This window comes from Arvicola amphibius, chromosome 5 (assembly GCF_903992535.2).
Source record: "Arvicola amphibius chromosome 5, mArvAmp1.2, whole genome shotgun sequence".
Lineage (NCBI taxonomy): Eukaryota > Metazoa > Chordata > Mammalia > Rodentia > Cricetidae > Arvicola > Arvicola amphibius.
In genome coordinates, this window is record NC_052051.1 from 13,150,754 (window position 1) to 13,293,302 (window position 142,549).

At 48.6% G+C, this 142,549-nt stretch overlaps 4 protein-coding genes across 6 annotated transcripts; all 4 read left to right on the plus strand.

The window, feature by feature from the left end:
- Positions 1–6,608: 6,608 nt before the first annotated feature.
- Positions 6,609–70,409, plus strand: Slc13a3 (solute carrier family 13 member 3). Of its 2 annotated transcripts, XM_038331274.1 has the most exons (13): positions 6,611–6,764; positions 28,532–28,797; positions 29,783–29,943; positions 39,335–39,401; positions 41,895–42,074; positions 45,432–45,557; positions 48,487–48,582; positions 49,478–49,582; positions 51,608–51,705; positions 55,370–55,482; positions 64,649–64,810; positions 67,176–67,313; positions 68,863–70,409. In XM_038331274.1, the coding sequence occupies exons 1-13, from the start codon at positions 6,654–6,656 to the stop codon at positions 69,037–69,039; spliced, it is 1,800 nt and encodes a 599-aa protein (XP_038187202.1). In that variant the 5' UTR covers positions 6,611–6,653; the 3' UTR covers positions 69,040–70,409. The 2 variants fall into 2 exon arrangements, with proteins under 2 accessions (XP_038187203.1, XP_038187202.1); XM_038331275.1 differs by lacking the exon at positions 64,649–64,810 and having other exon boundaries at positions 6,609–6,764.
- A 5,108-nt stretch (positions 70,410–75,517) lies between these two features.
- Positions 75,518–80,514, plus strand: LOC119814358 (osteoclast stimulatory transmembrane protein). The gene is made up of 3 exons (XM_038329991.1): positions 75,518–75,561; positions 78,245–79,244; positions 80,071–80,514. The coding sequence occupies exons 1-3, from the start codon at positions 75,518–75,520 to the stop codon at positions 80,512–80,514; spliced, it is 1,488 nt and encodes a 495-aa protein (XP_038185919.1).
- Positions 80,515–85,952: 5,438 nt separating this feature from the next.
- Positions 85,953–95,981, plus strand: Znf334 (zinc finger protein 334). Of its 2 annotated transcripts, XR_005285429.1 has the most exons (6): positions 85,953–86,220; positions 86,965–87,163; positions 89,942–90,068; positions 90,343–90,456; positions 91,490–93,901; positions 94,806–95,981. XR_005285429.1 is itself a non-coding variant. In XM_038330354.1 (5 exons), exons 2-5 carry the CDS (start codon positions 87,149–87,151, stop codon positions 93,313–93,315), a joined length of 2,082 nt encoding a protein of 693 aa, XP_038186282.1. In that variant the 5' UTR covers positions 85,953–86,220; positions 86,965–87,148; the 3' UTR covers positions 93,316–95,981. The 2 variants fall into 2 exon arrangements, 1 of the variants encoding a protein (XP_038186282.1); XM_038330354.1 differs by having other exon boundaries at positions 91,490–95,981.
- Positions 95,982–117,311: 21,330 nt separating this feature from the next.
- LOC119814359 (zinc finger protein 33B-like) lies at positions 117,312–119,033 on the plus strand. Its single transcript, XM_038329992.2, has one exon. The coding sequence runs from the start codon at positions 117,312–117,314 to the stop codon at positions 119,031–119,033; it is 1,722 nt and encodes a 573-aa protein (XP_038185920.2).
- The last annotated feature ends 23,516 nt before the right edge of the window (positions 119,034–142,549 follow it).

The following is a 142,549-nucleotide window of genomic DNA, read 5'->3' on the forward strand; positions in this document are numbered from 1 at the left end:
CAACGGCCCTGTCCCATGCTATCACTGACATCGGTGACCTCACACCTAAGAAACACACACATAACTGTCCCTTGGTGTCTGTGGTTCTGGAACCATGATGGATGGTTGACATGACATGGGGACATCACGATCCTGTGAGTATAGAGGGCCAGCCACACTGGGTCATGGCTGTACAGGGCTCGGCATGTGAACTTGGGCTACACTACATGCTTTGAATCCCCATTTTATGTTCTTGAATATGTTCCGTAAGCTCTTTCTGTTGATTTCCCCCTCTGTAAAATGAGGCATCTGAGGATCAGTTTCAATGGTCTGATGCATGCAAAGCTGTTGGCGGAAGTTTCTATCCCATCAGCCAGCTCCCAAATAAACACACAGAGACTTAGTATTAATTATAAATGCTCAGCCAATAGCTTAGGCTTATTACTAACTAGCTCTTACAACTTAACCCTTATTTCTCATGCCAACGCCACCCTTCTTATTCCCAGTGTTATCTCAGTCTGGCTTTCCTGCCTAACCTCTTCCCTGCCTAGCTATTGGTCAGTTAGCTCTTTATTAAAGCAATGAGAGCAACACATCTTCACACTGTACAAAAGGATTATTCCACAGAAGAAAGCCATTGGGATTGAGCCAGACTCCCACCCAGGGAGTGATGGCTGTCGGTATTTATGAATAAGAAGGATTGAAATTGACACCCAGGACATCACACAAATCAGAAGCATCATTTGATCCCTGCCTGAGTTGCCTTTGTTGCTTTGAATCACTCTGACCAAAAACAACTGAGGGGAGAGAAGAGTTTACTTCATCTCACAATCCCAGGTCACAGTCTATCACTATAGGAAGGCACGCGAAGCAGAAACCACAGAAGAACGCTGCTTTCTGGCTCATGCTCAGCTGGCTTTCTTATGCATCCCAGGACCACCTACCTAGGGGATGGTGCTCCTAAAGTGAACTGGGCCCTCCTCCATCAATTACTAATGAAGACAGTCCCTCACAGATACACCCACAGGCCAGTTATATCTGGGAAATCCCTCCGTTGAAATTCCTTTCTTAGGTGACTCTAAGCTGTGTCAAGTTGACAGTTAAAACTGACAATTCCCTCCAGAGCCTGAACTATAGTTACGTTTCCACAAAGCTAACTCTTCTATGGTTCAAGTAAATACACAGAAGTCCCCTTGTGACATAATGCACGAGCACCCTGACACCATGGCCAACACACAGGAGTCAAATTCATAAAATCTACTTTCTTCATTTTACTTTTTCTTTTTTGCTTTTCTTTTTGGTGGTGGTGGGATGTCCTATAGCCCAACCTAGCCTCAAGCTTACCCTGTAACTGAGGTTGGTCTTGAACTCCTGATCCTCCTGCTTCTACCTCCCAAGTGCTGGGAGTACCGGTATGTTTGCACACAACAACAAGCTTTATTTCCTGTTAGAACTGTGCTAGGCTTTAATTTATCCCTTCCCAGATTTTATATATATACTATCAGGTTGGGGAGATGGCTTAGTTGGTAAGGTGCTTGTCATGAAAGCACAAAGGAACTGAGTTCGAATCCAACTCCAGCGAGGCAAAGAGGTGACTCTCTCAAGCTCACCAGCAGCAGCCCAATTGATGAGCTGCAGGCTGAAAGCAATTGAGGAAGACCCCAATGTCAACCTCTGGTCTCTACATATAAATGCATGCTCAAGCACCTACATGCAACTACCACCATGAGCATATAATACAACATACACACACACACATACACCACACCAGACCCACAGACCCCACACCACCAGGTTGAGCCTAGTTCCATACTCCCATGTCATTGGATCTTGAGCAGCAGGATACCCTCCTTTCTCACTCCTGAAACAGGTCTTCTTAGGTAGACCAGGCTGGCCTTGAACTTCCATCCTCTCCATCAGCCTCACAAATTCCAGGGCCCAAGCACGCACTTCCACACCTGGCCACCACGTGAGATGCTCCGAAGTCCCTATAGTCTACGCAGCCATATTGAAAGTGCTGCACTTCTGGTTGGTCCAGGACGTTAACAAGAGAGTACGCAGAATCTGGAGAGACGGCTTAGCCCTTGAAAGCTAAGGCTCACAACTGGGAGAGTCTGCTTCCACTCCACCCTCCCCACCCCACCAAGAAACAGGCTTTCTAGGCTGCAAAAGAACTAGTGGAAACAGTTCGTACAGAGCCGAGGACATGAAGAAGCCTAACGGAAATAGTGTTTTGCACATGTATATGTGTGTGTGTGGGGGTTCATGTGCATGTGTATATGCGTGTTAACACATGTAAAAGCATATATATATATGGGAGTATGTGCACGTATTTGTGTGCATGTGTGTGGAGGCCTGAGGTTGACACTGAGAGGCTTCCCCGCCACTCTCCACCTTGTTCACCCAGGCAGAGTCTCTCAGTTGACCCCAGAATTCACCCATATGGTCAGTCTTACTCTGGGTACCCCCTGTCTCCACCTTCTGAGCCGTCACGCCCATCTGGTATTTACATGGGTTCTGGGGATCTGAACTCTGGTCCGCAAGTTTGCATAGCAAATGTTTTATCCACTGAGCCAGCCACCTAAGGAACTGCATGTTAGCAGAAATGGCAAGATCATTTCTCATCACAGAGAAAAGCCCCAGATACTCTTGTTCCAGATCAGCTGCCCAATAGCAGGAACCTCGCCTTAGGCAGCCAAGGAGCCAGCCATGTGCCCCACAGTCAGACTGGCACAGACAAAAGCTCCTTATAAAGGAGTTCTACTGCCTGGTATTGTGGGGTTCACCATGCACAATGACAAGACACCAAAGGGAAGGGTTGGAGTGAGTGAGGATTGCTGTGGGGAAAGGGGCTTCCCTCAAAAGCAAGATACTACAGGAGTTTGGGCAAGGAGACCAGAGAACCGACAGCGAGGCCGAAGTGCTCCACGCCCACCTTGTTTTAACTTCGGCACAGTGGCTGCACCTTAATCTTCTGCTGTTTCAGCCTGTAATGGCAACTCTGCAGTTACCAGGCTGCGCCAGTTACCCCAGCCATTTGGGTGCAGCCTGGTGAGAATCCCGTTCCCGCAGGCACCGACTCTGTTGCTGCCGCTAAAGGTGTCTTAAGCTAAACCTATCCTTCTGTTTATAAATAAGACTCTCAAGATTCAAAGGCTGGGGTAAACCCTGCTAACTCAGAGAGACTGGGTCACAGTTAGCTAGCCTTTCTTCTTTGCTGGCATTTCTGAAAGACCCCTGCTTTGGCTTCGCCAAGCCAGAAAACGTCATGTCCCTCCAAGCATCACCCTACTTCTTCCCGTGTCTGTCTCTCCAGGATGCCCTCCGAGGCTCAATGATTATTTTCTGTCAACTAGTTGCTAACACAGCCTCCATGGTTAATTTGTTTAACTAACACAAATGCGAGCTTGGGGTTCACAGTATGATTGAATATCCCCCAACATCGCCTACAACACATGAAGAATGGGACTGAGGAACTAAGAGGTGTCCTTGCTCCCACCAGCTGCGGTTACCACCAACTGAGTGAAGTGTGGGGTATCTAAGAGACGGTCATGCATGGCATTTCAGGCCTTCAAAAATGCACGGGGTCACACCCTGCCACCATTGGATAAATGACAATAATACTTGCTAGAAGATTCTTCCAGTGCCAGGATGTGAGGTGGCCTTGGTGGGAACAGGTGACCCTCCAACAACCATAAAAACCTATGGTATCTGGGCAGTGGTGGCACATAATCCCAGCACTCGAGAGGCAGAGGCAGGCAGATCTCTGAGTTTTAGGCCAGCCTGGTCTACAGAGTGAGTTCCAAGACAGCCAAGACTACACAGAGAAACCCTGTCTTGCAAAACCAAAACAGACAAACAAACAAACCAAAAACAAAAGAACAAAAACAAAACAAATGTATGACAACTCAGCCTTAGAGGAGGGAGACACCTCCTGCCATCCCTAATACAGACGCTGGGAGCCAAGGCAGAGCCCTGGCTTCCCCTGGGCTCAGGTCCCATCCTGCTGCAGGAAGAGTCCAGCTTCTTTCTTGGAGCATTTGAAGCCAGAGGCAATTGGGGCTTCACAAAGGCTGAGGCCTGGCTCAGCTGGGGCCTGTGAAGACCAAGCTCCCCTTCTAAAGGGAAACAGGATGAACGCCTTTCTCTGCTGACCCTTCACACAGAGTGCCCACAGTGAGTTTGAAGATTAACAAACAGAATGTGACCGTGGGACCACGGGAGAGCTCGCTCTGTTAGTGGGAGTGCACACTGCTCTGGCGGAGGATCAGAGTTCAGTCCTCAGCACACACGTCAGGAGACTCATGACCAAACTACTGTTCCAGGGAATTGGATGCCCTCTTCTGGCCTCCGTGGACACTCAGGTGGCAGACACTTACACAGGCCCAGGAATAAAATTAAATGTTAAAAAAATGTGAATGTCAACAGAATCGAAAGATCTGAGGTTGGCTTGGGTCTTTAAAATCTGGGACTTAAAACTTGAACAAAAAATGGATTCTTTTTAAAGAATAACATTCATAAATAAAGGGGACAATTCCCTTGAGGAGAAACTGCGACAAGCTAATGAAGATGAAGATGCCAGGATCAAATGCATGACCCTGTGTACAAGGACTGAACCCTGCACACATGGATACAATGAAGGACAAGTCAGGAAAACCAAAGAAAGGATATTTAGGGTCCCCAGACTGGAGCAAGCAGAGGAAAAAAGGCAGAAAAATGTGGAAGAATCTGAAATTCGCACGCTGACACCAAGCACTCTAAGGGTTAGCAGGACAGGAGAAGGCCTGGGGAGAAGGAAACATTTGAGGGGAGAATGCCTGGGTCCATGTCACAGCTGGAGAAGACATGTCTCCGCAGGTCCAGAACCTCAGTGACTCAGAAGAAACAGACACAAAGGAACCCTGGACCAAACTCAAACCAAGGCCACGACACCGAGAGATCTTCCCAGACAGTCAGAGTTAAGATGGACACCATCAGCAGGGAAGGGGATTAAAAACTGGCTGAGTTGTTACTGGAATCATGGGATATATGAGCACCAGGCCCTCCCTTCCCATTTCTCTTTCTTGGGTATTTTTTTATTATATTACTAGAGAGAGAGAGGAAAGAGAGAGAGAGAGAGAGAGAGAGAGAGAGAGAGAGAGAGAGAGAGAGAGAGATGTGCTGCCACTTGTGTGTGGAAGCTCAGAGGGCAACTTGCGGAAGTCATTGTTCTTCTATTGTGTGGGTCCCAGGGATCAAACCACTCAGGTCGCCAGGTTTGGCGATGCCTTTACCTGCTGAGTTATCTTATGTATTTTTAAGCTCTGCGTATGTGCATAAGTGTGTGCTTGTGAGAGTATGGGCATGCATGAACCACAGCACGTGTGTCATCAGAAGTCGGCATTGGTGTTCCTTGTCACCTTCTACTTTGTCTGAGAGAATATTAAACTAATGTGGCTATACCGAAGTCAGCCGTGTTAATACGATCTTGGGTTTTCTAAGTCTGAAGCTGAGACCAAGATCACAGCTCTGCCGTGATTCTTAATGCATGCAGAGTATAGCAGTGTTAGAAACAGAGGAGATGAACAAGGTTTTCATATTTTACAGGAACTAGTAAAATGATGATGCCTATAGACTATAAACTGTATATTCAATGCTGTTCAATACCCCAACCAAAAATAAAATCCCACAAAAATGACAAAAAGCAAGAAACTTCCCAACAAGGCCCTTTCTCTACAGAAGCGCAGAGCCCAGCATTGAGGACAAGGCACCCAGCGACAGTAGCCACTGGGGAAACATGTCACACTACTGAGGAGGTGGGGGGACCTGCTCAGTGAAGAGCGCAGAGTCAGGCCTCACGCCTTTTGCATTGCATGTGCAAGGCCCTGGTCCCTTCCCAGCACCTCGGGGACAAGTAGAGTCCCCATGATCCGAAGCTGCACACACAGCATTCCCCTAGAAGCGGCCCCAGGAGCTGCTGGCGGGATGTAAAGTGCAGAGTCGGAGGAACGATTCCCCATTTTCTTAAAATAGTAGATGCTGGATCTTAAGCTGACCCAGCAGCTGCCTCTTCTGGGGCTCCGACAGATAACTACACTCCATGCATAACCCCCGGTGTTGGCAAGCTTCCATAATGCCAACACTCAGAAAGTGGAGGCAGGAGGATGGGAGTTAAAGGTCATCCTCAGCTGCTTAGGGAGATAGAGGCCAGCCTGGGCTAAATGAGAGCCTGTCTCAAAATCACACAACCATCAGTCTGTAGCAGCTGCCACTGCAAAGGGAAGACTCCCACCCACAGGTGACTGTGCCCTTTGCACGAAGCACTATCTCATTTAAACTCCCTACCGACCTCCAAGTCTGGAAGAGGCTGTAAGACCGGTCACTCTAGGCCATTTATGGGTCACAGCAGCGTGATCTGTCCCGAACGGTCTGAACTGGGATAACAGTGTTGAGGCCTTCAGCCCCACCTGGTCTTGGCCCCATTTCCCACCTGAGTCCAGAGCGACTAGCGTGGTGCGGGTCTGCGGGGTGGGGGCTTTGGGGCCCCTTCCCTGCTCCTTGTCCCCCCAACTCTTTGCCGCCCAGGAGGCGCGGCCGGGGCGGTTCCGCGTGGCTCCTCCCCGCCCCTCGGGGTTTTAGGTCCCTGCCCGCCGCTGAGGGGCAGTCGGGCCGCCCGGTCTCCGGCGATCGCGCGGATGGCGGCGCTGGCGGCGCTGGCCAAGAAGGTGTGGAGCGCACGGCGCCTGCTGGTGCTGCTGCTGGTGCCGCTGGCTCTGCTGCCCGTGCTCTTCGCCCTGCCGCCCAAGGTACGGTGGCCCCGGGCCGAGACCCTCCCCGCTTGAGCCTACCTCCCACTAGAAACACCGGATCCTCTTCTCCCTTCTTTGCCTTTCTGGGCGCTCCGACTCTTCCCCACTTCTAAAGGAATTCTAGATTTTGAGTTCTAACCGCTTGCTTGCTGCTACTGGGGCATCTCCCTTCACAGTGACAAATGTGTGACGGGCCGCCAGTCACTTAACCTCTCTGAACTTTGGTTTGCTTACCTCTATCTAAAAAGGGGATGCGATAACGCAACACGGTGAATTTGAAGGAGTCAGTGTACGTCGGTGTCTTAGAACTAGCCTGGTATGTAGTAAGCGCCTAATGCGTGCCAGCTGCTTTTGCTCTGTACAAAGTTGCTCAATGGTTGGAGACCAACACCTTCCTGAGCGCTTCCTAGAGGAGACACCACCTGACCTGCGTCACCTCTGAAAAGTCTCTACAGAGGCCCAGCTCAAGCTGGCACAGCTAAGGCTTGGAGACAGCAACACTCTCAGAGTGCCTTCGAGTGAGGAGCCGAGTGCCGAGAACCCCCAGTTCCTAGGGGCTCCAGCACCAGTACCCAGAGGGTGCAAGACCCCATCACACTTAGCCTATTCCAGAAGGTTCTTGGCCACGTCAATAAATTAGTCAATGTTCACAAAATAAAGGATAGCTGAAGGTGTCATTTAAAATATGACATCCAAGAGGAAGCAGCTGGGCCCCAGGAACAACCTGCAGAAGGCCTCCATCATGCCTGACAAGAAACGGTGTCCCTAGGTTATTGTTCAGCGAGTTCTTTGGTGCTCACTTCTCCAGCCTATCAGACCCTGTTGACTTTGAAGAGAGCAAATAAATAACTGCAGAAGGAGTATGTCACCCTTGCCAAGACCAATGGGGCCCTGGGCGAATCGCTGGCCTGGGGGCTCCCCAGCCTCCTTCCTTCTCTGGCTCTCATTTTTCTTAGCTTTAAAATGGGATGATCTTTTCTTTGCCTTTGGGGACCAATGAGAGGCTAGTAGAGGCTGGTGCAACTGGCTCGGGAAAAGATGGAAGGTCAAGCTGGGATGCTGGTCCTTGGGGCCAGCAGAGGTCTGGATAAAGGCGGTGGTCATATAGGAGCAGTATTCCTCAATGGTCCCACGGTTGCTGTGTGCCCTGCCCCAGAGGCGAAACTGTAAACCCAGGAGCGGGTCCACCAGCATGGGTCTCTGAGGATGTCTCACCGAGAGAAAGGGCATTCCTACCGTGGCTTTAACTGAGTGGGACAGCCACAGCCGCCTGACCTTGTGTCGGATTCGTGGGCAGCAGGGAGTATGGCAGGCTGGGCAGCCTGATGAGGAAGGGTCTCAGGCCAGGCTCTGCAGCTGTCTCCTGTACTGTCCACTCAACCAGGGAGGTGACTGGGTTTGCCTTCATTCTTGACAAGCAGGGATGTGAAAACTCAGCAAGGCTGGTAACCTGCCGGAATCTCAAACTTAGTGAAAACATATATATATATATATATATATATATATATATATATATATATATATATATCTCAATGGTGGGTTCTCAAGCATTCGTAGATGACATCGTGTGGCAGTGTGAGAAGGTGGGGTTGTGCACCCTGTACTGATACCTTAGTTATCAAACAAAGACCTTGTTAGTGGGACTCCCTGGTGAGAATTCTTTATGTGACCCTAGATGTCACTGCCTCTTAGTGACTGACAAGCAGGTCCTCCTCTTGGGAGGCAAGTGGGTCAGTTTGGGTGAGAAGGCTTGGCCCTTGTGCACTCAGAATGATTTAGATAGTTCTCCTCAAGTTCCTGGCTGGTAGGAGCTGGCCTGTTCTATTCGTTGTGTGACATGAAATGTGATTCTATGGAGGGCCTTTCTTTTTATTGCTCATTCTGGGTTCGTAGCTTACAGGCCATGTGGATATGACCTCTCTAAGGCTGGTGGGCCAATCTGAAAATGCTAATTGCAGCTCGGAGCATCTGTAGTGTCTTCCCCCTTTCCCTCATCATCAGATGGCCTCCAGGAAGCCTCTGAGCCCAAGGCAAACCAAGGTCACCATGTAGGTGGCATTGGAAATGCTTGAGTGTGGCAGAGAAGGGAAGAAACTCGGAGAGCCTAGGCATCTGCCATTTGGTGTGTCATGGAATAGCAGAGCTTGCCCCAGTTCAGCCCTGGTTTCAACCTCTGTGGTGCCTCTGGGCCACATGTTTCTGATGTGTCAGGGTCACTGATCCAGATGGAACTGGTCCACTGTGAGAAGCCGGGGTCAGGAACAGAGAAGATCCTGGCACTATGTCTTATACTAGGATGTAAGGTCTGACCTGAGAGGAATGGAGTGAGCCAAGTTGAGGCCTAGAATTCCCAGAACCTTGAGCATCTTTTTCCATGACCCCTAGCAACTTCGGAAGCCAAGAGTCTGCCATGTTTTCTACCAATAGCTGTCTCAGGAGGTGGAAGCATACAGGTAGCCCCAGATAGCTAGTGAGTGTGACCGGGACCTTTATAACATGCTTTGTAAACAACGCCACCCCATCTGCTTACCAGCCTGTCTTCCAGAGGAAAGAGAGTAGCTTCTTTTCCTCTGATCCCTACAAGGCTCAGACAGCTGCTCTGACCCTCTGGCCACTGTGACTGCTGCACCGGTGGGTGACGCTGAGGATGCTCTGAGAAAGGGTGGTTGGGATGTTCCAGATGGAACTGCTACAGAATGTTGCACAGACGGGGCACTGAGCAAGCTGCAATAGAGACTACATTGAGCCTTGGGGTACAGCTGGATCCCCCTGGGGAACACCCTTCCACACACACACACACTTTTAAATTTGCCTATCATAAGTGTCTCTGGAGAGACTTGACCTGGGTGGTCATCTATTTAGGGGGTGGTAGTTCATCTGCAAGTTCAGAGATACCCTTTCTTGTGTTTGGCTTATTCTTAATACCAGTGGGTGGCCATGGAAGGCTTTTCCTTCTCTGTTTGTGGGATTTGAAATCAGGACTGGGTTCTCATCCCACAGATCTTGGCAAGTCCCTAGCTCCTCCGAGCCTCCCTTCCAACATGGCCACTTATCCTTTGGGCCCCTCTGAGAGACTGTTTTAAGGAGGTGGCCAGCCTTCCTGAGGATGACACCTAAGGTTGTCCTCTAGTCTCTAGGTGAGCACCTGCTTATACATGAACACACACACATGCACACAGATACACACAGACACACAGATACACACACACACACACACACACACACACACACCCCACGTTGAATCCCAGGAAGCTAGGAACAGGGTCTGACTTTACCTCCAGCTGTAAATACCACCACAGCAGTCACTGGTCCTGCATGGCTATTTACTTGATTGTGTTCCTCTTGTTTACTCAATAGAGGAACACAGTCCCACACTGCTCCCCACCCCTTTCTAGAAGACTTAAACACACCTACCTACAGAGGAGCCTTTGTGTAGGGTCCGTGTATGAAAATCTAAGATTGTGATGACTGAATGAACAGAGACAGCAACACGCATGCAGACTCCAGGGCCTGGTGATCCTGGCCACACAGTGCTTCCCTGAAGCCCAGGACCTGACAGGGTTCATACGGGGTACCAAGTCATTAGCAGAGATGGAAGGGTGCACCTGCACCAGGCCCAGACTTGGTTTCAGAAGTGACAAGAGGGAAGGAAGAGGAGGCACAAGGACAGCCTGTCCGCCTTCTGTGTCCCATCTAGTTTTCTGTGTTGACCTTTTGTACTTCATCTGGCAGTCTCGGCATGAGCTCCTGCCCCGCTGGGCGACTGTGAGAATGTTTGGGGGTCCTGACTGCTCACGGTCCTCCTACGAAAGCGCAGGGACCACCCACGTGATGGTTGATGACTCTCAAGTTCAGGAAGTTTCTAAACAATGGTCACCAAAGATGGTGGGGCCCAAAGCCCTTGTGTGATGTGTGGGAGAGGGACTTCACAGAGCTGACCCACTGAAGGGAAGACCCTTCCTGTTATCTAGGTGAACCGTTATCATGAGTTATATAGGATGGACCAGGTGGTATTGGAGGTGGAAGGTGGCGTGATGACCTCAGAACTGGCTCTCACCCCAGGGTCTTTGCACCTGTTCCCCTGTATCTGAACCACTGCTTCCTGAGGAGCCTTAGAGGTGGACATACTCACTTCATCCACGTTGCTCGCCTCCTCCAAGGCCTTCACCACCTCCACCTGCAAGTCCTGTCTAAAAGAAAACAAAAGATCTGCACACCTTGCTCTGTTCTCTGCCCCTTCCCTTGTTCTCTCACCATCTTGATCGTTCGGTGTATCTACTGGCATGCCGTCTACAATCCCCTGGGCAGGGTTCTCTGTCCCCGTCACCACAGTGTCTTCAGTCCAGCATGGGGCGCGACGTGTAGTAGACACTCAGCAAATACGTGTTGCATAAGAGAGCAAAGGAATGCTGGTCACCAGCCAAGCCCTCGCGGTACACTTCTCACAAATCCTCCGGTGACCCTGAAGGAGCCCCTGAGCTCCTGTGGTCCTCCCTGCCCACCCCTGCAGATCCTGGGGCCTGGCTCTGTGAGTGCTGGCTGATGGCTGCCGTAGGGTGCTTCCCAGGCAGAACCAAAGCTTTGTTTGTCCCCATGGTGCTGGGGTGGCAGGGACAAACGGAGAAGCTTTTACCTTGGGTCATCTGTCCCATCGATTGTTCCTGGCCTGGATGGAGTAGGAACATGGTGGAGGAGGGCAGGACAATACTGGGAGAGGCAGGGAAGAGGGTCTCAGACTGCCCCACACTTCAGGACACCTTGACCCCGGAGAGTAGGAACTGACAGAAGTCACATTGGCTAAGCACCTACTCTGAGTCTGGCTGAGAGCCTACCATGTGTGTGGTGCACTGTATTCAATGGAACCGATCCCATGACATCAGAAAAGGCAGCTTCTAGGACTCCAGGCAGCAGAGCAGCAGGAACATTAGTAGAGGTCTTGAGTCACTTCCGGGTCTTGCCTTACATCGGGCTGTCGTCTACCTGCCACCTCTTCTCGGGGTGCCGGGATTTATCAGTGAGCTCCTAGACACAAGGGGACTGTCATGGAGGAAGAAGCACGTCACACTCACGGGTGCCTAGAAACAGGAGCAGGCCACCATGCCACCAAGGGAACATGGGAAGCCCAGGGCCGGCAGGAGACAAAGGGAGGGAGGGAGAGAGGAAGGCAGGAGACTCTTCTATAGGAATGAAAGTTAAGCCAGGGCTACAGGTCAAGGCTGCCCACTGGGAGGACCTCAGTGGGCTCTGGGACACAGGGTTGTTCCCAGATAGTGTCTGGTCCTGAACTGATCTGGGGAGGTGAAGAGCAGCCTGGAGCGCAAGTCCCTCTGAAAAGGCAGCAGGAGTGTGGGCTCTGCAATGGTTCCTCTGTCGTATGAGCAATGCTGCAGACTTCTTATAGCCTCTAGGAATCCGCGCATCTTGGGTGATGCAGCCCCTCCCAGTGTCAGACCACCAGAGCAGAAACTCTCTCCTGCCCTTGCTTCTTTACCTACTATCATCCATCCAGACACTTGTGAGCCTGCCGGTTCTTCACACCTGCCCAGCTGTGCCTGCCTCAGGGCTTTTGCACTTTCTCTGTCCCTGAACTCTCTTGCACCAATCTGCGCAGCTGGATTCCTCTGGTTATCGAGTCTTAGGCCCAAAGACATCACTTCCAGGGAGTCCTCCTGGATGACCACTTTGAAAGATCTTGACCCACTCACCCTGCAGAACCCCTGCAAAGCTACTCCGCTTCATTGTCTGCAAGGAGTCGTGCACAGGTCCCTGGCTTTGTTCAGTGACCTCTCACCCTGGACTGCGGGCAGCGTCAGAGCAAAGCCCCATCTGCTATGGTTCCCTCTGGGTCCCTAAGGTCTAGGACTTTGCCTGACACATGGCGGGAACTTGTCAACAGCAGAGTGGTCAAGATTGGGTTTAAACACAAGTCCTGGTTTCAGAGTGTGTACGCCTCTTAAAACTGCTGCCCACATCTGACTTGTGGCACACTTGAACTGAAAACAACAGCCTCTGCTTCTTCAGCTGGGAGATTGAGGTCAGGAGACAGAGGGAAGCAGGCCTGGGTTCCCCACTGGGGAACCCCAGAGCATCCTAGGAGTCGTCCCAGCTAGGTGGCCAGCCTCCCATCGCTTGTGGGCATCCCTAGCTCTGGACCCCAGCCGTAGTCCTCTGAGGCCCAGCCAGCTTTCCACTTGTCCATACTTCTGCCAGGTGTGTAAACAGGCCCGCGTGGTTCCTGGTGGTGCAGCAGGGGGCTAGATCGAGTGTCCTGACCCAACCCCACAGGACAGTGCTCTCTGCACTGATGAACCAAGGGTTCTGATACCCCAGACCCTGAAGACACATTCAGCATGCCAGTGCCACGCTGCTGCCTCCAGTGCAGGTGCATCAGGGACTTGGAAAGAGACACATGACCACACAGCCTCCTGGCAAGTTGTTTCCCTCCCCAGCTCCCCAGCCTCAACTTTCTCCCCTGCAGAGTGGCTCAGTGAAACCCATTTGTCAGGAAAACAAAAATGCTTGGTGACAACAGGTGCCTAATAAAGGCTGGCTCCCACTGCCTGCAAGACGAGGGGACCAGTGCCTATGCTATGTCTCTGAAACCCACACCAGGTGTGGCAGCAACCCAAAGGATGAAGACACTGGAGAAGGGCTCTCCAGGCTGGCATGCCTCTGCCACCCAGCCCGGTGAGGACTCACAGTTTCCCAAGGATACCTTAATTTGTAGGCTGGGCTGAGAGGGCCCTCGGTGTTCAATGCATCATACTCTTCTGAGGGGGAAATGCTGGAACCCAACCCAACCCAATGCAGGGAGGGACCTCTCCCCATTCACCAGAAGTCCTTGAAGAACCACAGTTCAAGATTCATGTGCCAGCTCAGGGATGTTCAGGGCAGCTCCACACATGTGTGTGAAGCAACCATGGTATAGAATAGTCCAAGCATTGCACTGAGCTGCCCTGACTGGTTCATGACAAATTAAAACTACTTTGAGATAGTCCCTTGCCCCAGTCACAATGGCTTTTTATCAAGAAGCATGACAACAGGGGACTGGAGAGACACCTCAGTGGTTAAGAGCACTCACTACTATGGCAGAGATAAATATTATAATACTAAAAAAAATTCTGACAGAAATATTGGAGAGGATGTCGAGAAAGAGGAACCCTTACTGCTGGTGGGTGTACAAATTCATAGGACCATCAAGGAAAGTTGCTTGGAGGGTCCTCAGAACATTTTAAATAGCACTAACATGAGCCAGCTATTCTGCTCCTGGGATATACCCAGAAAACTCCAGGTCCTGTCATTTGCATTTTGCTGACTTAAGGATATTGAACACTTTCAAAATTAGGGATTGGCTATTTGTGTTTCTTTCTTTCTCACTCTCTCTTTCTTTCTTTCTTTCTTTCCTTCTTCCCTTCCTCCCTCCCTTCTTTCCTTCCTTCCTTCCTTCTTCCTTTTCTCCTTCCTTTTGGAAGCTGCCTATTCTTTTCATTTGCCCATTTGCTGATGGATTTATTGCCTTGACTTTTAATTTCTGAGATTCTTTGTAAGTTCTGCTCTTAGCCCCTGTCTGAAGCAGACCTGGAAAAGACTGCTGCCCATCCCATGAACCTCCCATGCCAACTGTTAACTCTGCTGGCTGTTTCCTTCTCCATGTGCTGACTTTATCTCCACAGAGTTCCAGCTGTTGGTACTTGGGGCTGGCTCCCATGCCGTAGGTATTCTGGTCAGACAACAGTTCTTACCGACCCTGCTGCCTTGAGGAGCCTTCCTTGGCTGTTGTCTAGGACGTTCAGCGTTTTGGATTTTAAAGTCAAAGTCTCTCATCTCTCTCACACTGATTTTTGGGTAGGGTGAAAGCGGAAATCAAATGTCCGTCTTCTGCAGGTGGATTCCTAGTTCTGTTGGCTCCAGTTGAAGAAGCTTTCCTTTTTCCAATGTACATTTTTGCCTCCTTTGTCAAAACCTAGGTGGCTTTGTCAGTTTATTTCCAGGTTCCCAATTCTGTTCCTGTCGACCTGTCTGTTCTTCTGCAACACCAGGCTGTCTTTGTCACTATAGCTCTGTAGTATGATTTGAGGTCAGGTGTGGTGACCCTTCCAACTATGTTTCTACTACTTAGGGTTGCTTGGGCTATCTGTGATCCCATATGAATTTTGTGTGTGTGTGTGTGTGTGTGTGTGTGTGTGTGTGTGTGTGTGTGTGTGAGAGAGAGAGAGAGAGAGAGAGAGAGAGAGAGAGAGAGAGAGAGAGAGAGAACATGCAGGGTACAGCTGGGTGTTGGAAGGTGGAAGTTATCTCTGCCTCTTCAAGTAAGGCACCATCCAGATCCCAAGAGCCCAGAAGACAGAGGGCTTGGGCCTGGAGTTGACCAGAGCCAGGAGAGCCAGGATGACCCTGCTTCCCAGCCCTTACCTCTCCATGACCCTCTGAGGCCAAGCAGTACCCACAGCTTGCTGATCCCACTGTGGCCCAACTTTCCTAATGGCAAAGTTAGACATCTAGAGAGACCAAAGAACTAACATGTGTGAGTCACGGCTGCTTCCCCAGGGTACCTGGCAGGTGCTAGGGCCACCCAGCACTCATCAGATGATATGACCAACTCAGGCATAGAAAGGCTCAATATTATACAGTTGGCTGAAAAGCCAGGCCTTAAACCCAATGGCTAAGCCTAAATTCCCTTCCCCACCTTCGGCTCAACTACTTATGTCCATTCCAATCTCCATAAAATCTGTCTTCCAGCGAGCCCCAGACACTTCCAGAGTCCCAGCTTAGTGTGTGATTGACCCATCATTCCCCTGGGCAGCCTTCTTCAATGTCCCCACCCTGTCCAGCACAAACCCCCCTTTTCACCACACCTCCGAGCGCAGCAGCCGTCTCGAGCTGGCCTGGAGTCGCACCTCCAGGTGTTAGATAAGCAGCACTGGTGAGCTGCTGCCCTTTCCGAGCCTCGGTGTGTGTTCAGCACAATGGGCCCATCCTTCCAGGAGTCACCCAGTGGGGTTGGTGCAGCTCAGCTACTTGACCAAGCTGCCGAGGCTGAGACAGTCACCCTGAGGGTGCTTCTGTCCCAGTCCTCCCAGCCTCAGGCTCACCTTTTAGCAAGAAGGAACCTATAGACAGCTCTACCCACCCTCCAAGTGGAGCCAGAGGGTAGTCAGGGAGTGGAAGAGCACACAGAACCTTCCCGCAGAAGGTCTTTTGCTGTGTACTGAGCAAGGGCCTGCCTACCATGAGCTGGTGCATCCTGCAGAATCACCTCCAGGTGGGTATGGACTCCAGAAGCAGGTGGGATAGTGACTTGGGCTAGTCTTGTTCTTCCCCTTACTGGCTCTTTGAATTTGGGAAAGATATTCAGATTCTCTACGCTGCAGTTTCCACCTCTGTTTTTTTTTTTTTTTTTTTTTAAAAAAAAAAGACAGCTTAAAAGCAGCTGGCAGGGATGTGGGGGTAGACTGGTTTGCGTATCTGAGAAACTGAGGAGTAACGCCCCTTGGGGGTGCTTGGGCAGCCCTTTCCAGTACTGAGAACTAGCATGGAGTATAGATATTTACGTTACAGTAAGCTGGTGACTGGTGGCTTTAATGGGACATGAGGCTCATCCAGGAACCCTTTTGGCCTCTCCTCTTCACTTCTTAGAGCCCCCGTTCTTTCCCTCTAAGCTGGAACAAGGCTCATGTGTGCTAGTGAGCTGCCTGTGCAGAGAAACATCTCAGTGGCCACTCTCTTGTCCTTCTTATCTTTGGCTCAAAGAGCCCTGGAAAGGGAGGGTCTGTGAGTGGTAGAGGCTCCCTGTCAAAAGGAACTGGAGGGTCCCAGGGTCAGGCCTGGGAGCACAGGACCAGTTTCCTGGGTAGGACAATGACAGATTACTGAGATGGGGCAAGTGACCCCATGCCAGGAAGCCATGGACACAAGGCGATAAGGCAACTAACCCATGAAGCATCTGGGCTGGGCTAAGATCCCCCTTCGAGTAGAAGCCAGGCACATGTTCACCGGCCTCCGTTTCCTCTGCACAGACACAAGGCACACTGGACCCGTCTGTCATGCTCAGCCTTGCACCAGAACCAGGCACACAGGTGCCTCAGATTCATGTGCTCAATACAAAGTCAAAGGAAGCATTCTCTTGCTTTTGAGACAGGGTCTCAGGTAGCTCAGGCTAGCCTTGAACTCTTCACATAGCCGAGGATGACCTTGAACATCTAGCCTTTCTACCTGCAACCCCCTGGGACCCTGGTCACAGACTGGAACAACATAGATGGGATTTGAAGCTCATCCCACCAGGGATGGACTCTCCCCAAGCCAGAGAAGGTCGGCCTCCTGACTGCATTGGGCTGCTAAGGGTGGAAGGTCTCTCCTGGACTCCATGTTTAGAGTTGATGGGATTGTGGGACAGTTGGGGAAACTGAGGCACAGCCAGGGTAGGAGCTGCTCAAGGTCATACAGTGAGTCAGCTTCTTTTCCCAGAGGAACACAGTGCTGAGGGTTGAGTCAGGTTGCGGGGACTCCTGATCTGGGGCCATTCCTGACTGGCGCCTGCCCAGCTGCTGGTTTGTGAATGATTAGTGAGGGCTAGGCAGCCAGAGTGTGAGCTGCCCCAGGACCACTTTTAATGAATGGCTGCAGAAGCTTGAACTTGTCGGGACATCTACTAATGAGTCCAAGGGTCAGCACTGCGCTGAGCAGGGGCAGGGGACAACATTCCCGCTCCCCACCAGCTAGCTTTCCAGTCCCTGCTCTCTCCCCTATGGATGTGTGGGGACAGGGGCAGCATTGACCTCTCCAGGCCCTCCTTTCTTCCCTGTTGAGAACCCAAGGGGGCTTAGTGGCTTTCTGTGAGACAGACAGGGGAACCTGAGAGTCAGACTCATAGGTTTCTGGTACTCTGAACGCGCCTTCTGTAAACCTCATTCACAAACTGACACATGGGAGGTTCAGAAGGGATAAATTCTTGCCCCAGAGCTCCTGAAGTCTGGGAGCTGTGGCACAGAGTCTGTGCCTAGGACTGGATGACACCTTCTGGCCTTGTCTCTGGGCCTCTGAGGCCTTCGCAGGTTTCTCATTTACTAGTGGAAGCCTCTGACTAGGCTGCTTCTTGGCGTGGTGGACCGTGTTTCTGCTGGGCTCTTGTTTGTGTTGTTAGGCCTGTGGGCCACCGACCAGTGGTCTGTGCTCCAAACACTCGTCTCTTCAGCGTCCGTGTCTAAATGACATCACAGAAAAGACCTGGAGTCCCTTGCAGAAGTCAGGAGCAAAGTTTGAGGCCTGCCTCCTTTTGTTTGGCTTTGTTTGAGACAGGAGTCTTATAACATAGCCTAGGCTGGCTGCAAACTTTCAATCCTCCTGCTTCAGCCTTCAGAGGGTTAGGCCACCAGGTAGGACAAACATAATGTAAAAAGCTTGTAATGGGCGCACAATGACAGCCATCTGCGGGGAAGTGGCCTCACACTTGTAGCCTGCGGATGTGACTGACTGTACCACGCTTGGCTGCCAGAGATAGAGAACCCTCATCATAGCTGTGCTAAGACGTTGAAATTCTTTTGAAAAGAGTTGTGATAGAGGCAGGATTCGAACCCAGGCACCATGGCACTGGACACCACTCCTTAAGCTGCAGGTTCCTATGGGTCCAGGTTTTTGTCTCCCTCTCGGCTCCCTGTCTACTGCTGCCCCCCACCAGGTCCCAAACCTGCTTTGTGGGGGACTGCCTGTCTTTCAGATGCCAACCCCTCTATGGTGGTAATAAGGTGCCATTGTCCCCATGCTATCTGTGAAGTGTGGTTTAGAGAAGTAGGTGGCTTGGCCAAGGTCACACACTATAACCTGAGCCCCTAAGCCTGACACTTCCAGCCCTGCTTGGCTGTTTCCTTCACAATGTTTGGGGCCTAACAGTGGTTGCGCGTTCCTGGGGCCTACATGAGCCCCAAGGAAGGAGCAGGTGGCACTGTGGGCAGCCGGTCTCCTTCCTTATCCCCTAAGGGTCACCTGACTCTCTACTACCATCCTGGTCACCACCCACTGGCACCCTGATAAAGGTTCCAGGGAAGCTGGTGAGAGGAAGGGATACTAGAGTGGATTTGGGGTTCTTGGAGCCCCTACTCTTGGCTATTTCCTTCTCTTTCCCTCACAGGCAGAGGGGCCAGCCTGGAGCAAGGGGGAAAAGTCACCTGGGCTGCCTGGAAATCATTCCCCAGCTCAAAAATTAACTTTCTGACACGGCATTTTCTCCCCATCCCCCTGCATGCTTTGTGTAAAGACTTTAATCCCTGTGGTGAGGTCTGACCTAGGAGCTGAAACTGGGCCTACTTTGGCAGAGGAATTACAATGTTTCCTGTGAGAAGGCAGGGCTCCAGTCAGAGCGTCAGGGTAGCCCTGGTGTGACTTTGGCTGATCAAGGGGCAACCAGCTGCCAACTCTGCCCTTGCTCCTATCCAGACTAGGACAAAAGTGAGCCCCGGGCACCCCACAGAGCAGGTTTGGGAGAGGGGCTCCTAGTCTGGGGAAAGTACACAATCTGTGCTCTAGGACCCGGTGGTGCATGCCTGGAGTCCTAGCTCTCAGGAAGTAGAAGGAGTGGGGGCGGCTAGGAGTTCAAGGCCGACAATGGCTATGTAGTAAGTTTGGGGCCAGCCTGGGCTACACAAGACTCTTGACTCAAAAACTCAACTGATCTACCAAGTAAGGTTCAGAGTAAAGGTCTGTCCTGGGGCTTAAGTTGGGATAAAAGTGGCAGCTCTGGCTGCCAAGGGACAGCTCTGATAGGCCTGCCCACTCTGCCTGACCCTCTCCTCAGGGACTGTCACTCAGCCTCACTTCAAAGGCCTCTCTCTAGAGAGTTTATCTTCACTCATGTATTGTGGGCTCTTGGTGGGATTATCTAGGCTAAGCCTCTTGTCACTAGCTGGAGTTGATAGCTGGTCCACAGCCCATAATCTCTCCTCCCTCTAGCCCCAAACTCCGTGAAGACAGGGCTTTTGCTCACCTCCATGCTCAGGTCTGTAGATGCCAGTTACAGGGATGAAGAAACGGTACAAACCAGGCCACACAGGCTTGCAGGCAGGGTACAGCAGAGTAAGTGGTGGGCCCTGCATGGATCAGTCTTGCTTTTCTGACAGCACTCTGGGTGAAGAAAAAACATGCTTCATAGGGGGAACTCCCCACTGGAGGGGAGCTTAGAGCCACGACTGGGCTTCACTGTCTCAAGGACCACTGGGAGGGGTAGGGGTAAAATGGGGCTCAGGCTCCTAGGGATGGAAAGTACTGCTGGCCCTCTGTCTTCTGGCTTCAGTCATCCTGAGTACTGGGATAACAGGTGTGTATCACCATGCCCAGCATGAAATGGTTTAAATTGGTGCCCACAGACACCTCTAATATTGAGCAGATACGCTGAGGGAGTGTGCACACCTTCAATCCTGAAGGTAATACCAACATGTGGATGGACTATGAGGGACCCCAGGACCCTGTGCTAAAATGGTCTGCTCTGTCTTAAAATCCCCAACTTACAGATGTAAAAGCTGAGACCTGGAAAGGCTGGGGAAAATTTCAGGACCATGGAGAGCACACATGGCGCTCTCAGGTCTGCGTCCTGGCCACCAGTGGAAGAGTAGGCTAAGGTGGAAAACCCATGGCCGTCACGATTTCACTGCACCTCAGAGCAGATGGGTTGCACTTCTGCCTCTAGGCCCCTTTTCATGAACTCAGATCAACCACATGACCACACAGCTGCCAGCTACATCTTTGAAGTGCTGGCTTCCCTTTACTCCTCAAGGCAGGTCATGGTAGCAGCTGCTGGTACAGTTCCTTTGAATTTTCTTAGAGGTCAATGAGGAGACACTTGACCATCCCAGCTTCCTTTCTGGGTTGCTCTGAGTAACTTCTTTGCTTTTGGTTCTGCCCAGAGGTTCTGACTCCGGAGGGGAAGATCAGATGACTCAGAAACAAAACAAAACAAAAAAATACTGACAGTGGAGGGCCCAGAAAATGAGGCCTGGAGACGATGGCCGTCTGAGGGGCCAGGTGCCATAGCAAGACAGATGGCCCAGCCGGGCGGTGGTGGCGCACGCCTTTAATCCCAGCACTCGGGAGGCAGAGGCAGGCGGATCTCTGAGTTCGAGGCCAGCCTGGTCTACAAGAGCTAGATCCAGGACAGGCTCTAGAAACTACAGGGAAACCCTGTCTCGAAAAGCCAAAAAAAAAAAAAAAAAAAGAAAGAAAGAAAGATGGCCCAGTCCAGAGCTAGGAAGAAGTTGATACGGATGGGACCTGAGGAGTAGTCAAGTGGTCTTTAGCACAGAAGAAAAGAACAGTCTCTATTGCACACCTGTTCAAATACAGTAGTCCCATGTCACAAACTTAAATTAAAGAAGTGAAATTTAAAATTCCAGTTTCTTGGTGGCACTAGTCACATTTCAAGTGCTCACGGGGCGGGAACCACTGAAAGTTGCAGTGAGTGGAATTACCGTCCAGGGTCTGGAGGCCTGGGATGGGGATAAGATGCTGCAGAATTCTCCAGAAGCATCACCAAACACCCTGAGCCTCGGTTTGCTCCTCTGCAAATTGAGAATCAGGATTCCGAGAAGTCTGCATCCCATAAGAGCCTGTGGGAATAAAAGCCTGAAAATGGGATCTGGAGAGGTGGTGCATAGGTTGAGAGCACTGGCTGCTCTTCCAGAGGACCAGGGTTCGAGCTCCAGCCCCTACATGGCAGCTCACAACTGTCTGTAACTCCAGTTCCAGGGGATCTGACACCCTCACACAGACATACGTGCAGACAAAACACAAATATATATATAATAAACTTTTTAAAAAATGCCCGAATCAGGGAAACCCTGTCTCAAAAAACCAATAAATAAATAAATAAATAAAAAAATAAAAATGCCTGCAAATGTATTTTGAAATGTGTAGTTTATGAAGAATCATCTTAGAAATGAGCTCATTAAAAAAAAACCTTACTTATTCATTGCTCTATTCTAAATCTCCACAGCTAATATGTGTGTGTGTTGTGTATGTGTGTAGATACATGGTATATGCACTTGTTAGTGTGTAGTGTATACATGAGCATTTATTTGAGACTGGTCCTAACTATGTAGTCCAGGTTGGACTTGAACTCGCCATGATCCTGCCTCTGCCTCTCAGGTGCTAGGATTTCAGGTGTGTACCTTCCATCAGATCTGACTCTCATTTTGTGGGGTCTTCTTGCCTTTGGTTTGTTTTGAATACTTCCCTCAGTCCCTGTCTCTAACAGGCTGGCTTTATGTTGCCACTTACTGCCTGCGCCCTGGTTTTCACCACCCTCTATTGAATGTCTATTGTTAGAGTCATTTATCAGTTTATTTTCATGGTGTTATTTATTGCCTTTTAAGACAGGGTCCCACTAGGCTGGCCCAGAGCCTGCAGCATAGCCCAGATTGACCTAACTCAGATCCTCCTGACTCAGCCTGCCTGGCACTGGGATTACAAACCTGTGGCACCTGTCTGTGGTTTCTGTTTCTTATTTGGAGACTGGTTTGGGGGAGGCCATCCCTTCTGCTTTAGCCTTTCGTGGAGGAGCATTTGCTCTGTGGCGCCCGCTCTGTAGCACAGCTCTTCCCGTGTTTGGTGCTTCCTTCCCCACCCCGTCCTCTGTCCTCTTATTTCTCACAGCAACTGTGTGAGGTGCCGCGCTGGCTGCTCACCACAGACTTGGGGCCATTCGTTTAGAACCAAGTCTTGCAGGAGAGTGTAGGGCCAGGGGCCAGAGCTGTGGGTGTCCATGAATTAGCACTATGGGCTATCTTAGACCCTTTCTCATTGGTACTGCCCCTGGGGTCCTCTCCTCTAGGCAGGCTGGAGCTCAAAGTGAAGAATGTCACATGCTCGGTGAGGTTTTGGCTTTTATGTCTCTTTTAGCCACAGGGCACACCAGGCTGGGCGTGAGAGCATGCTCCTGTCATCCCAGGGGTCAAGAGGCTGAGGCAATGAGGGACACTGAGTTAGAGGGCAGCCTGGGGTATGTAGTAGTTTTGGGGCCTGTTTTTTTACTCCAAACCCCCAAACAACTAAAATCAGTGGCCATCAGAATGCTGAGCTGTAGGTCACAATGCTGATATGACCATGGCCGTGCTCCTGCCACTGGGACAACCAGCTTCCTGTCCAGTGTCCTGGAATCTCTGCAGCAGCTGATCTGGACTCTGTACTGTCACGTATCTCAGGATGCTCCCTGCCCAGGTGCATGCACAGTAAAGAAGGTATTGTCCCCAGAAGCTGAGCTGCTCTGAGGCTATATCTGCCAATACAAGGTTCCTCCTGGTGCTAAATCTTAATCCCACTGCTCTGCTGGCTCTTCTTCACACCTGGGTCGGGGGAGGGGGACTTCACTCATTTCTTTCATCGTCAAAGGTCGCATCTTGTTCCATTCTGACCCCCTTTGTGGCTGATCTCTGATTGCTCCAGCAACGCGACCACAATAGAAAAGACTTTATATTAACTTAATACCCGTGTGCCTCCCACCTACTAATTCTGCTCAAGAGCTTTGCTCTGAATCTGTTCTGTCCCCCAGACCCAGCTGGGTCAGGAGGAGATAAGGGACAGCGGCCCTTATCAATTCCCTGGCAACTCTGAAGCTATTTGCACATAGGATGTTCAGCTGGGCAAGGGAAGATATTTGGGGTCACCAGCACTGTTCCGTTGTTAATCAGAAAAATATGTGCTGTCCAAGCCCTGCTGCACTGTCAGCTTCCTGCCAGGCTCTTTGTCTCTGGAGACATCTGTATAGATTGAGTTTCTATTGGAGAGAAGAACTGGGAAATCAAGACTCCTGGCTAGACTTAGCAGCCCAGGAGCTGCAACAGGGTGGCTTCCTACAATGCCCTCTGAAAGGAGGGAGGAGGTAATAGTGGCCCCATGGAAGTTGCTGGGGGCATTAATTGAGTCTGTGTGTGAGTGAGAAGCCTGGGACTTAGGAAATATTCAGGAAATGTCATTGCTGCTGTCATGACACATTGACCTGGTCACATGAATCAGGTTAGAGAAGGAAATAGGCCTCCGCTTCTCAGCTTGACATTTCCAGTATTTTGTATATCCTGCCTCTTTCATGTTCAATCCTACTTTCTTCTCTTGTAACACCCTTGTCAAGGCAGTGCATGCTTGTACTGAGCTCAAAGACTGAAACAGGAAGTGCCCCTCTTTGGTGGGTCTCAAAGAATTGTGTGCAAGACGCAAACCCTGCCCATTCCAGTTCAGTTCAGCAGAGTCACTGCTGAAACCAGCAGGGAGGGGGAGAGAGGAGAGGACTAGGGATGGTTTTAGTGTCTGATTTGATTTCCTAAGGCGATGCTGGAGTCCATTTTCTGTTTCTGAGAACTGAGTGAGATACATTTTCAAGATACTTGTTTCTCTTTAGGTGGTTCAGTTTCTCTTCATCGTCCCCTTGACACTCTTGTCCCCATGGCACCTCCTCTTGGGTTCTGTTTGATGAGTCTCAACCTGAATGTTAACTAGCCAGGAAGCCACATTGTTGTCTGAAAGTTTTAGGTTGAATGTTATTTGTGAGCTCTCTCCACACACACACACACACACACACACACACACACACACCCCAACTTCTGATGAGTCAGAGGATCCTCTACTGCCCTACAGGTCATGTCTAGGATCTAAGTGAACAGTGAGAAACAAATACCCAAAGGCTTCAGGACAGCAGAGGGAGGGCTTGACCTTAGGACTCTGTGGAAGTGCACACCTTCTGACATGGAGCTGAAGCTCCTGAAAGGTCTTCCCGATTTCTCTGTTTGGCTTATAGCTAATTATCCCTCTGGAATCTCTGACAGGACCTAGGGCCACTCTGGCCACTGAGTAAGTTGCTTTGCATGTTACTCAGAGTCTGCAGCCATGGAGGGCAGATGTTCACCTGCCTGCCTCTATATCCTGAAACTCCAGCGTAGGGCCTATCCAAGGGTGCCCACCCATTCGTCCATCACCTACCCATCCATCCACTAATCCACTCATCTGTCAACCCACCTATTCACCCATCCATCCATCATCTATTCCATCCATCCATCTAACCATTCATTCATCTGACATCTTCTCATTCATACATTTATTTACCCAGCCTCCCCTGAAGTACCAAGACTAAGTATGTAGGGGACTGTGCTAGGTTCTGGAACACAGAAGAGAATAAGACAACAAACAGGAACCCTCTCCTCATGGAATTTTGATCCTAAGTGGGGAGACAGCATCAGGCACTCTGGTGAATGCTGGAGTCTTCCCAGGTTACATACAGTGTGGCCAGTTTCGTAACTGCTCCATGGAGTACAAGATGGGTAGACTTCAGGAGTGCTCTAGTCTGTGGATGAAGGCATCTCGAGAAACTGCATCAAATGCAGATGTGATTCTGTGACTTGTCAGCTTTCAATGCATCTGTCATGGAGTTTTAGTAGCTGCCAAGGGGAACCACAGTTTGAAACTTCTCTAGCCTTAAAACTCTCCTTGGGAATATCTCACACGGCCTGGGTTGACGCGCCTGGGCTCCTGATATGGAAATGACATGAGGCCTGATCAGCCCCTAGCAAACCCCCCTTTGCAGTGGTTCTGCCCACATAGAATGCATCGTTCACTCTCTGAGTGTAGAGCACTAACGCCTTTCTTTCTGAACCATGTTAATACCTCCTCGAGAACTGTGAGTGGGGAGGCCAACGGCTCAGTTGGTGAATCGCTTGCTGTGCAACAATGAGGACCTGAGTTCAGTCTCCAGAACCGAAGCAGAGAGTTGGGCATGGAGGCCTCTCCTCATAATTCCAGGACTGGGGAGGCCAGAGGGAAGGCCTCAGAGTGCACTGGCCAGCCAGGCTCGCCTATTGATGAACTCCAGCCAGTGAGAGATCCTGTCTTAGAAGAGGTAGGCCACATTACTGGTGAATCCTGAGGTAGCCTCTACACACGCAGCAATTTACACACGCACACACACAGCAATTTACACACATACGCACGCATCCACATACATGCATTTTGAAGGAAAAAAAACACATATTTCCCTCCAGACATGGTGACTCAGACCTGTAATCCCAGATACTTGGAAAACTGAGACAGAAGGAGTGAAGTTCAAGGCCAGCCTGGCCTCTGATGTATGTACAAGACCAACATGGACAACTAATGAAATCCTGACTTAAAATCTACAGAGGTAAAGGGAGACACAGCTCAGAGTTAGAAAGTTTCCAAGAATGTGCAAGGCTCTAGGTTCAATCACTGGTACTCCACAAATCAAAAACCAAACCACGACAAAACAGCCCATGTTCCCATCTGCCAGCCTCAGAGCATTACAGATGGATGCTGGGTAAACAATGCTAGCCCTTGTTAGCTAGGTTTGGCTTAGACAGGCTCGGGTTCAGCAGGAAAACACGACTCCTTTTCGATTCCCACACAAAAGAGGCTTCCAGCACAGGCAGAAGGCATCCCCTCTCCTTCCCTGTGCCAAACACCTCTCAGCCCCAGTTCAGAAAGCTGCTGCTGCCTCCTGGAAGGCTTTGTTCTTTCCGTGGTTCTTCAAAGGACCCAGAGTCAGGGTCTGAATCAAGGTGTGGCAGTGACCCACAATGCAGAGCCTAGGGCAAGGGTGATGGAATCTTACTAGGAAGCTTGGGTGATGGCATTAGATATGCTGCCTTCATCTTGCTTGAAAGACCACCAAACATCGTGGTGGTAACGAACTAGTCCCAGAATGTTGTTTCCCTGGGGGTCTTGACAAATGTGCATCTGAAGCCAGAAGAAGCTGAATGTATCACAGCAGCAATGATGTGAAGTGGGCAGGAGGAGTTCTCCGTCCATTTGAGCTTCTGTAACAAAATGTCTTACCTTGGGTAATTTATTGCTCACAGTCCCGAAGGCTGGAAACCTTCCATGATTCTGGTTAGCAGCCCAACAAATGTCCAAGATGGAGATGCTGGCTGACTGGGTGCCTCAGCATCAGCCTCAGAGAGGTGCTCTACTTTAGAGTCTTCACAGAGCCAAAGAAAAACCCCGAGGCCCCTCACAAGGGCACTGGTCCCATTTCTAAGGGTCCTACCTCTTACTATCACCACAGTAGAGGCTGAGTGTTCGCAGAGGAAGGAGAGAGCATGCAAGTTCAGATGCTAGTCCCACCCTCTCTACTCCCACAGCTCCACAAACCCAACCTTGCCCCCAGGGAGGTGCTGCCATGTTATATGATCTCTCCTGGAGAAGTGGATCTGGGGGGAGCAAGGCACCATGCTCAATCAGCATGCTGGAGGGTCTGCGACTGTCCAGCAGTCTAAATGTTTTGCATCAGATCCAAGATCCAAGTGGAGGCCCTTATACACTTGTCTTTGTTCCAACTGCAAAGATATAAGATGGTCCAGGGGGAGTCACCGACGTCAGCCTAGGTATCCCAAAACCCACCTTTCCCAAACCTGAGACTCACGACAGGTGGTGCACAGAGCAGGGTAAATGGCTCGGAACAGCTCAATGAGTGTAAGCTCTTTAATTCCATCTCAAAACTGTGCTTGCATTGGGCACTCTGAGTGTCCTGTAGGGATGGCGGTTGCCATCACTCAACACCTGCAGCATCTGCCTGCCTCCATGGTGAGTTTCTCTGGTTGGAGGGCGTGTTCAGTAGCGCCCCCCCCCCAGGAGTCGATGCTCTCAGGAGCAGTCCTCAACCAGGGATGACAAGCAATCGGTTGGGAAATGCCCCACTGTGCTATATCCCAGAGAACAGCTCAAGAAAGTTCTACTGCTTAGAACCACCAAGGTTAGAGTCAATGCAGCCCTATGAAAATTTCTTCAACATACTTAAAATACTGAGAGATGGTTTTCTCTTTCTTTCTTTTTTTCTTTCTTCCTTTCTTCCTTCCTTCCTTCCCCCCTCCCTCCTTCCCTTCCTCCTTCCCTTTCTTCCTTCCTTCATTCCTCCCTCCCTCCATTTTTCCCTCCCTCCCTCCCGTCCTTCCTTCTCTTCTTTCTTCTGGACTCTGTGGCTTTCAAGCATGACCTTGTAGACAGCACCTTTTCCTGGCATCCAAAGGACAAACACATCTGCTACACCACTCTCTTAGTCAGGGTTTCTACTGCTGTGACCAAAGAGCAAGCTGGGGAGGAAAGGGTTTATTCTGCTTGCACTCCACCTCATTGGAGGAAGTCAGGACAGGAGCTCAAGCATGGCTGGAAATTGGAGGCAGGAGCTGATGCCCTGGAGGGATGCTGTTTACTGGCTTTCTTCCTTTGGCTTCTTCAGCCTGCCTTCTTATAGAACCCAGGACCATCAACCCAGGGATGGCTCTACCCACAGTGGGCTAGATCCTTCCCCATTGATCATTAATTGAGAAAATTCCTTACAGCTGGATCTCAGAGAGACATTTCCTCATCTGAGGCTTCTTCCCCTCTGATGACTATGGATTGCGTCACACAAAACCAGCCAGTACAATGACCTTCAGGGTTCCCGCCAGGATCATGCTCCAGATGTACCTGGGGGAATCTTTTAAGTACTCTTTATTGGTTTCCTTCTGTCTCACTCCCCCACTGCCTTTCCAGAACGTTCTGGGATTCTGTAAGAGTCCATTGTGAACATTCTCTTCCTCAGGGTTTCCCACAGAGATCATGGGGGTGTTTTCATATACCTCCAACCGTGTCTGCTATGCACAGAGACAGCTTCCCCATTCTATAGCTGAGTGAAATGATCTATGATCTGTCCACGGAGAAGGAGCCTTGGTGTCCCACTCCTGTCACAGCACCTCGCCTGACCACGAGTCACTGACCACGTGTCCGTCCCGTCTCCCACACAGGAAGGCCGCTGCCTGTATATCATCCTACTGATGGCAGTGTACTGGTGCACGGAGGCCCTGCCGCTGTCGGTGACGGCTCTTCTACCCATCATCCTCTTCCCCTTCATGGGCATTCTACCCTCCAGCAAAGTCTGCCCTCAGTACTTCCTCGACACCAACTTCCTCTTCCTTAGCGGCCTGATCATGGCCAGCGCCATCGAGGAATGGAACTTGCACCGGAGAATCGCCCTCAAGGTCCTCATGCTGGTTGGGGTCCAGCCTTCCAGGTAAGGCCGTGCCACAGGGTGGCCTGTGGTGGGTGGGGGGCATACAAGTTCTTCCTGTTTGACCATTGGGCCAAGAAGCTGTCATTCCTCACGTTTTGGCTTACTAGTTCCTTGACAATTTGGTGGGTTCTGCACACATGCGATGTACCGTTGATTTGGTGACAGTGTTTTCTATATGCTTAAAAGTCATCTAAAGCCAGCTGTGGTAGTGCACGCCTTTAATCCCAACACTGAAAAGGCAGAAGCAGGTTCAAGGTCAGCCTGGTCTGCATAGTGAATTCCAGGACAGCCAGGGAAACACAGTGATACCCTGTCTCAAAAGAAGCAATAAAATATAAAATACAAAGTCACTGGAGATTGAGTTGGACTCTGGGCTCCTCCATCATGTGCACAGGATTTTAGAATAGTGTGAACAGGTTCCTCGAACGGAGGCCAAGACCGTCTGTCTCCAAAAGAAAAGAGTGTTTTTACTATCTACAGGTGCAGGTATTGTTGTTTTCCCACAAACCCCTGCGGCAGTCTGCCGACTCTCAGTCTTCGTAGAAGGCTGTTAATTGCATGATGCATAACTCATAGGATTTAAAATAACAACCCAGGCCTGCGAGATGGTCCATCCCGAAGACATGACTCAATCTGTGACAAAGTCTCCCCTTGCCTACTTAATTCTGTGTATTAAATTAGCTCCTGGTGGAAAAGCCTGTGACACTTAGAGTCTGCTGATGGGGGTGGACCAAACAGAGACTGGGAACAGAAGCAGTCAGGTGGTCTTGGTGCTGGCAGTGGGTGAACAGTGGGTGCAGGCAGGAGTGGGGGCAGGACAGGGAGAGGGCTAGCTGGCAGATCTCATGCCAGGTCACTTCATTCTGGAATGGTAACCATTAAGGACCAAAGGGCAAGGCCCTTAGAAACCAGGGTCAGGAAACTAGACCATAGTCCCTTTGGACCCCACGTTCTAGATCCATTCTTAACTCTTTCTACCGCCCAGGCTCATTCTGGGGATGATGGTGACCACTTCATTCCTGTCCATGTGGCTGAGCAACACAGCCTCCACTGCCATGATGCTGCCCATTGCCAATGCCATCCTCAAAAGCCTCTTCGGCCACCGGGAAGCTCGGAAAGACCTTCATCGGGATGATGAGAACACAGGTGAGGCTGGAGGGTTGCCAGGGCGACACCATTACAGCAGGGTACAGGGAGATGAGCAAGGTCCACAGGCCACTGGAGAAGACCCAGGACACAGACACGGGCTGGGCACACTCTTGTGTCTTAATGGTGACAGTTCATTGAGAATCAGATATGCCAAACCATGGAACCCTGGAATTTTAAGACTTCCATTCATTGTATACTAAGCAATGGGTTTGGCACTCTTCCTCTACATTTGGAAGTAGGTAGGTGCCGGAGTTAAGTTTGTTAGTAAAGCATTTGAACAGGTGCCCATAAGCACTGAGACCCAAAAGGGCACGTAGGGAAGCAATGAGGCTGGCAAACATCAGATGGGCAGCTCCCTTCCCATACAAGTTAGAACAGGGGCTGTGCAAATTCTCGGGTAATGCTGGAGAAAGCATGGTCCAGGATAGCCCTTCCTGATGGCATTCCGTAAGAATTTAATGAGGTTACACTAATGTTTGCGGTTTCTTTCCCAGATGCAAATGCTCAGATAATTCTCCAGCCAACCACAAAGAGAACAGCATGCTGCTATTGCTACAGTGTCCTCCATGATGGGAGGGGGAATACAGGGTGTAGGGATGACTCGCTTCTAAAATCCCAGCCCCTGGGAGGCAGAGATAGGCTGATCTCAGTGAGTTCCAGGCCAGCTAGGAGTATACAGTGAGACTCCATCTCAGAGGAGGGGCTGGCAGGAGGGGCAATATTGACATAAGGACTCCTGTCACAGGCCACACTGATGGAGGAGCCTGACCTCTCCACCCTCTGATGTTGGGCTCTTAGCAACTGCTGTGTTTTCAGATGTGTGTGTGTGTGGTGGTGGGAGTGGGGGTGGTAGGAGTGGGGGTGGTGGGAGTGGGGGTGGTGGGAGTGGGAGTAGTGGGCACTGCTCAGATGGAAGTGACCACTGTAGATCACACAGAGAGAAGGTGGCTGAGCCTGACTTTGAACCCAGGCAGTGTGACCAGAAAAGGGCTACATCAGTGAGAATTCTCTCAGCAGCAATAGAAAGCATGTCTGCCTTCCAGTGTCTTAAAACATAGGGACTTATTTTATTCAGACATGACAGAATCAGAGAAAGGCATTGTGGGGTCACTTCAGAGGCACAGGTACATCGGGACTTTTCATTGGCAACCCTGTGATTCTCTCTCTCTCACGGTGAAAAGGTGGCTGCCACATCACCTCTGCTTTAAGATGTCTTACTTTATATTGATGTCTTTAAGAGAGGCCTAAAATCTATGCCCGCATAGGCCGAAATGGCCTGCTCATCTCCAACATCGTTTCTTCCTTGATCACAGAACCTACACGCACACACGCCATGCTGAGGAAGGCTGAATTTCCAACCTTGACAAAAATGGCTGGTCACTCCCCAGAGGGCCGTTCACCCCAATAAATGCAGCAGGCATTATCCTTGAAACCATGGATGGTATTACCCATGAAACCATGCTAGCTATGTTCTTTGCAGATATGAGTTAATATGTTAACACACCTAGAACAGACTTGTCCCACAAGTATGAAGACCCGAGTTCCATCCTCAGAGCCCGTATTATTCAGTCAGGTGAAGTGGCACGTGCTTGTAATCCCAGCACTGGGAAGGGGAACACAGGTAGATCCCTGGGACTTGCTGGCCAGTCAACCTGGCCAAATTAGTGATTCCCAGGCCAGTGAGAAACTCTATCCCTCCAAAAAAAAAACCAAGATGCCAGGCATCACGGTACATGTCTTTGACCCTAACACTTGGATGGTAGCTCATCTCTGTGAGTTTGAGGTCATCCTGGAGTACACAAGAGTTCCAGACCAGTCAGTATTACATGTGAGACTGTCTCCAAAAAAGGGGGGATGGCTCCTAAAGAACAATTCACAGATACACATATATGTAGTACACTGTATGTACATCTGTGTACACATGCACACATGCACACACATATATATACTGCATATACACGCTCATGTGCATTTATGCACTTCTGCACATACATGTACACTGCATACACACATACACACATTTACACTGCATACACATGCACTTGTAAACACATGCACACCTACATACACAAACACACATGTGCACTGCATACATATACATGCACACACACTTTCACTGCATACAGACACACATATAGATTCATACACAGATTGCACATTGATCCATACACCATCCACAGACTGTCTGTGGTTGGCAATGCATGTTTACTCATTCATCATGCATGGCCCTGAAAACTAGATGTACTTAGAAACGCTTCACAGATGGGGTTTCCCCACGGCAGAAGGACAAATCCAGACTGTCACTGTTGGTGAAGTAACAGAGTTGGGTTGTCACAAGGCCAGAGCCTTCCAGGTAACACAGGAGGTTTGCCAGGTAGTGGGGTTAGCAGCTGTTCCCCGTAAATAACCAGACAGTAAACATTTTAGGCTTGTGAGCCACTCTGTTGTAATTTCCAAACTCTGCCTTTGAAGAAGGTGGCAGAGTGCCAATGCCGACTGCATGCCAAGAAAAAGTCACGTATGGGAGCCAAAATTAAGATTTCTTATCATTTTTTCATCCCCTAATGTTCTTTTTCTATGAATCGTGTATGTTTCCATGTATATTATACATGTTCATATGTGTTTGAGGGAGGTGCACATGGAGCATGCATTTTGAGACATGTTCTCTCAAGGAATCTGGAGCTCACCAATTCAGCTAGAATGACTGGTGAACCAGCCCCAGGGTTAGTCCCACCCCCACCTCTCCAGCACTGGGGTTAGAGACAGAGGCCACACCATCCCACCTCCACCTCCCCAGCGCTGGGGTTACAGACACAGGCCACATTTGGTTTTTACTGGGTGCTAAGGATGAAACTCAGGAACACACGCTTGTGCAGTAAGCACTTTGCCGACTGGGCCATCTCCAAAGCTCTGGATATTTCAAACTATTTAAAAATGTGAGAGCTGTTTTTTCATGGCGGGTCATGGCAAGACCAGGGGGGGCCAGATTCAGACTACAAAAATGAGGGCTAGGGCTGGAGAGATGGCTCAGAGGTTAAGAGCATTGCCTGCTCTTCCAAAGGTCCTGAGTTCAATTCCCAGCAACCACATGGTGGCTCACAACCATCTGTAATGGGGTCTGGTGCCCTCTTCTGGCCTGCAGGCATACACACAGACAGAATGTTGTATACATAATAAATAAATAAATAAATAAATAAATAAATAAATAAATAAATATTTTTTTAAAAAAGAGTTCCCTCTCTTAAAAAAAAATGAGGGCTACTGACCCCACTCTATGATGCTGGTTTACTGGGCTTCAAATGGTTCCCTCCCATGTTGTGGGGCACTGAGAAGATGGTCATGCTGAGGTGGCATCAGACCGTTGGCATTACCCCTTCGTTCAATTCCACCTCAGCTGAACCTGTGCCCTGTCTTACCTGATGTGTCTGCGGAAGAACCACGGCCATTGAGTACTTGCTGTGTTGGAGGGCCCTTCTGAGGGTCTGTATCTGAGTGGGGTGGACCCCTATCATCCTCATTTTGATAAGTGGGATTTGAAGAAGGAGTAAAGAGAGATGAAGAGGACCCCAGGGGTTCCCATGGCAGGATGAGCTGTGGCACTAGGCATTTGAGCTGGGCTGGCTGAGGGTGGGGCTGTCTTCGCTTTATTCCATTCTCTTGCCTCACACAGGATGGCCACATGAATGTTCGAATGTCCAGTTCATTATAACAAAACCCAAACTCTAAGACCTTGAAAGGAGAGGGGACGCACTAACGGTCACACCAGTGATGTTTGTGATAGAAATCTATAGCCTCTCTTCCTACTCTGCAGGCTGTGGGGAGGTCGTAGCCCTGGAGTCAGAGGCCTGGAAGTGAATGAGCAGCCTTGGAGGCTCAGGGCAGTGCTGAGCCCAGGGTAAAGACAGCAGCCAGTTTCTGTGCTTTAGACAGGTGGGAGGACGCTAGTGGAGTCAGATTTGAACAAGGAGTTCTCCAGAAGCTCCAAGTTCACAAGGGTCACCGATAGCCAGGTCAACAGCAACGCCAACACAAGCTGTCCTTTCCTCAAGACCCTGAATGTCAACTTGGCTCAGCTCCTCATTAGCTTGTTTGATGTCTCTGCAGACGAAGAGATGGAGGCTCACAAAGGCAAAATGTTTTGTCCAGAGCTCTGAGCACATGGACATACAGGAGAAGATGCTGGTGTAGGGTGGAGATCACTAGACAAAACCCCAAGAGGTCCTCCACTTTACAGGGAGTCCCTGCCACCTCTCCTTCCTATTTTGCTACTGCTGTCTGAATGTTCCCTGGCAGAACACCGTCTACCTGTAGGGAGCATTGTTCTAACTCAGGCTTCAGTCAAGGAGATTCTCCTTAGCCAGCAAGGGGTTTGCCTAGCTTTCGAAACTATACTCTTCTTCCTTTTCTCTACCTGGAAGAGGCCACCCTTGTGTGTCATTCAGATGGTCGTAGTCATAGCAACCATTTAGGTTGAGGTAATTGGCTCCCTCCTTCACTCTTCACTTGCCAGTTGCCTCCTGGGCCTCTCTAATCTAGAAAGTCAGGACTAGTCTGTCTTGTGTATGGCCTGTGACATGCATGAAACAAGAGCCTGTGACCGAGGAAGGGGTGATTATGAGGCAGGTGTGATGGTTCACGCCTGTAATCCCAGCGCTTAGAAGGCTGAGAAAGGAAGGCATCACGTGCAAAGGCGGCCAGGGCTATGTGGTGAGATCCTGCCTCAAACCAAACAAGATAAAGCAAACACAGGATGGGGGAGATGGTTCACTTGTGAAGTACTTGCTGTGTAAACCAGAGGACACAGGTTTGGAGCCACAGCACACAGGTGAAAAGCCAGGCAGAGTGGCACGTGCCTATTATCCCGTCCCTGGGGATGTGGAGACAGCAAGATCCTTGGCGTCTATGGCCAGCCTAGCCAGAGCTCCAGATTCAGGGAGAGACTCTGTCTCAGAAACTAAGGTGGAGAGCCATGAGAAGACACCATCACTGACTTCTAGATCACTGACTTCTAGTCTCTAAACCTGCACACACATACGAACACACACACACATACACAGAACTCAAAGACACCACCAACAAAAGCACATTCAACAATTTGGCAGGGAGGGCAGTAAGGCCCTCGCTGCCTTTCCACCTGTTTCCTTCCCATCCTGGGAGAGGGGTCATGTGATCATCTGCTTTCGGTCTAACATCCGTCTCCAAGCCGGGGAAGCCTTGGGTCACTCTTAGTCACCTTGTGAATGACATTTGCTGGTGCTGTAATACAGAAGGTGCTCAATAGATGCACACAGGTAGTGACGAAGCAAATGAACAGGTCAGTTAGTATCTGTACTACCCCTTAGTGTCTCTCTTCATCCTATGGAGGTCACAGTACTTACCACTGGCCTACTGGGTGTACTGAATGGATTGTATTCATTAAACTACTTAATGTATGTGTGTGTGGGGGTGACCCTCCACAGGGTCCTTGTTTTTTTAGGGAGGGGGGTATTTGTTTATTTATTTTCCCATTCAAAAATTTCCACTTCCTCCCCTCCTCCCATTCCCCTCCCGCTACCCCACTCACCCTCCTCCCTCCTCCTCCCTCCTTAAGAGAGGGCAGGGAACCCTGCCCTGTGGGAAGTCCAAGGCCCTCCCTGCTAAAACCAGGCCTAGGGACAGGGTCCTTGTTACCTAACACAATAGGCTAGCTCTCTCCTGAGGCAAATTCAAGAGGTTGGACAGGGAAATTGGAATACTGATCAGTTCTGTGTCAGACATACTAAGTGTGCATGTGAATGCCCTGGACATCGCATGAGAGTTATGGAGATGTGTGTGTGTGTGTGTGTGTGTGTGTGAGAGAGAGAGAGAGAGAGAGAGAGAGAGAGAGAGAGAGAGAGAGAGAGAGAGGGAGGGAGAGAGGGAAGGAGGGAGGGAGAGAGAGAACAGAGGGATCGGCAGTTCTGGGTAAATTATCAGTCCTAGGTACAGTATAGACCTGGCTCTGCCACTAACACGCTGGGTCCTCTTGTCCCCAACTTTGACCTGCCTCTCTAGGCCTCATTTCCCAAATGCAGTGGACGGTAGCAACCCAGCTCCATGGCTGCTGGGCCTGTGTGACGGCAAGCATGCAGGTCCAGCACTCCCGCACAGTGTATGCTCAATGTTTGTTTCCCCATGCAGCCCTTACATAAGTACCAAACTCTGGGCTGACCTGTGTCTTCAGGACCCAGCAAAGGCTCCCTAGAGACTTTGGCCCAAGACCTGTTTCCATTCAGACTCTAAGGCTACTTGGGTCACAGGAATGCCGTAAGATAGCCAGAGTAAATGGCAAACAAGGAACACCTGCCTTGGTTTTCCTGTTCTTCCAACTTCTCCTTCATCCTCATCACCATCACCATCATCAAAATTAGTGCCCAATAAAGAACATTCTGCCATCGATATGAACCCCCACCCTTACCCACAGGTGCACACACCAAGGCTCTTATGTCTGGTGGAATCACATGTAATCTCATATGGAACTCCCCAACTCTGATGTAGGCGTGAGCAGCCAGGCTCCACTTGAGACCCACTGAGGTAATCATGCCCTCCACAAGGCCTGGGTAGACACTGAGGTCTGTTTCCCTTCTGTGACTACCGACCTCTTGGTCTCAACCCCAACTACACAAAAGAATCTCCTGTCAATGTTGTCAGGACTGCCAAAGCCCTGCCCACTGCAGAACCCCTACAGACCCTCTGAGTGGGACCCACCCCCGAGGGAGTCCCTAGGGCTGCCAATGTCTGATGCTGCCCCAGATACATGGGGCCCAGTAGGAAAAATACAGGGCAAGCCAGAGATGGTGAGGGCCAGGGGTCAGTGGGTTAGAGGTCATCCTCTGGGGAGTGACACCTCCACTCCCACCGCCTCCACTCCACCCCCCCCATCTGTATGCTATTAACAGCCCTTTACTTCCTGCTTCAGTGCCTTGGGCCGTGACCTTGTGCACTGTGTGTGGATGTGTGTCCCATTGCCCTAGCTGTGAGCTGCTCAGCAGTCTAGGGGAAATGGGCCTGGCCTTTCGCCTGAGACTCCTTGCTGTGTTCATCAGGGAGGCGGTACCCCAGGGCACAGCACGACTGATGCCATTAGCCACCATAGAGTCTTGTTCTTCTTTGGTGCTGGCAAGACAATGGAGCCAGGAAGGGTATCCCCAGGCTAGTGGGTGACACTGAGAGAGGCCAAAACAAGAGTCCAGACCCTTCCTCCCAGGGCACAGGACTGACTGTGTGCGCCTTTCCTCCCATCACACAAAGCTGGCTGCATGTGCCCTTCCTGCCAGCACATAAAGCTGACCGTGTGTGCCCTTCTTCCTAGTGCACAAGGTGGCTGTGTGTGCCCTTTCCCCCAGTGTTCAGGGTTGGCTGTGTGTGCCCTTCCTCCCAGCACATAAAGCTGATCCGGATCGTGTGTGCCCTTCTTCCTAGTGCACAGGGTGGCTGTGTGGCCTATGGCTAGAAGGAAATTCCTAAATGGAAAAAAAATCAAATGGTAACTGGGTGTGCGTGTTTGTGTGTACATGTTCATGTGTGTGTGTGCATGAGAGATGGGAGAGAGAGAGACTCCAGCCCCACTGGCCTCTTTTGACATGTAGCCCCTTTTGCCTCAGGACCTTTGCGATTGCTCATCCCCACCCTTGGAATTTGTACCCCTTGTCCTGTGTTCACCTCCAGCACATTGCTAAGAGATGACAGGTGTCCCTCTCATCCAGGTGTCCTGTCAGTCAGACTCTTGAAGACGATGTCTCATTTCCTTCCCTGTGCTGTTTTCCGGGACACCCACCCACATTACATATCCTGCTTGTTTACTTTGTGCTGGAAGGTGGTACCCCTGTGATGTTTGTGCTGGAAGGTGGTACCCATGTGATGTTTGTGCTGGAAGGCGGTACCCATGTGATGTTTGTGCTGGAAGGTGGTACCCCTGTGATGAGCCTCTTTGTGTCTCATCACTCACTGATGTGCACAAAAGAGACACAAGATTTCGTGCTCGGCCCATTTTGTAAAATTTGTCTGCTTGAGTTCCAGCCCTGTGCTCCTAGTATCAGTGCAGTCTTGGTTTCAAAAGAAGAGAAACACACACACACACACACACATACACACACACAACTTGCACAACTTCAGTGTCTGTGATCACCGGTATCACACAGCCACCATCCTCTTGCTTAACTACAGCCAGCTCCCTGTAGTCCACCCAAGCCTAGAGATACCTGGAAAATATAACTCCACATCTTCCTCTTAGGTTCCTCATCCTACAGGACATTTCTGTCACCTTTAACCCTTCCTGACTCACTACCGTCCCAGGATGCCAGGTGTTGTGGAACAATCTTTTTGGACACTGTGAAGATATGCTGCTCTCAGTGGTTTAATAAAGAGCTAACTGGCCAGTAGCTAGGCAGGAAGCAGTTAAGCAGGAGAGTCAGACTGAGAAAACGCTGGGAAGAAGGGCGGAGTTGCTAGCCTGCCACAGAGGAAGCAGGGCATGTAGAAGATGTAACAAGCCATGAACCACGTGGTAGCACATATATTAATAAATATGGGCTAATTTAAGTTGTAAGAGATAGTTAGTAATAAGTCTAAGCTATAGGCCAAACATTTTTAATTAACAATAAGTCACCATGTCGTTTATCAGGGAGCTAGTGGTCCTGACGAAAAGCCTCACCTCTAGCCAGGTTTCCTCAGCACTGCTAGCGTCTCCAACCACAGGGTCTTTGTATTTGATGTTTCTATTTCCTGGAGCCTTTTCCTATGGAGCTTCATAGATTGGTCACTGTCATCCTGCAGGCATCATCGAATGGCATCAGGTCATAGTGACCGGGCATCAGTGGCACGTGGCTTTCCTAGCCTGGTTTTATTTCCTCACTAACTGAAACTATTTGCTTGTCTGTCTCCTGTTCTAGAACACAGCCTCCATGGGAGCAGGGGCCTTATTCTGTGTTGTGCACTGGGTACCCCATAGTCCATACATACATACATACATAGTCTGTGCTCAGTGGCTATGTTTTGGATGAATGGATGGATGAATGAATGAATTGAATGGAGACCGGTAACCTTTAGCAATGGCTTCTCAGATTGGCCTCAGTTTGAGTTAGGGGTTGTTAGTCAGCCTGGCAGTGGGGCCCCCTCCAAACATAGATGGTAGATCGGAGTATGGAATGCAGGGCGCTGATCTTCACTCCCCTCCATGGACCTCTATCCCTTTTTCCTTCCCTCCCTCCTCCCTCTCCCCATACTGTTTCTTGACCTGCCTCATCTTTTCCTCCAGTGAATAGTGCACCATCTTAGTGGTGAAATCTTGCTCCCTACTGGCTGCACAGGAACTGGAAACTTCCAGTTAGTGCCCTTGGCAGTCACTAACATGCCTCCTCTTCTCTCCCAGCTGCTGTGAGGGGAAACGGACTTCGAACAGTGCCCACAGAGATGCAGTTTCTTGCCAGCTCAGAAGGGTAAGCTCTGACCACATTCTTGAGGACTTCCCAGATGGATTCAAAGGCCCGGGTGCTGCACCAGCCCCAAGTTCTCTCTGGCTGGTCCAGGGCCTAGGATTTTGCCCTTCACCACTGGCTTAGGTGAGGCCCTGCTTTTTAAAAAGCAACCAGTATCCAGGTGTAAACACACACACACACACACACACACACACACCCCTGTAATCATGCCCCTTTGGAGACTGAGGAAGGATGAAGGGTTGGAGGCTAGCCTGGGCTACATAGCAAGACACTACTATCTCAAAACATTTAATTATGTCAAACTAGAAGGCAGCTATGGGACTGGCAAGGTAGCTGTCAGTAAAGTGTTCATCTCACAAACATGAAGATGAGTTTGATCCCAGAATCCACGTAGAAAGAAAGAAAGAAAATGCCAAGCACAATGGCCACAGGGAGATTCCAACTAGCCTACCCTCCTTGGTGAGCTCAGACCAACGAGAGATGCCGCTCAAAAATGGTGGGTGACCACTGACGATGACGCTCAAGGTTGACTTCTGGCTTCCACAGACACATGTGCACATATAGGATAAGCACATATGCATGTACAGGAACAGAAAACATGCACATACAAGCAAACCTGCACATAACAGGCACACAGGCACATACAGGCAAACATGCACATACAGGCAAACATGCATATACAGGCGAACATGCATACACAGGCAAACATGCACATAACAGGCACATACAGGCAAACATGCATATACAGGCGAACATGCATACACAGGCAAACATGCACGTAACAGACACACAGACACTTCATGGTCTGTTCCTCTGGGTCCTTCTTTCAAGAGGGAAGCAACGAGACCCCCAGCCTTGGAGTTAGCCTTCTGCCCATTCCATGGTTGCCCCTCTCTCTCTCTCTAGTGTGTGTATGTGTATGTGTGTGTTCATAATCACAGCACACGTGTGGAGGGCAGAGGTCAACTTTCAGGAGTTGGTTCTCTCCTTCCACCATGTGGGTTCCAGGGATCAAACTCAGATCCTCTTGCAATCAATCAATTTACTTTTGAAAATGCAATTTCAAATATATGTTTTGGAAACAGCTTGGTTTCACAGGGGCAATTACCTGGCTTTCACGCTAGTGTTTGAGATTCAAGCCCAGGGCTTTGTGCATGTCAGACAAGCCTGTTGAACCCTACAATTTAGTTTTAAAATCCTTATTCCTTTTTTTCTTTTTCTGACTTATTGAGGAATAACTGAAAACAGCAAGATGTCTTGAGACACGTGTTTGTAGTGAACTGATTGCTTTAGTTCAAGACGGTCAGCATACCCCCCCCCACACACCTCAGACCCTTTACGTGCAATTCCTAGTTCTAGCCACATATATGCACTCTGTAGCAGCCCCTAAGGGTAGGAGGTAGCTCCATCTGTAAAGTGCTTCTCACGCAAGCCTAAGGATCTGAGAGTAAAGGCCCAGAATCCAAGTAAACAAAAGGCAGACTTCGCAGTGCACACCTTTCACCCCAGAACTGGGGAGTGGAGACAAGAAAACCCCTGGGGCTAACTGGTGAACCCGTCCAGGCAAATCCAGATCTCTGATTTTGAGACGGGTGTTCTCACTGTGTGGCCAGAGGACCCCAAACTCAGGATCCTCCAGCCTCAGCCTCCAGCGCCCTGGAATTGCAAGCCACGCCACCTCCGGTTTCCTCACAATCTCTGAAAGACACAATTAGTAACTTGTTTCATTCTTTCCCAAAAGTGTAATAGGAAAACAACAAAGAAAATTCAAGGAAGAAATAAAAGTGGGGGAGCACCGTAATTCCATTCCCGAGGAAGGAAATGAAAGCAGATTGTGTACTCCACTGGAGACTAGAATACTGTATATCCACGAGACACAGTATTACATGAATATTTTTACAACGAAAGCCTGGGCATGATGTCACCTACTGCTCCCGTGATTCCTGATCCAGACTCTTATCTTACCAGATGCTTCTCAAGTCGCCCATTTAATCACATTCTTAAAATTTAATTTTGTCTGAGTTTGTGTCCACGTATGCACAAGTGTGCATGCCACTCATGTGTGTGGAGGCCAGAACATACCTTGCAGAAGTCAGATCTCTCCTTCTGCCATGTAAACTCCAGGGGTCTTTTTACCTGCTGAGTCATCTCACCGGCCCCAAAATGACACATTTTAACAGCCGTGTAGGTGTCCCCATCCAGGAAGACTCAGCATGTAGCCGATTCCCCTTAGATGGACACTTAGTTGCTTTTGGGTAAAATGGTATTTAATGTTGTGGTTCACCCTGCTACCAGCTCGGATGCTGATCTCATTGTTTCCTTGGAGTAAATTCTTTGGGTAGAGTATCAGAGCTGAAGGTTTTCAGGGTCCATGGCGGTTTTGACTCTAGACAGGATCCTGAAGCAGAAAGCAGAGTGTCTGGTGGCTGGCTCCCTCAGGGGCCAGAGCTTCTGACTGCTCTGAATTGCCTCTCTCTGGGTCCTTTTCCACAGAGGCCACCCTGTAGAGGCAGAGACACCACCGGAACTGCCCGATGACTCCAAGGAGGAGGAATACCGCAGAAACATCTGGAAGGGTTTCCTCATCTCCATCCCCTACTCAGCCAGTATCGGGGGCACTGCCACGCTCACAGGCACGGCCCCCAACCTCATCCTGCTTGGCCAGCTCAAGAGGTAAGTGCCAGGCTGGGGAGATGGCTCAGCGGGCAAAGTGTTGGCTGCAAAAGCGTGAGGACCTGAGTTTGGATCCCCATAACCCACTTAAAAGCGAGGTGTGGTAGTACATGCCTGTAATTGAGCTCTGGGGAGGTAGAGGGAGATAGGTCCCTGGGGGTTCACTGGTCAGTCAGTGTAGTTGAGTCAGTGAGCTCCAGCTTCATTGAGAGATCCTACCTCAAAAAGAAAGGTGGAGAGCGGTTGATCAGGACACTCAGCATTGACATCAGCCTCCGCAAGCACACATATGCATACACACACACACACACACACACACACAGAGTTAGATACAGTGTCCCCTGTGGGCCAAGGGTCATCTTTCTGTTCCTCCCCTTATTTCCTAGTCAAGGATGGTAATCCAGTGGCTGTCTTGTGGGGAAAAGACAGGCAATGGGCAAAGAGCAAATGAATGCTGGGTGGCATGGCTTGTCTTCTATTCAGGAGTTAGAGACGAGAAGGTCAGAGGTTGAAGGTCACCCTCGTAGAGTTTGAGGTCAGCCGGGCTACTTGAGACCCTGTCACAAAAACACAAAGCACAAAAAGCAAATTGTTGTATGCTATGCATGGTGTAGAAATAAAATGGAGTGGGTGGGAGTACGGGAGTGACAAGACGGGGTCCCTGTCTGTCAGGGACATCTGTTTGCTGAGACGATGTCAGAAAAGAGCCCCAGAGAGGGCTCTGGAGGACGGAAGGGCAGAGGCTCTGAGGTGTGAGTGCTCTTGGGAGTCTTGGGAACCAGCAAGACCAGGGAGAGCAGTTGGGGCCGCCCTGCGAGGCTGAGGCAGGAGGATCACTGTAGTTCACAAGTTAGACACTAGCAAGACGTCATCCCAAAAACAAACAAGCAGACGACTTTTGAAAAGAATGGGGGAGGGGAGTGGGTCACAAGCATAGCACACAAATCCCAGCGTTCATCTTCTCAAGAAGCCAGACACCCTGAGAGACCAGGGCGGGAGGGACAGGATGTAAAACTCAGGTCCCAGATGGAGGCTGTGGCCCAAGGCAAGAGTGAGCCAGGAGGAGGCTTCCAGCTCTGAGCTGGTCCTTGTTGGGGCGTCCCTCTACCAGCAGACAGGGTCTCTAGACACTGACTGGTGGCTGGTCCCATACTTGAGAACAGGAGAGAAGGGCTCCACAGCGCTTGGCTTCACTCTGTTAGCTAGGCGCTCTGGTTTGTAAAGCTGTTTCAAGATTCTCAGTGATTTTCAGACCCCAGGATTCCGAGCACATGCCTTTAGTCCACTGACTCTAGGCACCCTCCATCTCCCTGGTGGTCCTGCTTTGGGTCTAGGGTAATCTGGGCTTAGCCTTCTGGTTCTTGCTTTCCCATTGGGTGTTTGATTTTGGGGGTGGGACTATGGAGCCCCTCCTTAGAGACAGACAGGTAATCATGGGCTCTGGGTTGCAGTCAGGGCCTGAATTGGGCAGCAAGGAATAAGAAGGGGATGGGTGATATCTAGGGCTTTCTTCTGTGACACATGAGCAGGTCTGGGCTCCAGCCTGACAAAAGAAAGCAGGGAGGAAGCGCCGGGGCTTCATCATGTTGAACCACCGGTCATGCTGACTTTAATAAAAATATGTGGATCTTCAGGAAGGAGAAGGAACATAGAGGGCTTTGTAAAATGTCGCCGGGGTTGGCCCAGCATGAGGACCCAAGTTAGAGCCTCGGCATCAGGTAAAATTCTGGATGTGATGCACACCTGTCATCTTGGCACTGGGCGGCCGAGACAGGGGAGTCTCTCAGGCTCACTGAGCCCCACAGAAACCTGGGAGACTGGAATGGCTACAGTGAGCTAGCTGCTCTTTGCACAAACACATTTTATAGGTTTATTCTGGTGACAAAATGAAACATGCACACTATAAACTTCTAGAAAATACAGAAAAATTTAAAACTTGAAATACCTTCAAGCCCACTGACAGCAGACTTCCTTCTAGTCTTTTCTGAGTATATCCATACCATAGATTGCCATTTAATACCGTTTTTATCATACTATTTGTGCACTTTTGTAGCCTGATTTTTATCTTAAAATGTTACAGAAAATATACAGTCTCAAAACTAGAAATGATCCTATCTTATTAAGTATTATACTTAATCAATTATGGATATTTTGATTACTTTCCTTTTAGTATAATTTTTTTTTTTTTGGTTTTTTCGAGACAGGGTTTCCCTGTAGTTTCTAGAGCCTGTCCTGGAACTAGCTCTTGTAGACCAGGCTGGCCTTGAACTCAGAGATCCGCCTGCCTCTGCCTCCCAAGTGCTGGGATTAAAGGTATGCACCACCACCGCCCAGCTAGTATAATTTTGATATTAGGAATTTATGCAACTTGCCCCATATCTGCTAATATGTTAATATATTTCTTAACTAATATGCTCTTTCTTAGCTAATATGCCTGACTATAAGGCATACTTTTTTATTATAGAAATCAGATAAAGAAAACTAAGGATGAAATCCTCTCAGGGTCTCACCCTTCAGTTTATCGATATTTTTGTTCATTTATCAGATAATAGCTACTCATGTTTTGTTCTGTCTTGTTTATTTATTCATAACTGGCTGCTGGTAGCTATGTGTCCATATTCTTTTATCTAAAGCATTTTATAACATTTTTTTAAATGTTTGTTTATTTATTTATTTATATATTTATTATGTATACAATATTCTGTCTGTGTGTATGCCTGCACGCCAGAAGAGGGCACCAGACCCCATTAGAGATGGTTGTGAGCCACCATGTAGTTGCTGGGAATCGAACTCAGGACCTTTGGAAGAGCAGGCAATGCTCTTAACCTCTGAGCCATCTCTCCAGCCCCATAACATTTTTTCCTATCCAATTTAATACCATATTTTTTGTTTGTTTTTTCATTTTTGTTTGTGACAGGGTCTCACTATAAAGCTCTGGCTTGGCAGGAGCTCACAGATAACTGCCTGCCTCTGCCACCTCAGTGTTGGGTTCAAAGATGTGTGCCACCCGGTCCTGCCCAGGATGTGGTGTGTTCCCTGTTAGAGTTACAAGAAACATTTGAAAGAAAAGTCAGCATTTAAACATGGCATAAAAACAAGCGGAGCTCAGATTTGGCTGGGCATGCTGTCTTGAGTTTGTCATAGTGCAGCCTGCCCACTTCACTGTCTGGCCCCCCTGGGGGCACACAGGGCACTGTGGCTCCACGGAGTCAGAACCAGACCCTCCACAGGAGGAAGGGGGAGGAGTCCTCTCTTGTGGTCCTCCCAGGGCCCTTCACTCTGCCCGGACCCCCAGGCCTCCAGCCTAGCCGTGATGGTCCCATCTGACGGCCACCCTCGCTTTTCCTTGTTCTTCAGTTTCTTTCCACAGTGCGATGTGGTGAACTTTGGCTCCTGGTTCATCTTCGCCTTCCCTCTCATGCTGCTGTTCCTTCTGGTCGGCTGGCTCTGGATCTCCTTCCTCTACGGTGGAATGAGCTGGAGGTATGAGGGACCTTCTTCTAGAGGGAGGGCAGAAAAGCCCAAGCCTCCCTGCTGGGCCCCACCTGTTGCCCTCTGAACAAAGGAAAGGTGACTCTGGTTTCCAGGATGGCTTGGACCAGTGATGGTGTCGAACCAAGATGTAATCCTGTGCTCTGCTCTCGTGTTTCTCGTGTTTATCTTTACGGTTTCTTTCTGCTTATGACAGTGCCCCCCCCCCTCTCTGTGTGTGTGTTTCACCATGTGTGTATCTCTGAGTGTGTGTTTGCATTGTTTGGGGGTAAGTGCATGTTCACACATGTGTTGAGAACTGAAGACATCAGGTGTCATTCTTTTTGTTTGTTTTAAAACAGAGTTTCTCTGTGTGGCTTTTAGAGCCTGTCCTGGAACTTGCTCTGTAGACCAGGCTGGTCTTGAACTTACAAAGATCCACCTGCCTCTGCTTCCCAAGTGCTGGGGTTAAAGGTGTGTGCCACCACTGCCAGGTATTCAGGAGCCATTGAGCCTCTCTATTTTCTTTGTTGGTTTTGATTTTCTTATTTTTTCTTCTTTTCTTTTTTCGTTCCTCTCTCTCTCTCTCTCTCTCTCTCTCTCTCTCTCTCTCTCTCTTTCTTTTTGGTTTTTGAGACAAGGATTCTCTGTGTAACAGTTCTGGCTGTCCTGGAACTAGCTCTGTAGACTAGGCTGGCCTTGAACTCACAGAGATCCACCTGCCTATGCCTCTGGGTGTTGGTACCTCCACTCCACCCAGCCCCTGGTGTTTGTTTTATGTTTTTATAGGGTCTCTCACTGGCCTGGAACTCACTAAATAGTGTAGACTGATTGGCCAGCAAACCCAGTCTCTACATCTGAGGGATTAAAAGCATGAAGCACCATGCTCAGCTTTGTGACATAGGTTCTAGGGATCAGACCCAGGTTCTTGTGCTGACAAGGCAAGAACTTTACCAGCTGAGCCATCTCCCCAGCCCCTTGACAGTGACTCTTACTTTCCATTTATGAATGTGACAAACACTGTGTCCTTGGGCTATAGTCCTCCCCCTGTCTCACTATGTAGCCCTCCTCCTGTCCCTGCCTGCTCAGTGCTGGAATGACAGTGTATGCCACAAGTGGCTGGAACCCATTTCTTTAATGAAAGTGGTGAGTCTATTTAGAGAGAAAGACTACGGAAGTGTGAGCCAGGTACTATGCAGATATAGGTTAGAGGAATTGTGCAAGAGCCGAGCTGGAGGGTGGAGGGCTTGGCACAGTTATTCTCCAACCTAGTGACCTCCCCTCATCTCCAGGCCTTGACTGGATGTCTGTGGAGTGGGACCAATAGGATCCATTTTGGAGCTGAAGTGTAAACACTTTGAACAGAGAGAGGTGCCCACGGGATGCTCCTGGCCTCGGACACTTTCAAAAGTCCTGATGGCAGAAGCCCAGGCTGAGAGACAGCTCAACCAGGAAAACAGCCAGACTTAGCCACGTGGCTTGGGTCCCAGTCTCACTCTATGCAATTCTGAACTCTGCCACCTTCCCAGCTCTTAGTTCTGTCCCCTGTGTGCTGGCCCTCTGACGGAGCAGTGGTCACTCCCTGGTTTAGGCTTTCTACCACGGTGATGACCTCGTTACCAATTAGAGCTGATTTCTCAGGACTCCACACTCTCCTGCCCTGAAACCTCCTCTGCTGAACACATTAGCCCAGCATCTGCCAATCTGTCTTCTCCTGGCTGAAATACCATTCAGACAACCCCCACTCCAGGGGCTGATGGAGTCTCTGACCCCCGCACCCCTGAACCCATCTACATTTCTGTTTCCGTTCCTCCAAGCTCTCACCAGAATGCGCTTGCTCAGCTCATCTTCTAGCATTTGAACGCTTTTCTAGCCCAAAGCTCCAAAACTCTTCCCCATTCTTCCCATAAACCAGTTCCAAAGGCCCAAGAGCCGCATGGTCAGGTTTATCACAGTGGAGGCCCCACTTCTCAGAGCCAGCGTCCTCTGACTGCCCCTGTGCAAGCAACTTAAGGGAGAGTTTATTTCAGCTCACACTTCCAGGGCACCGTTCACCACAGCAGGGAGGTCAAGACAGGGAGCCATGAGAGCAGCAGGTGACATCATATCCACAGTCAGTCGGCAGGGAGTGATGACTGTATCTAAGCACCTTACTTCCAGTTTTATGCAGTTCTGGTTTCCCTGGCCCAGGGCTGTGTCTTCCCACCTCGGTTAGCATAACCAGGACAGTTTCTCACAGGCTTGGCCAGAGGTGATACTAAATCCTGTCAGGTTCCCAATAGGAAGCATCATGTAGGGAGAACCTCGAAAAAAGTAAAAATAAATAAATACTTTATGGCATGAAGTAAAACCGAATTCTAGAGCTGAGAACAAATTCTGGACTCTCAATCCACCGACCTCCGCATCCAGCACGGTGACTGAATGGCCCTTCCCTCCATGCCAGTCTGAGACGTTGTCCTCACCACGGCCTGAGCTCTCACTTCCAAAGGAGTTGATTTCTGTTTTATTCCATTGACTTTTTGTTCATCCATGTGTGTGTTTGACTCGTGCAAGGATTTAAAGCCCGAGAACATAGCCAATTCCATTTCACATGTTTGAGAGGCCGGCTGGAACATATGTTTTAGGAAGGAAAGGCAGAGGCCAGGAGGCCAAGCATCAGGCTGTCACGGTCTTCAGAAGGGGTTGCTGCGTTGGTTAGGGACAGGGGAGGTGGTTAAGAAGTTAAACCTTTGATCATCAAGATGGTTCGGCAGGTAAAGGCTGCCACCCCAGAACCCACATGGTAGGAAAGAACTGACTCCTGCAAGCTGCCCTCTGACCTCCACGTGTGTGCCAGGCTCCCATATATGCACAAATGAATAAACAAAAAATAAAAATAATTTTCAAGTGTAACGTAATCCCTTCTCCTGCCACCCCTCCTAAGCGTGCCCGTTCTTCCCAGGGGCTGGAGGAAGAAGAAGTCTGAGATCAGAGCCGAGGCCGAGGACAAAGCGCGAGCTGTGATCCGAGAAGAGTTCCAGAACCTGGGGCCCATCAAGTACGAGCGAGTGTCGGGGTGTGAGTGAGCTGGCCTTTGAGGTTTCTGGGGCGTTACCTCAAGCTTGGCCCTGGCTGAGTCCCCAGGTGCGCCTGAGGACCAGTGGCTGGAGTGGTGGTGACAGAAGGGGAGAAGGTGGCTCCTGCCTTGCCCTGGTGCTGAGGCAGATACCTATGGGACCATTAAACTCTCCTTCTGGTACATGGGTTCTCTGACGCTGCCTCCCAGAACTGTGTGCCTTTTTAATGTGTTTCCCCTGTGATAAGAGCATGTAGACTTCAGCAAGCTCAAATTCAAGGAGTGGTCTGGCCATTATTTAAGACTCCATTCCTCACTCTGTGAGCTAAACACACCGCTAGCTGCTTCTTCCAGACTTGGGGAGTCTGTCTTTTCAGCTCTGTGTACCCCCTTCCTGTGTCTGGCCTTGCCTCTCCCTGTGTATGTTCCTCTTGGAATATCTGTCACTTTCTGTGCGCGCTTGTCAGTATGTTTGTATGACTGTTTCTCTGTCCCCGTCTCCCATATTTTTATTTTTAGATAGGCTCTCTCTATTATGTAGTTCTGTCTATCCTGGAACTCTCTATATAGTCAAGGCTGACCTTAAGCTCAAAGAAATCTGCTTGCCTCTGCCTCCTGAGTGCATGGAATAAAAGTGTGCTCCATCACTCCTGGCTTGTCCCCCTTTTCTGCTTTTCTTTCTTTTGCTTTTTTTCTGTCTGTAGGAACTTGACCAATTCCCCTTAACAATAGAAGCCTTTGGGGACCCTGGGCAGCTGTGAACTGCTTCCACCCTGGGGCACCCTCTTTCCGTCTGGGATTCCCTGAGAGTGAATTGCCCTTCTCACCTCCAGTCCGAGCCCAGGATGCTGAGCAGGCTTCCATCTCTGCTCTGCAGGTTTGCTGAACAGGCTGTTTTCGTCTTGTTCAGTGCATTTGCCATCCTCCTCTTCTCCCGGGACCCGAAGTTCATCCCTGGCTGGGCCAGCCTCTTCAACCCTGGGTGAGATTCTGCAGACCCACAAGGCAGGGCTCGGTGTGTGTGTGTGTGGGGGGGGGGTTTCTGGGGTGGACCATTTGGAGCTGCAGGGGCAGAAGTACCTCCCAGAAGAGGTTCTGTGGATAACTCTGGATTCTCAGGTGACGAGAACTCAGACAAAACTGGGTTCAAGCCCTAGCTCAGCCTTTATGAGCTATGTGACTCAGTGCGCCTTTTGCTCCCTAAGTGCCATTTGCTTCACACTCTCCTATGCCACATGCTGAGCATGGGACATGTGCTCTGGGCACAGACTAGAGCAGGTGTGGACAGTCAAGGACCTGCAGCTTGGACTGGGCGCATTGAGAAAGTGAGTGGACGGCACTGAGAAATGATGCAGAGGGGCATTGACTGCGACTCGCTCTGGAAAGCACTCAAGAAATGTCCTCTAAAGTTGAAGCATGAACAGACTCAACTGTTGGAGCTGGTGGGAAGGAAGGACAGCCACGGTGATGGGGAGGGTGGAGATAAGCACGGGCCTTTCCCTGAGTGTAGCGGGCAGGTGTGTAAAAGCTTGACTATTTCTTGAAGCTAAATGTCTACAAGTAGAGTAGCTGGTGGAGAAGTGGCCACCTGTAAGAGTGTGAAATGTGCTGCCATCTCCTCTCCACAGGGTAACCCCACGCATTATCTCAGTACTTACGTGTCCCCATCATCTTCACAAGGCTCATCCCCATGGCAGAAGAGTGCTCCACTTATGATGGGCGATTGTCCTTGCCCCCCCCCCTTTATATGCTCTTGTTTGGTGTGAGCTGCAAGAGTTAGCAATGACTCTGGGCTTCCTTGAACTAAGAGTCAGGAAAATCAGGGATTAAGGCCCATTCTCTCCACAGACCCTAGTCTGGCCTTAAGCGGGTCATTTTTTGCTTTATGAACCACCCAAAACCTGCCCCCGAAGGCCTCGTGTCTACCAAGTTCCCACAAAGACATAGCATGAGTTCTTAAAAGTGTGGAAGCCGGGTATGGAGGAGCTGTGAGCCTGGTGGACCTGGACTTGGCTGTCATGGACAGCGGTCACAGGCTGATCAGCTGCCTGTGCCAGGAGGAACCAAGCAGAAGCTAGACACACATCTGCAGGGTGATTCTTAGGGTCCAAGTTTAGGTGATTTATGTGTGCTCTATGGACCCCAATATCCTGTGCCTCTCAAATTTCCCTCTTTAGAAAGTCCTTATTCTAGGTCCTTAGGTCAGGAGGACAAGCTTTTGTCTGACAGCAGCAAAACACCCTAGGACATCCTGGGTAATAGCTTGGTGTTGGCTTGTTTTTCTTTCTTTCTTTCTTTCTTTCTTTCTTTCTTTCTTTCTTTCTTTCTTTCTTTCTTTCTCTTTCTTTTTTCTCTTTGGAGGGGGCAGCCACCCAACTCCCAAATAATCACACATGGAGACTTTTTTTTTTTTACTTACAAATGCCCAACCTTAGCTTGACTTGTTTCCTGCCAGCTTTTCTTAACTTAAATTATCCTGTCTATCTTCACCCCTGGGTGTCTCCCAGTCTTTATTTCTGCGTACCTTTCTTTCTTACCCCATTGCTGGCTATGAGTTTGGTAGCTTGCCCCTGGAGTCCCCCTCTCTTTCTCCTTTTGCTCCCTGATCTCCTCTTCCCACCTTTCCCCTCTTACTTGTTCTCTCTGCCTGGCAGCCCCACCTACCCACCCTTTCTCCTGCCTGGCTATTGGCCATCCAGCTCTATAGTAGACCAATGAGATGTTTTAGACAGGCAAAGTAACACAGCTTCACAATGCATCTTTGTATCATTAAAATACAAAGTCCACAGCATAAACAGATGTAATACATCTTCAATTAATATTCTACAACAGCTTGGGCCTACCTGGGTAGCTGCATCCGACCTGGGCACAACACAGGATAGTGGTTCCGCAGGCCTCAGTGTCCCTTCCACCAGACCGCTCCCCATCTGCAGGTCCTGTGTTACAAGTCTGGCAGTCCATGGCCTGGCAGGAGCCAGAGTCACATGCTGTGGCCTTCTCCTTGCAGGTTTGTTTCCGATGCTGTAACTGGCGTGGCCATTGTTATTATCCTGTTTTTCTTTCCGTCCCAAAAGCCGTCACTCAGGTGGTGGTTCGACTTCAAAGGTAAGATGGTCACAGCTGGAGCCTTGGGCGTGATGCAGATTGGTCGCGGGCTTGGGAATCAGGGAGCATCTTTACAGCTCGCAGCCCCGTCTGAGGACTTGGGACTGCTTGGGTGAGCGTCCAGGACAGACATTAACAGCTACAGTCCCTGGGCAAGACCCAGCAACTATGTTTTTGCTTTGTGTCTTCCCCACAACTCATGAGCTAAGGATCCTTGTCACATTTTCAAATGGTTGGAAATAAATCCAGAAGAAAAAAAATATTTGCTGACAAGGGACTGTTAAATGGACTTCAGCTTCCAGGGTTTGTTAAAAAAGCCTTTGCATTTTCTCAGGAGATCTTGGAAGTTGTGTTGTCTGTTTTAGTGAGTATAAAGACAATGGCGATTTGATCTCTCGGGCCACAAAGCCAGCCATATTTACTTTCTGGTATTTTATAGAAAACTTCTCCTCAAGGTAGGCATTGCATTCAGATGCCTGAAGAGTCAGTCAGACAAACCTGATCTGGATTTAAACTGAATGACCACTGGGGAGACAAACTGCTTAAAAAATCCAGTGAGGGTTTTAAAAAGTCAAAGTATTCTCTCAGGGTCTCTCTCCTGTCAGGGTCTCTGTCCCCTCAGGGTCTCTCTTTTCTCAGGGTCTCTGTACCCTCAGGGTGTCTCTCCCCTAAGGGTCTCTGTCCCCTCAGGGTCTCTCTCCTGTCAGGGTCTCTGTCCCCTCAGGGTCTCTGTCCCCTCAGGGTCTCTCTCCTGTCAGGGTCTCTGTCCCCTCAGGGTCTCCCTCCCCTCAGGGTCTCTGTCCCCTCAGGGTCTCTCTCCTGTCAGGGTCTCTGTCCCCTCAGGGTCTCTTTTCTCTCAGGGTCTCTGTACCTTCAGGGTGTCTCTCCCCTAAGGGTCTCTGTCCCCTCAGGGTCTCTCTCCTGTCAGGATCTCTGTCCCCTCAGGGTCTCTTTTCTCTCAGGGTCTCTCTCCTGTCAGGGTCTCTGTCCCCTCAGGGTCTCTCTTCTCTCAGGGTCTCTGTCCCCTCAGGGTCTCTGTCCCCTCAGGGTCTCCCTCCCCTCAGGGTCTCTGTCCCCTCAGGGTCTCTCTCCTGTCAGGGTCTCCCTCCCCCAGGGTCTCCCTCTTCTCAGAGTTTCTTTCCTTTCAGAGTTCACTTTATGTGTCTCTGTTTTGAAGCCTCAGCCTGCCTCCTGTGTCTCCTTCCTGGGCACATCTGCTCTTCTCTAGGGTCTACCTTTGCATCTTCCTCCATGTTAGTTCTTCGTGGATTCCAGGCTACTCCTTCCCCACCTGTAACACACAGACTGTGGCCTGGAATCATGAGTCAGCAAACCTTCTCTCCCTCTCTCCCCTTAGATGCTTTCGGTCAGGGTGTTTAATCACAGCAACGAAACAAACTAGATTGCTTTGTCCCAGTTTGAGGAGAAACAGTTGGGGACGGCAGGGAAGGCATGGTGGCAGGATCTGCAGGTGGCTGGTGACATCGCATCTTCAGTCAGGAGGCAGAGGGAGTGAAGAGCTCACTTTCTCCTTTATATTCAATCTTGAACCCCACCCCGTGGGGTGGCACCACCCACATTCAGGGCAGGGCTTATATGGGATGGCACCACCCACTAAAGGTCTTCCCTCTTTAGTTAAACTTCTCTGGAAACACCCTGACAGACATGCACAAAGGTTGTTGCCATGGTAATTCTAAAACCCATCGAGCTGAACCTCCAGCCCTGGAACATCAAGGTCTGTACACACTCGCACCCACAATTCCACTTTTGGGTGAAGACGTCCCTCTGTTTTCGCTGCTTGTCACCAAAACTGAGCTGGTTTCCATCTGAATTTCTAAGAAGCAAAGAATCCAGAGTTCTGCATGAAATATTCCTAGTTTTAGATGTTGCCATATAATTCAAATCGCAAAGCCAACACGTGGGGCCATAACAGTAGCATGAAATCGCTTGCTATGATCAGTCAGGTCCATGGAGTTACCATGTTCCCTCTGCAGAGGGCTGTAGAAATTTTGGAATGAGTGTGTGGCCAGGGTTGGGGACTCCATGCATGGCCATCCTTGGGCTACCAGGTGACTGAGGCGATCGATGTTTTGTAGTGGATCTCCACGCTTTGAGTAGGCTCTCCATGGAGTCTTGGCAAGGAGCCACTGAGTTTCCATGGGAAGAAGTCACCCAATAAAGATCACAGACCTAGTTAAAAAGAGATAAGCTATAGAACCCAGAGCACATGACTACCACACCAACTGCCTTCCCTTCACGGTCTCAGTGGCGCTTACATGTCTCTCTTTAACAGTCAGTCAGTGTTGGCCTAGGGCCTTGGTAACTGGGCTCTGCGCTGTAGTTGATAGGCAGATGATGATGGCAATGGTGATTATGACGATGGCGCTGGTGCTGATGGTGAGGACGATGGTGATGATGCTGATGGTGAGGATGATGGTGATGGTGAGGACGATGGTGAGGACGATGGTGATGGTGCTGATGGTGAGGACGATGGTGATGGTGACAAGAATAGATCTTGTTTCCTCCCTGCTTAACCAGCTCTTCCTCCAAATGTTGTCCTGGATTACTCAGCCGCATCATTCAGAGCTCTGCCCAAATGCCGCCTCCCCCAGAGAAGCCCTCCCCGAATACACCATTGGAAACTCCTCCTTCTCATCTCTCTGTTTTATTAGTTATTCGATAGTTTCCATCTTTGATGTGCATTTATTTATTATCCATCTTCCCTGGGGAAAGTCTGGTCTCCACGGAGAGAGCTGGCCTCCGTACATTTTCTGTGTCTGTGGCATCCGGAAAAGCATTAAGCGCATGGGGGACACGTGGGATGTACTGGTCAGACGAAAACCTAGGGCTTGCTGTGGGCCGAGCCCCTCACACTCCTGAGTACTAGAAGGAAGGGTTGCCATCCCATCTCAGAGATGAGGAAATCAAGGCTCAGAGAAGTGGAGTCACTGGCCCAAGGCACCCAGCTTATAACAGGGATGCTAACTTGGTGTCCCAAATCTGGCTGTCCCCTGCCTTTCCAGGCCGGGCCTGCAGAGCCCAGCCCACCTCCCTCCAGCCCCAGGGCCTGTTGTTTGCTGTCCATCTGCTTCACTGTAGCCACTGCCACTTCCCAGGGAATGGCAGCCACCCCACAATGCCGTGGCTCACGGACCCTGCAATTTATCTTTCTCAGTTTCCTTCCTCTTTTTGCCCTTTGTTGTGAGAAAGGGCATTCTAGACAAAAAGGCCAAATCTACCACTTCTGGGTCTACAGTCCCCACAGACCCTGGGCTTGCAGTTCCCGGGCCTCCTGGGCTATAGTCTGGGACACAGGAGCTGTACAGAGACCCACTCTCTTCTTAGAGAATGGGTATTCAGAACCAAGAGCCAAGCCACTTCTGGGTTCACACTCCCCACATTCAGCCACAGAGAAAGGCCTTTTCTTTTGTAAATGAGGACAAAAATAGGCCTTGGCCAGGAAGGCTGGTGGGACATTTAAACAGTGTCCAGCATGTGGAGAGTCTGGGTCCAGAGTAGTGAGGGCTGGGATTTCTCCCTACAGCCCCAAAGTGGATGTTAGAAGTGGCCTGACTTGCCACACAGATGAGGCTTTAGGGCTGCCCTCACTCCCCCAAAACAGCCAAGCGACCCTGAGTGAGACCGGATCCCTTTCTCTGTCTAGCTCCCAACTCAGAGACTGTGCCTCTGTTGAGCTGGAAGAAAGCCCAGGAGACAGTGCCCTGGAATATCATCCTTCTCCTGGGAGGTGGCTTCGCCATGGCCAAAGGCTGTGAGGTGAGAACTGGGGTAACTTGGGGGCAGGGACTAGAGGAGGAGGGAGGATAACGGGCTAGGAGAAGTAGGGGGGCTGCAGAGAAGGGGGGCTGCTGGTCCGGGAGGACTGGGGGCTGTGAGGTGAAAGCCCGGAGAAGCTGCTGTGGGCACAGGAGGAAGAGAGCCCGCGGGGAAGGAGGGACCATTATGGCAAGGGAGGAGCCAGGAAGAAGGGAGGCTGTGGGCTCAGGAGGAACAGGGCTGTGGAAGAGAAGAGTGAGGGCTGCAGCCCAGGAGGCATGCATGCTGCAGCCCAGAATCTGTGGGTGACTGTGGACCCAGGAGAAGTGGCATTCTGGACCTGCTGTTGAACAGAGTCTGGAGCTGGAAGGTGTGACCAGCCTCCAACTGCAGGTCCACGGAACAAGCAAAGGGATAGTCTCTGCTGCTGTCCCCATTTTACAGGCAGGAGACAAAGACAGAAGAGGCCAATTGCTCACCCTGTTTGCTCAGCCAAGGGAAGGGGGGCATACAAGAGAGTCCAGGCCGAGCACTTGAGAATTCGCTCCACCTCAGGCATCCAAAACCGTTGCCAGCTCAGGGTGTCTCCGAGCTAAGGAAGGCTGAAATGCCTTCTTACATGGTGTGGTGGTTTGAAAGAAAACGGCCCCCAAAGGGAGTGGCACTATGGGGAGGTGGGGCCTTGTTGGAAGAAGTGTGTCACTGTGGGGGGGGAGCTTTGAGGTCTCTTAAGCTTCACTCAGGGTGACAGAAGTCAACTTTCTGTGGCCCTATGGCCTGCAATATGTAGAACTCTCAGCCCCTGCACCATATCTGCCCATACACCTCCACGCTCCCCTTCATGATCATAATGAACCGAACCTCTGAAACTGTAAGCGAGCCACCCTCAAATAAATGTTTTCTTTAGGAAGAGTTGCCATGGTCATGGTGTCTCTTCACAGCAATAGCAAACCCTAAGACTCATGGTATATCTGGGAAGGCTTCCTGGAGGAAGTAGTATGTTGTACAGGTTTGGAGGGTCAGACCATGCAGTGGGAGCAGACTGTCTCCATTAGAATTAAGGATTTTCTTGTGTGTGATGTTAGTTAAGTTGCTAAGTCTTCTGGGTCTCAGTTTCCTTATCTATAAAATGGGAACGACAGGGCAGCCACCTGCTAGAGTTGTCACATGATGTTATAAATGAGACAGTACTTGGGACACGGCCGGAGTGGTTGGCTATTTGGATTGGACATTAGAGAAATGGCCAGTGGACGGTAATGGGGAGGCTCGGGCTGTACAATTCAGTAGCTAAAGCATCTTTTGCTACAGTAACTGGGCGTAGCCTGGCTCTAGGGCTGGAGACCCAGTACCCCAGAGGCTTCTCCAAGCTGGGGAATTGGTGGAGGGGCACCGCCCCTAGGACTGGGATGCAAGGCTATGGTGCATGCTGGGAGGCCAGTTCTTGGCAGTAGGCCAGGGTTTCCATTCAGTGGGGCCTTTGTCTATGAGATGCCCCTCACCCCAGCCTCTGTCCCCAGGCGGCATAATCTGGCCCAGGAACCACCAGGGTACTTGTGATACCCTGTGGTTTCTGGACCCTGCCCAGGGACTTCATCAGGCTGCAATGGGGTCCACCAAGACTGAGGGTCTCTGGACATGTGGATTTCCCAGAAGCCATAGCAGTATATCTCAGGCCACCTGCTGCAGAGCACACACTAGACACCTTGTATACTTCCACACCAGGGCCTGTGCGTGCCGCCACACACATCGAGCCCCTGCCTCCCTCCCCCCCTGCTGTTGTGCCCACCCCCCTCTTCCTTCTCCCTGCAGCCCTCTGGCCCCTTCTTCAACTCATTTCCACCACAGGACTTTCTTTAGTGAACTTTCCCTGGCTCTGAGACTGGGGCATGGTCCCTAAAGTCCCACTCCCCGACCCTCTTAGCACCCAGTCACTCCCAAACAACTGTTCGCTTCTTGGTGCCTTCTCCCTCGTGAAAATATGAAGCCATCTGTCCCCAGCACTGGTCCAGACACCTACGAGTGGTCTGACACTTAATGGTGCCTGTCTTCATCATTGCCTCAGGACTGTGAGACACTATCTGACAAAGGTGACTTAAGGAAAGAAGAATTTTCTTTGAGGACACAGTCCGTGACGGCAGGGAGGGTACGGTGCCAGGAGTGTGAGACAGCTGGTCATGCTGTGTCCACAGTCAGCAAACACTTTCCTTCTATGCAGTCAGGATCCCAGCCCTTGGGACGGGTCCTCTCAGTGGAATCTTTCTGGGACCATCCTCGCAACCACTCCCAGAGATGTGTTTCCATAGTGATTTCAAGTCCAGTTGAGCTGACTTGAAGGTGAGCCATCCCAGTGCTCAGAAGGCCCATGTTGAGCCAGGGACTAGTTTGGGCATGCTAACACCCTAGCGAAGTTTCTGGAGGAGAGTGGATCTCTGCCATTGCCACCAACACACACAACCTCACAGCTGCCACAGCTGCTGGCAGGTGAACGTGTTGTGCCTGGTCTGCCTCTGGGGTCTTCGTGTGTGTCAATCATGTAAATCACATCTTCAGTACAAATCTGTCACTTAAGCTCTGGGAACTTGAGGTGAGGTCAGAGGCGGTGAGTCCTGGGGGCAGATGGAGCCGTGTGTTCTCTGTCAGCCACTTTTGGCTGGAAGTCAATTTTTTTTTCTGGTTAATTTTGGTGTGTCATATTTTTGTTTTGTTTTGGTTTTGGTTTTTTTAGAATATGAATTTTTTTATTCCGAGGTATTTCATACCTACATATCATTGTACTTTGACCCCTCATTCCCTCCACTCCCATTCCCTTTTCTCTTCTGACCCTCTGAGTATACCCCCTTCCTCTTTGTTTTTAATTGTTTTTATTGAGCTATATATTTTTCTACGCTTCCCTCCCTTCCCCCTCCATCCTCTTCTACCCTCTCCCATGATCCCCATGCTCCCAATTTACTCAGTAGATCTTGTCTTTTTCTATTTCCCATGTAGATTAGATTCATGTATCTCTCTTAGGGTCCTCATTGTTGTCTAGGTTCTCTGGGATTGTGAATTGTAGGCTGGTTTTTCTTTGCTTTATGTCTAAAAGCCACTTATGAGTGAGTACATATATTTATCTTTCTGAGTCTGTATTATTTCACTCAATATGATGTTTTCTAGATCCATCCATTTGCCCGCAAATTTCAAGATGTCATTGTTTTTTCTACTAAATCGTACTCCATTGTGTAAATGTACCACATTTTCCTTATCCATTCTTTGGCCGAGGGGCGTTTAAGTTGTTTCCAGATCTGGCCATGACAAATAATGCTGATATGAACATAGTTGAGCACATGCCCTTGTGGTACCATTAAGCATCCTTTGGGTATATACCCAAAAGTGGTATTGCTAGGTCTTGAGGTAGGCTATTTTGTAATTTTCTGAGAAATTGCCACACTGACATCCAAAGGGGCTGTACCAGCTTGCACTCCCACCAGCAATGTAGGAGTGTTCCCTTTTCCCCACAACCTCGCCAACATAAGTTGGCATCAGTGTTTTTGATCTTGGCCATTCTTAGAGTTTTTATTTACATTTCTCTGATGGCTAAGGATGTTGAACATTTCCTTAAGTGCCTTTCAGCCATTTTAGGTTCTTCTGATGAGAGTTCTCTGTTTAGGTCTCTACTCCAATTTTTATTGGATTATTTGTTCTTTTGATGACCAATTTATTGAGTTCTTTGTATATTTTGGAGATCAGACCTCTGTCAGATGTAGGGTTGGTGAAGATCTTTTCCCATTCTATAGGCTGTCATTTTATCTTGTTGACTATGTCCTTTGCTTTACAAAAGCTTCTCAGTTTCAAGAGGTCCCATTTATTAATTGTTTCTTTCAATGTCTGTGCTACTGGGGTTATATTTAAGAAGTGGTCTCCTCTGCCAATGCATTTAAGTGTGAAGTCACATTCTTATATATGACTGTTAACCTTGGCAATGATGCTGTGAACCTTACAGCATGGCTAAGTTTCTGAGTCTGGGCTCAGAATATGTCTTTTAGCTCTGTCCTAGTCAGGGTTACTATTGCTGTGATTAAGTACCATGACCAAAGCAATTTGGGGAGGAAAGGGTTTGTTTCAGTATATACTTCCAGGAAACAGTCCATCACTGAGGGAACTCAGGACAGGAACTCCCACAGACAGGATCCTGGAGGCAGGAACTGATGCAGAGGCCATGGAGGAGTGCTGTTTACTGGCTTTCTCCTTCTGGCTTGCTCAGCCTACTTTCTTACAGAATCCAGGACCATCAGCCTAGGGATGGCACCACCTGCCATAGGCTGGGCCCTTCCCCATTGATCACTAATTAAGAAAATGCCTTATAGCATGTAAACATTTTTTTTTAATGGAGTATCCCTCCTTTCAGATAATTCTAGCTTGTCTCAAGTTGACATAAAACCAGTCAACACAAGCTCCTCTGCCTCAGTTTCTTCAACCCTGAAATGGGAATGATTACAGTATTTTCTTCATGCATGGTCATGGAAATTAAATTAATATCAGCAAAGTGCTTGGGAAAGTGCCCAGCATCGAGGAAAATACTCTACTGCTTATCAGGTCACTAAAAAACTAGCCAATCCTTTTAGGTGCTTACAGACAGGGTCAGCCTTTTTTTTTTTTTTTTTTTTTTTTTTTTTTTTTTTTTTTTTTTTTGGTTTTTCGAGACAGGGTTTACTCTGCAGCTTTAGAGCCTGTCCTGGAACTAGCTCTTGTAGACCAGGCTGGTCTCGAACTCACAAAGATCCGCCTGCCTCTGCCTCCCGAGTGCTGGGATTAAAGGCATGCGCCACCACCGCCCGGCTGGGTCAGCCATTTTTATACACATCCATTTAATCCTTACGGTCACTTAAAGAAGTGGAGGAACAGAGACGTTAGGTAGCTTATCTAACGTCACAGAGCTCTTAAGTGCTGCAACGGTTAAATGTACACACAGTCACAACAGGCTTCCCTGTACTCAGACTTGCCTTGTCTCTTCTAAGAATGAGTTCGCTGAGCTGGGTCTACTGTGTTTTCTGAGAGGCCTTTAGAGAGATTTCCCAGGGCCCCGGTGTTACATTCTTGGGGCCTTGATTAGCTTTGTTTTCTCTGCCACTTAAAGAATTAGAAAGCAGGGAAAGAGTTGAGCACAAGAAGCAGCTGCAGGGAAAATCTCAGGCAGAATCAGCTGGTAAAAAGAAGGCTTTTATTAGGGGTGAGGAAACACGCTTGCGCGAGCATGCACACACACATGCAGAGAGGGAGAGACAGAGACAGAGAGAGGAACATTTGCAGGGCAAGAGCATAACAGGGACTTGGGAGGCTACAATCCAGCCTCTCCACAAGGGCTGGGGTTTTAAGGTCTTTGAGGAGCCCCCACCCCCACTGATGGTTGGTCTGTTAAAACAAAGACAGGGAGGCCTACAGGCCCACCATTTGGGGGTGAGCATGTACTGGTCTGGACTTGAACTTGTTGGGCTGGTCCTTTGGCAAGGTAGGACCACTATCAGGAGGAAAAGCCCACCCGCCACACCTTTGTTTTGTCTCAGGTCAGAAAGATGAGGAAGAAGTAAGAAGCTTGCTACCCTTGTCTATCTGTGGTCCCATTTCCTGTCTGTCTGTCTGTCTATCTATCTGTCCAATTCCTAGTCCTTCACCCGGAGTCTTTGGATTTTGAACACCGAACTTGAGTGTTCCTTAAGAAACGTGGCTGCACTGTGCAGTGAGGAAAGCAGGGAGGGGGGTCTAGCTGAAGAAACCCAGAAGAGAGACACCACCCTGGTAGCTCGGTGTCCATCCATCTGCATCTGAAGGTGGCCTTGGGTCTGCTGGTCACCTCTGGGTCTCTTCCCTAGAGACCCTAGACAGTCAGTCGGGCACTGAATCAGTCAGTTCTATGTCTGTCCATTCCCGTCCTTCCCCCCTCTAACACACAGGCATCTGGTGACCACTAAGGACAGCTGGCCACACAGCACTCACCATGGCCAGGCACTTTACTAAGCATTCTAGATTGGCTACTTTTCTCCCTTGTGACCTCTGGTGTACAGATAAGGAAACTGAGGCAGAGGAAGGGGGTTATCCAGAATGACACCATAGGAAGGGGGTAGCTGCAAAGCACACTTAAGCTGGCTAAGCCCCTCCTCCTAGCTCTACCCACTGTCTCTGGGTACTACTGCTGGTCTCTGGTCTTCCTGGGAATTCTGGGGGCTGTGTTTCCAAGGAAACCAAGCCATGGTTCCTAGAAGAAGTGAAAAGGACTGGGGGAAATCCCTTTAGTGTCTCCAACAGAACGGCAGGGAGTTTAGAGGAAGAGACTCCCTCCACTGTGGAGCCCAAGTCCAGGCATCGGGATGCTGGCAAGAGGCCACTCACTCAGAGGCCCAGCCACAGGAAGCTCTCAATTGGCCACTCGCCTGGTCATTAACAGTCTCTGTCAGCATTGCCTCTCCGGTTAATTGTGCATGTTGTACCAGGCCATGGTTTGAGGGGATACCAGCTACCTGGCATTCCCTGTAGCCTGGAGGGCTGGCTCAGCCTCTCACAGAATTCTGCAGGTTGCTGAAAATGCCTAAACTCTACAAGTACTTTCCCGGAGTGAAATATGTCTAAGCTCTCATTTGTTTTTTTTTGTTTGTTTGTTTTTGTTTTGTTTTGTTTTGTTTTGGGTCCTTTGGTTCTTTGGTTTTGGTTTGTTTGGACAGAGACTCAGGCAGCCCTGGAGGATTTGAAAGTTGCTATGTAGCCAAGGTTGGTTCTTGAATTCCTGATCATCCTGTTTCCTACTGCCAAGTGCTGGGATTAAAGGTATGAGCCACCACCATAGCTTCTTAAGCTCTTCCTCCTTGGGCCCTGAAAGCAACTCCTAAGGTAAATCAGAGAGATGAATGTGCTGTGTCTAGAAACTGCTGTGACCCAGAGTCAGCTGAGAACTGGCAGCTTCTGACGTCAGCTATGGGGACCCAGGCATGCAATCCCAGCTGCTCGGGAGACTGAGGTAGGAAGATCAGAAGTTGAAGGCTAACCTGGGCTACAGAGTGAGTGCAAGGCCAGCCTGGGCAACTTAGTTCCAAAGTAAAAAGGAAAGTCTGGCCTTCAGGTAGAACTCAGTGGTGGAACACTTGCCTCAGAGTCGTGAAGTTTTGGGTTCTGTGTCCGGTATTACAAAAGTAAATAAATTAATAATAAATACAACTTCAGAATGAGCAGTGAATGTTTCACTCAACACAGAGCGGGCATCAAGCACCTCTCATGGATGATGTGCCCTGGGCCTGAGGGTGCCAGGTTGTTGCCAGGCGGTGGTAAGCAGGCATTTGTTTCTCGGTGTTTGGATGTCATTCAGCTCTGCCTTGGATTGGCCCCTAAACCTGCAGCTCTGTTATCTTTCTCAGGAAAAGCCCTAAGGAGGGGATGGGGGTCCCTGCGGGCTGCACTGTTACCTGGACCTTGCTGAGTGGCGCCACCAGGGGGCGGCAAGGAGCTCAAGGGGGCCATTAGCTTTGCCGCCTCTAGGAGGCTGGCCTGGATTAGGGTCAGTGGAAGACATACCTGATGGTGGAAGAGTGTATGATACCCTGCTAACCAAGATAGTTCCTGGAGAGGCCAGTAGAGAGGGTATCTGACATTTGTGTAGCATTGGTTAGAGAGAGAAGTCTGGGTGTGGGGACTTCCTGTCCTTCCATGCCCCAGAAACCATGGTCCACTTTGGACATTGCTCTTCCTTTGTTTCATTTTGCTTCGATTTAGGTTGTTTGTTTGCTTTGAGACAGCACCAAGCTAGCCTGGTACTGCTATGTTGCCCATGAATCCTCCTACCTCCATCTCCCAAATATTGACCTAGGTGTGAGCTACCACACCCAGGTGGGCATTGCTCTTAATTAAGAGTTGAGTTAAATGACAGACCAGCTCCCCACGAGGAAGATGGAGATGGTAGGGAACTTTCTAGAAGTTCATACGGATTCAAGTGGGTATTTCAGTCACTGCTATGGGGTCATGGACAAGTCACAAGGATTCTTCCTTCTCTAATAAAATAAAATAGGGACAGGAGCCAGCAGGTGCCAGCAGGTGCAAACCCTTAATAATGGTGATTCTAGACTGGTGGCTAACGATACCATGTTAATGTTGAATTCTATGCTGTTGTCATAGTAATAAAACATCCTTAGGGCTGCTCAGAAGTCTATCAGCAGTCACATTGCATCACATTTACTGTATCAGATACATGCTGTCTCTGTCAATGTGATTAAAACACTCTGATGAAAGTGACTTAAGGGAGAACGGATTATTGCTATTCACAGTTCCGGTCCACCATAGGAGCTTGAGGGAGCCGGCCACGTTGTGCCTAGAGTCAGAACAGGGCAATGGATGCCTGCATACGTGTGCTCAGCTCGCTCTCCCCACTCTTACATAGTCTAGGACCCAAGCCCAGGGAATGGTACTGTCCACGGTGGGCTATTTCTTCCCACATCCATCAACATAACTAAAACAATCCCTTACACACTTGCCCACAGGCCAGTCTGATCTAGACAATCCCTACTGTCGCTTTCTTCCCAGGTGGCTCTAGGGCAACAGTTCTCAACCCTGGGGGTTGAACAACCCCTTCACAGGGGTCACCTAAGACTATTGGAAAACACAGATGTTTATATTATGATTCAGAATGGTAGCAAGATTACAGTTATGAAGTGGCAACAAAAATAATTTTGTGGTTGGGGGATCACCATAGCATGAGGAAGTGTATTAAAGGATCACAGCATTAGGAAGGTTGAGAACCACTGTTCTGGAGTGTGTCGAGTTGTCAAAACTAACCATTACCTATGTTTTATATTATGAATGGTATAAGGGATATAATATACTTTATGCATATGAACGTGCCACCATATAGTAGCAAAACTTAATCTTTTATGGAAGGAATAGCAGGCACTTTGAGTGGTGACCATCATTTGGAGAAATGAAGCTTAGCCATAAGGATCTGTCTGTTTCCTTTGCCCATTCAAATTGGAACTCTGGGCGCTGAACCCAAATGGAAACAGAGGACTCTGCTTTCTAACCAAATAGATCATGGGATGGATCCCAGGAGTCTGGGTTATGGCCCATTGAGCATGTGGCAGAGGGACTTGCACTAGTGGCTGCCTGCGAAGGGTGGTTTTGGGTGGACTGAGACCAAAGGCATGTCTGCTCACAGGAGTCAGGGCTGTCAGCGTGGATCGGTGGGCAGCTGCACCCCCTAGAACACGTGCCCCCAGTGCTGGCCGTTCTGCTCATCACTGCGGTCATCGCCTTCTTCACGGAGTTTGCCAGCAACACGGCCACCATCATCATCTTCCTGCCTGTCCTAGCAGAGCTGGTGAGGATTCCCATGGGGCAGGGTGAAGGGACACCTCTGACCCAATTCCCAACTCAGAGTCCCCTGCTACGGAGCTTCCCCAGACAGCTCTAGCTGCCCTGCTTGCTTCTAGAATCCACAGAAGAGCCCAAACCACAGAGCCAGCCCATAACTGACAGGGTTGTTGTCCTTAAAGGAACACCTAAGCGGGGTATGGGTGAAGAAACCCATGAGGACATGCTATGTTTGCTAGGAAGGAAAAGATTGTTAAATTTGGGGCATGTGAAAGCCCTTGTGTAGCCAGCCCAGCGCAGGAGAAAGCCCAGCCACAGAACTCTTACCTCCTGTTTTAGAATTTTCTGCAAGGAGAATTGCCCTGCACTGTGGGATATCAGAGCACCCCCTTCTTCCACCCACCAGAGGCCAACAGCATCACATAACAGAGGCAATCCAGGATGTCACCAGACATTGGCAACAGTCTCACAGGAGGACAAGTCTCACCCTGTTGAGACCCTCTGTTCTAAAAGCCACCAGTCCCAGATGGATTGGACTAGGAAGAGGGGCGGTCAGGGTGATTTATCCAGAACCTTCCTTTGCTAGGCAAGAGTCTCCTTTGCTAACCTTCTAGTTCCCACCTCAGCCTCGCCATTCCCAGGGTACAGAAGGATAAAGATAGTTCTGCAATCTATGATGTATCCAGCAAAATCCTGAAGAAACCAGGCAGAAGGAAAACAAAGCAGGAGAAAGTGCCAGCATGCAGGAAGGCCAGCGCTTGGCCAAGATCCCACCACGACTAACTAAAGGCACAAGCCACTAGCATGTAGATTTCATATAGGATTTAAAAACCAGAGTATCTGGTGGCACACACCTTTAATCCCAGCACTTGGGAGGCAGAAGCAGGCAGATCTCTGTAAATTCAAGCCCAGCCTGATCTATGGAGCAAGCTCCAGAATATCCAGGACTACAGAGAGAAACTTGGTCTCAAAAGGTGTGTGTGTGGGGGGAAATCTCAGAAACTCATGATTTAGTTTTATATTAAAACAGGTTAAAGTGAAGCAAGCAATAGGCCACCCACCATAGAACCCAAAGCTGACAAAACGAAACAGTGTTACCAGTACGGAATCCACCTTGAGAAGTGGCTTGACTTTATCTATGTATCTCTTTGTTTCCATTTTTAATAGAGTCGACACTGTAACATCTCCTTATCTCTTTATGTTTCCATTTTTAATGGAATTGACACTGTAACATCTTCTTATCTCTTTATGTTTCCATTTTTAATGGAGTTGACACTGTATCAGGCATAGACTTATGTGTGTTCTTTCTTCAACCCCTGAAACAGATTCCACTGTAAAAGGATAGACTGTTTAAGCATTGTCCTAATGGACATGCAGACAATTCCAGAGAGTCATCACCAGCAGTGCCGCTGGTCCTCCCTTGTGTGCACAGGCCACTTACATCAAGACAAGGTTCACCTGGGGGTTCCTAGGTGAAAAAGCATGGGCACTGGAAACTGTGCTGAATGTGAGCAAATTGCCCTCCGCCTGGGCATCCGGAAGTCTGCAGGCCCTCATGGAGAGGGCCTGCATCAGTCAGACCCTGTTCTAGGGTCTAGGACACCTGGTAATAGGTGGAAATAGGGACGGTGTGAGGTGGTGTGGAGGAGGGGAGGAAGCTCCAAATCTGCCAAGTCTGTAACTGGTAGGTTCTAGAAAAGATACCAGCAAAGGACAGTTGCTCTTAAATATGGCTTCTCATCCAAATCAAAATATTTGCTGGCTGGTGATGGTGATGATGGTAGAGCCGTCAAGAAAATGCTCACACTTTGGGTCGGGTACACTGAGCTCTCCATCTTAGGAACATGGCAGTGCTTGACGGGGAGAGGGGGGACAGGGGGGAGGGGCACACCTGGTCTCTCAACTCCAGCCAGGCTCTGACCGAAGGTGCCCCATGGTAGTTTCTAGGATGGTGTAGTAAAGGGCAAGGTGAAGCCTGGTTATGCGAGCCTTCATTCTCGGCCTCTGGCCCTGGGCCAGCTGTAGCCTAGCTGCTGGGAGCCTATGGGAGATGCAGTGTCTTGGGTCCCACTAGTACCTCTGGATCAGCTACTCTGGAGGACCCTAGCCTAGCTCACATGGGAAGAGGGCTTCCAAATAAGTTTCTTTGTCTGCTCCCTGGGAAAATGCAGTGTGGCCCTGTCATCCCTGACCTTAAGAAAGTCTTCCATTTCTCTAAGACTGCGTGTCGTGTGTTTGCGTCTGGCTATATTTCTCTGTCTCCTTCCCTTTCCCACTAATGTCTACTATTTTCTATCACTCTGACACTCTCTGTAGCTTTGGCACTCTCTTTCCAACTGTCTTGGTCTCTTACTGCGACTTCTCTGGGCCAGGCCATCCGACTGCGTGTGCACCCCTTGTATCTGATGATCCCGGGCACAGTTGGCTGCTCCTATGCCTTCATGCTGCCAGTCTCGACGCCTCCCAATTCTATTGCCTTCGCCAGTGGACACTTGCTGGTCAAAGACATGGTAAGTAGGGCCTTCCCAGAAGTGGCCTGGCAAGAGGAGGGGGAAGGTGAGTGGAGGGCCAGAGGAGCCAGCATAGGCCAGTTGAAAAAGTCTCTCCAGGCCCCAGTTGAAAGTCTCTCCAGATCACTCTCCTTAGTTGGGTTTGTTCAGTGAAATCTGTGTTCCAGCCACTGGGGGGCAGAAGTGCGGGAGTGGTAGCCGCCTGCCTCCTGGGAGAGTTCTTTCTGTGGCTGGAGGCTGACCTTGTGTTAAAAATATGTAAATTTCGTAATTGCAATGTGAGAAGATGGTAGAAGATGCTGGAGAGCTAAAGAGAATGAAGGGGCGGCCAAGATGGCCCTTCTGTGTAGAGGACCCACCAGCCTTTCTAGGGTCCATGAAGGGGTAGAGGGGTGGGGGAACTGTTCAGGCCAAGAGCCCAGCCCAGCGCAGTGTCACCAGATCCACAGAGCCGTGGTCTCTGGGATCGCATGGGCTTTGAGAGGAATGACATTATTAGATGTAGAGTCTGGGCTTCCAGGATGCAAGCCTGGAACAATTGAGATGTCTTACTTTATATCCTGGCTGGCCTTGAACTTGTAGCTGTCAAAGCAAAAACAGCTCTTACCTCAGTAAGGAAAAGAAATGTTTTATTTGGAGCTAAATATAAGTGAACATGGCCAGGAACACAGATTTCGGGTGCCCCAAATGCATGTTTCAGTGTGCTAACAGCTTCATGAAGTTTCATAATAACAGAACAGAGAGAGTCCTAAATCAAGGCGCTGTCTAAACACGTCGGTGGAAATAGCAGATAGGCAGAGTATAGAAAAATCAGCTGTAATCCCAGCTCTTGGGAGGCAAAGGCAAGAAAATCAGGAGTTCAAGGCCAACCTCAGCTACGTGGTAAATTTGAGGCCAGCCTAGGCTACATGAGACCCTGTCCCAATTCTTCACTTTGGGAAGAATTTCCTTAACTGAACTTCCAGTGTGTGTGTGTGTGTGTGTGTGTGTGTGTGTGTGTGCACGCGCGCACCTGTGCCTGTGTGTGCAGATGAACATGAATGCATTCCTGTTGTGTGTATCTACATGGTATGCTAAATGTGGGGAGGGGCATAATGATCAGATGAAACTATTGGGAAAGGCTCTTCTTTCTCTGTCTTAAAGAGGAATCTATAACCTTGTTGAAGTGGTGTTTGTGGCTAATGGACATAACCCAAGACCACTCTGTAGCCAGGTGTCTGGCATCTAGAGACCCTCAGTGGAGGGATTCACCTGCCCTGGGGGCCAGCCTGGGTCTTGGGAAGCCTCCATGGCCTACACTTGTGGCTGACTCCAGTACTGCCAGCTCTGCACTGCCAGCTATAGCAAGAGGCAACTGTGCACTGCCAGCTGTGAGCCAAGCCAGCTGTGCATTGCCAGCTGTGAGCCAACCCAGCTGTGCACTGCCATCTGTGGACTGCCAGCTGTGGGCCAAACCAGCTGTGCACTGCCAGCTGTGGGCTGAGCCCCTGTCTCCCAACTGCTTCTGAGGGCCTGTGCTGTTGCTCTGCTCACTCGGTTTCCACTGCAGGTGCGGACCGGCCTCCTGATGAACCTCATGGGCGTCCTGCTGCTCAGCCTGGCCATGAACACCTGGGCACAGACCATCTTCCAGCTGGGTACCTTTCCAGACTGGGCCAACACCCACTCTGCCAATGTCACCGCCCTGCCACCCACCTTGACCAACAGCACAGTTCAAATCCTTTGAGCTCTGCTGGGGCCTTCCCTTTGTGCTGGGCCTTCCCCAAGGGCTGTTGCTGTCCCTTGCTGCTAGGACCCTACAAGCTGATCAAGCGATTCTTTTCTGTAATCTAACTGGAGGCAGGAAGCAAGGATGCATGCCCTCCAGTGGTCCACTCGGGCCTCAAGCTCACTGTCTGCGGCACTTCCTCTCTCTCTCTCTCTCATGCATCTCAACACCAGCTGTCGCCTGGATCTGCTGCCTGAGGAACAGGCTTTTCTCTCTGAGCTGGTCTGTGGTCAGGGTGCAGGCAAGTCCACTTCAGCCACGAGGGACAAACCTGTAATGGCTTTTGTCTTGCACACCTGGGGTCGGGGACTATCCCTGCTTATGGCTGCCACTGGCTTTAGGTCTCTGAAGACATCACCACTCTGCTGGGGGAGGCATTGTGGCTACAAAGTTCTAGGCCAGATGTTACAGCTGTTTACTGCAGACTGGATTCTGCCCTTTTCTGTTTAGCCATCTCCCCTGTAGACACCCAGCAGTTGGAGGTTGTCTTCCATTCCCTGAGGTGGAGGGAGGACACAGGCCTCCGGGAGTCTCTTCGCTGCCTCTCCAATCCCCCAAGCAACATCACAGGGGTTTGAGAAACCCTAGCTCAAGTGTCTATCCAAGATGCTTAGGGTTCTCTTTTCTCGTCTGATTCCCTTAGGCCAAAGCTCTAGGTCAAGCCCTGTTGGGCCCTCATTATCCATGTAGGACTCTTCCATCTGTGGTCCTTGCAGTGGGCTCTGTGGCTGCAGGCCACCAGCTGTTTCTTACCCTCACAGCTGGGTTTGGCCTCTCAACTCCCACCCCACATGGTCAATATGTCTAAATTGCAAAGGTCACAGTCTTTAGGGGTGAGAGAAAAATCTGAAGATCAGTCAAGGCCTTGAAGAAAACCATGGCATGTCTGCAGATGGAGACCCCAAGGTAGCCTGCCAGCAGAGGCTGGAGCCAGGAAGCAGGCAGTTGGTGTTCTTACTCCCAGCTCAAGCTTCGGGCATCCTGTGAACAGCGCAGGGTGGGGACACCCGAGGGCAGAGCCTTCACTTTCTTCCGAGGGTGGGCATCCCAGGGATGGACACTTTCTGATGAGGCACGAATGAAAATGTGCTCTCCCAGAGCTGAGGGGCCCCTGAGCCGAGGTGATACTACCAGACTGAATCAACTCCAGCTCCCCGGAGATGGATGATGGTGTCCTTCAGGGAATAGCGACAATGATGGTGTCCCTCGGGGGATAGGGACAGACCACACACACTAAGAAGCCCACAGCCTTGTGACTGCAAGATTCATGATTTCTGATACTGCTGATCAAAAATGCGCTCAAATAAAGAATGTTGGTCAATTCCGGATTTGATGATTCTTGGTCTCTCAAAACAAAACCCTCAATTCCCGGTCTAGAACTTCTGCAAAACTGACTTCCGGCTTGCCTTTCTGCACCGTCTCCCCTATGCACGCTCACACTTCCGCTGCTGTCAGGCTGCTGTGGCATTTATTTTTACGTTTTACTCTTTTGTTTTGGTTTCTCAAGACAGGATTTCTCAGTGTAATAGCCCTAGCTTTCCTGGAACTCACTCTGTGGACCAGCTGTCCTCTCACAGAGATCCTCCTGCCTCTGCCTCCCAGAGTTCTGGAACTAAAGGCATGCGCCACTACTCCCCAGGGCATTTGTATTTTTTTGTTCATCCACTCCTCACCTTGTACAGTATAAACAAAAGCCATTCTCTGGCTCCCTGATGGGACTCAGATGTCCAAGCCAGGTGCTGGCACACAGTGCTCAGTAAGTACTTGACCCATGAACTGACCAAAGATTTGAGCATGGCCTCTGTTCTTTCTTTACTCCTCAGCTTGGTCCACTCAGTAGGCACTTAACCCGTGATGTTCTGACTCAAATGTAGAAGAAAGAGCAAGCAGTGGGGCAGTAGACACAGATACAATGAATGACAGTCATCATTTAAGAGGCCACATGATAGGCTGACTCAGGCCGTGGGTTTCAGGCGAATTTCTCTGAGGAGGTGGCAGTGGGTTGAAGCCTGACACAATGACTGGACACTCGTAGCTTTGTGAAAAGGAGAATATGGGGGTGGTGGGAGTCCGGAGGAGGATGGAACAATGACCTCAGGTTCTAGGCTATCAACTGGGTCTTGAATGTCTGACTTCTGTCCCTCCCAGTGGCAGCTGTCCTTACCTCTCCCAGGACTACTCTCCAGGGCGTCACTGATCCCCCTATACTGACTGGCTGTGCACAGGGCCCTGACAGAGGCACTCACAACGGTGGTGTGGGAACAGGAAAGACTGAGTCACACGAAATGCACTAGGCCTTATCTGTGGCCTGCCAGGAGTGCCAGAGGTCAGGAAGGGCAAACAAGTCAATGCCAGCCTGGTTTGTTATCTACAGCGCCTGCCCGGTAACCCACCCAGCACGGTGGCCTTAGGACTGATTGGCTGATTTACACCTCAACCTCTGGGCAGAACTCTGTGGAGGCCCCAGCACCTCAGCACCTCCCAGAACATTGAGCAAAGGCCCTGTGGCATTGCTGGTGGCTGCCTAAACATGACAGCCGAGTGACAGAACTTGGCTGGGGCGGGGATGACCCCAGTAGTCACTAACCCTCTGGGGTCCCTCTTCAGGTGACTTCCCAGGTCCCAGCCTGGACCTTGGTAAGCAACTGCATTCAGAACAGGAGTTGAAGATCTTAGTTCTAATTTATTTAATGTTTTTGGCCTATGGTTTGTGGCTGACAATAATTGTGGAGACTGAAATCTCAGCTGGTGGCGGTCGCTGCATTTCACTGAAGGGAAAAGAGAAGAAGATGTGTCTTAGGGGGCTCACAGCTGTGGAGACTTGATGAAGCCCCCATCTGGCGGGATGAAGCACACGGGGACTAGCAGCTGAGAGTGCCTACCTATTGGCCATTCAGCTTTTTATTAGACCAATCAGGTGCCTTAGGCAGGCAAGGTAAAACAAATCCAACACATCTTTACATATCAACATATCTTTGCATAGTTAAACAAATAGTCTATTCCACAATAGGTTATACCATAAACACTCCCTCGCCCCAAGTCCCACCTCTGTGTAGTGTCTCTGCTTTCCACTCAGCCGCCTTCCTGGCCTGTGAGGGAATATGAACTCATGACTCTACAGTCTGAGCTGGAAGGTCTGTCTCAGGCCCAGGGGTCAGTGTCTCTGGCTGTCCAGAGCAGCACTGCCCACAGCACCTTCTGAAGTGATGGGGGTGGCTACCATTTATTTGCTCACCTAACTTTTAGGTCCCAGCTTGAGGGACTCCCCTTGGGTACTTGCAGTGATACAAAAATAAATATAAATTATCTTGTCATGCTCTTGTGTATTTCTTACATGCTAAGCAGGTCATATCTGGGATACATTCAGTGGGGGCAAATACTTTATTTTATTATAAGGGATTTCAGGGCGGGCAAGATGGCCTATCAGGTAAAGGTGCTTGCTGCAAAACTTTCTGACCTGAATTCAATCCCTAGGATCCATACAGTGGAAGGATAAAACTAACTCTTCAGATTGTTCTTGGACTCATACACACACACACACACACACACACACCCCACACACACCACACCCCACACACACCCCCCACACACACCCCACACACACACCCCACACACACATTAATAAAATGGTTTTCAGTTTTTTGTTTTTGATTTTTTTTTCTTTGAGACAGGGTTTCTCTGTAGCTCTGGAGCCTGTCCTAGAACTAGCTCTTGTAGACCAGGCTGGTCTTGAACTCACAGAGATATGCCTGCCTCTGCCTTCCGAGTGCTGGAATTAAAGGTGTGTGCCACCACTACCCTGCTGGTTTTCAGTTTTTATGTTGTTACCATAAACTTCTATGGCTCTTGCTGGTGGCTCCCATTCTGATTCTATTAGGTTGTCTCTGGTAAGATGTGTGTGTGTGTGTGTGTGTGTGTGTGTGTGTGTGCGCGCGCGCGCGCGCGCACATGTGGGTGCACTAATGTGAGTGCCTGTAGGCCAGAGACAACCCTCAGCAGCTGTCCCCTGACCACACTGAACTTCAAGACACGGTTCAGTCGGGCTAGCCAGCCAGCAAGCTCCAGGCACCCCACTGTTTCCAGATGCCCAGGTTGGACTATGAGTGTAGGCCACCATTGCTGGCTGCCTTTTCTCCATGGATTCTGGGGCTAGTACTCAGGTTCTCATGCTTACACAGCAAATATATTAGAGTTTGAGTCTTCTCCACAGCCTGCTGGGAAGGTTACAGCCACCCGGGCATTCTCAGCCAAGTGCTGCAGCCACCTTCTCCCTACTGCGCTAAAAAGCACCAGGACACAACACACCGTGGGGCTGTGAGTTGAGTGGCCCCGGGAACAGCCGAAGACTCTCTACTTCCTCTTCACCTCGTGCCTCTGATTCCTTTAAGATTAAACTCCCACACCCAGCCCATTCCTGTTGACTTCTGGTGACTCAATCCCCTCCGGATGCTGTGGGCTTTGAGGCCAGGCCAGCCTTGCCTGAGTAGAGGTGACTATGCACGTATGCCAAAAGAATCCCCAAATATCTCCTGCCTTTTGCTCCCCAGGTTCTGTGCTCCAGCTCCCCTTCAGTCACCAGAGGCTTCCTCAAATGGTCTCTGTTTCCTAACCAACCAGCTACAGAACTGGGCATGGTTTATGGAATGCAGTCCCAAACCCTGATGAGACCTAAGCTGGGGTGTGGAGATAGGGTTTGGGGGGTATGGAGGACATCTGGCCTGAGCAGTCAAGTCTGAGCAGCCTGGATTTCACCCAGGCAAGGCTGAAACCCAGAGGGAAGGGTTTATGGTGTGAACATTTATGTACTGCCTGCTGAATACTCTGGATTTCCAAACCCATGGAGTAGGTGCTTTGTTCTCACGTAGCAGATGCTGCTGAGACTTCAGAGAGGAACAGCCCTAGCTCAAGGTCACACAGCACAGCGGTGTAAAAGCCTGCATTTGCATGTAGATCTGTTGTCTCTACAAAGAGGCCAGCTGAATAGCTCCTCGAAGTCCACTAGACAGCAAAGGACCCAAGCCTCCCATAAGACTGGCCAGCAAAATAAAGCAATGATAATGTCTCTCTGCCCCCCACTCCATGTGTGTGTGTGTGTGTGTGTGTGTGTGTGTGTGTCTGTCTGTCTGTCTGTCTCTCTGTCTGCTCCCTCTCTTCCCTTCCCTGTTTACTATTTCCTTCTTTCCTGGCTTTAAAACCTTGGTCATGGGGCTGGAGAGATGGCTCAGAGGTTAAGAGCACTGGCTGCTCTTCCAGAGGTCCTGAGTTCAATTCCCCAGCAACCACATGGTGGCTCACAACCATCTATGAGATCTGGTGCCCTCTTCTGGCGGGCAGGCATACATGCAGACAGAACACTGTATACATAATAAATAAATAAATTAAAACCTTGGTCATTTTGGCACCGAAGTGTGAGTGTCCCATGGGGATAGCTGGTACCCAGGCAACTCGATGTGAACTCCAGGAGAGTAGCAGCCCCATACGACCTGAGGATTGACTGCTGCTGGGCTCTTCTGTGTGCCAAGGCTTTTCTTGGGCATGGGAGGGAGTGGATGAGCGAAGGCTCTTGGCTTCCTGGAGGGGTTCACGGCTTTCTGAAGGTCTGGTCACAGGTGTCTCCCCCAATTATGTACTAGGGAAGTCCCTTTCCCTATCAGGCCTGAGCCCATGACTCAGCAGGATATCCTTATAAGGGAAGATGGCTGGCTGTCAGCTCTGTTCTTTGTGTATGTGTGGTGGTGGTGGGGATTCCCATGACAGAGGAGGCCTCTTGGGTGCAGTCTTGGCGCAGACAGTGATGGGGGACTGGTGCTAGGGAGAAGTCTCTGCATGCCAGGTGGGGATGGACTGGAGTTACCCCCCAATCACCACAGGGACTCGTGCAACTATTGAGCACCTACAGTTTTCAATACAGGCTGCATTTATTATTCTCTTTCTGTGTCTGTATGTGGTGGCTAAGAACAGCACAGTGTGGCCTTAGCAGGTCCCTGTGGGTCTCCTGTGGGTTTTCATCCCCAGAATCAAGGATTGGGTTTTCCTGAGAGGCTTAACTATGGGAGGAGGGACAGGGAAGCAGAGTGGAACTCTTAGTCTGGTGTTACTGTGAATGAGCTGCATGGTTTCCCTGAACCTCAGTTTCTTCCTCCGTGAAATGGGCTAAATTCTACCTTCCTGCCCTCAGGATCACAGGCAATGCTCGGAAAATATGTCTCCTCTTACCCTCCTCCTCCTCCCACCCCTGGCAGCTCCTGACTGCCTTTCAGGAGAGAATGAGACAGCTGGCCCAGCCCCCAAGAGTTGGGCCCCTGGCTGGGCAGGATGAGGCAGCCAGGAGGGTCTGATTAAAGGGACGAAAGCAGAAGCGACGGGACGATCCCCACACTTCCTCTCCACCTGCCATGGCTGTCGGGGCAGCTGCCTGAAGCAGCTCTCAAAGACCATGAGGGACAACAGAGGAGCCGCGGAACACCTCATCAGGTTGGGGTAGGTTCAGGGATTGGGACACAAGGGGCACGGGCAAGAAAACTCAGCAGCCCCTTGAAACGGGCATGAACTCCAGTCTCAAGTCTTCCCCCTCACCGGCTGAGACCACTAATGAACCCTCCCCTTTCTGGCCTCAGTTTCCTCCTGGTCGGATGTAAGGCTGTGTGGGAACAGAACGGGAGGGATGTGCAGTGGATGCCATTCAGAGAGAAAGCTATGACACTCCCTGCCGCTGATAATACCCGGCTGACTGAGCACCTGACATAACTTCTGGTTCTTTTTTTTAAAAACTATTTATTTTTAATTTATTTATTATGTATATAGTGTTTTGGGCACCAGATCTCATTATAGATGGGTGTGAGCCAACATGTGGTTGCTGGGAATTGAACTCAGGACCTCTGGAACAGCAGTCAGTTCTCTTAACCTCTGAGCCATCTCTCCAGCCCTAACTTCCGGTTCTTAAAAGCATTTATGCTCCTTGACATTATTTCAGTTCCCTTTTCCCAAACGAATCAGTCTGTGTGTAGTGTGTAGTATGTATGTCTTCGGGGGGCCAGGAAGTGGGTACAGGGGTTGAAGACGCCCGGGTGTGCAGCAGTGACAAGTGCCTATAGGGGGCGCACTCTGACGTAAAGCCCTGGAGGCAGTGGATGCCCAGTTCCACCGAGCCACCTGCAGCAAAGACAGCAGTGATAAACCAGATGTCCGTGTTTCATATCTGACCTGTAGCAGGAATTCTAATTGGTCTCAATAATAAAACCCAGAGTCAGATATAGGGGTTAATGCTGAAGGTTAGAGAAGCAGAGCGGCCAGCATCTAGAGAGTTCTTCACCTCTACCAATGCTCAGACCAAAGGGGCGATCCCGTCCTCAGACTGACTGCTTTTCAGACTGCCTGTTCCTCAGACTGCCCTGAGCTCCTGTCTCCTCCCACTTTGTATTCCTCCTTCCACCCACTCATATCACTCCTGCCTCCACCTCCCTAGTGCTGAGATTAAAGGTGTGTGATCCCAAGTGCTGGGATCACCTTTGTGTGAACGCTGTTTCTCTTATAGACTGGATCAATTTCGTGTAGCTCAGGGTGGCCTTGAACTAACAAAGATTCATCTGTCCCCTGACTCCTGAGATTAAAAGTGTGTGCCACCACTGCCTGGCCTCTAGTGGCTTAGCTCTGTACTCTGATCTTCAGGCAAGCTTAACTTGTTAAAACACAAACAAAATATCACTACACTGACCCCTAAATCCAGCTGTGTTGTAACTTCCTTTCTACCGTCACTAGTGTGAGCGCCTAGGAGGTCAGAGTCAGTCTCCAACACTGAGCTCACAGTAAGCGCTGAACAGATATTCATTGAGGGCTGGAGAGACAACTCACTCAGTAAGTGCCTGCTGCACAGGCTTGGGGACCTGATGTCAATGCCCAGAACGCATACAAAAAAGCAAGGCGTGAGAGAATGCACCCGCAAACCCAGCTCTGGCTGCGAGCCCAGCTCTGGGGAGGTGGAGACATCTCCCTAGGGCTTGCTGGTCAGCCATTTAGGTAAATTGGTGAGCATCGGGCCAGTAAGAGACCTCACCTCTTAATGTGATGGTGGGCCCGTGAGACATCTCAGTCAGTAAAAGTGCCAACACCAAGCCAGAGACCCAAGTTCAATCCTTAAAACCCATGTGATAGAAGGCAAGAAACAGATCCTGGGAGTAAGTTATCCTGTGACTCTTACAAGTTGTCCTCTGACTTCCATACACATGTACACACATGCACACACACACACACACAAGCAAAGACACACACACACACAGAGGCATGAAAGCACCCACAAACCCCCATATACCGACATGTGCACACTCCCATGCATGCACACACATGTACACACATGCACACACATGCACAGAAGCATGCAAGCATGTGCACACAAAATTAAAATGTAATGAAGAAATTGAGGTGGAGAATGAATGATGTTGACATGCAGACACACATGTGTAATACACAATGAATAAAAATAAATAAATGTGATTTCAGTGACTAATAAAGGGCTGGTTGAAGAGAAAAGGTCCCCAAGAGACCAATTGGTACCTTTCCTTGCCTGTAAATGATGGAGGTGACACAGACCTGTAAAGAACATGAAAGAGAGCCAGGCGGTGGTGGCGCACGCCTTTAATCCCAGCACTTGGGAGGCAGAGGCAGGCGGATCTCTGTGAGTTCGAGGCCAGCCTGGTCTACAAGAGCTAGTTCCAGGACAGGCTCTAAAAAAGCTGCAGAGAAACCCTGTCTCGAAAAACCAAAAAAAGAAAAAAAAAAAAGAAAGAACATGAAAGGGACCAACAGGAGTCACACGGACTGTGGGGGATGGGAATCATTCTCTCTTCTTGCTACTTTCTGTCTTTCAGCCATGTTTATTCCCCCTCCACAACTTACCTGCTGCTTTCAGAGCCTGCAACCATGGCCTCAGTCCAGATACCCAGGCCCACATCCTTAAGTATTGGAGGCATTAGGCTGTTGACTGACAGCCCTGTAAAGACTTCCTGGGGAAAGCTCTGATTGGTTCAGCTTGTGTTACTCCCGCCCCCGTGGATGGAATACCTTTGATTGATCTGAAGGTGTGCTGTCCCTGCTAGCAACCTGGCTGCTCCGACAGAGGATACCCACCCCCTCCTGACACAGAGCTCCCCTATTTCCTTGTGTGCAGATGGAAATTCTGGCGTTTGGGGATCTACAAGGCGCTTGTCCCGCTGCAGACTGCCTGGAATGCCTTCTCCCGGCCCCTCCCAACCAGCTGCGGTGAACTTCTGACACAGCTGCTCCTGTGTGCTTCCCTGGCCGGCGTCATGGCAGGCCTGCTTCATCACTGGCTGGTCTCTTCACAGCTTTATCCTCAGGGACCCCCTGCCCTGGTGACCACTGTCTGTGGTCTCCTGGTCTTCCTGAGCCTGGGCCTGGTGCCCCCCATCCGCTGCCTGTTTGCGCTCAGTGTGCCTACCCTGGGCTCCGAGCAGGGCCGCCGGTTACTCCTGTCCTACAGTGTAGCCAACCTGGCTGTTGCCGTGGTGCCCAATGTCTTAGCCAACGTGGGTGCAGCCGGACAAGTGCTGAGCTGTGTTACTGAGGGCTCGTTGGAGAGTCTACTTAATACCACTTACCAGCTGGGCCTGGCATCCCAGGCGCTGGGCCCAGCGAGCCAAGCAGGCAGTCGGAGCCTGGCGTTTGAGGCACAGGGCAACAGCTCAGCCTTCCGCCTTCACATGCATTCGGCCGCTCAGCAGATCCTGGAGGACTTCTCCAGCCTGGAGTTCCTGACCCACGCAGCACTGGGGACTCAGCGGGTGGTCACCGGGCTGTTTATGCTGGGCCTCCTGGGCGAGTCCGCCTGGTACCTTCACCGCTACCTCACTGACCTGCGCTTCGACAATATCTATGCCACCCGGCAGCTGGTTCAGCAGCTGGCCCAGGCTGGCGCCACACATCTGCTGGCCTCTCCACCTCCCTGGCTGCTCCAAGCAGCCCAGCCAAAGCTGTCTCATGAGGAATTGCTGAGCTGTCTTCTCAGGCTGGGGCTACTGGCACTACTCCTAGTCGCTACAGCTGTGACAGCGGCCACAGACTATGGGGCCTTCCTCTTGGCGCAGGCAGCTGTGACCTGGGCTCAGAAGTTGCCCACTGTGCCCGTCACTCTCACAGTCAAGTATGACGTAAGTACGCCGAGGGGAACGCTCTGGGAATTATTCAGGTGGGCGGAGTCTGTTTAGTCCTGGGCTTTGGTCTCTGTTTGCTGGTTTGAGTCATCATCTTGGGATACGCCTGGGACAGATGGTGTGGAGGCACGGAGAACAAGAAAACAGAAATGGAACACAGGAAGGGGCCAGGGCAAAGTGCAGCCCCCAGACACCCCCCCCCCCATTGCTTTCTCCAGCGGGGCCCCACCTCCTACTTTTTCACCTCCTTCCCACAAGGCCTTTGTGCTGTAGACCCATCAACGAATCGAATCATTGGTTAGAACAGAGCCCCCATGATCTGATCCCCTCATGATCTGTGATCCTCACAGATACACCCAGAGTGAACATTGCTGACAATTCTATCAAGCTGACGAGACCGTCACAATACCAAAACATCAATTGGTGGGACTTTTTTTTTTTCCTCTAAAGACAGGGCTTCACTATGTAGTCTTGAGTGATGTCAAACTCGATAAAGCAGACCAGGCTGGCCTCAAAATCACAGAGAGCTCCACCCACCTCTGCCTCCTCAGTACTGAAATCAAAGGTGTGGGCTACCACCCTGGTGTACCCAGTGAGTGGGTGGAACCCAGGGCTTCCTGCATGCTAGGCAGTCACTCTACCGTCTGAGTCATTGATACATCCCCAGCTTTAAAAGTTTTCTCCAAAGTACTTTGGTAACATTTGTGTGGTGTCGCTTTGCTGGCTACTGAGTTACAGTTGTCCCTTGACCCATTCTGTAGATGGCAGGGATAGGGACTGGCCCGATGGCACCTCTGACGCAATCCTTTTCTCTGTTTTGAAGGCCTCATATAAACTCCTAGACTTCATCCTCTTCGTCCTCAACCAGCCTCCGGTGGAGGGCAAGTTTGCCTCAGCACCGCGCTCCTTCCAGTGGGAGCTGTACTCCATACCCCACGACTGCCACCTACCTCAGGCTCAACCGCCCCGAGTCAGGGCCGCGCTGACCGCGGGCGCCCTGCAGCTACTGGCGGGTGCCACCTTGGTGCTGCAGGCCTATGCTTGGCGCCTGCGGCATGCCATTGCTGCCTCCTTCTTCCCTGTCCAGGAAGCCAGGAGAGTTAGCCACTTGCAGGGTCGGCTCCAGAGGAGACAAGATCGGAGTGACCACCTGGACAAACAGGCCTGCGCCACGGGCACGTGGGGACCCAGGGAGCCCAAGCAGGGGCTGAAAGCTCCAGAGTCACAGGGGCTTAAGTCGCTTGACTCCTCTTTGGTCTCCATTTGACCTTGGGTAGAACATCGCCCTTCTCGGATCCTCGGTTTCCTTATCTACACAATGATGGCGCAATCTGCTTTTTCACGTGACGTGTGCGTGAAATCATGGCGAGCGGAAGGCCTGGGCGAGCCGGCGAGGCGCGGTTACAGTCAAGGTCTTCAAAGTTTGGGCCGGATCAGGATGGTCCAGTTCCTTCCGCTCCAGGGAGATTGCCCTGACAACATCCACGTGGAGATTCTGCCTGTAGGTTCACCTCAGCACTCCTCCGACTTAGAAGCCTCTCAATCTTCAGAAATTACAGTTATCAGAAAGTTTGAGTTTATTGATGAGTATATTTATTAAATATAAGAAAAAAACCAGTTTTGCTGTTTTCTGCTCCTCCGGGGCTGTTCCATCTAGACTTGTCAAGTTTAGTAAATGAAAATACAAGATGTTCTGCTCAGTTTTGAATGTCAGAGAAGGGGCACATTTAGTTTAGTATCCAGTGGCCCTTGGCTATGAACCTGGTCTCTGGTTAGCCATGAGTGGCCTTGAGTTCCCCACAGTAAAATAATAACCACAAGATTAAAATGACAAATTTCAAGTTCTTGATTGACTTTTGGAATCGGGGAGTCAGGCAGCACCCCATTCAGTAAAAGAGAATCACGTGTTCTGAAGACTGAATAGAGATGTTTGCTCCCTGGAGAAGGAGCATGGGAGAAAAGCAGAATGGGGTGTAAGGGGCACTAGCCCCGAAGCCTGTACAACTGTTGTGAAGCACGAGGTTCACATTTATTTTCACAGCATCAGCATCACAAACACACGGGGCATGAACCACGTCACTGTAACTGCGGCTACAACAGATCGTCTCTGCGGTGGTCTGAGAGAGAATCGCCCCCCCATAGGCTCATGTATTTGAATGTTTGGTTCCCCAGCTGGTGGAACTGTTGGCGAAGGATTGGGAGGTGTGGTCTTGCTGAAGGAGGTGTGTTGCTGGGAGTGGGCTCTGAGATGTCGAAAGACTCACACCATTCCCCGTTAGCTCTCTCTGCTTCATGCTTGCAGATCAAGAGGTGAGCTCTCACTACTTACTGCTCCAGCACCATGTCTGCCTGCCTGCCTCCATGTTCCCCATAGTGACGGTCATGGACCCTAACCCTCTGGGACTTTCAGTCCCAGATGAACTTTTTCTTCTGTAAATTGCCTTGGCCAAGGCGTTTTATCACAGCAATAGAAAAGTAACTAAGATGGCATCCTTTCTTTCCTTTTTCATTGTTTATTTTGTTTTGGGATAGGGTTTCGTGTAGCCCAGGCTGCCCTCAAACTCACTCTGTAGGCAAGGATAACCTTGAACTTCTTGATCCTCCTGCTTCCACCTGCCAAGCACTGGAATTACAGCTAGTCCACAGCAGCAAAAAAAAAAAAAAAAAAAGGGGAAAGCCAGCCTCAGTTGCGGGGAAGGGGAAGGCCAACTCCAAAGGCTGTGCTGTGCCCTGTATGTTCCCAGAGGTGTACATAGGATTATGCATGTGCACACACATGTATATGCACACACACACACAGCTGTGCACACACAGGGAGAAGAAAAGAGAAGAAAGGAAGGAGGTAAGGAACAAAGGGAAAAAGTTTAGATATTTTCTTTTCAGGTATAAAATCAGATTATTACATTTAATATAATTTCTCTGAATTAAGTAATCTAGGTGTATTAAAAACAAAAAGGAGAATAAGTTCAGACTATATAAACAGACTTGTGGTTGCCAGACTGAGTTCCGCAGGACAACTGTTCTCTTGGGAAGGAGAACAATCGAGGGTGTCTTTACTGGTCACTAACCCATCCAGGAGGTCTAACCACAGGAACCCCCAAAGGCCCACCTCCTGGCACCATTACTTGAGGAGCTAGGATATCAGCCTCTGAATTTGGGCCACACAGACCAGTCACCTCAGGGACCTTACGATGTCTAGACAGCTCTGTGGGAAGCAGGGGGACACTTTGGGACAGCATGAGCTTTATTCCCAACTGCCACATGGTGGAAGAATTGAGCCAACTCCCCTGTGATTGTCCTCTGACCTCCACCTATTTATCGTGGCATGCACACATATGCACGTGTGTGTGTGTGCACATGCACATACACATACACACGTGATAAATAAATCATTGCACTTCTGAACCTACAACCGCTGTGGTTGCTTATACTAGATAAGCCTATTAATATTCTGGAATGGACTGGGGAGGGGCACACGAGGCCTCACTCCTGACTGAGGAGCTATTAGCAGCCAATGCCTACTGGGGTGGGGACTCCTTTATATTGAGGGGTGTGACTCCTGGGGGGTTGCCCATACTTCAGTGGATGGCCCTCACACTATGCACTTACTGGCAGCACTAATTGGATTTGTAATATATTCTATATTGTAGTAGGGAGGCCGCTGCTTGTTGGTTCCTGGCTGCCCAGCTACCTTAAACCCAAAATAATCACACAGAAACTGTACTAATTAAATCACAGCTTGGCCCTTTAGCTCTAGCTTTTTATTGGCTAACTCTTACATATTAATTTAACCCATTTCTATTAATCTGTGTATTACTGTGGCTGTGGCTTACCAGCTAAAGTTCCGGCATCTGTCTCCAGCAGGGCTCCATGGCATCTCCCAGACTCCACCCTTCTTCCTCCCAGCATTCAGCTTAGTTTTCCCTGACTAGTTCTGTTCTTCCCTGCCATAGGCTCAAAGCAGTTCTTTATTCATTAATCAATAAAAGCAACACACAGACAGACGGACCTCCCACACCACTATATATTCATGAAATTCCCAAAGAGTAAATTAAAATATTATAATAAATAAATCGCTGTAATGGAGCAGCTCTGGGCACAGAACAGGTCTCGCGAATGTTGCTGGGATGAATGAGAAAGCTTATAATGGATGGAGACTTGCCTCCATCCTAACACGGACCCTCTCTCGGGATCTAGCTTCCATCTTAGTCTGAAGTGTAGACTGACCCACTGGGGCTCCTTGTTTGTCAGCAATAGAACACATTTCTGAGTGACTCAAAAAGCAGGCTGTAGGTGTTGGGAAGGTCCAGACCAGCAGAGCCCTGGAGACCCACGTGGCAGGCATCATGGGCATTCTTTACGGCATCCATGCCAGAAGGAATCAGTCTCTCGTTCTGCTCAGGGTTCAAGTTCAGACTCATGGCAAGCTTGGTTTAGATCGCACACCTACACCTTGGCTAGGAAAATGACAGTTTTACAGGTTGGGCAAAGCTCTGTCTAGTGGGTTCTTCTCAGGAGACATTGGTGGGTCCTCGGGTGCAGTGCAGAGCCTGTGAGCATATGCGAAATTTTGAGTTCCACTGGGTTACCCCCAGTGGAAAAGTGTTATCAGAACAAGGTACCTGTTTCTTTAGGCTAGGAAATAAAGAGTCCCCGAAAATTACTTCACCCACATTAACGGCAGCTGGGTACATTGTCTGAAGTAACAGAAAGAGTTGGAGCCTTCCTCAGCGCTTGCTGTCACCTGGCCTTCTTGACAACCCCCCCCCCCCCCCCCCAGCTACTGGGATTTCACACAGAGGCTTTCCAAGCTTATGGGGATATGGGGAGCCTCCAAGGAAAGCTGGCTGGGGAGTCTTCTGCCATCTAGTGGTCACTATAGGAAATTCCATCACTCCATCACTGTTCAAACGTATGCAATACGTTTACTGGTATTGATTGTGTGGCTCTGCTTCACGAGACTCTTTATGCAGCTGAGGCACCCAGGAGCTTGACTGCATACAATGCTTAAGAAGGCTTATTCCTTGAGTCTGAAGTTGGGACAAGGATGCCTGGAAGGTGAGGCATGGCTGGGTTGCTGAGAAAGATTCGTCTGTTCTCCACGTTGCCTCTCTGCTTCTTTTGATTTCCACTTGATCTCTGGTAACTAGGTGACTTGTAGGCCCCAGCCATGACAAACTCAACAGAGGCCTGAGTCTCAGTAGTTTACCCTAAGGCAATACCTGGTTCTGGGAAAGACCACCAACTGAGACCACCCAGGCACCCCCCAGGAACAAACCATCCAAAGGAAATTCTTAATGTTCCAACTGTTATAGATAGTATCACCTGCCAGCACACACCCGTAGCTTTTCACCAGGACACCCCTAAATAAATGTCAGCCAATCAGGATTGAACCTGTCACCTCACACCCTACTAATGTAACTTTTCTGGGTTTTGCCTTTAAATAGTGCTCTCTAGAAAGGTGGGGTACCTCCTCTCACTGCTACGCTGACAAGGTCCCAGAAGGCTTGTAACATGCACCCAATAAACCTTGCTTTTGCATTTCAGTGAGTCGGTCTCCCTGGTGGTCTTTTGGGGTCCCCAAGGACTGGGCATAACAAACTAAAGTTTTGCACAGACTTTAGGAACATTGCAGACAACCTGACTGCTAAGATGTCACAGGTTGGGTTGTTTGTTTTTGTTTTTGTTGTTTGTTGTTGTTTTTTTAAACCTGCGGTGTCCCTTTTGATGCCCCCTTTGTTTAAAACCACAGCACAGCCACGTTCGATGTGGGAATCAATATATAAGCATCGAATCCCTGGACGCCTGGCTCACTGAGAGCCATCTCTCAGCCTCTGCACCTTGCTGTTCCTTTTGGTATTAATGATAACAGGTAACTGTGTCAGAAACCTCCAGGCCGTCCAGTGAATAAAACATATTATGTAGCTTCACTCTTTTAATGATATACATACATACAATTTGTTCCCATGGGATGAAAGGTTAGTTTCTATATTTCTTGCATTATAATATAGTTGGTGCTGTTAAACTAGGTTGTTAAGGGACTGGAGATATGGCTCAGTGGTGAAGAGTAGTGGCTGCTCTTCCAGAGGACCAGAGTTCCCAGCAACCACATCATACCCTCTGCTGACATCCTCAGACATCAGACATGGCACACAAGTGGTGGAGAGGCATACGTGCAGGCAATATATCCATACGTATAAAATAAAATAACCGAAAAAGTATACTGTTAGAGTATTTTGTCGTTAATTATTGCGATTTCCCCTTGTGTAAGATTGGCAGAAGAGCATCCACCTGTCAATAAACTCAGACAGTTGGGAGTAAGCAGTATGACTATTATTTTCTTTTAAGATATTTAGAGACGGTCTGATTCATTTTCAATTGTTAGGTGTTTTCTGTAGTTTTGGGAAGCTCGCCATTATTTTTCAATTCTAAGAGAACCCTTTAGTCATTATTATTTCCTTAATAATTGTTGGGATTTCTTTCCAGGTTTGTAATCTTTCTTTCTCACACTCCTTTTGTACTCATGGCTCACAGCCCATTGATTAAAATCAAGCGCCAGAGGAAATCGTCTGCGGAGGTCGCAGCACTTTGTGGGAAATGTAGTCCCGGACAGACTGCAGCACCCTTCAGAGAACCGTGGGAACCGCCGCACCGAGGCGTTGCGCATGCGCCGTCTCCGAGCCTTGATGGATGCGCTTCCGGTTTTCCGAGCGCTTTTAGGCGAGGCTCCCGCTGCTCCTAAGCGCAGCGGTTCCTCGGGGCCTTCTAGGAACTATAGAAGATTTCCCCGGAGCCAGAGGAAGACCGAGTAGCGAGCTCGGGGCAGGATCGGAGGGACCGGAGCCCGCCCGGAGCCCGCGAAGGCTCGCGGCTGTCCAGCAGCCGGGCGAGGCCGCCGGGCATCACGGGGCTGCAGGCCTCGGGGCGGGCATCCTGGGAAGGAGAGGTGTGAGCATGCAAAAATCGGATCGCAGTAAGTCCTGCGGATGCCCTTGGACCAGGAAACCTTTGGGGCCGCTTACGGGTTGAGCTGCGATTGAGGGAATGAGCAGGTCCAGATTGAGCTGAATGATGCTTCATTGAGGGCTTGTCGTTTGGAGGGAAAGGATGCCTCCACGGATGAGGTCTCTCCATCACTTAGAACAAACGCATGCCGTTTCGCCTGAGTTGCTCAAACCACGTCCATCACCACCCTGGGGTTTTCGACTTAATATAGAATGATATAGTGTACCTAGAGAGAAGGTTTTTCAAATATTTAAAAATTACCTTCTTTTCAAATGAACAAGGCAGCAGTTTTAACCATTTAGGTAGTTTGGTGGTGACAGAGCCAAGAATTTAATTCCAGCCTGTTGATTCTCAGGTCAGGCCTTTGTCCTCTACCACATTTAAGCAGAGGCCTCTCATGAAACTGCAGTTAAGGTTGGGGGAGGGGAGCCGAATGGTAATCATCTTAAAACCCTCAGTCCTTCTGTCTGGGTTTTTCTGATCTCAACTCAGAACGCATTCTTAGGAAAACAGGTAAGTGATGCCAGAAATTAATTAATTAATGTCTTAATCTTAGAGTCGCTCTTTTGCTGTACTGCTTTTCCAGGCTTTATACATACTAAAGTTTATTGATCTGATCTGATATGAACTCCTAAGTCTTGTGTGTTTGTTTTTTAAGGCGGCACAAGTAAGACGGTAATTCAGTTTAACCCCTTTGTTTCCATCCACACAGAGCGAGGAGCTGGGACTGGTCCACTCAGAGCTGCTCCTGGGCGTGCGTTCCCTCGAGCAGTTGCTTCGTGTGTGATGCTGGCTGCAGGGTCCTTTCCTTCCACAATGTGTCTGTGACTGACCCCATTCTTCCTCACCCAGCCCTTCGATCATCATTCCTGGCCCTTTCTTGAGAGCACCTGAAAATGGACAGTTCCCAGGTAAGTCACTGAGGGCTTCACTTCCCACCTTGGGCCGTAGGTTGTCATTGGTTTGCAACATATACTCTCAGGTGAAATGGTAGAAATATATAAAATTCAGCCTCAAGGAAAATAAGGGAATCAGATCGATACCAGAAGAGTGAACCGCAATAAACAGAAATTATTGTGGGGCAGGGCCGTATATGACTTTAATCCCAGCACTTGGGAGGCAGGTGGATCTCTGAGTTTGAGGCCAGCCTGGACTACATAGAGTTCCTGGACAGCCAGGGATACAGAGAAATCATGTCTTGAAAAATAAAGAAATAAACAGAAATTATACATCCCGGTAGGTTTATTCAGGTTGAACAAGAAAGACCCCAGAGATGTGAAGTAGGCTGTTACCATGGTTTTCCTGTCATTGGTTTATAAATATTCATAGGGTCTTTGAGCAGATGATGTCACGTCAGCTTTACCAACAACAGCTGTGGATGTCTACCTTGGCAAGACCTCGTAATTACAGATGTCTAATCTGTTGTCGGGATAGACAGCCTTCTGATTGCTCTTCTTGAGGGAGGGAGTGAAGAAACCTTGGAAAAATGGGTTACCTGGTTACCTGTGCCTCAAACGATGCCCTTTTGCTATTTCCTTTTAGTAATTTTTTTCTTTTATGCTTTTTTTTCTCCTGTTTTTATGAAAGAAAGAGTTACTTTAAAGCCCAGATGGGCCTCAAACTGGTAACTGTCCTTAGGCCTCCTGAGTGTTTCAGCTCTGCTTTTAAATCAGGCGTCGTTCTAGATCCCGTGGTATAACTGTTTTACTCACCTGTCTAATGTCAGCCCAGTCCATGTCTGCTACCCCTGTTGTGATCAGAATTAGTTATCAGATCTCCATTTTCAAGCCCAGTAGGCATTTCCACCCCGTGCTTCTCTGAGTTCTCTGTTACACTTGCCAGTGTGACCGTCCCTTCCCAAGATGCACTTCTGACGACTTCTAGCCTTCACACGACTCTGTCTTCTACTCTCATTTAGAGTTTTACCGTGCAGCCCTTTGAGCTCTGAAATCTTCCTGCCTCGAAGAACCTCAGTGTTGGATTCTTGCTTTACTTCCCTGCAAGGGTCCTCTAAAGGCACTAGGAGTCCTGCTGTCCAAAAAAGAAATAATGTTGGCAGTCTGTCTGTCCAGTGTGCTTCTTCCCCACTGTTTCTTGCCAAGGCTGTTAATCCTTCAGTTACCCAAGCTAGAAAGAAAATGAGGCCCAAAGCCAGGTGTGGCGGCTCACGCCTGTAATTCCAGTACCCAGGAAGCTAATACAGGAAAGTTGCTATGGATTGAGGCCAGCCTGGGCTACAGTTTGAAACTGTTTCAAAAATGGGGAGCGGGGGCTGGAGAGATGGCTCAGAGGTTAAGAGCACTGGCTGCTCTTCCAGAGGTCCTGAGTTCAATTCCCAGCAACCATATGGTGGCTCACAACCATCTGTAATTCGATCTGGTTCCTTCTTCTGGCATGCAGACAGAACACTGTATAAATAATAAATAAATAAATTTTTTTTAAAAAATGGGGAGGGGGAGCAAAAGGAAATGAGGTATGTGTTAAGTCTCTTAGCATGTGATGTTGGCGTGTGCCCAACTCCGGTCATGTCATCCAACCAGCTCATAATGTCTCTGTCCCACATGTGGTCAGTCCATCTTGGTCCTCAAGTAGCAGAGTGCCTTCATCTCACACCCACTGATGCTCCTGTGGAAGGGCATCCTAATTTTCTTCCCCTTTGCCTGGACCTTTTAGCTGTTGTTTCCTATGCTTTCAAGCATGGAAGAGCAAGCTTCTTCTGGGAGACCAGATAATAACTGTTTACAGTTTTGCTTGGATACAGTCTCCTTAAGCTCTAAATGCAGCAGTGGTTGCATGAGAACGTCACGGGCAAAGTGTGGACCAGGCGCTGGCCAGATTCAGCTACAGTGGCTGGATTTGGCTCACAGACAGTGGCTTGCCCTCACCCATGTGCTGCAGGGTTGCCTCCAGCATGCACATTGGGTCCTGCTGCCCTAGTGTTTACCTCTGTGGGTTTGCATGTTTCATACTAGTGGTGTCCAGGGTAGAGGACGAGGAGCCCCATAGCAGCCCCTGCACTTCTAGTCATATTCATATCGTGGCCGGAAGCATGGGAACAACAGGTTGTTAATGGTGTTAATGTGCTTATTGGCACCAACAGATTGCTTGTAGAGTTACGTTATGATTTCCAGGTAAATTCATGGGTCATTAGTACATGGACGAGTGTGTTACTGGTGTGTCGCAGAAACCTGGGTGGGTACCCGTGTGCTCCGCCCACTTCCCCTACAGCCTTCCTTTCCTACTGCTCTTCGGCTGCCATGTTTGTTTTGCCTGAGTGTATTTCTCAGTGAACACACTATGGCAAGACACACCTCACGTGAGGACTAAAATGATCATCTCACAGAAGCCCGATGGCACAAAATAGGACCATTTGTGGTCACCCTTTGTCTAGCTTGTGTGTTCCTGCCCGAGGTGCAGTTTCCGCCTGTGTCATTTATCATGCTGGGCGCTCCGTGGGAGCAAGAGCCATACTGCACGTGAGTCGGTAACCTGGGGATCCAGGGCACAGTATAATCTGCACGTTTAAAACGCTCATTCATAAACAGTGGGCGGTTTCTGCTCTTTCGTCCCCTGTGAAGCATCTCTTATAGCCTAACGTTGGCCGTGGCAGCACCCTCCTTACGTTTGATATTCCCACAGATTTGCTGTTGCTCAGTTCTGATTATCTCAAATGAAACATGTCCTTTCAGAGATCAATTTCCTTCAAGGATTTGACTGTGGCCTTCACCCACCAGGAGTGGCGGTACCTGAGCCCCGCGCAGCGCCTCCTGTACAGGGACGTGATGCTGGAGAACTACAGGAACTTCATCTCAGCGGGTGAGCGCAGTCTCCTCACGGCACCCAAAGCTGGCCTTTCTTCTGTGTCACAAGGACATGCGAATATCAGAATGAGCTCTCTCTCCTTGAGTAACAAGGGAGAAAGATGATGACAGTTGTGTGCACGCATGTACATGCGTGTACCTGTCCTACACTCATTTGTATCAGCCCCATTGAGTTGTTGTGGGGCATCTCGGTTGCTCAGTTTCCTCAGCCTTTAGTCCTTGAAGTCCACAGAGCTTGTTACAAGTTCCCTATTATTTCTCATTAACAGGGTTTTGTGTTAGCAAACCAGATGTGATCTTAAAACTGGAGCAAGGCAAAGAGCCTTGGATAGTGGAAGAATCGCCAAGTCAGAGCCATGCAGGGAAGTGTGAAGACCGAACAGGTAAAAACCAAAGAATTCGAGTCCCTGGCTGGTTAGTGATCACAGCTGGCACGTATATGATCTTTTTTTTTCCTGGAATCTTCTAGGGCGTAGAGCTCTATAAGTGACTGAGGAATCTAGCTCCCATGCTGTATATATTAAAATGTTCTCCTCAAATAAATGTATTCTATAAAAATGTTTGACTTTAAGTACTCTGTCCACAGAACCCAAGCTCCTCCACCACACACTAATTTCTTCATTCTTCCCCCACCATGCCCGCCAAAGCACTTGCTGCGTTCTTGCAATCCATCCCCACTCGGCTCTGCTCTTTCTTTCTTTCTTTCTTTCTTTCTTTCTTTCTTTCTTTCTTTCTTTCTTTCTCTCTTTCTCTCTTTCTCTTTCTCTCTTTCTTTTTTTTTTTTTTCTGTTTTTTTGAGACTGGGTTGCCCTGCGTAACAAGCCTACCTGTCCTGGAACTAGCTCTTGTAGACCAGGCTGTAGACCTCGAACACACAAAGATCCACTTGCCTCTGCCTCCTGAGAGCTGGGGTTAAAGGCGTGCGCCACCACCGCCCGGCATCATCTCCGACTCTTGTTGTCCGTTCTCCATTGCACTTGTACAAACTCCAGAGTAAACACTGGCTTTCTGAGGTCTGCTATGCCTGGTCTCTGCCTGGAGACTTCTCTTCGGTTCCCCCCACGTCCTTGTCCGTGCCACCTGTCAGCCACACTTCCAGGAGATGTTGGGGACTGTTCCGTGTTGGAATGTTTCTGTCAGTGTCCAAAGCTCTTACAGTCTTTGCCAGTTTCTTCTTTCTTTGGCACAGTTAAGTAAGCTGGTAGAGGTGAATTTGTTTCCCACCCCCGTCCCTTGTGTTATTGTTCATTTTTTTTCTCTATAAATGTGTAAAGTAGGAGATATTTACACTTGAATCTCTTTAACACTGGAAAGCCGGCCCTGAAGACTTGGCCCCCATAAGGCCTTTCTACAGATTGTCATTTCAAAACTACATAGAACTCATATATTAATGTTAATCCCATTCCTTCCTTCCAGAAGATGACGATGCCTTAGAGAAGGACAAGGGAATACAAGACAAGCATTTGAAGCCAGTTTTAGCCTGCAGTAACAAAACAATGCCAGAAAAAGCTGCTCTGTTTGAGAAAACAGTTGCTCCAGACATGAATACTGTTTCTTCAGAAAAAATGCTTCATAAGTATGATCCAGGTGGAAATGACTTGAAAACTAATTCAGAAAAAACTGTCGCAAAGCAAAGCAAAGCAAATGCAAAGGTACTTGCTGAGCCCCATGGGTATGAGAAGCCACCGCTCCACACGAAGGCTGACAAAGGCCATTCTGGGACAGAACAGGACAAACAAAATGAGATTAGGGACGTTAGGGGTCAGGGTGAAGATCTTACCAAAGACCAGAATGTCCAGTCTGTAAGTCAACCCTCCGAACACGACAAGGGCGGGAAGGGCGGGAAGCCCACCCTCCAGCAGTCAGCCCCCTCTGCGGGAATGGAGGAGTGTGCGGAGAGGAAGCGGAACGAGTGTGCAGAGTGCAGGAAAACCTTCTCGAAGAGGTCCACCCTCATTGTGCACCAGAGGATTCACACGGGAGAGCGGCCCTACGCTTGCAACTACTGTAGGAAAACGTTCCGTATAAAGGCAAGCCTCACTCGACACCAGCGGATTCACACTGGGGAGAGACCCTATAAATGCAAAGAGTGTGGGAAAGCCTTCATCGACAAGTCTGCCCTCATCGTGCACCAGAAAATCCACGGCGGGGAGAAGTCCTATGAGTGTAACGAGTGCGGGAAGACCTTCTTTCGGAAGTCAGCCCTGGCTGAGCATTTCCGATCACACACCGGGGAGAAGCCTTACAAATGCAAGGAGTGTGGGAACGCCTTCGGAAAGAAGTCCTACCTCATTGTGCACCAAAGAACCCACCGAGGAGAGAGGCCCAACGAGTGTAAGGAGTGTGGGAAAACCTTTTTCTGTCTGTCAGCCTTGACGGCGCACCAGAGAATCCATACAGGGGAGAAACCGTACGAGTGTACAGAGTGTGACAAGACCTTCTTCTGCCAGTCGGCCCTCAATGTGCATCTGAGAAGCCACACCGGGGAGAAGCCCTATAAATGCCGCCAGTGTGGCAAGTTTTTGTGCACGAAGTCTGCCCTCGTCGCGCACCAAGTGATCCACAGAGGAAAGAAGACTTTCGAGTGTAATGAGTGCGGGAAGCTTTTCTACCTTAAGACAACACTCACGATACACCAGAGAACTCACACCGGAGAGAAGCACGGCGCGCTTAGTAAGTGGGGCCGCCCGCCTGCCACAAAGTCAAACTGCAGTGAGCAGAACAGGGCGGACACAAAGGAGAGTCACTACGAGTGTCACGAGCACAAGCGCACAGTCCACAAAAGCTCACGCCGCTTTGCACATAAGAGAACCATATGGGAGAGACCGTACGAATGTCCCGAGTGTGGGAGGACCTACTGCCGGAAGTCAGCTCTCCGGCACCATCAGAAGACACACACAGGAGAGAGGCCCTATGAGTGTAAAGAGTGTGGGAAAACCTTCTGCCAGAAAGTCTCCTTTACCGAGCATCAGCGAACTCACACTGGGGAAAAACCACATAAGTGCAAAGAGTGTGGAAAGTCTTTCCGCCATAAGTCAGCGTTCACAGTGCATAAGAGGATTCACACCGGAGAGAAACCGTATTCATGTAACGAATGTGGGAAAAGCTATCGTCGGCTCTGGACTCTGACTGAGCATCAGAAAATACACACAGGGGAGAAGCCCTATGAATGTAACACATGCAAGAAAACATTTCGCCATAAATCAAACTTCCTTTTACATCAGAAAACTCACAAGAAGTGAATTCCAATAAGGCAACAGATAATTTACGTACTGCTCAAATCCTGGATTGTGCATCAAGGAGTGAGACCTTGTCAGCATATGGGTGATCAGGGGATTTTCTGCCGACGTCAGCCCCTAACACCGGAGAGCTCACATAGGCAACATACAGTTTATTTTATGAATGTCAGACTTTCAGTGTTACAATGCAAACATTCAGCATTTCAGACACTACACCGGGTGTGCCTGCCTCCCTTCCAAATCCTGAGACAAATACGAGTCCTACCTGATTACCCTCCACAGTCAGTTTACATAGCGTGTGTTGCCAGACATGAGCATCTAGTCTTGATACACCAGAGCTCTACCAGTTGTCCCTGTGATAACTGAATGGTTTCTGTTTATGAGTTTACCGTATTCACAGCTCAGACGGTACAGCCTGCTCGTCCTCTGTCCCTGTCGTTGTCTAATGACAGACCCCAGTCCCTTTATCTGCAGAAGTGAGGAGGCGGGCTAACCGTAGTTCCCTCGGCCACCCACAGTGTCTCCCTCACGGGAGTGAGCCTTTGCTGAAGCCGAGAGGTGGCGTGTCAGTGCCTCCAGGAGCCTTCAGGTGAGCCGAGGAGACCGCGGGCGCAGGTGCCATGGGCGCAGGTGCCATAGTGAGAACAGCAAAGATGTAATAAGCTTGAATAGTGAAGAGGATCTGGGGAGTGTTTGACGCAAAACACTGTCTCTGCTTCTAGTATTTTTAAATACCTCTGTCCCCTTAGTGGTTTGATTATTATGTCAGTGTTTTAAAAAAAAATCTGGATTTTTCTAATGACCACGTCCATAAGGGTGTTATTTAGAGTTTACGTATCAGCTTCTGAGCAAAGGTCTCTGTGGTGCCAAATAGAATCACATAGTGTGGATGTATGCCTCTGGCCGGAATCTGTTCACATGGGGTTAATGTCAAGTCCTGTTGGCCAGCCATCTGTGGAATTTTCCACAAGCCCAGCCAGCCCTGCTCTCTGATGGGTTGTTATTTCCTAGAACACTGAAGTGAGTTTATTTCATTGACAAAACAAAGGAGAACCCCTGGGTTTCTTGTCCTGGGCTTTGGCTGTGACCAAGCTGCCAATGCAGCATAATGCTGTCACTTGGCTAATCAGCCCCTTCCGTGGACAGACTAAGTTGTATCATCCAGCTCTGGGTAATGAGAGTCTCTCTCTGACCTGTCTGCTGCTTCTGGTTGTGATGTTGGGCTCTTGGGTGGGGAAAGCTGCCCTTTGAGGCCCATCAGAAATCCCAATGTGAACAAAAGCGGTCTATTTATTCAGTCTGTATTTTATATCCTGCAGTAAGGTAAAGACATGCTTGTGGACGCACATGTATTCCATGTATATAATATATACTGGAACATGAATATATGTGTATCAATAGTAATCGTTTCCTGAAATTTTTAATAATTACTTAAAAGATTTGGTTGCTGCTGCAAATGGAATTTTATCATCTGTTTTTAAAATTCCTGGTAGAGGCCTGACGAGGACTGGGAAGGCAACCTGAGTTCAGTCTTTGCGCCCCACATGATGGGAGAGAACTGCTTTTCTCGCAAGTTACCCTGCCTTCCACGAGTGTGATACGGCATGCACGCACACACAGAATAAGTAATGAAAAGGTAAACTGTTTTAAAAACTCACTGATAGAATCTTGCGTATTTTTGTCAGCCTTGTCCGAATGTTGCCTTGTTTGTAATTTTCTTTCCTTGCCCTTAGAGCTCTCACAGCTCCTTGTAGAGGAAGTTTCTGGGCTGTTTGGTGTAGGTATTTTTGCTCTCTGGAAATCTGTGCCCTAGCTGTCTAGTTGTGCCTTCTGCTTACCCTTGGGTTATGCAGCCAATCACGATTCTGTGATGACTGAATTGTTGGCCTTTATCAGTGCAACTTAGTGTATAGACGGGAATGCTGTATGCTGGGGGAATGTATTTTTCAAGTCTGATGGGAAAAGAAAGTAAGTCCACAAGTGGAGGAACGGTGAACCCCAAACACAGAAAATAACAAGACACATCAAAGTAAAACTCTAAGGTCTGGTGAGAAAACTCAGCTGGTAATGGTGCCTGTTCTGCAAGCCAGCAACCCAGGTCGCTTGTAGAGGTGGACAGAGACCCAGCTCCACAAGTTTGTCCTCTGACCTCGTACGCGAACTGCGGTGCACCCATGCACACACAGAATAACAATAGTTTTTAAAGTTGTTTAAAAAATTATGACACAAAAATTAAAACTAAATGGAAAAATATCTTTAAAAGCAGCCAAAGGGAACAGCAACATGTAGGGTCTGTGAGCTTCCTACACCTACAGCTTCTGGAAGAAACTACCACCCTAACCAGAAGAACGGATCTCATCTCACAGAACCAGGGCAGCAAGTCAGGCCCAGCGCTGCAGGCCTGCCCTCTAGGGACTGTTGGAGGCTGCCTGGGTTTCTGCCGTATCGTCTGCCTGCAGGTTGTGCCAGCATGTTCTCACTGCGTGTGTCTTTGTACGTCTGATCTGGGTTCCATCTTACTCAAGCATGACCTCATCTTAATGACTGACATCTGTAACGGCCTTATTTCCATAAGGTCACATTCGAGGTATTAGAGGCCGTGAGGTATCTTTTGGTAAATCCTAAAATTTACCCCCATGTTTACCAAATTAAAATAACAATAGATGTTTGTTGTGTGAGACTTTTACTGGGGAGATGCAACATTCCTACTCACCCTAGAAAGGAAACCTATTCCAGACCAAAGTAACCATTACACCAGAGTCCAACTTGGTGAACCAGTGAGTCTGTTGGCGTTACTAACAGGAGTATGGGGGCGTTGCTTAAAGGAGCCAGGATGGCTCAAAGACAACTGTATCACCGAAGTCCACCCCGGCATGGGTGGTAAAAGCTGCAGCCTTGGAGCTCCATGCATGGGTTGCAGGGAGTCTCTGCAGCAAGGCTGGTCATTTATTTACTTAGCATTTGTTTACTGAATCTACAGAAAATCTGATAATATTCCAAGCTTCGGCTTTCGTGAACAACATGGTATATGGGGTAAGATCACTTGCTATCAAGCCAGACACCTGCATTTGATCCAGGACCCACATGGTAGAGGCAGAGAACTAACTCCTGCAAGCTGTCCTCTTGCTGCCTCTCCCTCCCCCATACACACACTGGCACATGCATCCGTATCCACTAATACCCCCCATATACAGAAGTAAATGCGATTTTTTTTAAATGAAGATTGGGTTAATTGAATGTTTATGTGTTGACAGGAAATTCTAGGAAGGGTGTGGGTCTTAGTTTTCTTTCTGTCACTGTGTTAAAGACACCATGACCAAAAGCAACTTGGGGGAGGAAAGGGCTCATTTCACCTTAGAGCTTATGGTCCATACCTATGGGAAATCAGGACAGGACCTAGAGGCAGGAGCTAAAGCAGAGGCCATGGAGTAGCAGTGTTTACTGGCTTGCTCCACCTACTTTTTTTATACCTCCGAAGACCACTTGCCCAGAGGTGGCACCACTTCTAGTGGGCTGGGCCTCTCCACAACAATCAAGAAAATTCCCCACAGGTTAGTCTGGTGGAGGTACCCACTAATTAAAGTTCCCAAGCACAAGATTGGAAGGAAGTTCCGTTTGGGGCAGTGAGTGGACCTGGAGTCATGTGCACAGCGGAGGGGAGTCTTTTAATGATAGAAATGCCGTTGCCCTGCCTGTTCCTCCCCGTGAAGCACGCTGGCAATGAGCGGGAGGACAGTGGAAACTTGAGCACTCCCGTTACAATTGCTCTTATTCTGCTGGTGAAGTCGAGAGTAAAGTCATTCTCTGGAAGCAGGAGGCAGGTTTTAGAAATTGTTCAGTTTTGATGAAGCTGACAGCCTTCAGTTCTGCCCTATTGCTTTGCATTTATAAATCCGTCCGTCCTTCGTAGCATCCTGCTGTGGAGAACCTTTCAATACTTAGGAAAGTCTTTGTTTTCTCAGTTGATGTTTTCATGTGATTCCTTAGAGCACCACAGGCAAGTCCTTATTGCTTGCAGGAGTGCAGGGGGAACGTTGTACACTGACTCCATACAGCCAGACCATGTTGAAATCCCTCCTGGTTCCCCCCAGAAGCTAGCTTAATGGAAAATGATTGCATTTTCTAGTCTAAGATGGGCACAGCACCCCCTAATGGGCTGCTTGTTCATAGCTTATGTCTGGACTGTGTGAAGTCAGTGGACTCCTTGGGAAAGCCTTAGGTTCCTCCTGCACAGCAGATAAGAATGTGAAGTGTTCAAAAGTTGCACCCTCTGTCCTCTGTACCCTAGAATCCCTCTACTCACAGGAACACTGTCAGCAAGGATCTCTGGCCACCAGAAGGCTGGTAGTGTATCCCAGTCAATGACCCTCTGCTGTAGTTTGAGCTCTCACAAGGTCCCCAAATTGTGTACTTCCTATGTCATTCCAGATTTAGTCAAAAGCAGAGATTACAGTTGCTTGCAGGGTCTATTGCTGACCCTAACTCCAAAGGCATGACTGCTTCTCTTCTCCCAGAAGCTCTAAGATTTATAGCCTTTTCTCTCGAACTTATAGAGTGGTCTGCAACCTAAAATTATATATGTATCTATACATACATGCACACACACACATGTAAACAGTAGGCAACTGTGGAGAAGCTGTGACATTGCTGAGCCCACATCTGATGCCTTAGTTTGCAATCTACAGGCTGAACAGTCAGGAAGAGAAAGTAAGCATCAAATGACAGAGTCAGGCTGACTTCAAAAACAGATGAACTTGGAGCCGGGCGGTGGTGGCGCACGCCTTTAATCCCAGCACTCGGGAGGCAGAGGCAGGCGGATCTCTGTGAGTTCGAGGACAGCCTGGTCTACAAGAGCTAGTTCCAGGACAGGCTCTAAAAAAGCTGCAGAGAAACCCTGTCTCGAAAAACCAAAAAAAAAAAAAAAAAAAAAAAAAAAAAAAAAAAAAAAAGAAAAAAGAAAAAAACAGATGAACTTGGGCTGGAGAGATGGCTCAGTGGTTAAGAGCATTGCCTGCTCTTCCAAAAGTCCTGAGTTCAATTCCTGGCAACCACATGGTGGCTCACAACCGTCTGTAATGAGGTCTGATGCCCTCTTCTGACCTGCAGACATACACACAGAATATTGTATACATAATAAATAAATAAATATATAAAAAAGAACAGGACTTGATAATTCTTGATGAACTTGTGCCTGCAAACTGTGGTGTCATAGAAGTGATGCCATCTGTGGTGTTCCTTGTGGAATATTTAAGATGTGCTACATTCATTTATGCTGTGGAATATTTGTTTAATGGTGCAAAGATGTGTTGCGTTCATTGTTTTGTTTTAACTCTGTGAAGCTGTGTTACTTTGCCTGTCTAAAACACCTGATTGGTCTAATAAAGAGCTGAACAGCCAATAGGAAGGCAGAGAAAGTATAGGCAGGGCTGGCATGCAGAGAGAATAAATAAAAGGAGAAAGGAGCAAGGAAAGGAGGAGAGGATGGTGCCAGAGGCCACCCAGCTACACAGCCAGACATAGAATAAGAAGGGAAGAAGAGATAAACAGAAATAGAGAAAGGTAAAAGCCCCAGCAGTAAAAAATAAACAGGATAATTAAGAAAAGCTGGCTAGAAACAAGCCAAGCTAAGGCTGGGCATTCATAGTAAGAATAAGTCTCTGTGATTATTTGGGAGCTGGGTGGCAGGCCCCCAAAGAGTAAAGAGTCAAAAACAACCAACTACAGTTCCTAAACCACAACTTAACATAAGCGGAGACTGGAAGACCAGTAGACAGTGTTGCCCTGAGTCCCCATTCTGTAGTTATTTCCTCAGCCTAGGATGCACCAGAGAGAAAGAACAGAGGACCAGAATACCATTGCTGGGTTCCTGAGGCCTTTTGTCTTCAGAAAACATCCTTCCAAAAGCCCAGAGAGAGTGGCCTACTACATACCTAATCTACATATTCCAGGCTACAAACCTGTGTAGTATGCTATGGCAGACAGAGGCACCATGCAGGTTAGCAACAGTGTGTATCTAAACAGAAAAGACACAGTAAAGGGACTGCCTGACGTAGTCACTTTCTTGTGGCTGTTAAGAATGTGTCCTTTGAAAGCCAGTTTCAGGAAGAAAAGCTTTGTTTGGGCTTATGATTCCAGAGGACACAGTCCACCATGGCAAGGAAGGTGTGGCAGCAGGCATGGTGACAGGAGTTAGAGGCTGTAAAACTTCAAGGCCTGTGCCCAGTGACCCACTTCCACTAAGGCCCCACCTCTTAGGGGATTCAGAACTTTCCCAAATAGCCACTGGGTGGGAAGCAAGGGTTCAGCCACACTGGCCTATGGGGGACATCTCCCAATCACGTTCACCCACAATAAGAGTTTCCAACTCCATTTCAATCTCATGGGCCCACTGTTGTCTTTGTGGCCTTCCTCAACTGAAGCATCATTATGTGGCGCATGCCCGTTACACACCAAATAAATGCACTTTAGCCAATAAAAATTAAAACACTGACCATCAGTCTGTCTTGGTTTCCGTAAGTTAAAGGGAAAAGGTATTGTTTCAGCTCGTGGTTTTGTAGCCCACCATGGTGTGAAGTCAGGGCACAGGAGCTCCAGGTGACTGGCCACATTACACCCGCAGGAGGAAGAGAGGCAAGGGGTGAGTGCAGGGTCACCATTCAGCATTTTCTCTCCTTTCATTCAGTCCAGGGCCCGGCCCAGGGAACAGTACCGCCCACATCCAGGATGGGTCCCCACCCCAGCTAGAAAATCCTTACAGGCCCTTCACCCCACGGGGGGGGGGGGCGTTCTAGGTTTTGTCTGGTTGACAATACTATCATGGTCCCCTTGACTATAGACAGTTATTTACAGAGAGATAAGGACTGTCACAGGTCGGCGCCCATTCTCCTTTACTTCCAAGTATTTGTATCCACACTCTGAAATGGCACCACAGAAACTATGGAAGGCAGTGCCACTTAGCGCCCAGGAATTCCAGGTATACAGATGAAACCATACCAAAGCATAGCCATGTCTGGTACTGGAGGTACAAACTCCAAGTCAGCTCAAGCCTTCCCAAGCTCCTGGAAGTTGTGCAGAACTATAATACAAATAGCAATGAGTGCTAATTGTGAGCTTAGTGTGTGTTGTGACATTTATGCTGCATCACTTCAACATAAACCAAAATGCACCCATTTAGCGGTTGGGCCCAGGGGCACTACTGCCGCCAAGGAACCCATTGTGTTTTAGAATATTTTGAGTTATCTGGTGGCTTGGTTAATCATTTTAGCATTCACTTTTACTAAAATTGTAAATCACTTAATCACCGCACCACCCTCATCCGAAGTCATTAAGTGATAGTGCTTTTAGGGGCCTGAAAAAAAAGGACTCACGGAGGCCAATTACTTTGAAGTGGAAATTAGATGCTGTAATGCACAACAAAGACGCTTAAACAAGCACCATAATGCACTGTGCCGTTAATTTAGTGGCGAGCCCTAAATACATCATGCTAACACCGGGGAAATTAAAGAGGCAGCATTAGGGTGATGCCTTCCCCAGAGAATGCCAATTCCCACTCCTGGGCATGACCCACCCATCCTGGGTCCTCCGGGAGGTTAGTGCTAAGTAATGGAGGTCAGGAATTGTTCCAGGCTGCTATCAACGAAATCTGTTCAGAGATTTCTCTGTTGTTATGAGTGAGATTTTTAAATTTTGGTGCTCGCGTTTCCTTCCAAACCCTTTGGAAGGACAGATGATTAAAAAGACAAATCATGGCTTTTAGTCTTTATTTCTAAAGACTTAATCTTTTTTTTTTAATGGGTGTTGGTGTTTTGCCTACAAACATATCTGTGCTGGGCACGTGCCTGGTGACTCCTGTCGCCAGAAGGGGATGTCAGATCTTCTGGAACTGGGACACGAAGCAGTGTCTTCTGGAACAGTCATCTCTTCAGACCCTTATTCTTATTTTTTTAAAGTAGGGGAGGGTGTTTCTTGGGACAGGATCTCACTATGTAGCCTGATTAGGCTGGCCTTGAACTCGCAAGCAATCCATTTGCCTCTGCCTCTCAAGTTTTTAGATTAAAAGCATGTGCCATCACACCCAGTTTTAATTCTTATTTTTAGTTATGTGCTTATCATGTGTGCCTAGGTACATCTGTGTAGGCACCCGAGGAGGTCAAATCCCCTGGACCTAGAGTTAGAGGAAGTTGGGAACTTCCTAGTGTAGGTGCTGGGAATGTGTAGGCAGAGACCACTCGTTCGTTTCCTGGCCACCCAGATCCAAAATAAACACACAGAAACTATATTAATTGCAATACTGTTTGGCCAATAACTTAAATGTATTTCTAGCTAGCTCTTACATCTTAAATTAACCCATTTTTATTAATCTGTGTATTGCCATGTGGTTGTGGCCTACCAGCAAGTTTCCATCCAATGCCTAGCATCTGTCTTCTGCAGCAATGGCTACATGGCTTCTCTTTGACTCTTCTTTCTTTCCTCCTCTGTCTGCTTGGAATTCCTGCCTTGCTCTATTCTGCTAAGCCAATGGTCAAAACAGTTTTATTTGTTAACCAATAAAAGCAACACATATACAGAAGGACTTCCCACACCATTTCCCCTTTTCTGTCTAAGTGAAAAGGAAGGTTTTAACTTTTACATAATAAATTACAGGTCGGGCAGTGGTGGTGCACGCCTTTAATCCCAGCACTCGGGAGGCAGAGGCAGGTGGATCTCTGAGTTCGAGGCCAGCCTGGTCTACAAGAGCTAGTTCCAGGACAGGCTCTAGAAACTACAGGGAAACCCTGTCTCGAAGAACCAAAAATAAATAAATAAATAAATTACATATAGCAAGACAGGTATCAAACAAGAATTACAGTTACAATTTATATCTATTTTATATCTACTTTATCTTTTATCATAACTAAGGAAAACTATAACTATTCTTCAACTCCATCAAAGACTCCAGAAGGATATATTATCTAAGTAAACAGGAAGTGCATTGTAAGCAACTTCCATAACTCTAGAAGTGACAGAGACATCTCACTGCCTGAACAGCCACCTAAAGTTCCTCTGTATCATTGGAGCATCCATCTTCAGCCTACAGTCTTGTTGGACTAGATACACAGTGTTGGACTTAGCCTGTAAGGCATACTAATAAATCATATATGTATGTATGTATGTATGTATGTATATACATGAATATATATTCATTCATTATATCAGTTCTATTCCTCTAGAGAACTTTGACTAATACACACACTCACACACACAATTAAAAATAATAAAAGTAAATCTTAAAAGTACATTATAAGCTCTACTACTTCCATGTATTATACGTTAACATGTTATACATTGTAGTGTTTAATGATTGTCCTATATCCCACTTGGTGGATTCTCATAGTTTTTGTAAATTAATTTCCCCCTCACATATTCCTGTCAGCAAACACCGAGGACCGTGGCGATCCATGCATTTTTGGGCTTTGCTCCCTTAAGTCATAACCCTGGAGACAGAATGGCTGCATCAACACAAAACATGAGCCCTGAGACAGAGAGGCCTCCAATTGTCCCACAAATCACATTCCAAGAAGATATTTATGAGAATGAGCATTTCTCCACATTTCAGCCCCCCCTGTATGTCATATTTCTTTATAGTCTTCGCCTACTGTGAAGGCAAAGAAGTATTTAAACACGTGCGGTTTTAGCTGTAGTTTATGGCCAGCATCCGCGTATTTATCCCTCATTTGCATTTCCCTTTTATTACCAGTCTTTTGTAGCCATAGATCATTTCTGTGGGACTGTGATCTTCTTACAAATGGGTAAGAGATAATTAAAGGGAGCCAGTAAACCATTTCTTTCATATACTTACAAAATGTATTTTCCGACCTTTTTTTTTTTTTTTCCACGATAAGGTTTGACATTTTTTCTAGAGCAAAAGCTTTGAGTCATGTCTTTGGTAGATGCTATTGTTGATCCCTGGCCATGTATTAAAGGAGATAATCTTTTTATATTTCCTATGTAGTGCCTGGTGACTCGCGGTCAGAAGGTCGGGTCCCATCCACGTGAGGTGCATGCAACAGCACTGTTCCTCTCCCACCCCAGCTCCCCTCGTTCCCTGAGATGATGTTTTAGGACCTCTTCTCTCTCACTCAGCCTCCTGCAAGGGCATTTCGCCTTTATTGTATCACTAGGAATTCTTATGAACTCTTGCATTTAAGCCTGTCCTGGCTGGAAGCAGGGGCGATTTTCATGTCTAATTGAGAATAAATTAAAACGCCTAATGCTGTTTAGGGACTTGGTTCTTCAGATGAAACTTAGATACGTTAAGTAAAACAATACAGAACAGCGGAACAGGGACAGGACCACTCCACGCACTGAGCTGCCGTTGGAGAATATACTCTTCCTTTGGCAGGGCAGTCTCCAGGGGTTTTTTGTGGTTTTGTTTGTTTGGTGGTGGTGTAAACAGAGTCACTCTTGGCTGTTCTGGAACTCTCTATGTAGACCAGGCTGTATACAAACTCACAGAGATCCTCCTGCCTTTGCCTCCCGAGCACAGGGATCAAAGGCATTCACCACTACACCCAGCCTCAGCCTCCAGTTTTAATGACACCCAGGAGTAAGCAATGATTACTTTCCTGAGAGTTCTTCCCAGCACTTGTAAACCTAGATCTAGATGTTGAATGCCACAGTGAAAATAGAACTTATTATAGCCCATTGTCACTCACAGAAGAGGCAAACGGTCATGGATTTGTGCATCATCTTAAAGCATACTGACCTGCAAGTCTTTGGTTATTTCCAGGGACTGGAGGGATGGCTCTAGGTTAAGACCAGGGGCTGCTCTTTCAGTTCCCAGCACCCGAGTCAGACAACCACAACCACCTGTACCTTCGGCTCCAGTGCATCTGGCGCCCTCTGCTGGATGCACTCACACAAAGCTGCACACAGAATATGCTTAATGAAAAATCCAAAATTTAAAAAAAATTAAAATCCAAAATTAAACCCCTAGGGCTATTTTTCAATAATTGCATTGTTCAGGGGCTGTAAAGATGGCTCAGTGATTAAAAGCATTTTTATTGATTGCAGAGGACTAGAGTTCTATCCCAGCACCCAGTTAGGGTGGCTCACAATTCCAGGGATCGATGCTTCTGGCCTCCACGGACATCTGCACTCACCTGTACATAACCACTCACACATGCACAAACTTTTCTTTTAATCTTTTTTTCTTCGAGACAGGGTTGCTCTGTGTAGCCTTGACTGTCCTGGAACTCACTCTGTAGACCAGGCTGGCCACGAAATCAAAGGACAGCCTGCCTTTGCCTCCCAAATGCTGGCTGGAATTAAAGACGTATGCCACCACCATCCGTTTTTTTTTTTAAATCAGCACTTGGGAGGCAGAGGCAGGCAGATCTCTGTGAGTTCGAGGCCAGCCTGGTCTATAAGAGCTAGTTCCAGGGCAGTTTCCAAAGCTACAAAGAAACCCTGTCTCAAACAAACAAACAAACAAAAAATCTTAACATATCACCCAATATTAACCATGGTCATCTCTAGGGAGGAAACTGATTTATCCCCTTGACTTGAGTATTTGATTTTGTCTATGATTTGGGGGAATTACTTTTGATAGCCAGTTTTTGTGTGCAGATGTCGTGTGCATGAGCAGAGAAAACTTGAGGGTCATATTGACTTTGATAAGAATGCGTGTTTTTACTTTCTATAAACACTTCACCTCCTTGCTTTTTTCTCGCGTGATGTGAACACGACTGTTCTCCCAGTAGCTTTGCCGCTGAGGCCACGGTGGGTGCTGCAGGTGGCTAGGCACTGCTCTCCAGCTAGACAGGAGCTCTGCGGCTCTGGGAGGGGCGCGGGCGCCGTGGGAACGGAGTCTGGAATGTGATGGAGGCTAAGAGGGTCGCGGGAACCGATCCCTAGCTGCTGTGCTGCGCATGTGCAGTTCATCTTCATTGTTTGCTCCCGCGTCCCGCTGCGATCGGAGGAAACCCTCAGATCCTCAGGGTCCACGCGTCGCTCAGAGACCCGGTGCCCAGGTCAGGCGCGCCCACGGGTGAGAGCCAATTTGGAGGGTTGCAGTGCCAGGCTCGGGAGGCGGCTTGCGTGCTAACACCTGCGCGGGTCCTGGGAGGACTCTGACACTGACCCTGAGTGTGCTCCGGGCTGGTGGAGGTGGGCTTCTCTAAGGGGAAGAAACTGGACTTGGTGGTCCGGATAAAGTGAGCTAGGGCTCTAAGCTCCATAGCAACCGGCGGATATCAGAGCCACCTGCTGGGGCTCTAAGCCCCATAGCAACTGGCGAGTGATTTCCACCGCTTCATGGGATGTGCACCAAGTCCGATGACACCTGTCCGAGGCTGCAGGACAAGGGCAGTGAGGGTTCTGTAGCTGAAGGGTCTCAGATTCTTAGCTCAAGTTCTAGCACTACTGCTGAGTCCCTACCGGCAAGAAGAGGAACCCGAGACTCAGTTTCCCCATCTGTACATGGGAGTTCTTCCCTGAACCTGCCTCTTAGGTGTTCTGGGCAGTGCCTGACATAGGTTTTAGCGGGGATGGTGGCATTTGCTCAGGATCTGAAAGTGGTCTTCGTGCCCTGTTCATTAAGCCCTAAGCACCGTTTGGCTCTGAGATCACTGTTACAACCCTGTTCTAACAGAAGAAAGACTGGGGGCAGGGTGAGGGGCGGAGTCTGCTGAGCAGTGAGGATGCAAACCTCAAATCGTTTATTTCCAAATCACAAGCTCTGTTCAATCTAGTCTCTCTCTCTCTCTCTCTCTCTCTCTCTCTCTCTCTCTCTCTCTCTCTCTCTCTCTCTCTCATGCTTCACATGGCTCCTCCTCAAGGACCGCTGAACCTGCTTGGAGGAGGGAGCCCTGAATCTTTACTAAGGGGCTCCTGGGATCACTCTTCAATGAAGGCCACCGAGACCTTCTGCCTGGGTCACCTGTCTGTGCCCACTGCAGTTACAAACTTAAGTTAGGCTTCCGGCAGTTTTCAGAGTCTGTACCAGAATCAGCCAAAGCGCTGAGGCCCAACAGCCCCTGGGCACAGAAGCTTGGGATGCCTATGGAGAGGAGAGGTCCCTAAGTTCAACTTTCTGTCTAGTTTGGATGGTGTTGCCATTGGCCTGGACATTCACTCTGAGAACCACCATTGTAGAGAGCAGTAATTCAGGAGGGAGATAGATAGATAAAGAGAGAGAGAGAGAGAGAGAGAGAGAGAGAGAGAGAGAGAGATTCAGCCAAAGGCTCCAATTCCTTGAATTTACACCCTCCAGGCAGGTTCAAAGCTCTCTGGATCACGGTCCCTGGAAGAAAGAAGCGCACATCAGAAGCAGGACCCCCCCCCCCACAACGGGAGACCCCTTCTGTCTTGGGTGCAGTGCTCCACAGCTGTAGCACAGAGGCCCAAGAAACAGGCAGCATCCACATTCAGCTTGTGAAGCACTTGCTGAGCCTTCTGCCCTGTGACATCATCTCAGTAGACACCTGTCCAGCGGCAGCAGCGGGGCCAGCTTCCAAGGGAAGGAGGTGACGTGGGCCACCCATGGGAGGTGAACAAGAGGTAGGCTGCTTGGCAAAAGAGACTTCCGTGGGAGGACAGGAGAACAAGATGAGGAAGTGCAGGCAGATGTACTGTCCCCTCCTCCTGGAAGCTCCTCCCACCACCCTCTTCTCACACTCACAGAGCTAGACTTGCCATAGCTCCCATTACCATTTAGGGGGCATGTCATTCTGCTTTGTAGTTAGCAATCCTTAGCTACACCATTTCTGGGGACAGACTGCCAGGGTTTGAAACAGCCCTCCATAAGAATGGCTCGATCATTCCTCACCTCAGTTTCCTCATGGAATAATAGTGGTACCTACATCAGTCTCCCAGAACCGGAACCGTAACTAGGTCATTATCATTTGCCTGCAAGTTACTTGCTAGTGACCAAACCACGAGCATCAGTGAGACCCCCTGACTCCCAGGCCTCTGTCCACATGTCTCAGCTAAGTCGAGTCTCTTGAAACAAAACTCAGTTGGAGACAATGAAACCAAGGAACGAATTTTAAGTCCAAGGCCCTTGTTGTCAGCAGTCCCTATACGTTCCTTGAGCTGGAATTTGAGAGGTGGCCCCGCAGTTAAGAGCTCTTGTTATACTTGCAGACACCCGCATTTGGCTCCCAGCACCCACACCAAGCAGCTCACAGCCACCTGTAACTCCAGCTCCAGGGAATCAGATATTGTCTTGTCTCAGTGGGCACTCGCACACATGTTCATACACACACACACACACACACACACACACACACAAAACACACAGAAAAAGGTAGCTTAAAAATAAATGATTTGGGTTATAGGGTTAAGGAGTTAAAATATATGTAGAAAAGCAAATCAACAGATACTTACAACATCTTCATTGTTAAATTGTTTTACACATGCTAGGTTCAATGTCACACATCCTTCATCTCAGCAACTTGTGAAGAAGAGGCAAGTGGATCTCTGGGTTTGAAACCAGCCCGGTCTATGCTGAGAGTTCCAGTCCAATCAGGGTTACATAATGAGACCCTGTCTTAAAGTGAAACAAAACCTATAAATTGACTTACACCTTTTATTACAGAAATATTCAAAACACACAAAAGTAGAAAACACCGAGTAATAACTCCTGAGTGCGTGTTACATATTGAGCTAGGGAGAGACAGTTTTATTTTCTGTCCACCACCAGCATGTACACACACATACGTATATACACATGCACTTAAACACACGTCCGTACCCTTTCTCCTTCCCACCTTCCTTTATAAGATTATCTTATTGTTTTGCAGTGTTTGTTTGTCTGAAACAGGGGCCTTCCATGTAGCTCAGGCTGGTCTCAAATGCTGCATCCTCCTGCCTCTGTTTCCTGAGTGCTGGCATCACAGTGCTCGATACACTGCTACACTCTGTTCATAAGATTAAACCCCACACTTCAAAGCACGCAGAAGACCTGAGTCAGTTGCTCTAACCATTTGCTTAGCTGCCTCTTTCCCAGCTTAACGTGATTCTGTGCCTGTCTGTTTGCTGCCAAAGCCAAAGAGGCCATGATCATTGTGAAACGCCTGCAGGAAGCCAGTGCTGGCTTTCCTGATGAAAGGCCACTTTCTCTGAGCTCCATCTACCCACCCATCTGAAGGGCCTGGGTGACATCGCGCCCCCATGTGGTCATTTGTCAGCACGTACAAATAGATTTCTAGCAAGGCTCTGAGGACCTTGACAGTGACGGTATTTCTCACGGCTTTTGCCCTCTTCCTTCTCCACAGCCTCTGCGGCTCTCCAGGGACAGACGGACATGAACACAGCCCAGGTGAATCACCCGCTTATTCCTCATACGAGTTTCTTTGCATTGTTGGTAATCGCGCTTCCTTTTCGGTCATTCCATTCATCTGACCAGGTCCTCACTTTCCTGGCATCCTGGTTTTGCTGTCTGTTTCAGAAACTGTTTCCACCTGTGATGGCACATGGACGCACACAGCTGTCTTGAGTGTTGGTTTTATGGAAACAATCTACTTTTCCCTTCTGTCTTCCCTTGTGTAACACACATTTTAGCCGTTTGTGGTGTGCCTTCTACCCACTTAAACAATAATAATTTAAATTTGGATGTGCATTTTCTGGTAACTTTTGCTTTCTTTTTTACGGCATACAATGACAAAATGGCAATAGTTTATCAGCTGTAATATGATTATTTTAAAATGTATTTATTTATGTAAGTGGTAGGAATGTGTGCATGCCGCGGTGTTCTTGTGAAGGTCAGAGGACTACTTGTGGGGGTTCTCTTTTCACCCGTCAGGTCATGGGGATCAAATTCAGGTGGGTAGTCTTGGTGGCAAGCTCCCTTACCCATGGTGCCAACTCGCTGGCCCCATCTATAGTATTGTGTACAATGTTCCAATCACTGTTAACTTCCCTCCCTGGATTACTTTATATGAGTCTGACAGCATTATTGAGTACACACTTTTATTATACCCTTTCTACTGGGGACTATAGACTGTTGGATCAGCTTTTCATATGACATAATCCCAAAGTTGCACCTTAGATGTTTGTTGTATGGAGGCCACCTCGAGCCCAAGTTCTGAGAGCTAATTTTCGTCTTTTTATGTTCTAGCTTGCCCACATGCTAAGCCTTTAAGATCTGAGTCTTTGCTTCTCTGGCCACTGGGAGCCATGCATCTTCATTATCAACTCCAGCCCCACTTAGGTGGAAAGGGAGTTTGCGGCTCTCTTTGCTAGCCCCTGCTGCTGACGGTGTGGCTTCTCCTGAGAAGCAGCTGTTTTCCGTGGTTGATTTTACAGCTTCATCCCAGATGGCTACGGGGGGTGTGGCCTGCTTCAGCCTCAGCACCACTTCCTGTGGCAGCTGTCCTTCAGGCTTGGTACCCATGATTCCTGGCTTTGTGCGAGAATGACAGCATCTTGCCTCTCATGGGGCACAACAGTGCTCGCAGGCTGGCCATCTGCCTCCGTTGCCTCGGTTGCCTGGCGATGGGCTTTGTTCTCTTTGGGAACCTGAAATGCCTGTGTTCCACTCAGTCCTGTGAATGAGGGAACGCTCAGGGAGTCTGGGAGAAAGGCCATCTACAGTATCACAGGCACTGGGGAGAATGAGAAGTGGGTGGCTCTTGTGACTTTGTAACTGCTGTCACCTCCTCTTTCTCACTTGTCCCCTGGTGTCAGATACTTCACCAGGCCATCAAGCCTGCTCGTCTCTTCTTCCTCCAGTCTGTCCCCGCAGAGAGAAGCCCTGCCCAGGTAGACTCCCCAGTTCCTCCCGCATGTGCGTTCTTCCTGCCTCCAGCTCTGCCCTGGCCACCCAGATATCCCTCCCAAGCCCCGCCCCCACCGTCGGGATCCCCTCACTTCCATCTCCTCATCCCCAGCTTCCATAAGAGGGTTGCCCATTGAGCATTGTGTTCTCATGCTCTCCCTGAGGGGGTTGTCTTTCTATATCCTCCAATCAACAAGAAAATGCTTAGCATTTCTGTGCTCTTTCTTTTCTCATAGAAAACGCCCATCCTTATATCATCTTGGAGACACTGACTTAAATGTTTAAATATTTTTCCTAAAAACTTTATTTACTTAATTTGGGGAGTGCGTGCCACTGTGCACAAGTGGAGGTCAGAGGGCCCGTCTCGGAGCCAGTTCTTTCCTTCTACCACATGGCTCTGAGGACCCAACTCAGGCTTGGCAGCAAGCGCCTTTACCCACTGAGCCATGTTGCCAGTCCATCATTATTTTCTTCAGGATCTATTTATTTTCCAGTAGTGGGGACTGAACCCAGGGCCTTGCATGTTACAGGCAAGCACCCTACCACTAAGCTATGCCCCAGCTCGCTCTTCAATATTTTAAACTCACTTTAATCTTTGCTCCTTTCCCATCTCAGGGCTTTTAGGCTCCAGTTTCTTGTTCCTGCTGCGTTTGTTCTGTGGTCCGCGAGTCCCTGCCCCAGCTCACTTGTTGGACTGTGATTCTCTCACGAGCCACCGGCCTTTTCTGTTTTCTGTGCCGAGGAAGGCAAAGGCCTCGCTGCAGCTGCCCAGGTGGCTGCTCAGGTGACTGGCCTGCGTTTTCTCTGCTGCATATAGCTGAGTTTTCCAGCCAGCTTTCCCGTGAGGTAGACGCCTGACCTGGGGCCTTGCGCACGAGGTGCTGGGAGATTGTCTTAGGATGTTGAGTGTGTATGGATCGAGACAGGGAGCTAAGAGAGAGGGGACCCCTCCTTTGACAAAGAGAACAGAATCTACTTAATGGTGTATCTCCCCAGAATGGCTCTAAAGAAAAGTAGTACCATGTCAGGGTACTGTGCCTAGTCCTCGGCTCCTGACTGGCTTTGGAATTCCCACAGACTCCAGGGGACAACAGTCTCCTGCCTGCCCTAGGGAATGATTTCCTGGGTATCAATCATCAGGGGTGAGAATCTCGCCCAGAAGCCTGGCAGTCCATTTGCCGATCACGGCTCTGCTCAAACCCCAGCCTCTGAACCTTATGAGCCTAAAGGCCTTACTAGGCCCTGCAGGGAAACCTGAGGCACTGCCCAGCCTGTGTTTGTGGTGTGAGGCAAAGAGGTGCCCGAGGTGCCTGCCACCCCCTCACTGCTTGCCAGAAGCTAATAGAAAGATCCAGCCTGCCCACAGCCCCTCCCTGCACTCCTCTATGAGATAAGCCTGAGGCTGGCTTCCCTGTATCTCTCTCAAGATGCCAAGGAGCAGAAGGGAGAGATGTACTTGACACAAACTGGAGAGTCACTCACTCACTCTTGAAACTGTCATTTCTGGGGCCGCTGTGAACCAAAAGTCCTGCTTCTGCTCCCCTTTTGTGCTTTAGGGCCGGCTCATTGTCTGCACGGGTCACCTGTCTTTGCTCCAGCCTCAGGGTTCTTTGTGAATGGTCCCCCCTCGCAGTTTTGGATGCTGTTGAAATAGGCCTGATCTCTAAAATGCTGGTTTGTCCCTTACCTCTCTTCATAGTCCAGACTTCTCTTATGTCCACCTGTCACCTGGACATCTCTACCACGTGTGTTTCTCATCCCTGGAGTATAACACACCCAGGAACCTCCCCACCTCTCCCCTCCCTCACTCTCTTCCTCCCTCATCCTTTCTTGTCTCTTCCTCTCTCCCTGATGCATTCTTTGGTTTTCTCAGTCCCATCTTAGGACAGTACGTGGCTCCAGCCCTGATCCCACTCACTAGAGTACGTGGCCCAGCACCAAGCCCACTCACCACCTTCAAAGCTCCTTTCCTCCTCTTCCCTGGTCAACTCTATGCAGACTCTGTCCCAGCACCCTCATCCCTACTGCCAAGGCTCTAAGGCTCGTTACCATAGTTACCAGTCTGTTACCACAGTCTTTTAGTTCTCATTGAAACCTGGTCACTCAGGGTGGGGTAGTCCTTTGTTGTAGGGTGTTTAACTGTGTATCTGGATGGAGCCACTAGATGGCAGCAGCACCCTCTCAGTTTAGAGCATGATGCCCACAGATATTGCCAGATGCTCCTTGGAGGCAGCATCAGCTGTGATGGAGAACCAGTTTACTCATTCATTCACTCATTCATTCAATCATTTATTTATAAATTCAAAATGTATATTGAATGTATTTGAATTTGTATGTCTGACAAAGAGTCCTGAAGAGAGCATCGGACACCCTGAAACTGAAATTAAAGACGTGTAAGCCTCCATGTGGGTGCTGGACTCCAAACCAGGCCATCTACAAGAGCAGCCAGTGCTCTTGACCACTGAGCCATCTCTCTAGCCCAAGAACCAGTTTCTCAAGTCAATCTCCAATACGCTTCTGGAGTGTTGCTTTCAAAATACAAATCTAGTTGTATTTGTTGAATTGACTGTGTGTCTCCACTATCCAGAGAGATGATCCCCAAGAAGGGCTATGCACCCTGAGGAGTTAAGCCAAGTCAGGGATGTGTTGGGAAAATACTGGAATAGTTACCACCTTTGGGGTGTGTGTGTGTGTGTGTGTGTGTGTGTGTGTGTGTGTGTGTGTGTGTGTGTGTGTATGCGTATGTGTGTGTATGTGTGTGTGTATGTGTGTGTGTGTGTGTATGTTCCCCCTCCCTCAAATGAAGCTGCTGAGCTTTGACTCATGGACTGCATGTATACACTGAAGACTGCCAAGGATGTGCTGATGGAAGACACGGACTTACAGAAGGAAAGTCATTTTCCTGACCTTTAAACTGTCTGAACCCCAGCTGAACTGTTCTGGTCTCACCCAGGCCTCTGGTCCCCTCCTGCCGCACCTCTCTCCCTGTGACTCCTCTTATGTCAGCTGTCCTTCCAACTGTTCCCTAAGCCTTTACTCAAGCTGCAGCCATGCGGTCTCAGAGCTTGCTGTTCGCAGGCAACCAAACCTGACGGAAAGGCTGGGAAGAGGCTCAGAGGGTGAAGTGCTGGCTATGCACGAGGACCTGAGTACAGATCTCCAGTTCCCCTGTTAAAAAAAAAAAACAAAACAAAACAAAAAAAAACAAGAAAAAAAACAAAAAACAAACAACAACAACAAAAAAAAAAACAGGCATGGTGGCATACACCTGTAATACCAGCACTGGGGGGCTGAGGCAGAGGGATGGAAGCTTGTGTGTGGGTGGAGGGTGCTCACTGGAGACATATGCCTCTAATACTAGCACTGGGGGCAGAGGCAGGGGGATAGCGGCTTGTGTGAGGGTGGAGGGTGTTCACTGGAGACATATGCCTGTAATATCAGCACTGGGGAATAGAGGCAGGAGGATGACAGCTTGTGTGTGGGTGGAGGGTATTCACTGGAGACATATGCCTGTAATACCAGCACTGAGGGGCAGAGGCAGGGGGATGGTGGCTTGTGTGTGGGTGGAGGGTATTCACTGGAGACATACACCTATAATACCAGCATTGAGGGACAGAGGCAGGGGGATGGCAGCTTGTGTGGGGGTGAAGGTTGCTCAGTTAGTACTGGGGAGTGTAAAAGCGCTCACCCCACAATCCTGACAGCTGGAGTTCATTCCTGCAAACCCAGGTAAAACTCAGGGGATGTGGCACAAGCATCAGTAATCCCAGTGTGCTCCCCACCAGGTGACAGGAGGCAGAGCCAGGAAACCGCGGAAGCCCACAGCCAGCTGGCCTGCAGTGTCTACGACATCTAAAGGCTGTCCTCTGACCACCACGCACACATCAGGGCATGTGTTAGTCTGCACCTTCACACTGGAATGAACATACATGCACATGGACTCACACACACAAACATTCTCATACACACATACATATACACACATCCACATACATTCATACAGAGACATCCACATATATAAGCACATACACATAGCATGCACATACACACACACATATATACACCACACACACACATGCGCGCACGCTTGGTGACTGATGAACTAAAGGAAGAAGTACATCTCCCACAGTTCCTTGCTGTCTGTATGCATAGGAAATCTCAAGTCTGTAAGATCCTTAAAAATGAGCTCCCAGGCTTACTTGTCTAAGTGTCCTCCACAGCCAGACCAGGCCCAGGTAGACATTATTGCTTTATGAGTTAATCTGTGACTTTGGCTTTCCTGGTGTTTCCGTGGTGATGCCATTTCTCCTCCAGAGTGTAACACACAGAAGCGGACATGAGGTAACCTTATGCTCTTTTCTGGTGTGCAATGGCAACATGCCTTAGGTATCTCCCCTGGTACTTTGTGGCGAGCCCTCCCAATCGAGCCCCACTGCTCTGTTGCAGGGACAAGTGTTGTTCAAAGATGTGTGTGTGACCTTCACTCAGAAGGAATGGCAGTTGCTGGATGCTGCCCAGAGGCGCCTGTACAGGGAGGTGATGCTGGAGACCTACAGGCACCTGCAAGCCGTGGGTAAGCCCCGCCTCCCACGCTGCTCCCATCAGCTTGTGCTCCTTACCTTAGAAGTCAAATTAGTGTCAAGAGTAAAGTTTTAAGCCTGGGGCTCAGCACTTAAGAGTGCTTGCTGCGCCACGTGGTGGTGGCACACGCCTTTAATCCCAGCACTCGGGAGGCAGAGGCAGGCGGATCTCTGAGTTCGAGGCCAGCCTGGTCTACATAGAGCTAGTTCCAGGACAGGCCCTAGAAACTACAAGGAAACCCTGTCTCGAAAAAAACCAAAAAAAAAATAAAGAGTGCCTGCTGCTCCGCAGAGGACTGGAGTTCAACTCCCAGCACCCACATGGGGCAGTTCCCGTCTGCCTGAAGCTGCAGCTTCTGGGGGCCTGAAGTCCTCTCCTGTCTGCACTCATGCACAGTCAGTCACCTGGAGCCTGCGCCTCCAGTCAAGGACTCAGCCCTGGTCTGAGCAGTGACAGGATAAATACATGTGGCCCCCTCCCCCTAGGAACTTAGCCAGTGGCTTTGGTGAAACAATGTACCCGTCCCTCAGGCCTGAGCAGTCTTGTCAAGCCTTGCCATCTTCTTGCCACAGGCTGCAGTGTAACCAAACCTGAGCTGATACGCAAGCTGGAGCAGGGAGAAGGTCCTTGGGAATCTCCAGGTCGCTGCCTCTCCGGTGAGTTGATGTCAAGGAGGAGGAAGAGGGCAGAGCCTGGGTGGCCAGGGCAAGGCTCACTTCCTTTGAATGTGTCTGTGGCTGAGTTGGTGGAGTGCTTGCCTAGCAGGTGCAGAGCCCCGGCTTTGATCCCTAGCAGAGCATAAAAGGCACAGCACAGCCCAGGCCTGTAATCCCAGCACAAAGGCAGGAGGGTCAGTAGTTCAAGGTCAGCCTGGGCCAAGCGAGGCCCTGTCTCAATCAGAAACAAACAAACAAACAACAAAAATAATATCTTTGAGAGGCTCTAGAATTTTCAAAGAGACAAAGAGAAATGCTCATGGCCTGATATCCACCTGGAAAGTATAGATGCTCTCTGCAGGCTGTGTGTGGCGGCTCACACCTTTGATAGAAGCATTTGGAGGTGAGGCAGGTGGTACAGCCTGGCTTACACAGAGTTCCAGGCCAACTAGGGCTATACATTAAGAGAGAGGTCCTGAAGCCTCCTTGAGGAAATGAACATCTGCACAGGAGTGGGGGCAGAGTGCCAAGCTTCGGAGACAGGAGATGGGCTTAGTGTGGTAAGCAGCAACAGAGAAGTTGGTGGGACTGAGGGCTGCTGGGTTCAGATAAAGAAGGTTTAGAGTTAGCTGGGTGGGACTTAGCTGGGGTGGCCACAGGCCTGCAGAAGAATTCACTGCACTGAGCGAGGTGACAGATGAGAGAACAGGTCACAGACAACACCTTGTGGCCCGAGCTTGGAAATCAGGGATGCAGACTATGATTGTACCTTAGCAAGGAAGGCAGCAAAATACCACCCATCCAGGATGGGGGAGGGAGCCAGAGAATCAACTCAGAAACAAGAGGATAGTATTAGATAGAAGGGGTGAATCCAATACAGTGGTTGCTAGGGACTGGGGCGGGGTGTGAACAGGCAGAGCACACAGAGCAGGGAAACCTCTCATGATGTTTTACTGTAGTGGGGATGCCTGCCATCGTGCTTTTGTCCCTTTCCACAGAATATACAATAGTATATTATAATACAATATTATATTATTATAATATATTAATAAATAATATATTATCGAATAGTACAATAATATAGTATGTGTGAGTCTCCAAGTAAACTGAGGACTTGGGGTAAATGTGATGGCAAAAGTGGACACCACTTTGGGGCAGAAGTCGATAGTTAGAGATGGTCTTGGTTCCTTTGCTGTTGCTGTGATTAAAATGCCCCGCAGAAGCAGTTCCAGGATGGAAAGGATTTTGGGGGTCACAGTTCAGGTCTAGTCCCTCCCAGCAGGGGAGTCACAGCAGAGGGAGCGTGAAGCGCTGGTCACGTGACACCTACAGTCACTAACTCATTCTAGCACTTGACTCCGTTCCTTATTTTACACAGTCCAGGATCTACTACAGAATCTACAGTCCACACCTCCCCATGACAACAGGCCCAGCCTAGCACCGACCTGCGGGCCTGAGAAAATGAGTGATTCCATAAGCTTGCTTGGGTGCTAGTGTGCAGGATGGCACAGAGAAGACTGGAAGCTTGGAGAGTGGCTTAGTGGTCCTTTTGCAGCAATTAGGTCTGATGTGCCCATCGGGCTACTCATCTCTTCGGTGCCTTTCAGTCCTCCTGGGCTCACTGTTAGTGTTTCCTGTTTATCTCAGTTTCTAGTGCTCTCCATCTGTGGATGAGTACTTTGTCTGACAGTCTTTGTTCCCAGCTGTGCTTTATTTCCAGCTCTCTAGCCATTTAGTGGCCATGTTTGTGAGAAACCAAAGCTACTGATGTTATTTTCTTTCTACTCCATTGTGAGACTTTGTCTTCATTTTCGTATTACCCAATGAGACGTCTAGATGAAATGCCTGCTTAAAATGGCTTCCTTCCCAGCAGAGTGTGTCAGAAAGTCCAGAATCAAGTCGGCATAAGACATGTGTGTGCAAACTCTTTCCTTTAACATTGTATTTTGATGTATAATATATGTTGACTTCTCATGTTCCTAGAAGTCCGGGGAGCCAATAACATGACAACAAGCCAAAGAAATGAAGACGAATACTTGAGTCAAGTTTTATTTGTCAACAACAAAACACTAACTAAGAAGAAAAGCAAGGATCTAAAAGAAATAGTTTATCTGACCACAAACCCAGTAGCCTCAAGAGAAATACACTGTAAGTGTCACTCAGCAAGCTCGGGAAACGTTGAAGGACAAATTGCTGGTAACACAAACTATGCAAAAAAGTTTGATGGTTTAGGTGAGTCCCTTGAAAGTAAGTGTGAAAAAGATCACATACGAAGCAAAACCTGGGAAGCTGATCAAAGAAAGAGACCCCACAGTCCTATCGAGGGCCTTGCTCCATGTCAGAAGGTCTCGCATTTGGAGCAGCTTCTTGGATATACAAATTCTGGGAAGACCTCAGACAGAAAGACAAGCTCTGTTAGGCACGGGGCAGCTCACACAGGACAGGAGGGCTCTCAGGATAGTAAATGCATGCAAGTCACCGCCCACAAGATCAGGTTCCAGTCTTTTCTAAGAGCCCTTCGAGAAAGGAAGGCACAAGAGGCCAGCAAAGATAGAAAATCCTCATGCGTGAAGTCAAAACATGAACATCCAAGAACTCACCCAAGGGAAAAGCACTGTGGATGTGATACGCTTGAGAAATCCTGTCGTGAGAAGTCAGATCTTACCCGACATGAAAGAGTGCAATCAGGAAGAAAGACTGGCAAACGCAATGGAAGTGACGGAGACTTAAGAAACTCACCCCACAGCCAAAATGAGAAAATGCACGTGGGAGAAAATTCATGTGAGAAATGTGGGGAAACCTTTCACGGAAAGCCATGCCTTACTCAGAACCGGAGAACCTGCACACCAGAAAAACCCAAGTGTGCCGACAGTCACACAACCTTAAAGAAGTCACGTCCAGCCCTAACTCAGAGAACTACCCCAAAAGAGAAAAACCGCAAAGGTAATGAATGCAAGACATCCTCGACCTCCATCCACAAGGGATCCAAATGCACTCAGCATCAGAAACCACCCATGGAGGAGGAGCCTGATGAGGGGGAGGAAAGTAGGAGGTCACCCCTGGGTGAAAATCAGAGTGCTTGCCAAGGTCCGAAAGCCCATGAGTGTCGCAGATGTAAGAAAGCAGGTCTCACCCAACACCAGAGCTCACACCGGGAGAGCGAACCCTACGCTTGCCACAAGTGTGACAAGTCTTTCCCAGTGAAGGCAAACCTCACTGAACACCAGAGGACTCACACCGGAGAGAAACCGTACGAGTGCAGCGAGTGTGGGAAGTCGTTCTGCCAAAAATCCACCCTCAAGATACACCAGAGAACCCACACGGGGGAGAAACCTTTCAAGTGTAACGAGTGTGGGAAAACCTTCTGCGTGAAATCGAACCTGACACAGCACCAAAGGACTCACACTGGAGAGAAGCCGTACAAATGCAGCGAGTGCTGGCGATCCTTCTGTGTCAAGTCCAACCTCGTCGTGCATCAGAGAACCCACACAGGAGAGAAACCCTACAAGTGTCCCGAGTGTGGGAAAACCTTCTACGAGAAATCTGCCCTCACAAAGCATGAGCGGATTCATACTGGGGAAAAACCCTACGAGTGCAGCGAATGCAAAAAAAGCTTCAGCCAGAGGTCAGCCCTTACCAAGCATCAGAGAAAAACACACAAGAAGAAAGCATCTTCCAGTAGCCTTCATGGGCAGACACCAGAATCGAAGAGTGAAGCTCACTGAACATCAACAAAATCCAAGAGTGGGGATGATGCTACCATGGCAACAGGTATAGGAAAGCATTCACTAACAGGCTATAAGTGATAGAAATGAGACAATTAATGTAGGATTGAAAGCATAAAGATGTTTCAAATACATGAATGCTTTCAACAGGTATTCAATGTTGTTGAAGGAATAAAATCTAAACTTTTAATGAATATGGAGAAAAATGTCCTTGTGGAAATATTGTCTAACTAGAAGTTATATTTCAGATGTGACGTGAAACTCATTACATGACAGATAACAGAACGCCATCTGTTCTTAACAGAAAATGAAATATGGATCTTTCATAACAAGGATAATTTCGGCTACTGATTCAGTTGTAATAAACAGCCATCTTTTGCCTACCCATCTTGATTTTCTTCAGTGTATTCTCTCCTTTGCTTCCTAGAAGTTTATTTAATTTTTTTTTCCATAATAAAGAGGACATTGACCAAGGAAAAAGGACTAAACTGGAAAAGACCAAAAAAAAAAAGTTTAGGAATCTAAGCAATGAAAGTAAAGAGGATGCCAGGAACAGCTAATGGAAGCAACACGAGCAAGGAATTTCTTTGTTAAAGATGGGGGTCATTTAATGCTGAGTTACAAAGATTGTGCAGCGGCCAGCAAGGTGGCTCAGTAGTGAGGGCTTTTGCTACACAAGCCTGAGGACGTCAGTTGATTCCTGGAACCTATGTAAAGGTGGGATGAGGGAACTGACTCATACAGTTGTCCTCTGATGCCAAACATGCACTGTGGCACACACATGTTCACATACGTGTTCATACACACACACACACATGCACACACACTAATAATACATAAAATAACATTTTAAACACACAAAAACCCTAAATCTAACAACAGGTAGTTTATAAAAGAGAAGAAGAGGAAGAGGAGGAAGAAGAAATAAATTTAAAGTCAGTCGAAAAGGGGAATTTGGATATATATATATATATATATATATATATTCAATAAAGTGTGACTTTGTAATGGTGAGTCGTGTGATTATATTATTGAATTCAACTTCTATAGAATTTTGTCTAGGGGGAAGGTGAACTTTTAAACATCCTATTTATGACCTGGGTGCAGGCCTTTAATCCCAGCACTTCAGAGGCAGAGGCAGGCAGATCTCTGTGAATTTGAGGCCAGCCTGGTCTACAGAGAGAGTTTCAGACCAGTCAGGCCTATGTACAAAGACCTTGCTGCAAAACGAACAGAACAAAGCAATGACAAAAAGCCTAGTTTTAAGATTATAGGGATGATGAACAGGGTACCAAGAGTAGTCACACCTTTAACTATTTATCTGGACAGGGTACCTGCAGAGACTAAAGATGATAGATACGGGCTGTGGAGCCACCCCAGTTGGGGAGAGAGAGCACACATCTCCAGAGAGTTGGGGCTGGGTTTCCTCAACCTCCTGCCTCCAATTTGCTCACAGGTGCTCAACATAATGACTGTTTCATTTCTTTATTTCTCCTATTTTCATGTGTGTGTAGGAATATTTTGCATGCATGTGAGTACATGTGTGTGGGAGTGGGGATACACATATATGCCTGTGCATTTGGAGGCCTGGGGTTAATGTCAGAAGTCACCCTGGGTTGTTCTTCCTCTTACTCACTGAGACAAGGCCACGCAACCAAACACAGAGTTCTCTTATGGGGCTAGTTTCGTTTGTCAGCTTGCTCTGGAAACCTTTGACTCCTTTGGAGGTTGGAATTACAGCCCTCCCCTCCACATCTGACACAAGGGTTCTGGGGATCCAAGTCCCCTCTTACACACGGAGACTTTAACTGCTGAGCCCTCTCTCTAGCCCCATAGCTGTGTGGATCTATAATGTCTGAAAAATCAAAGTCTGGTTTTTCAAAGGAATGGATACACTATGCAAAACGGCATCTCCTTTCTGGAGAGCGCAGTGGAAAGACCCTGGGAGCTCTGAGGCCCTGGTCCCGCCACATGTATGCCAGCCTGACTTTCCTTTCTGGAGACTGTCCCACTCTTGTTAAAGAGAAACAAGTCCTGCAACATCCAACCCCCTCAGAGAACTCAGTCATCTTTGGGATTAATTTTCTCCTCATCTACCTTCTCCTCTTTCACGCTAAAGCTAAATGTGAGCCTATCAGTGCACAGAGCACAGTGTAGGAAGTGACAGAGAGGATGAGTCTTCACCTGACTTTGGTCTGTCTCTGTCTGGTCTCCAGATCCTCTGGCTGCCAGTACATAGAGCTCACTGGCTACAGGCACAGCGGTCATGTGGGGTTTCCATGAATGGAGTGGGGTGGGGGCAACTTTGGGCACTGACTTGTGACTTCAGCCCTTTCCTATCTTTGGCCGTTTGCTGCTGCTGTAACAGAGTACCCGAGGTTGGGGGGTTTACAGTGAAGACAAATTTATTTCTCACAGTATGGAGGCTAAGTCCAAGACCAAAGGGCCAGAGTCTGGTCTTCATCTAGCAGCAGACAGTAGGAGGAAGAGTGGAAGGGAGAGGGGGAGAAAGGGCAGAGACAAAGCAAAGCCCCAGGCTTTTGTCATTGGCATTATCTAGCCCTTGTACCCAGAACACCCCACCACCAATGCATTCGGATTAACTTCCCAACACAAGGCTTTAGGGGACACAGTCAAAACATAGCAATGTTGGGTCTGGGAGTCACACAAGTACCGAGGTGAGGTCACCAAAGTTAGATGCACAGAAGCAACTTTATTCCATCATCCTGGGGTACCAGAACTTTGAACTAGTCAGGACTACAGGCAAGTTGGTGTGACCCCGAAGAGAGGGAGTAGGTTTTTTTTAAAGCAAAAGTCACAAGGCAGGGGTGGGGGCCGAGGACAATGTATGAAAAAGGATTTTTACAATTTGAACTTACATCCTGGGTGACTACATTCTGGGGATTTACAACTTTTGATAACAAGGTATTTGTACAAGCCTAACAGGGGGTTTGTAGAAGCTTTTTTACATAAGTCTGTGGTTATCTTGACATAGCTCTTAACACAGTCGGAGTCTTAAATTTTTAAGTAACCGTTGTCCCTGTGACTGAGAATATAGGACAAGGGTCACGCTATAGAAGAAGCTGGGCAGGTGGGCTAATGTTCAGACTTACCCTGGGCCCTTCAGCAACCGTCTAGGCTGGGGACACACCTATGCCATTCATCATCTACTATCTGGACTGTCCCTGCTACAGCCTCACCTAACTCATAAGACTATATAAATCCCAGTTTTCCTTTTCCATGTTCCCTTTAAATGTTTATTGTTGCGCTCATTCTCCTCCTGGGCCCAGGATAAAACCTCAGGAGCCACAGTGCTTAGGCAATAAACAACCAGCAGTAAATGACTTCCGGGTTAGCTAGGTAAGTGACTGCCTTGGGGAGGAGCCCGGCAGAACCGCTGAAGAGCAGTGCCTGGGGGAGTGGATGTGGCTTCTTCAGCCCCTGGTCTGTATCTTTGAGTCCTTCCTCTTGGGATCTTTAGTTTCGCAGCAGCAAAACAGCTGGCAAGAGCTGAGGACAGGGGGCCAGGAGGGTCATGAATCATATCCTGCTTGCCGAGGCTCGGTCGTTATCCATTTGGGGCTAATAGAGCCATGACTCATCCCTGGCCAACCTCTGAAGTTGGGTTTGTCCCCATCATACTACTGGTCCCAAAAAGGAAGGTGGGGTCCTTCAGAAAAGTCAACCTTTCTGAGATCTGCCTGTGAGGCCTCCTGGGTCCTCTCATCTAGTTTAACCTTCCCTATGTGTGTCACCCTCCAGAGAAGTCACAGGGAGATTCCTGCTGCCCCACCCCACCCTAGAATTTCTCCATCTCTGAGGAACAATCTCCCCTGCAAACCTGTGCAGACAGGGCTTGACCAAAGCCATCCTCACCCGCCCCCTCCAGCTTCTAGAATAGGGACATTGAGAGGTAGCAATCCCTTAAATATCCCCAACTTCTTTTATGAAGCCACTCCTGTCTACCCCTGGTCTTCCTTTCTGCCTCAGAGCCTAAGAAGGTGTCTTCCTCTAAAGCCCATGAAAACAGACTTGGGGGTTGTGGAGGTGGAATTTGGGGCTGAGAGAAAGCTGATCCTTGGTCCTAAGGTTACCACTGACCATGGAGCAGTTCTGAATGTCATAAGGCCTCAGTAGACCTCAGAGCCAAACCTAACCCCCAACACATGGCTGGTGAGGCTAAAGCAATATCTAAAGGAAGGGCTCAATTTGACTTCCTGAAGAATGTTCCCATAATGCACAGCAGAGGGCTCTGGTCACAAAGGTAAAGACTGTGGTTCCCTGGCCTGAAAGCTCTCAGCCCACGCCTGTCATTCGGTACCCCTCCCCCCTCCCCGCTTTTTCATTAATCTATTACACAACAGTGCGCAATGCTGAGGAAACAATTCCAGAGACTTACTTGTGTCACTACACGGGTAATTAAACTGTGTAGATTTACATTTTAATTACATACTGCTTTGTTCCTACTTCTTTTTTTTTCCTGAGGGATAACACATGTATCCCCAGAAGTCAATAACACCCTCAATGGGGCGAGACTTTGTTCTTCTATTCCACCCCGCTGCGAGCAAAATCTTTGCTGTCATATCAGTGTGTGCCCCATAGAAGACCATGATATATATATATATATGCATATACAACAAACGTAAATAAATATACAACATTTTGTTGTATTATAATTCCACCAAAAAGGGACCCATTAATAGAAAAATACCTAAAGACGCTCTTTTGGGGAGCCACATTTCTAAAAATAAAAATTGAGAAACACTCAATGAGAGAGGGAGAATAGATTAAGAAAATATGTTGTGCCAGGCAGTCATGGCGCACGCCTTTAATCCAAGCACTTGGGAGGCAGAGGCAGAGGCAGACGGATCTCTGTGAGTTTGAGGCCAGCCTGGTCTATAGCGGGAGTTCCAGGACAGCCATGGCTACACAGAGAAACCCTGTCTTGAAAAAAAAAAAAAGGAAAAGGAAAGAAAGAAAGAAAAAAGAAAGGATGTCACTGCAGCATGCCAGAATTTATGGACTTTTAATCAGTTCTTCTAGAATCTGGGGTGTACCATGCTGCAGTCCAGCTTCAGCAATGCCTAACTGGAGATTCTGTCATGGCTCAGGATGGACCCACCTAAAAACCAGAAGCTTCAAGTTCCCACGTGTGCTCTGGTTCTATCAGCATGCCCCGCTCTCATCCCCTCCCCCATCCCCAAGCAGCTGCAGATCTGCCGAGTAGCCCTAGGTCAGTTCCCACTTCTCACTGAGTGCACAGGTATGGAATTCATTGCTCCCGGCTCTTCATTTTCCGACCTCCTTTACTTGGTTGGGAGTTCACAGGACATTTGCGAGGCAGGTGTATAGACGGCATGGGCTGTGAGCCCCAGGGACTTCCACAGAGATCTCAAAGGAAAGCCAGGCGTGTGTGGCCAGGTCTGAATCCCTGGAGGCAACCGTGAGAGAGCAGTGTCTGAGGCTGGATGGTGGGCGGCATTATGCCCAACTCTAGTGGAGACCCCAGGGCGTCGGAGATGCCAGGAGCATGAACATCTGCTGAGGAAAGTTACAGGTGGTAAACCGAGTCAGACTGAGAGAACTGCAGCCCGAAAGCTGTATGGCTGACTTCTCGAGACATCAGAGGCCCCATCCCACCCACACGGGACCCTTCAGAGGCCCACACTCCACATCCACGCAACCCTTCAGAGCCCACATTCTACCGACATGACCCAGAAGCCAAACACAGGAGCAGCGGGATTTAATGTTTGCCCCCTTGAGTTTCAGTTCCGCTTTGGTCCCATCTCTCTTCCAGGCCTGCAATCCTTTTTGAAACGGCAGTGATCAGCCCATGGCTATCTCACTACTGCGTGTTGATGATAACTTATGGTTTTATTTATTTTTTTTATTTATTTGTTATGTATACAATATTCTGTCTGTGTGTATGCCTGCAGGCCAGAAGAGAGCACCAGACCCCATTACAGATGGTTGTGAGCCACCATGTGGTTGCTGGGAATTGAACTCAGGACCTTTGGAAGAGCAGGCAATGCTCTTAACCTCTGAGCCATCTCTCCAATAACTTACGTTTTGAACTTCACAGAGCTTCACAGTTGAGAGTCAACCTTGAACTTCAGCAGTCTCCAGACGTGGGCCTTTGAGCAATCTGAGACTATTGAGTGGCTAGGATGGTTTGACTGAGAATGCCCCCCACCCATAGGCTCACAGGTCTGAATATGTGGTCCCCAGCAGGCAGAACTGTTTGGGAAGGATCACAAGGTGTGGCCTCGGTGGAGGAGGTGTGTCACAGGGGCAGGCTTTGAAGCTTCAAAAGCATCCCACCTTACCCATTGTGCTCTCTGCTTCCTGTTTGCGGGTCAAGACGTGAGCCCTCAGCTATTCCTGTCCCCAGGGCTTTATTTCACTGTCATGAACTCCAGTCCTATGAAACTGAAAGCCCAGATGAATGCTTTCTTTTATGGTCTTGCTGTTTAATCACAGCAGTAGAACCGTAACTAGGATAGATGGGACCCTTGGATAAGCACCGAATGCGTTAGGCACTATGAGAAGGGAATGAGCCTTTGGGGGCAGGTGCAGATTGTCATAGCTTGAATGTCTCTCACAGGAGAGGTGAGCCGACTGCATCTTTTATGTCCTGCCACTTTGTGCTTAGAAAGTTCTGGAGACAGCAGATTCCAAAGCTCAGAGCACTGTTGGGCCCAAACACCAGTAAAAAGGAGAGGCCATCGTACATCAGAGGGCCCGGAGAAGCAAAGACTTCTGCAGCAGGTCCAGCAAAAGTGCTTCAAAGCCAGGCCCCGTGGTGGTGGAGAGCAAGGTTTACGGCAGGTCTCACGGGGGAAATGATAACTTGCATTCCAGGTGTACCAGACACCTTCCTCATTGCTGTGACCCAACGCCTGGCAAAAGTGACTTAAAGGAAAGAAAGACATTATGGATTGCAGGCCATCATGGTAGTGAAGGCAGAGTTAAGGTGAGTCTCCCCTCCTCGCTTAGACTTTTCTGGGAGCACCTCACAGACACATGGGAGGTGTTTCCATGGTGACTCTGCAGTCAGGTTGACAATGACAATTGAGTATCACACTAGAGTTCTTGGATGAACGCCATATTGTCCACAGCAGGGAGGCACACACGATTCAATAGAAGCTCCTGGGTGCTACTGGGCCCTGGTGGGGACAGAGCGTCTGATCACGAGACAAGAAACTGCCATTGCAGGCAGAACTACTCCATGGTGAGGCAGATTCTGTCACATTAGCTAAGTCATCTGGTCAGATGGGCCCAGAAGCATGCAGACCAGGATAGAAGTGGGACACCAAGGATCAAGCAGAGGAGGGTCAGGGGCATGAACAAGCTATATGAATGAGTTCCCACACCCCATTTCCTCCTGGCCTCTTCCCCAGCCCACAGTCACAGTGGCCCAGAAACCAGGATCCCTGACCAAGGAAAAGAAAACAGGAAATGGGCTTATCTGGTCATCATAGCCTCCTGAGATGGACACAGTAGCTGTCACAGGGGGGTCATACCAGCAGGCAGGCCACCAAGTCCAAGACAACTACTGAAGGAGAAGGAAGCTGGAAGAGGCAGCGGAAGACTCGAGATTTTTCTGGGCAGCCACTCTCTGTGTCACTGCCTCTCCTGGAGTCTTGTTACAAGAGGAAATGGAATCTCTTACACGTTGAAACCGCTGTGTGACGGGAAATTCCTAACCTCAGCGTGCAACTGCACTTTGTTTCCCAGTCCTGTTGGGTGGAATTGGGTTTAGTGGAACCCACCCTGTCTGAGGATGGCGTCAAAATGGATTGGACCCAGTTTGTGCTTCTCATCGCTGCTTCACTCTCTTCTTGCCCCTTTTCTTAATTTTTGTTGTGACAAGGGCCTCATTCTGTAGACCAGGATGATCTTGAACCCACAGACATCCTCCTGCCTCTGTCTCCCAAGTGCTGAGACCAAAGGCATGCGCCACCATGCCTGGCTCACATCTTCTAATAGATGCTGATGTTCTATGCTTTTCTACTCCACACGAGGGTGTGTTCCCCTCTCTTTTATTTTTCTTTTATCTTCTGGCTTTTTGATATATGCAGACCATTATCACGGGCCTTCCTGCGGGGAGGAGCCCATCGGAATGTCCAGTTCCCCGCCTTAAGACGGGCTTCATTTATAATCCATTTATACCCCATTTTCCCATAGACCATAGAGATTTCAGAACTGTTATTTTCTATCTCCACCCACCCCTCTCCCCAATACTAGGCTGACACCCACCATCACCCCCACTTCTCCAAGCTTTTCCACATATTTCTCTCTTAGAAGTCTATTGATAGTTCTTATACAGTTATAAACATTTATTATTTTATTTGGTGGAGGGAGGTGAGTGTGCACTGGCAGTTGTATGGAGGTCAAAGTTGTATTCAGCTCCCATGAATCAGTTTTCTCTTTCCTCTTTGTGAGTCTCAGGGATCAGACTCAGGCCGTCGGGCCTGGTAGCAAGCGCTGTTGTCCACTGAGCTTACGCAAAGGCCCAAAGGCTACAAATTTTACTACGGCACCAAGTGTTTTCACCATGATGCACAGCAAGCCCAGAGTCAACCTCATTGTCACTTCCCTTACTTCTCTCTCTGGAAGCTGATGCGTTTTCCTCCACACATGTAAGGTTAGTTCTTGGCAGCAGACGAGCCTAACAGTGGGCATTATTCTTTCTAAGCTCTGCTTGGAATTTAGTTGGCTTTTCAGAGCTGCAGGTCAAGTCTTTACTGAAAAGAGTTGAGGGAAAACATCTTCCGGTATTCGTTTAATCATTGCAGATCTTCCGTTTGCTTCGAGAACGGCAATATATTCACTGGTGGGTGACTGCACTGGAATTACCCCATCGCCTTGCGTCACTCTCTCAAGCCCTTCATCTTCCCCCGTCTCCATCCATTTGACGTTGTCATCTGTGCTTGGTTAATTCTCTACAGTTGGTTCCAGGTCAGATTTCAACCTCCATCTCCCGCCCTTTGATATATTACTTGACTCTCAGTCTGCAAATGAGGTCCACACACACACACACACACACACACACACACACACCTACTTCCTCTGTGTGTGTGTGTGTGTGGTGTGTGTGTGTGTCTGTGAGTGAGCAAAGACCAGCATCTGAGCGCACTGTCTAGAGTGCCTTCACATTGTGATGGCATTGTTTTCAAATCGGGTGTCTTCCATAGGTGGGTAACTGCTTTTCTCTGAGATAGCCCAGCTCTTCGCTTTCCAGGCCTCCCTCGAGGTGCCCAAGCCATAGTCTATACGGCTGGTGGCCATGTCAGAGGAGCAGCGGGTGGCAAGTGAAGTTCAGGCGTCTTCAGGAGGAAAATGCCTGACGGATGAGTCTCAGATAGGCAAGGCCGCAAGACCCCAGGCCCCAGAATGCCTTTTGCTTCTGTTGTCCCCTTACATGTTTACCGCTGTCATCTTCCTCTGGTATCTGGCATGGTGTGTGTGAATGGGTGTGGGGAGATCCCCACTGCCTGTAATGTAGTGTGTTTATCTCATGGAAAATCCCATTCTACAGGGCATTTTTACCTGCGGATTGTTATGAAGATGATTTCTTCCTAAGCTGCACTGTCTAATTGATGACAATAATGTTAGTTTAAATAGAGTTTCGATGATTAAAAAAAAATAAAACAAAGAAGAGTCCCACAGCTAGAACACATGAGTTTCTATTGAGGAGCCGCATAGACTGTGGCTTGGGTTAATGATTGAGGAAAACAACGGAGTCCCAGTGGCCCAGCTAGCTTACATTCTTTTAACCTTAATGTTGGGAGATGTGTTCACAGGTTTCAGAGTGCATCACAGCTGAAACAAAGCTGTGAAAATAACTCAAAAGTTAGACTAAGATGTTTTTGTTAAATAGCTTTGATGTGAAAAACACAAGAAGACAATCTGAAGTTTTAGGAAGGCCCACAGTTGAACAAAGAACTTTTAAGGTCAGGGAACAAACACAAAGCAGCCCGATTGTTGCCAGCTGAAGTACTTCTAGTTGATGGACCAAAGATAATGATTAATTCCTTATACTCAATCTGCCCTCAATCTCCTGATATAAGAAAGTATTGATTACTGGGTAGGTACCCTACAGATTTAAAGTAGAGCTGACTGATTGTTTTTCATGGATAAAAGTTTAGGCTTGCAGTTCCTTTAAGATTCCTTATAAGTTTACCATTTAAGATAAGCAATAAAGTGACTGGTCCTTTCTTTGTAACAGCAAAACACAGCCTGCCAGTGAAAGAAGGACCTTGCTTGCTTACACACAGTTAATCTGTAACAAGTTGCTTGGGTGTGAATGAATGTGGGGTTTTGGGGATAATTTGCTTTTCACCTGTAATACTTAAAATGCTCAATCATGTAAGGGGCACGGGAAACAGGCTGTTTTTTACTTGAATTCATTGTAATCATTCACTTGAAAAATAGAATGTAACCACATTGTAATTTTTATGTTGCTTGAAAGATTTGCCGGGGTTTATAAGCTATGAGGGAAAGAATAAAGATAGAGCTAAAATGAGTTAGAAAGAAAACATCAAGAACGAGAGAAGGAAATCACCGGGAAAATAAGGACTAGAGAATGCAAAGGAAGAATAAAGAAGGGATCTGAAGGAAACCGGCAAGAGAGCAAGTGAGTGTCTTTCCCCAACTCCCTCAGATAAAGAAGTCATAGTACACACCCACTCTGTGGATTGCCTTTGAGCCCTGCGCTGCTGGAGGCTGCCCCCGCCCCAGAAGCATTAACCTGGACTTTCTTGCTGACTCTTCGGGACCCTCAGTCAGCTGCTGAGATCTACAGCAGGAGTAACCTGAGTGCTAGGTATTCCAGCTGTCTTAGCTTCACACCTCTGGCCTCCCATGCTACAAAGGCCAGGGCTTTCCAGGGACTGAAGCACTCACTACACACTGATTTATTTCTCGTGCTCTGAAGGATTTAACAGTCGAACTCAAAGAAAGTCCACCTGGGCCGATGCGGCATCTCCCTTGGCAGGCGTGGGGTGGGGGTGGATGCTGTAAGTCAAACGTTCCAAGTTTCATTGCTTTTCTGCTTTTCTTCTCACATCACCTCTGCACCCCACACTTCTAGTCTGTGAGCTCCCACGGGGGCTCAGAGGCAGACAGTGCGTACCCAAGGGATCTTATATCTTCTTACTGGATCTTACATCTACTCAATACTCCCGACACAGCTCCGCTCACAGAAGGCTGAGCAGCTGGGTTCTTCCTTAAGATTTTTTTCATTATATTTACATTTAAAGGATATAAATCTATTTCCTTTAGATTTATTAAGAGAGGGAGCTGGAGAGATGGCTCAGTGTTTAAGAGCACTGACTGCTCTTCCAGTGGACCCGTGCTTGATTTTTCAGCCCCTTCCTGGTAGCTCACAGCCATCTGTAACTCCAATTTCAGGAGATCTGATGGCCTCTTCTGACCACCTTGGGGACCAGGTACACATGTGGTGCACAGACATACATATGCACAAACAAAACACCCATATACTTAAAATAAATAAAGCAATTTAATAAAATAAAAATAGTAAAACTGGATGTATTTATTTTATGTGCCTGAGTGTTTGCCTGCCTGCTTGCATGAGCTTATGCACCATGTGCACACAGTGCCCAAGGAGGCCAGAAGAGGATGTTGCATCACCTGGAACAAAAGCATTGAACAGTTGTGAACCACCTTGTGGATGCTAGGGACTGAATCCTGATGCAAGGGCCCTTGGTAGCTGGTTTTTAGTGGAAGGATAAGCACAGTAAGGGTCCATTCAGCAGCCATCCCCAGAATCCTACGACAGGATTCCACTGTATTCCAAAAAGCAGAAACATTCCAGAATCCTCCAGGCCATTCCCTAGACTCCAGTGCAGTAAGACTCAGGGCTGACCAAGCAGTCGAACAGCAAACAAAAACCTCACCGCTAGCAGAGCCCCTGTAGACGTGAATATCCAAAGCTCACTGGTGTAATTATCCATGCAGTTAAAGGAAATCAAAATCAAAATTAGAAATTACTTCTAATGAATAACAATGAGAGCATAATATTAAAGAAAATCTGCGAGCTGTGACCAAGGCTGAATTCTAACATTTAAAAGCTGAATTAGAAAAACAAAAATGATTAAAAATAACAAAGAGGTCTCAGGTAAGGCAGCCTGAAAGAACAAGTCTAATTTGTTCCCAATGCAACACTTATTAAAAATAAAGAAAGCTTTAGCTTTCACTTTCAAATTTTGTGAAATGTCAAACCCCCAGAGAGTGCAGGACGGGAAATAAATGCCTATGTATGAACTCTTCACACTGGCCATGTGGTAAGCTCTGGGTCTCTTCCTTGCACACATGCATACATATTGTTTCCTGAGCTATGTGGAAATAAGTTACCCATGTTATGACATTTCTCACTCAAGCATGCTTGTCCCAAGACTACAGACACTTCTTATCGCCACTCCTGGCTCCTCTGGAAGAGAGGTCTGGAGACAGAGATAGACTTGCAGGAAACTCATTAGGGAAGATTCGGGATCAAAATCCGTGAAATGGAAAGGGAGAGTCGGGAAGAGGAAGAAGTGGGCTATGACAGAGACTCAGGAAAGGCAGAGTGGCCATCATTAGCAGCTTTCAAGTTGTCTCAAGTCAAAGTAAAGGGAGCTGAGACTGTACATCTTCACGACAGCGAGAAACTGGCTATGGTTTAACCCCAGGACTGCAATAAACAAAAATTATAAAGAAAGGAAGGACAGAAAAAAATAAGAGAGAAGGGAGGTGGGCAAGAAAGAAAAAGAGGAGAGAGAGGAAAGAGAGAGGAGAGAGAGGAAAGAGAGAGAAGAAAGAGCGAGAGGAGAGAGAGGAAAGAGAGAGGAGAGAGAGGAAAGAGAGAGAGGAAAGAGCGAGAGGAGAGAGAGGAGAGAGAGGAAAGAGAGAGGAGAGAGAGGAAAGAGAGAGGAGAGGAAAGAGAGAGAGGAAAGAGTGAGAGGAAAGAGCGAGTGGAGAGAGAGGAAAGAGAGAGAGGAGAGAGAGGAAAGAGGTGAGAGAGGAAAGTGAGAGAGGAGAGAGGAAAGAGCGAGAGGAGAGAGAGGAAAGAGAGGTGAGAGAGAGGAAAGAGAGAGGAGAGAGAGGAAAGAGAGAGGAGAGAGAGGAAAGAGAGAGATAGGAGGGAGAGAGAGAGAGAGGAGGGAGAGAGAGAGAGAGAGAGAGAGAGAGAGAGAGAGAGAGAGAGAGAGAGAGAATAAAATTGAGGCTCCAGTGAGTTTCTCTAAAATCAGTGGCCCTGTGAGAGAAGATAAGTCCATAGAATTAAAAGAAAATCTACAACTCAAATACATTTTAAAACTTCTTTAAACTCAGAATATATAAACATGCACGAACCATTTATCAAAACTTATTATCTACTTGGGCATGAGGAAAAATCTTGCAAAAAATGAATTAACTGAATATTTGACAAACTATCTTTTCTGCTACAATCTAATATAAAAAGAAAGAAAGAACTCAAAAGGTCACCAACCATATGCTCACAGGTTGGAAATTATGTTGTGGAAATTGCTTTGACTTTTAGTTAAAGATTTGTTACATTTGCCTATGCTGTGGGATATTACTTTAACTGTGTGAAGGTGTGTTTGCTTGTGCTGCATTTGTTTAAGGATGTAAGGATGTGTGTTTAATCATGCAAAGGTGTGTCCCATTTGTTTCACCTTGCCTGCCTAAGGCACCTGATTGGTCCAATAGCTAGGCAGGAGGATAGGTGGGGCTAGTGGGCAGAAAGAATAAGTAGAAGAGAATGAGAGAGAAGAAAGGAAGAATGGGGGAGAAAGAGGGACGTGCCTGGGGCCAGGAGCCAGGCAGCTGCCAGTCAGCCAGACACAGGAGGAAGAATTAAAGTAAAACACACAGAATGAAAGAAAGGTAAAAAGCCCCAAGGCAAAAAGTAGATAAAGAGAAACAGGTTAATTTAAGTTAGAGAGAACTAACCAGAAGCAAGTCTAAGCTAGGCCAGCTGTTCATAACTAGTAAGAAGTCTCCGTGTCATGATTTGGGAGCTCGTTGGTGGCCCAAAAGAAAAAAGCCTGGTACAAAACTAAGAGTTTTTTAGACACAGATACTGCCTGCACCCGCTGGATGAGGAGAGCCTTCATCCAGTAACTGATGGAAGCAGATGCAGAGACCCACAGCCAACCACCGGCTGAACTCTGGAAGTCTGGTTGAAGAGAGGGAGGAGGGATATGAGCAAGGGGCTGGTCAAGATTATGACGGGGAAACCCACAGAGACAACTGACCCCAGCTCATGGGAGCTCACTTTAGACTGACAGCTAGGGAGTCTTCATGGAACTAAATTATACCCTCTGTATGTGGGCCACAGTTGGGTAGCTTGATCTGTTTGTGGGGCCCCTGGCAGTAGGACCAAGATCTACCCCTGGTGAGGGGAGCTGACTTTTTGGAGCCCATTCCCTGTGGTGGGATGCATTACTAAGCCTTAATACAGGAGGGAAGGGTTTGTTCCTGCCTCAACTTGAAGTGCCAGGCTTTGTTGACTCCCCATGGGAGGGTTTACCCTTTCTGAAGAGTGGATTGGGGTGCAGTGGGGAGCAAGAGGAAGGGAGTGAGGGGTAAACTGTAGTCGGTATGTAAAATGAATAAAAAAAATTAAAAAAGAAACACACCATTAGATCATCCTTGTATCTAAGAAAATAAAAAAATAAATTTAAAATGACCTGGTAAACGACACAAAGGGGCCATTCTCATACAATGCCCAGGAGACAGAGGGCATCCTGATCATAAATGAAATGTCACAGGTTTGAGAATCTTTAGAGGACACAGTGGCGCACGCCTTTAATCCCAGCACTCAGGAGGCAGAAGCAGGCGGATCTTTGAGAATTTGAGGTCAACCTAGTTTACACAGCAAGCTCCAGGCCAGCCAAGGTTACATAATGAGACCCATCTCAAAACAAAACAAACCTCCACCAGCTCCCTCAGAGGTTTTTGTTTGTTTGGTTGGTTGGTTGGGTTTTTTGTTTTGTTTTGTTTTTCAAAACAGGGTTTCTCTGTAGCCTGTCCTGGAACTTACTCTGTAAACCGGACTGGCCTCAAACTCACAGAGATCCACCTGTCTCTGCCTCCGAAGTGCTGGGATTAAAAGTGCGTGCCACCACCACCTGGCTAGCACTTCATTCGCTTTTGTTTTGTTTGTTTTTAGAGACAGGGTTTCTCTGTAGCTTTGGAGCATGTTCTGGAACAAGCTCTTGTAGAGCAGACCGGCTTCAAACTCACAGAGATCCGCCTGCCTCTGTCTCCTGACTGCTGGGAATAAAGGCGTGCGCCACCACCACCCAGCGGCACTTCATTCTTGAGGATTCCTTGGTTGACCTGTTGCTCCAGCTGCAGGTGAGCCCCTCCCCTTCCTGCCATCAGCCCTCCTCACACCACTCAGCTCTTGTGGGAATCACCTCAGCTCGACCAGGAAGTCCATCTCCTCTCACACAGACCATCTAGAGAGCTTATTGGAATGCAGATTCTGCCTGTCTAACAGGCTTCCAGACTAGTGCTGCTGAGGCTCTCTTCACACACATACACACGCACACATATGTACCTGAACACACATGTTATGGGGAGCCCACCAGAGATAAGCTCTCAGACACGCTTTATAGTCAGTTTATAGTTTAAATTCCAGCTAGCTGAGACTACATTCAGATATTTGTAAGCTGAGTATTTAGAATAGAGGGTTTTATTTTTATTTTTTTAGATTCTACACAGGGAGCCTCATTTTTTTATTTTATGAATTGTGATGAAAGTTATTTTTGTTATCTTTTTTACTTCTTTTTTTAGTCATCTATTTATTTTACATCCTGGCCACAGCCTTCCCCAATCCTCCATGTCAGTCCTTCCCCTGCATTCCTATCTCTCATCCCCCATCCCCTCCTCTTTCATTTCCATCCAGGAAAGGGCGGTTCTCCCTAGGGTATCAATAAAATATGACATACCAAATCGCAGTAAGAACAAGCACTTCCCCATGTATTAAGGCTAGGCAAGGCAACCGAGTATGAGTAGGGTCCCAACAGACAGAAAAAGAGTTGGCAATAGCCCCTGTTACCACTGTTAGGGAGTCCCACAAGAGGACCAAGCTACACAACTGTCACATACAGACAGAGGGCCTAGGTCAGTCCCATGCAGGCTCCTTGATTGTCTGTTCAGTCTCTGTGAGCTCCTAAGAGCCCAGGTTAGTTGATTATGTAAGCCTTCCCATGGTTTCCTTGAACCCTCTGGCTCCTACAATCCTTTCTCCTCCTCTGCAGGATCCCTCAAACTCAGCCTAATGTTCAGCTGTGGGTCTCTGCATCTGCCTCCATCAGTTGTTAAATGATGCCACTCTTTTAACAATTGGGCCAGGCACCAGTCTGCTCACAGGAGATGGCCAGTTCAGGCTTCTTATTGCCTATGCTAGGACTCTAAACTGGGGTCCTCCCCATAGACTCCTGGGAGAGATCTCCCCTGCACCAGGCTTCCACCAGACCCTAAAATACCCCTCCCCAGCAGTCCCTCTCAGCACCTTTCCCCTCCATGTCCCCCCCAACCTGATCACTCATGTTCCCATCTCCACCCCTCTCGGTTCACTCACAAAATTTCTTCTATTCCCCCTTCCTAGGGAGATCTGGGTGTTCCTCATAAACCCTCCTTTTTTCCTAGTCTTCCTAGGTCGTGGATTATAGCATAGTTATCCTTTATTTTGCAGCTAATATTCACTTATGAGTGACTATGTGCCATGTTTGTCTTTCTCAGTCTGGGTTAACTCATTCAGGATGATTTTTTTTCCTATTTCCATCCATTTGCCTTCAAACTTCCTTGTGTCCTTGTTTTTAACAGCTGAGTAGTACTCCATTGTGTAAATGTACCACATTTTCTTTATCCATTCCTCAGTTGAGGGATATCTAGGTTGTTTTCAGGTTCTGGCTATTACAAATAAAGATGACATGAACATAACTGAGCAAATGTCCTTGTGTTATGACTGAGTATCCTTCAGGTATATGTCCAAGAACAGAATAGCTGGATCTGTGGTAGCTTGATTCCCAGCTTTCTGAGAAACTGCCACACTGACTTCCAAAGTGACTGTACAAGTTTGCACTTCCACCAGCAATGGAGGAGTGTTCCTCTTGCTCCACAGCCTCTCCAGCATGAGCTGTCACTTGTGGTTTTGATCTTAGCCATCTTCTGAGGTGTAAGGTGGTGTAATATGGAATCTCAGAGTCTTTTTTTATTTGCCCTGATGGCTAAGGATGTTGTTGAACATCTCCTTAAGTGTTTCTCAGCCGCTTGAGAGTCTTCTGTTGAGAATTCTGTTTAGAGCTGTACCCCATTTTTAATTAAATTATTTGGTTTGTTGCTATCTAGCTTTTTGAGTCCTTTATATATTTTGGAAATCAGTCCTCTGTCTGATGTGGAATTGATGAAGATCTTTTCCCACTCTATAGGCTGCTATTTTGTCCTATTGACGGTGTTCTTCGCTTTACAGAAACTTTTCAATTTCATGAGGTCCCATTTATTAATTATTGATGTTAGTGCCTGCAACTGTTATCTCCTGTGGCAATGCATTCAAGATCATTTTTCACTTTCTCTTCTATCAGGTGCAGTGTATCTGGATTTATGTAGAGGTCTTCGATCTACTTTGAGTTTTGTGCAGGGTGATAAATATGGATCAATTTGCGTTCTTTTGCATGCCGGCATCCAGTTAGACCAGCACCATTTGTTGAAGATGCTTTCTTTTTTTCCATTGTATAATTTTGGTTTCCTTGTCGAAACTGAAGTGTCCTTAGTTGTGTAAATTTACAACTGTGTCTTTAATTCTATTCCATTGGTCCTCCTATCTGTTTTTATGCCAATACCATGCAGTTTTTATTACTATAGCTCTATAGTAGAGCTTGAAATCAGGGATGGTGATACCTCTAGAAGTTCTTTGACTGTACAGGATTGTTTTAGCTCTCCTGGGTTTTTTGTTTTTCCATATGAAGTTGAGTATTGTTCTTTTCAGAATTGTTTTGGGATTTTAAAGGCAAAAGCTGCATCCTGGTATCTTATTTGGCACTTTCAGGGGGCTGCTTTTGGAAAACAGTTTGACAAAATCTAAGATAAACAGCTGGAGGGGGAGTTTTACACAAGTAGGCAGCTTATCAGAGTCCAAGATAAGTTACCTGGGGCATCTTGGTCTTGGGATCCTAGACTAGAGCTAGGTAATTTTCCACAAGATTCTCCATCAAGAAGGTCAAATTCTAGTCAAATGCAAATGGCCTCAGTAACAATACAAGATGGAGGAATCTCTGCACTGTCTTGCCCTGTCACACACACATATGTTCACACACATATACAGACATATACATATAATGCACACAGACATATATATATGTATACACATATATACATGGACAGATGCACATGCATATGCATGAACACAATATGCATACAAATACACATATGTACACACATACATTGTGCAAACTTATGCACATGCACATACATCTGTGCACATCCACATGTCCATATGTAGACATAAATACACACACACACTTTGAGTAGTAAGAATGTACACGGTCTCCAAACAATCTCCTTGCAGGATGGCTATGACCTCTCTAAAGTTCAGTTGAGGCACTGAGACAGCGTCTTTGGGAGTAGGGGTGTCTCCTCCAGCAAAGGGCAAAGTCTATGCCAGTATGTGTCATGGTATCTTAGGAACAAGGACCAGAAGCAGGATTAGTCATGTGACCATATGGACTTTCATGCTGCAGGTTTAACAGGCTGAGGAAGGCATGGCCACACCAGGTAGGATAAGTCACCCTGCAGTGTGAAGAGCCCAGGAAGCTGCTGAACAGTGGGGACCCAGGCACCACTGGAACATCTTGAGCTGGCTTGGGAGAAGACAGTTAGACAAAGGCCAGAGCAAGGGCTCACACCCTGATTCACCCATGATGAAATGGTGGCCAGGAGGGAGAGGATGCCGGGCTGGGTGGCAGAGGAGAAAGGATGAATCTGAATTGTCACCCTGGAGCCAGTTACAGCGGCAAACACTGTAGTTTTTGTTCACCAGCCTTCGCTGGGTGACAGCCCAGTGGGTAGAAGGGCTGTCTGTACAACCATAAGGGTCTGAGCTGGAATTCCCCACCAAAAACTGCCTGTCTGTATTCATCTGTAGCTCAGCGCTGAGAGGGAAGGAAACAGGAGGCTCCTAGTTGGGGAAGACGGGATTGTTGGCAGCCAACCCAACTCCAAGTTCAATGAGAGATTCTCTCTCAGGGGAATAAGGTGGAGGATGATTGAGAAAGGCACTGGGTGTGTTCCCCCTGCTCAGCGCACACATATGGTCGTGCACATCAATACAAACATATACACATACACCACACACATATCTACATGCATACTTGTACATCCACACGCTAACACATATACCACACTTGCACCCCGCACTCACAAACACACATTCATAAACTCATACACACATTCATATATATGCGCACTTACGTTGACATCTCCTATATATGCACATCTCATATATCTGACGTTCATATATACGCACACACACAGTTGATATCTCTTTGCTTACACACTCTCAGACTGTGAATGTGAGGATGGTAGTTATTAATTAAGATGCTCTGTTGCTATCACCTGAGGTCTTCCTGCTGGCAAAGCAATCCCTAGTGCTGCGGAGGGCAGAGCTCCTGTTCAGACAAGCGCACTACCCACAGGAGTCCGCCGCCTCCCTCCCTTGTACAGCAGAGTAGCCCACCCTCAGAGCACCAGTGCAGCTGCTTAATAAATCCCTGGAGGCTGAAGAGATTGCTCAACAGTTAAGAGCACTGGATGTTCGTCCGGAGAACATGAGATCCCAGCAGCCTGGTTAGGCTGCTCAAAAGCCCTTATAACTCCACCTATCAGGAATCCAACTCCTTCTCCTGGCCTCCCATGTGCGAACACCCATATGCCGACACATACACATAATTAAACATACTCCTTTGAAGAAGCTCTGAGAAACTGGATGTGGTGGCATGCACCTTTGGTCCCAGCACTCAGAAGCGTAGTGGATCTCAGAGTTCCAGGTCAGTCTGGTCTACAGGGCGACTCTGTAGAGTCCAGGCTAGCCAGGGCTACACAGAGAAACCCTGTCTCCAACAATGACAGCAAAAATAAAGCAAAACCTCTGAGACCTGAGTTTGGGAGAGGGAGGCAAAAGGATGGAGATTTCAAGGTCATCCTTGTCTACATAACAAGGTCAAGGCTAACCTGGGCTACGTGAAACCCTGTCTCAAAAAATGAAGAGAGAAAAGATGGGAGAGGGAGAGGAAGAGGGATGAAGAAAGGGCAGGAAAAAGAAAGGAGAAATTCAGAGCCTCACACAGTCCCTCAAATGAAGCTGTTACTAGGAGACAAGCCAGGGGGCGCTCCAGACCTAAGGGATGTGGAGTGGTTTCCAGCGCTCTGACCCTCAAGGTCAGAGTCCACTTGTTCAAGCCCCAGATCTGCTACTAAATAGCTATAGAGCAAATGGCTTAATTCTGTAAGCGCCAACTTAAGCCTGTGAAAAATGAGAGCAATAAGAATAATTCCTGATCCAAAGAGGTGGGGTGAAGGTTCAACACAATGCAGTGTAGAAGTTCCCAGGAGTAAATAAATTAATGTACAATCCTTAAACTGGTGCCTGCCCTCCACCTCTAGCTACACTGCTAAGTGGTGGCTATTATTTTTTTTACTATGTGTGCTGGAAACTTTGCAAGTCTCAGTGACTAGCCTCCTCCCTTTGTGTGTGTGTGTGCGCACGCACACACACATACACACATGCACATATACACACACATGCACACACACTTTGGGTGTTGGAAAGGACACTTTCTGCTCCAGCAGTGCAGTCTCTCCAGGCTATCTGTGCTTGTTCCCCTGGGCAGACAGCTCCCTGCTCCCCACAGTCTCCAAGTGCCCACCCTTCCTTCCCTCTGCTTCCATGCCACACAAATGCACCAGAAACCCAGTTCCCAGAAGAACGATTTTCCCAAATTAAGTTATCATGAGTTATGTGAACCCCAGGCTCTAAGAGCCAAATTGAGACGGGCTGGCTGCCTTGTGCCCTTTGCTTCCTGCTTAAGAACCAAGTCCCCATAAATTTCTTCCCGTGCTGCATTTGCTCATTTTAAGCCGTTTTGCTTCTCTTTCTATTTGAAGCAGAGAGCTGTCCTGAGGGAGACAAAGGTAATGTTGTCTCGGGAAGAAGTCTCAGGCCTGGAACTCAGACAGAAAGAACTAGGTTTGAATGCAGCTTCCTCTTAACCAATTAACAACGGCTGTCTCAGGTTTTTCATTTGTAAAACGAGAGTGATAACATACACAGACCACACACCATACACACACACACGTACACACACGTACACACGCACATATGCACATGCACACAGTGGAGTGGTGGTTTGAATACAAATGGCCCCCAGAGGGTCATATATTTGAATGCTTAGTCACCAGGGAGTGGTACTATTTTGAGAGGGATTCGGAGGTATGGCCTTGTTGGAGAAAGTATGTCATTGGTGGTGAGCTTTGAGTTTTCAAAACCCGAGAGAGGTCTCTCTCTTCCCGCTGCCTGCAGATCTGGATACAGAATCTTGGCTACTTCTCCATCATCGTGTATGCAGTGGTCAGGGGCTGGAGAGATGACTTAGCAGTTAGGAGCACTGGGGGCTCTTCCAGAGGACCCAGGTTCAATTCCCAACACCCATATGGCAGCTTACAACTGTCCTGTAACTCCTGTTCCAGGGGATTCTACACCCTTACATAGACATGCATGTGGGCAAACATCATTTGTACATAAAATACCAATTAATAAATTATTTTAAAAAGGAGTTGTGGTGGTCATGGTGTCCTCTTCAAAGCAGTAGAATCATGACTACACACACACACACACAAACATAATCAGAAGGAAATAAATTTTTAAAATTAAAGATGTGAAAATTAAAATCCAGGAATGGTGGACGTGCATAATCTGAATGCTTATAGTTTAGATTAAGGGGGGAATAATCAGGGATTTCAAGTAAACTTTGACCATGCAAGAGATTCAAGGTCAGTCTGCAAGAGACGCTGTTGCATTAACAATAAAAACAATTGTGTTATGCTATGCTTCCCCTCACTCTGAAGATGGTCGGTCATGAGAATTCCCTTTGGGGGGATGGAAACAGTGTCTACAACCTTCCTTATTCCCCCAAGGACAAACCAAAGGCACAATGGATCAATGAGTCTATTGGCTTATTTATAGAGCTCCGGGTAAGGGTTGCTTACACAAGTATGGGGGACCTCAAAGTAGCCTCACCAGAAAAAATTTCCCAGATGGTTGATGGCTTTCCCAGAGCCACACAAGATGGAGTCTTTCCCCTTCAGTTGACATTCCCAAGTCTATACACTCTAGCACCTCCTGAGATCCCCAAGGCCATGTGATAACTGGGCAGAATCACATACAGTTGGCTGGGAGGTGTAGGAGGAACTCCCTAGATTCCCTGGCAAGGGTCTCCCTATCCTCTTCTTCTCTGGGAACAGCAGCAGCCTACAGGCCCACTCATGGTTGTCTCTTGCAATTAGGCACAGATGACCTGGTGAAGATGGCAACGCTTGTGCTCAGAGGACCACATTTCTATACTGTGGTTTTTCTGACAGAATCCATGGGCGCTGATGGAATGGCCAGCGCATTGCTGTGGCAGGAAACAGTCAGTGTTTGTCAGCCTTCTTTGCCTTCTTTGCCGGTCAGAGAACACCAGAAGCCATCAGCTTAGAAAGAGAGAAATGCTTCTTTTGCTCACAGTCTGGAAGGTTCCAGTCCATGGTAGATGTGCACTATTGCATTTTGGACCTGTGGTGATGTGGTACTTCATGGTCTGAGTTGAGCTTGTGGTGGAGGAGGGCAGCTCAAGTCATGGCTAAGCCTAAGAAAGGAGGAAGAAAACTGGTGTCCCACTGCTCCTTTGAGGACATATCCCAGGGACCTTAAAACCTCCCCCAAGCCACACTTCTCTGAGGTATCCACCACTTCCTAATAGCACCGGGCTGAGGACTGAGTCTGTAACACATGGGCCTATGGGGGCATTTAAATTTGTAATAGTTAATGTTGGTTGTCAACTTGACAGGACCTAGGAGACAAGTCTCTGGGGTACATCTGGAGGAAGTTTGCTAGATTGTGTTAACTGAGGTGGAAAGACCTGCCCTAAATGTAGGCAATGCCATCCCGTATAAGACCCACCCTGAATGTGAGCAGTGCCATCCCATATAAGATTCATCCTGAATGTGGGTTGGCACCATCCCCATATAAGACCCACCCTGAATGTGGGCTGTGCCATCTCATACTAGATCCTCCCTGAATGTGGGTGGCACCATCCCGTGGACTGGGATCCTGGACTGATTGTAAAGGAGAAAGCTAACTGGGTACCAGCCTTCATCTCCTTCTGGTTCCTGCCTGTGAATGTGATGTGACCACCCACGTCATAGTCCTGCCACCATGCCTTCTCCACCATAATGTGACGGTT

Coding starts and splice junctions, on each gene's coding strand:
- Znf334 (XM_038330354.1), top strand. Junction 90,069..90,342: donor CAGGAACTTCATCTCAGCGG/GTGAGCGCAGTC, acceptor TCTCATTAACAG/GGTTTTGTGTTAGCAAACCA. Junction 90,457..91,489: donor GAAGTGTGAAGACCGAACAG/GTAAAAACCAAA, acceptor CCTTCCTTCCAG/AAGATGACGATGCCTTAGAG.
- LOC119814359 (XM_038329992.2), top strand. CDS start 117,312: ATGACAACAAGCCAAAGAAATGAAGACGAATACTTGAGTCAAGTTTTA.
- LOC119814358 (XM_038329991.1), top strand. CDS start 75,518: ATGAGGGACAACAGAGGAGCCGCGGAACACCTCATCAGGTTGGG. Junction 75,562..78,244: donor GAACACCTCATCAGGTTGGG/GTAGGTTCAGGG, acceptor CCTTGTGTGCAG/ATGGAAATTCTGGCGTTTGG. Junction 79,245..80,070: donor CTCTCACAGTCAAGTATGAC/GTAAGTACGCCG, acceptor TCTGTTTTGAAG/GCCTCATATAAACTCCTAGA.
- Slc13a3 (XM_038331274.1), top strand. CDS start 6,654: ATGGCGGCGCTGGCGGCGCTGGCCAAGAAGGTGTGGAGCGCACGGCGC. Junction 42,075..45,431: donor CTGCTTGGCCAGCTCAAGAG/GTAAGTGCCAGG, acceptor CTTGTTCTTCAG/TTTCTTTCCACAGTGCGATG. Junction 51,706..55,369: donor GTGGTGGTTCGACTTCAAAG/GTAAGATGGTCA, acceptor TTCTCTGTCTAG/CTCCCAACTCAGAGACTGTG.